Source organism: Phoca vitulina, unplaced genomic scaffold, assembly GCF_004348235.1.
Source record: "Phoca vitulina isolate PV1807 unplaced genomic scaffold, GSC_HSeal_1.0 scaffold23, whole genome shotgun sequence".
Taxonomy (NCBI): domain Eukaryota; kingdom Metazoa; phylum Chordata; class Mammalia; order Carnivora; family Phocidae; genus Phoca; species Phoca vitulina.
Window position 1 is genome coordinate 19834378 of NW_022589726.1, and position 142060 is coordinate 19976437.

General features: G+C 42.0%; 6 protein-coding genes across 9 annotated transcripts in view; 2 read left to right on the forward strand and 4 right to left on the reverse strand.

The window, feature by feature from the left end:
- The first annotated feature begins 431 nt into the window (after window positions 1-431).
- CSRNP2 (cysteine and serine rich nuclear protein 2) lies at window positions 432-13191 on the forward strand. 2 transcript variants are annotated; one of them, XM_032420553.1, is made up of 5 exons: window positions 432-673; window positions 5450-5686; window positions 6757-7016; window positions 10054-10350; window positions 12161-13191. In XM_032420553.1, exons 2-5 carry the CDS (start codon window positions 5536-5538, stop codon window positions 13082-13084), a joined length of 1632 nt encoding a protein of 543 aa, XP_032276444.1. In that variant the 5' UTR covers window positions 432-673; window positions 5450-5535; the 3' UTR covers window positions 13085-13191. The 2 variants fall into 2 exon arrangements, with proteins under 2 accessions (XP_032276444.1, XP_032276443.1); XM_032420552.1 differs by lacking the exon at window positions 432-673 and adding an exon at window positions 680-782.
- Window positions 13192-17003: 3812 nt separating this feature from the next.
- LETMD1 (LETM1 domain containing 1) lies at window positions 17004-24998 on the reverse strand. Of its 3 annotated transcripts, none has more exons than XM_032420555.1 (9): window positions 24864-24998; window positions 24159-24310; window positions 22243-22358; window positions 21538-21620; window positions 19072-19258; window positions 18861-18962; window positions 18605-18757; window positions 18073-18169; window positions 17004-17157 (listed from the first exon to the last, which is right to left on the reverse strand). In XM_032420555.1, the coding sequence occupies exons 1-9, from the start codon at window positions 24983-24985 to the stop codon at window positions 17087-17089; spliced, it is 1083 nt and encodes a 360-aa protein (XP_032276446.1). In that variant the 5' UTR covers window positions 24986-24998; the 3' UTR covers window positions 17004-17086. The 3 variants fall into 3 exon arrangements, with proteins under 3 accessions (XP_032276446.1, XP_032276448.1, XP_032276447.1); XM_032420556.1 differs by lacking the exon at window positions 17004-17157 and adding an exon at window positions 17165-17922; XM_032420557.1 differs by lacking the exons at window positions 19072-19258; window positions 22243-22358 and having other exon boundaries at window positions 24864-24993.
- A 19579-nt stretch (window positions 24999-44577) lies between these two features.
- Window positions 44578-81754, forward strand: SLC11A2 (solute carrier family 11 member 2). The gene is made up of 17 exons (XM_032420367.1): window positions 44578-44677; window positions 58851-58922; window positions 60400-60548; window positions 61522-61647; window positions 62083-62202; window positions 63612-63718; window positions 64251-64321; window positions 64429-64496; window positions 66177-66332; window positions 66994-67152; window positions 67949-68035; window positions 68787-68906; window positions 69976-70125; window positions 71528-71601; window positions 72192-72345; window positions 74539-74592; window positions 80481-81754. Exons 2-17 carry the CDS (start codon window positions 58889-58891, stop codon window positions 80556-80558), a joined length of 1707 nt encoding a protein of 568 aa, XP_032276258.1. The 5' UTR covers window positions 44578-44677; window positions 58851-58888; the 3' UTR covers window positions 80559-81754.
- Window positions 81755-82877: 1123 nt separating this feature from the next.
- Window positions 82878-97824, reverse strand: HIGD1C (HIG1 hypoxia inducible domain family member 1C). Its single transcript, XM_032420370.1, has 3 exons — window positions 97605-97824; window positions 93416-93550; window positions 82878-84319 (listed from the first exon to the last, which is right to left on the reverse strand). Exons 1-3 carry the CDS (start codon window positions 97762-97764, stop codon window positions 84255-84257), a joined length of 360 nt encoding a protein of 119 aa, XP_032276261.1. The 5' UTR covers window positions 97765-97824; the 3' UTR covers window positions 82878-84254.
- A 16983-nt stretch (window positions 97825-114807) lies between these two features.
- METTL7A (methyltransferase like 7A) lies at window positions 114808-122270 on the reverse strand. The gene is made up of 2 exons (XM_032420368.1): window positions 121303-122270; window positions 114808-115337 (listed from the first exon to the last, which is right to left on the reverse strand). Exons 1-2 carry the CDS (start codon window positions 121801-121803, stop codon window positions 115101-115103), a joined length of 738 nt encoding a protein of 245 aa, XP_032276259.1. The 5' UTR covers window positions 121804-122270; the 3' UTR covers window positions 114808-115100.
- Window positions 122271-138608: 16338 nt separating this feature from the next.
- The window catches only part of TMPRSS12 (transmembrane serine protease 12), a 31279-nt gene continuing 27827 nt past the window's right edge, over window positions 138609-142060 (reverse strand). Inside the window, exons 5-6 of the mRNA XM_032421094.1 lie at window positions 141363-141505; window positions 138609-139151 (exon numbers count right to left, since the gene is read on the reverse strand). Coding sequence (XP_032276985.1) covers window positions 138900-139151; window positions 141363-141505 — 395 coding nt within the window. The 3' untranslated portion in view covers window positions 138609-138899. The remainder of the gene's footprint in view (window positions 139152-141362; window positions 141506-142060) is intronic.

Consider the following 142060-nt stretch of genomic DNA (forward strand, 5'->3'; position numbering starts at 1 on the left):
CCTTGGGCAGGCTGCAGCATGTTATGCTGCTTAAGACGAAGCTCCCATGGGCGAACATAAGGGGGATTATGTTCTTTAGGCATGGGAGTGTGGTCCTGGCGAAAGGAAAAGGGGAGTTTTAGAGGCAGATTCCTTTAGTCATTGAAGATCTGTGGCTGAGGCTGTCCCCCTTCCTGTTCAAAGGGCTGCAGTGGCGCCAAACTCGCTTTCCCAGGTTCCACTGCAGCAGAGACCCCGCCTCCAGAGCCCGTCTGCAGACGACTTTCGGCTCTGCGCCGGTCGCCGCCTCCAATTCCCGGCATGCCGCGCGCGTGGGGCTGGCACGTAGACTCCATTTCCCAGCCTGCCCCGCGCCTCGGTCAGGACGTGCCGGCGCCTATAAGAGCCAGAGCGCTGCGGCCGGAGCCTATTGTTAGCCGGAGCCGGGGCGGTTCTGGGCGTCTGCTACCGGGGACGCCCGAGTTGCTGGAGCCGCCCGCCCTCCGCCGCCTGCCGGCCGACCTGCCCACCCGCCCTCCCTCCCAGCCCTGCCGCCCTGGGAACTCCCCGACCGTCGCCGCGGGCCCGGGACTCGCTATCTCCTCTCTCCTTCCCACCCGGGCTAGGGCGGCGGCGGCGGCGGCAGCGGGGGCGGCAGAGATCATCACGGGAGGAGGCAGCTGCGGCGGGGCCGGTAATGGGCCTGGGGGTGCGGGGCGGAGGGTGCCGCCTCGTCCTTTCTCGGGATCGGCCCTCGGGCGGCTGTGGAGGAGTGGTCAACCCAGAGCAGCGCGGATGGAGGGGTCAGAAATGAGGGAGGCTCGGACGGGAGCGGTCGGGGGGCGGGGAGCCAGGGCGCCGCCGGGAAGGGAAAGAGTCGGGAGAGGCGTGGGAGCTAGGGGCACGGAGGACGCGGGCCCGGACTGCGGGGGCAGCTCGGGGGAGACCGATGGGCGGCTTGGAAGCTGGCAGGATTGCGGATGAGGGTTGAGTTCGGAATGGAGTGGAGATGATGTAGGATGGAGGGAAGTGAAGGAAGGGGAGGGCGGATAGAGGAAAATGTGGGAGGAGTGGTTGGGAATTTGTGAGTAGCAGGCAGGAAAGGATGAGGAAGCCTGGGCAGGGGCTGCAGACGATTGGAATGAGCGGGAAGGTTAGCAGGAATCAGAGACATGGGCCGGGAGCTGAAGGGTTCAGCAGGGGTGTCCATTAAAGGGAACTGATGCCTTCATGTCCTTTCAGCTCAGGTTCCTGATGTCTCCCATTTTTCTGGCGTTGTGGGAGAAAACGAAAGCATCACTTGCCCTGGTTGCTAGCTTGATCATTTTTCACAGGCCCAAACATGCAGCTGACTGCCATCCATCCCTCTTAGTGCCATGGTCTTGATTTAGCCTTTTAAAGGGGTTAGAGTGGCAGTGTGACACACAAATCGTTCTTCAATATGAAATGTTAGAAGTTCTCCCCAAGAGACACAGTGTCCTCTTGTCCTGCAGTTTTCAGTTTAAGGTAAAGCCATAGTTGATTCAGATTTTCATTTTCTTTTCTGACTTTACATCTTGCTAATCTCCAAAGCCAGGAGGATGTTGGTGTGTGCCAGAGTTATAAATGACTGGATATCCTTGAGAGTTAATGGTTCCTGCAGCATCACGTTCCCGGTCTCCCACAAAGATCTTGTGTCCTCCCTACCACGGTAGTTCAGACATGGAAAGCCAAATTCTAACCGTGTGTTAGTGAATGGGTAAAAAAACAAAAAACGGAGTGAGGGTTAGAGGGCTTCCTTAAAATACCTAGTTTAAACAGTATGTTTGCACTCAAGCACTTTCTAAGTTCATGATCCTGGTAATCACAAGGACACATGGATCCATGAAATTCATAGTATTTGAGAATCAACCGCAATATCTTGTAAAAGGGGAAACAGGTCAGGTCATCTTACTCAGGTTTATCCAAACACTTAGCAGCAAGGCTGCCTTCTTCCTCTAGCCCAGCTACAGAAGATAACCCCGACAATCTTACCAGAGATTTTGGTCCCTTGACCTTTAGCAGAAGGCTGGGTTCCAGTGGAGTGAAGAGGCTTTCTCCTGTGAGCTATACCTTGTCTTATTATTTTATACTCAAGAGAGAGGCTTTCATTACCCAAACTTTGCAAATACATTTTGAATCCACAGGACTTTTTTCTGGGCAGCCCCTCTTTTGCTAGTCTCACATAAGCTGTATTTTTTATTTTGTTTCGTTTTTTGGGAGGTTGTAATAGGAATCCTACAGGTCTGAAAAGGCTTAGCTCTAGTACTAAAATGCACATACGCTATAGATCTTTATTTGGTGCTAGGCTCGTATGTTCTGTATACTGTGGATATGCTGTATTTCATACACCTTTGGGAAACATTCAGCTAGAAACACTTGAGAAAAGACCATAAGGCATGTAGCCAGAAAGTGTCCGCTGACCTTTCATTTCACTGGCATTAAAAAGCTTTTATAGGGGTTTGCATTATTTTCTCCAAAAGCGTTTGTTGTTTGAGTTGGTCATTTTGACAGTTAACTGTCAGTTACGGCCTGCATTTCCCGTCTCACCCTCAGTATTTCTGTATGGCTTCAAGTGGTTGGAGTATAACTCACAAGCGTTTCCCTGGAACACAGGCATTGACCCTCTGCCAGCGAATGGCTGAGAGAGGTGGGAATGACTGATTTCAAAATGTGGTTTGAAGAGTGGTTGATGTGATGAACTGGAAAGTGTGGGACCTATTCTGGTTGTTTCTGTTGCAAAGAAAGTTCTCTTCAGGCCACTGTGGAAGTGGATGGGAGGTTTGTTGTTGGTGCCCAATGAGTATCTTTTTCTGACAAGTCAAGTTCACACCAGAGTTGGACAAGGAAGGCTGGGTTGAAATTTAAATTTATACTGGTTGTCAGGACAGAATCGATGGGTTAGATATATATATAGTGGAATGAATGTCAGAGAAAGTGATGCAGACAGATCCTGGGTAGGGTGAGGAGAGCTCAGTCAGTATGCACATTACTTACCTATAGCCAATGGGTTCAGATGATTCTCTGGCATTTTAAGGAAAATACCTTTCTCCTAGGTTTCACATCTTTTTTCTTTTCTTTTCTTTCTTTCTTTCTTTTTTTTTTTTCCTCTTTCTTACCTCCCTCTTATCATTGCCCAGAAGCCACTATTCCAGGAGTGGAAGTGGGGAAGACATAGAGAAAAGGGTGAAGGAGAATGGAGCAGCCAGCAATCCTTGCTGCACCAGAAGAAGTGATACCCCTGAGGGCAGCTGGGTTAAGACAGAATTTTAATAATAAAGATGATTTTGGACCAAACCCAACCTCATGCAGGGCTTAAAGAGAAATATTCAAAGGGAAGCCACACTACTGGAAGCAAAGGGACACTGGAAGAAAGAACAGGACTGCACATTTGCCTCCAGTCGTGAAGCCCTGTATGCTTCCAGACTGAGGAAAAAGCCACTTTCCCAGTAGCAACACTGGACATCTCAGTTAAAACTGAATTGGACTTAGGCCCTTTCTGAGAAAGCAGATTTTCAGCTCAGTCTGAGTTTTCATGTGGTTTATAAGGTTTTTTTTAAGTGGGGAGGAAAAATTCAATTCGGTGGTCAACATTATTCTCTTTTTTATCCCACCCACATAAGTTCTCAGTTGTAAAGATTACCGACCCCCATCATCGAATGGAATGAGAAATTTGTTAGTTAAGAGGTATCTTTAAACCCAGCTGAAATCTTACCCCATTAAAAGGTCCTTGGCTCTCTCCATTCTTAATATGTCCTAGGAATGTGACCTCTAATGGTAAGATCAGTAACCTGAAGAACGGAATTGACACTTTGGGTTCCTTTTTAAATTTAATTACAATTCTTATCAAGTACTTGATTTTTTTTCTTTTTTTCCTCCCTGGCCAAATTTATTTCAGGAATATGCTTGTCTGAGACCTACGATGGTTGAGGTTTCTTAGGTACATCTTGTGACTCGAATGTAGAATCCTGATGAGATCTGGGTAGACAGATCAGGAAATATCTTCCCTCGAGTACTTACTAGGTCTGGTTGACTCTGTAGAGCTGACCCAAGAGCAGGCAAATTGCTTCCGAGAGACACAGTCCAGCAGACCAGCTCTGTAGCAGGCAGCTCTTGACACCACAGTATATTCTGGGCAGCTGCTGTGCAGTAATGCAGCCCTGTCTTTCTGGGCAGTGTTGTTATTCCTGCTGCATAATTAGCAACTAGTGAGATCATAGTCTGCGGAGATTCTGGCATTAGTGAGGCAAAGCAGGGAGGCTTCATGTCATCCCATGTGGCTCCGCCTCTGACAGCATTTCTGTCAAGCAGATTCATCTTCTTGGGAACTTAAGTCCAAAGGTGGAGAAGGAGAAAGATTTGTCCCTGCGAAGTGGCCTCTCCCGGACTCGTGTGTGTGCATGACGTGTTGAAAGCTCTGCCTGCCATATTGACGACACCAGAGTCAACTGTCACTTCTTTTGCTATTTCTTTTCCCCTTGCCGGCTTCTTTACGGAGGGCTAAGATGGTGACTCTAGGTTTTCCTCGCACACGGGTCGATGATAGGCCAGCTGAGCCCTATTTTACGGAGCTCTATGAAATTGGAAAAGAGTCTGGGTTTTGAAGGCAGCGCAGATTCTAATCTTCAGTCCATTCTTTAGAACCGAATTTGACCCTTCTAGGAGCCTGGCGAGAAAGGTCACCCTTGTGAAGATCTGGATAAATTGTTTCCCTGGCTTCTGATATACTCTGAACCTTAGATCCTAGAGCAGTATTTCCCAAAGTGCGTTCCAAGAATCACTTGCCCCCCTGAGACACTCTGGAAACAAAGCGCTCCATAATCGGGTGTGGGGACCCCTGCGCTATGTTTGCTCTCACCCTTTGCCATGCTCATTAGCAGCTAGTTTAAAGCCTCCAAGCTGTCCTCTCATAAGCACTTTTCTAAGCTATTTGGACACAGAGGTCCTATTTCCATGTAAAGCTATTAATATCCATGGAACTAGTTGATTTAATATATACACTTTGGGAAAAGCCAGGCTAAATTTTCACTAGGAAAAATAATTGGATCTAGTCTAGGTTTAGGCACAGCCTAATTCTGCCTGTGGTCCCCAGCCCCTCCTGCTGGCCCCTTGGAGAGCGCTCCTGTGTGAGCACAGGAGAGCTACCATTATCCCCGGGCTAATGAAACCCAGAGCCCAGCTGGCTTGGAGCCAGAGGCCTTCACTCTGCTCGGAAAGGTGCCACTGTTACTCATCTCATTATTCTGTGAGTGACTGAGACTGGAGGGGCTGAAGGGAAGTAAAAGTAGGAGAACGTTGGCCAGAGTAAGTAGAGAAATGACCTAGTCTCGCGAGACCGGACATCAGTGCTAGCTCAGGGGCTGACTTTCTTCATTTGGAGAGCTGTGCGTATAGACTCGGGAGGGGTCTGGCTCAGGACAGGAATGCTGATTCCTCCTTTTCCCCTGGGCAGAATCCTAATGTACCTGGCTAACTGGTGGTGAGCAGGGGCTTTGGGGCCAACGTGGTGGGCTCCCCAAGGAAACCCCTTTGAAACCAATGGATGCATTCACGGGCTCGAGTCTCAAGAGGAAGTTTGATGATGTGGATGTGGGCTCATCAGTTTCCAACTCAGATGATGAGATCTCCAGCAGTGACAGTGCTGACAGCTGTGACAGCCTCAATCCTCCTACAGCTGCCAGCTTCACGCGTGAGTGAGCCCCTCCACCCCGCCTCCGCCCACGTCCTCTGAGTGGCAGAGCCCACTGCAGTCCTTGAGACAGCTTCTCTCTGCCTGGGGGCTTTTCCACTCTTGGCCCAACCTCACTCTTTGGAGGACTTTATCGCTCTAATATCATAGACCTAGGTCCGACTTATTCTAGCTGATTTTTCCTATGCTGTGGTTTATAGGTCCCCAGAATGGGCTGAATTAAACTGAAGAAGGAGAAGTCCAGGATTCTCCCTTTACCCACCAGAGTCCCACACAATTGTAGCTCTGGAAGGACATAAATGCGGCCTGGACAACCAGGGCAGCTCCGGATTTCTTAATTCTAATGGTTCCGTTAATTTCTTGGAAAGAACTTCTGATTCTGTAGATCAGAAGTTGCCTATGGACCAGATCTGGCCCACTGCCCATTTTTGTAAATAAAGTTTTATTGGCACACCGCCACACACACTGTAATTGCTTTCATGCTACGGTGGCAGAGTTGAGTAGTTGCAGCAGAGACCTCATGGCCAGCAGAGCCTGAAGTATTTGCTGTCTGGCCCTTTAAAGAAGAAGTACACCACCCCCCAGCTATAGATAACACTGTCCGGTAGAATTTTCTGTTATGATAGAAATGTTCTATATCTGCACCGCCCAGTATGGTAGCCAGTAGCCATGTGTAGCTATGAGCATTTGAAATGCGATCGGTGTAACTGAGGAGCTGAATTTTACATTTTATTTTGAATTATTATTTTAAATTGCCACGTGTGGCTAGGGGTTGTCGTATTGGACAGTGAAGCCATATAGATTGTTACATCCTGAAAAGATCACCTAGAGATCCTCTTCCCAGCTGATGTCTAAAATTAGCCCTTGTGGTCATCCGTCTGGGTGGAGTCAGTCTGGAGGCGGTGGTACGGACCAGCTGAGGTTCGGGGTCCCTCCCGGCTGTGCACGGATGGTGGGAAGACAGCAGGGTCTTGAGGTACAGAGAGTGCGTTGGACAAGAGTTGAGAAAGAACAAGGACCCGAGGCTGGCCGTTTCGGGGTTGGTAAAACCGCTCTGTGCTTCTTCTCAGCCACATCCATCCTCAAGCGGCAGAAGCAGCTGCGGAGGAAGAATGTACGCTTTGACCAGGTGACCGTGTACTACTTCGCCCGGCGCCAGGGTTTCACCAGTGTGCCCAGCCAGGGTGGCAGCTCGCTGGGCATGGCCCAGCGCCATAACTCCGTACGCAGCTACACGCTCTGTGAGTTTGCTCAGGAGCAGGAGGTGAACCATCGGGAGATTCTTCGTGAGCACCTGAAGGAGGAGAAACTCCATGCCAAGAAGATGAAGGTGCCTAAGGGGTCTGGGGTCTGGGTGCTTAACTGTGTGCCAAGATAAAGTGGGAAACCGTTCTGGGCTCCTGATGATTTATTTATTCTTTTTAATTTGACTGTTACCCTTGGCATGTAGAGATTCCAGCAAGAAGTGCGAAGCCTCAGGTTTGGAATCACATCTCAGTCTGAGACGCCATTCTTTTTGCCTCTGGTGGGGAGTCTACACAAGAGAGCAAAATGGCTTCCCTAGAATTCCCTACCCTCGCCGCCTCAGCAAATTTTTTAAAAGTTTAAGGTGCGAATACCTGAAGACATTCAAGTCCGCCACCCTTGGAACTCAAGGAGGCACACTGTTTCAGTTTCTTGTCACATGACTGTCTGTTGTCCCCGTGCACAGAACAGGTTTTCTCCGACAGACCCTGCTGTTTCTGTAACCCCCGTCACCTCTAGGTGGTGGTCTTTTGGGTGTAAACAACAGCATTACCAAATAGCTCTTTCGGTTTCGGTGGTACTGGGCCTGCCATCTGATGCCACACCAGCTCTTCCAAGTTTAGGAGGAGAGTGGGGCCGCGAGACGACCCATCTCTACCAGGATGGCTCTTTACGGCTACCCATTTGCTCTCGGCACTGCTTGGCATGCCGCAGCCATACTTCCTACCAGGCCGCAGAAATCCCCCCCCCACGCCCCCCCGAGTTCCTAGTTCCAGATTTGGAGAACACTGCTTTCAGCCCGGCCAAGTTTCTTGTGGGCCCAAAGCTGCATTATTTCCAGGGTTGTGGGTGAAATCCTAACGGGCCACACCAGAATGAGCTGTGGTTGGAGAACTGAGGGCAGAGGATGTGGACTAACGGCACCTCACTCCTTTCTCCGTCTGACAGCTATGTCTCCTTCCCGCAGCCTGGCCCCAGAGCCTCCCAGCTGTTTTTCTAACTGGAATGACATTGAGGCGTCCCTTTCTTGTGTCTGAGGAATTCCGTCACTGACCCTATCACCTTCCTGCTGCCATAGCAACAGCGGGGGAAATAAACACTGTTCTCATCATTTACAGTGAAGGCTTCTCCTTTGCCTAGAAGAATCTCCTTCCTAGATCCGGTAGAGGGATGACCTGTGAAAGCGCAATTCCATCCTGTTCTGTGGCCTCCCTTGTCAGAGGTCTAGGGACAAGCTAGGCAGGCTCAAGGCTGACACAGGACGCCCACTCCGTAGCCGATTTAGTGAGCAGCGGCAGTAGTGACAACTAATACATCTTTCTGTGTCAAGAGAAAACCCTTACTTTACCCTCCCCGGGTCGTTTTCTCTTTTCTTAGAAATCTTTCCTATCTTTAGTACTCTCCAGGGGAGGCTGTTGATCTAAGAAATACATCTTTCGCATCTCCCATGTGCCATCTAATATTTTCCTTTTTAGGCTGTCCCCCCCGCCCCCCCCCCGCCAGCCCTCCCCAGAAAAGCTCCTGGTGCTCTGTAGCTTTAATGACCTATACTTTTTCTAATACTTTCATTATTTTTTTTTAAATTTTGGCCTTTTATTCACACGGAATTCATTATTAAGGGTAGTATGACTTGGGAATCCAACTTTACTGATTTATTTTTCAGAAGAATATCCAGTTACCCCAATATCATTTAATGACCAGAGGACTCTCTTTCTCACTTGATTTGAAATGCCGCCTCTATCGTGTTATACGAATACGTGGGTTTCTTCCTATTGCATCTCTGATCTCTTTCCCTTGAGAGGACAGCAGGAGGGAGGGTGCTTAGGAGGGGGCCATCCCCGGCAAAACAGGCGGGAGCAGTCCCAAGGTCAGCAGAAGGGCCCCTCATCGTGAGTCCGCCTGGTACATAAATAACAGACCAGGAAACGCCCAGAAGCACCACCGTATTTGTCCCCTCTCTCTCCCACCTCCCCACAAACAAACAAAAACAGGTGTGGGGCTGATTAGCTGAGTCTGTTGCATCATCTCTCTCCCAGGAGTTGTTCCTTTACTAGCACTAATCTGTGGCTGGGTCTGATGAAATAAACCAGCCCCTCCAGGAGCTTGGCTCTCATCCTCCTAGTAGCTTCCAGAGCTCTGGGAATCACGAAGTCTCGTTTTCTTTCCTTGAATTCTCCAGTGAGTTTTCAAAACTCATTCAGCCAGATTGTCTTCAACCTGTCCTGCCACGAAGACTCCTTTTCCTGGTTCTCTGTCCTTCTTAGCCCAGAGAATCCAGATTTCTGCCCATAGATAGTACCTCAGTATTATATATGCCACCCTACTTCACAGACAGCTTTTCTCTGAAATCAAAGAAAAAGAATTAGAAAGGAGAACGAATATATTCTAGGCTATGGGTTGGAAGTGAGGGCTCTCTTTGATAGCCGTTAAATAATTTGGTCATTTTTTTTCTCCTCCCAGTGAAATGAAGCTCTTCTTGTGTATGCAGATAATTCTTCACACTGTGGGGATTCAGGTTCATTGACAAAGACCTGGTAGCCTTGTACTGCACTTTAGTGTACTCTTCTTCCCAGAATGTGGTTTTGGGTCCTTTGGGGTGCAGAGGGAAGGGTGTTTTGCAAGGTTATCTGTACATCCAAGGAACGTGCAGCCATTGATAGACCTCCTCCTCCCTGTGTTAGAAGGCAAGTTAGCTGAAGTTACAGGACACAGGTCTGGGGATGGAGGGTATGTTTGTCTTCTAGGAGGGAAGATGAGACACGGGCTTTGAGAAACTTTGATCTGGAAAGGTGATAGTCCCTGTGTTGACAGGGAGGTGTTAGAGCCACATAAGCCTTCCTGCCTTCCTGCTCTACATTTATTCTCTTCCAACTATCCAGTGTGGGAGCGACTAGCCACATGTGGCTACTTATACTTAATTAAAACAAAATAAAATTAAAAAGGTCCCCTTCTGCTCTGCATTAGCCGCATGTACAGTGCTCATCAGCCACGTGTGCTACGAGCAGCCCGGATCTTGCCCTCCTCGCAGGAAGGTCAGCTGGGCTCTGCTGCTCGAGGTGCCCAGAGTAGGAGGAGCCTGCTGAGAACACTCGAGGCTAACCTCTCCTTCCTGTCTCTGGCAGCTGACCAAGAATGGGACAGTGGAGTCAGTGGAGGCCGATGGCCTGACCCTGGATGATGTTTCAGATGAAGATATTGATGTGGAAAACGTGGAGGTGGATGATTACTTCTTCCTGCAGCCCCTGCCCACCAAACGGCGACGAGCCTTGCTGAGGGCTTCAGGGGTCCACCGCATTGATGCTGAAGAGAAGCAAGAACTTCGAGCCATCCGCCTGTCACGGGAAGAGTGTGGTTGTGACTGTCGCCTGTATTGTGACCCAGAAGCATGTGCCTGTAGTCAGGCTGGGATTAAATGCCAGGTCAGTCCAAGTTGGCCTGAGATGGTAGATCTACTGTAGAGGCTGGGGGATGTGATGTGGGTACCAAGGAACACGGGAGGCTGCCCATCATCCGTGGGTGGATTCCCCATTACTGGGAACACTCCCTGGTTCCACTGCCCTCCTCCACCAAGGAAAAACACGAAGCATGGCAGGATTCCTAGGCTGGGGAGGTAGCAATTAGCTTTCCTGTGTTTCTCACCTCAGAAGTGATAAGAAGCAGCTATCAGCAAATGGGAGAACATGGGTTAGTATGTTTAACATTAGTAACTGTTCCTTGAATATTGACTAATTTCATGAGCTGAAAGGAAGCAGAGAGATGAGGTGAGGCCTTTAGATTTTATCTTGCAAACACTCACAGGACCTCTACTCCAGTTCTGTAAAACTCAAAATAATTCTTGGCTTCTTATAATTCAGGATCGGACTTGGCCTGGCAGAGCTTTAAGTCCAGTGTCTTGAAAGATGGAAGACATCATCCCTTAGCCTGACAAGGGACAGTTTAGCAGGCGTATCTCCATTGAAAACAGCAGTACCATCCCAAAGGACGAAATTTATTTGGAACTTGTATACTGAGGATGTGGGTGCTGAGTCCTTGTGGTTGAATGTATCCTAATGAACCTTTTCTTTCTTATTTTTAGGTAGGTAATAGCTGTAGCAGATCTGGCCAAATACTGCTTTTCAGACTGAAGTCCCATAATGAATCAGTCTGTTATACAGTCCTGAGAATAGTCCTCAGAATTGGACTGCTCCTAAGAACTGGAATGGAGAGTTCTAGAAGTTGTTACCATAGGAAGATATTGTGTATTTGTATATACATATTTGCTTATATTTTTTATTTTATTTTTGGTATATGTGGGCTTCTTTCCTTTTTGGGGTCCAAAAGGGAGATACGGAGGCAGAGAGGATTTCCTTCCCAGATGTTCTGGTCTGTAAGTTAGTTATCTTAGTAACTGCTCCAGACCTAAACTGGTCAACCGTCAGGGGAAAATGAAGCAGGTGGTGAAAAGCTGGCCATGATTACGTTTGAACCGTCATTATAGCACCCTAGCAAAACTAAGGCACTTTCGCTTAGTTTCCCTAGGATATATTGCTTTGGACCAGCTAGATCTTCTACTTCCTTTCCCTCTCATTGCAGAAGGCAGTAGGCTTGGGCCCCAGCCTTTGTTTTCTCAATAAACTAGGTAAGTTCTCGAAAAGTCTCTGAGGCACAGAAATTTCTTCTACTCTGAGAACTGTCAGCATTCAGAGAGGTATCTCTGGACTTTTTAACTGGAAAGACCCTTTAACAGGATTTTTGGCTACATTTTATTTGGAAGAGGAAACAAAACCCTGGAGAGATAAAGGACCTTCTTTTTTTTTTTTTTTTAAGATTTTGAGAGAGAGACAACACAAGCAGGGGGAGGGGCAGCAGGGGAGGGAGAGGGACAAGAAGACTCTGTGCTGAGTGCGGAGCCTGCTGCAGGGCTCGATCCCATGACCCTGAGATCATGGCCTGAGCCTAAACCAAGAGTCGGATGCCTAAGTGACTGCACCGCCCAGGGGCCCCCGAGATAGAGGCCCTTCCTGAGGGCACACTGCTACTCGGCGGCTGTGCCGGCACTGAAATGCAGGCGGTCTGGTAACTATCCCCTGGTGCCGTTAGGTCGCGCTGCGCGTTCCGTTTGTTCCCGGTTGTTCCTCTTTGAAGAAGACCTCAAATCCCAGCCGCCCGTGTTTGCCAGCTCCTGTCTCCTAGCCCCGTCCTGAAATCCGGTGGTCTCATCTTCCCTCAACCTTCTTGTCCTCTCCTCAGGTGGATCGCATGTCCTTCCCATGCGGCTGTTCGCGGGATGGCTGTGGGAACATGGCTGGGCGCATTGAGTTTAATCCGATCCGGGTGCGGACTCATTACCTCCACACCATCATGAAGCTGGAGCTGGAGAGCAAGCGGCAGGTGAGCCGCGCACCGGCCCCAGATGAGGAGCCGTCCCCCACGGCCAGCTGCAGCCTGACGGGAGCACAGGGCTCGGAGACACAGGACTTCCAGGAGTTCCTCGCTGAGAACGAGACGGCAGTGATGCACCTGCAGAGCGCGGAGGAACTGGAGCGGCTCAAGGCAGAGGAAGATTCCAGTGGCTCTAGCGCCAGCCTGGACTCCAGCATAGAGAGCCTGGGCGTGTGCATCCTGGAGGAGCCCCTGGCTGTTCCCGAAGAGCTGTGCCCCGGCCTGACCGCCCCCATTCTCATCCAGGCCCAGCTGCCCCCCGGCTCCTCGGTCCTGTGTTTTGCCGAGAACTCAGACCACCCCACCGCCTCAGCAGTGAACAGCCCGTCCTACTTGAACAGCGGGCCCCTGGTCTATTATCAGGTGGAGCAGAGGCCCGTGCTGGGGGTGAAAGGAGAGCCCAGTACCGAAGAAGTCCCAGCCTCTTTCCCCAAGGAGAAGGATCTGAATGTCTTCTCTCTCCCTGTTACCTCACTGGTGGCTTGTAGCCCCACAGACCCAGCTGCCCTGTGTAAATCGGAAGTGGGGAAAACGTCCACTCTAGAAGCGCTAGTGCCCGAAGCTTGTAGCCCTGAGGAGCCTGAGGATGAAGACTTCCGCCCCTCGTGGTCCCCCTCGAGCCTCCCCTTCCGCACGGACAACGAAGAGGGCTGTGTGGTGGAGAAAGGCTCACAGCAGAGTGAGGACAGGCCCCCTGAAGATTCTTCCCTAGAACTCCCTCTGGCAGTGTGACGCGGGGACGGAGATTCTGCCTCTTACCCATTCTCTATTTATTCCCTTATTTTATCTAACACCATTTCAAAACAAAACTGTAGAAGCAGCTGCTACTCCCATGTTATTTTATTGGGGTCTCGGGGGGGGGAATGGGTGGGAAAGAATTGTTTGTAAAAGTATTTTTTAAAGGGTAAACAGAACCAAGGAGACCAGTCCCAGCTTGATCTGGGGAGAGTCTTGGGGCAGAGGAGGCTGCACAGTGCTGAATACTGAGCTTTCTGGGCCACTGGAACAAAGAATGAGGATCTCACAGGAGAAGCTGAGTAATTCAAGCAGCTATTCTTTATGTAGGGACCAGAATACAGTAATTTGAACAGCATGGCAAAGCCCCTTCTCCTTTCCTGAGCTCCAGGTGGGGTACAAGCTCATTTTCTCATCAGTCACCCTGATACCCCACTTTGGTGTATCATCATCAGCTGGAATATTATCTGGTCAAATCTAGAGGGGAGTGGATAGAAGGGTCTCTGCTTCTGTAGAAAACCAGGATTTATAAAAATTTAACCTGCCTTCCCTGGCCCGCCTACTTGGTAAATAAGTTAATATTTGACATGTTTGGTGTTCTCTGACCTGTTCCCCACACTGGGGATTCCTGGTCTGTAACTTGAATTATTTCTTTCACATGTTCTTAGGTACTAGAGTTAAACTTGTCTATTTATCTTCTTTCCCCCCTCCTTCCTTTTCCCTTGAAGAAAAAGCTAGATTGGCTGGGGATGTGGCCTAAAGAGCCGGAGTTTTCTGTCTGTGTCTAACGCCGGCTCTGTCAGGCGGCTTTAGGCTGGGACTCCCACGTCCTATGGGAGGCGTACATGGAGCACTAACTATGTCCAAAAGAGGCAGCAGGGACAGGCTGCTGTCTGGAAAGACTTTATTTGTGCCACGCTTGCTTTTTCACCCAGGTTTTTCTCCCACTCTGGGAGGTTTGAGCTTTAAAGGAACATAGGATGTGGTAATCTAAAGTCACCGACTAATTTTTGTTTTTTCTGTATCTACCCTCGTGGTCCTTGGATGTACAGGGTTGGAGAGTTTTTATACTGTTCCTGTCCACACAGGTTCCCCCCCCCCAGCCCCAAGAACTGCAAATGTTTATTGGATCCCTCCATCTTGATATGTAAAAACTGGAAGGCAAACTAATTCTTAAACGCAGCTCCCAGGTTCCAAAGAATTCAAGTTCCGACTCTAACCTTTGAGATCTATAAAGTGGGACTCAAATTCAGTTCTTACCTCTATGGGGGGACACGGCTCCTGTTCCTCTTATGTCCAGCTTACGTTCCAGGATGTGCTCCACTGAACACCATGGAATTCTTTTTATGAACAGTTCTCTCTGCCTCCCTTTGGAGGCAGGAGGGAGCAAATCACTCTTCTCTAGTACCCTTTACATCATGCTTCACTTCTGGTATGGTTTATTAACCAGCAAAGCAAGTGAAAACCTTTTTGGTTTTGGTGGGGGAGAGAACTCTTCCCACTTACCTTGCTCACCAAGCCTTTTCTCGGGGGCCGTTAAAGCACCCTTTATGTAGGTCCCGGCAGCAGTTCACCTATCAGATCTCTCACCTGAGCCTGCGAGGCCTTGTACTTCAACAGATACATCTTTTAACCTAGTCTGCCTCTCCTGTTCATTCCCGGTTTTGCTTGGTTTTACATTTGGAGGGGAGTTCTTAAGTACAGGACCTTGTCTCCCCCCCCATCCTCTAGCCTCACAAAACAGTCTTAAGTACCTGAGATCTAGACACTCTCCCAAGCTGAGCACCACTCTCCCACGTTCGGCTGGCCCCTTGAATACGCGACTGAAGCTTCACTGCAAATTCGACTCTGGAGAAGAATCTTCCTGAAAGTTTGTGTTGGAAGGGGAGGGTGGGCTTTATACATTCCCTCCTTAGGAAGGCTCCAGCCTCACCTAGGAGGTGGATTCCAGCTGCTCAATAAGAAGACACTTTAGCCTTTGGGATCAAACAAAGAATCTGAATCTAATTGTCAAACTGACTGCCAACCCCCAAGATAATTTGGTTTTTCTGAAAAACTAGTTTCTTCACTTGATCTTAGCCAAAAGGCCAAGAAGCGGTATCTGAAAAACCAGTTTCTTAATCCAAGTCCATCCCTCCATTAACTCAACAATTCTGACTCCTGCTGATCCCAAGTTTTTTAATGCTGAATATTAACACTGAGCATTAATCGTCTTGTCAAGCAAAGGGCCTTTTCTACAACCTAGTCCATATCGTTTCTGGTGCTACCTGAGCTGGACAGAATTCTGGCTCACGGTTGCTAGAAAAGCTAAGCCTGGGCCTCCTGTGATCAGGAGCAGATGGCTTCGGTCCCGCTCAGTCTAGGCCTAGATAAAAGAAATCTCGTATTATTCCAACTCATTATTTTCCAGTTTCCTTTCTCACATACTGTATACAGGTAGTATTTTCAATGTGAATCCAAAGCTTGTCTGGTTCTCTGAAAAGAATTTTTTTTTTTTTTGCCTTTTAGGTCCTTTACATTGTGATAATGCTGTATTTAAAGAGACTATTTAAATGTAATATTAAAGAAATACTCAAAAGAATGGCGTGTTATTCTTTATCTTGGCAGGCTTGTTAACTTGTTAGAGAAAGGGTGTTTCTCTAGCATCATATATAGAACTAATTAGGTCAGTTAGAGATTAATGTTAACAACATTATGGTGGAAAAACAGAACATTCTCTTTGGAGCACCAAGAGCTTGACTTGCATCATATGCCCTTATGTACCTCTTCAGCTGAAGCAGGCCTTGATCCTGCCCTTTTGAAGCTTTTCCCTTTCTGTAGTCCCTACTCTGGGGGCTCATTTGTTAATTCCAAATTCTCTATTCCTTTTTACCATCTTAAAGTCCAGCAAAGAGGATCAACGTCAAATCAGATCCCTCAGAACTTCCATCCCATCAGAAGCTTCTATTCCAACCACCTACCTCCCCCATTAGTTAGATTTGTCAGTCTTGTCAAAGGAGCTTTAGCAAAATAATTAGAGTATGCATAAGTCATTTCCAGCAACTGGTTTCAGGCAGTCTTTACTTGGATTTAAAACAGTGCTTCATGCATTTACAATAAGTTACTACAGGTCAATGATGTACACAGACAAAAGCTAACCCCAACTTACTCACACTGCAGGCCTCTCCGGTCTCCCAGGCGGGGCAGTGATTAGTACCTCAGAGGCTTAATCCGTGGCCCAGAGAAGGTGGCCACCGTCCCGTTAGAGCTGGCCTGCCGCAGCGCAGTACGGGTAGCAGAGCTGAAGCTCCTTAGGGGCTGCACCACAGTGCAGGAATTAAGATGGAGGGGGGTGAAGGCTATAAACATGGGAAGGGGCAAGGAGCACTTGTGTTTCCTTTTATCTTTTCCATTAGAAAATTCCCATATATGAATAACTATTTGCTTAAAAAAAAAAAAAAAAAAAGATGGTCAAAGATTTGGAAAGGAAAGGGAGTGGTTAACCCAGTGAGGGGACCAAAAACAAAACCCAAAAAAACAAAAACCTATTTTTGGTCATCACAAAAAGGATTGAGGGCAGCATCGAAGTACACGCATAGACGTAAATGCTCCAATTTCAACAGTGCCGTTGCCCTCACCAGCCAGAAACTGTAACGAAAACGCAGCTCCAAGACTACGGCAGTGGCTGAGCCCTGGGCCAGATGAGGCTTCCCACCTGGGGCACAAGCTCACTTCCTAGGCTCTGAACTGAAACCATCACCACGGAGGCCCAGTAGAGGCCGCCGGCCGCCCCGGCTGACTCGGAGGAAGTCGGGCCGCCAGCTCACGCGGGCCACCTCTGCCAAGAGGGCTCGTTTCAGTCCCGGCTCCAGCGCGGCGGCCGCGCTGGGAGCCTGTAGCACGTGTCCCCCGCCTCGGGCGCACCTACCAGCGCATGCAGAGCCCCGGCTGACCGGTGCGGGTAGGTGCCACACTGCTGCACTCTGTGGCCGCAGGACATGCCATCCGCCCCGCGTTCGCTCAGCGCCTTGTCCCGGTGTAGTTGACGGAAAGCAGGACCACGTTGTGTAGCAAGAGGGACAGCTCAGCTTCTGCAAACACCATCAGTGTTAATGGCCTGGCCAGGGAACAGTTAGCCTGCTAACTGCCTTGGTCGACGGGGCTTGATACTAGAGGCGGGAAGCCAAGTGCAGAGGCGTGACGTCAAGAGGTTACGGTTCTCAAAGTTCCCCTGCTTCGTTCCAGTCCCTGCATGTATGCTTTCCTTTCCTTCCACCAGATACTCCTTTCCACTCATCCTCATTTCTTGACTCTTAAGGGGTGGCGGCAGAAACTTCAGAGATGGTAATGATACTAATCACCCTTGGGATTCTTCTGGTAGAAGCTGCTGCTCTGGAAACATTTCTTGGCTCCAAGGAGATTAGTAGGCCTACCCTGATATTCACAGGCTTAGAAAACATCAAGGCCTAGCCAAACGTTCCAACAAGAGCCCCACAGGCCTAATACCCACCCCCGGGTCTTTTTATTTAGCCAACTGAGTGTTTTTGTTCTGAATTTGAATGCCTTTAGACTAGTGCTTCTCAACTGGGATAATTCTGTTCTCCTCTGCCCCACTGGACATCCGGCAATGTTTGGAGACATTTTTGGTTGTCAGAACTGGCGTGGAGGATGCTGCTGGCATCTAGTGGGCAGAGACCAGGGATCCTGCTAGAGATCCTCTAGTGCTCAGGACATTAGCATCAATAGTGCTGGGGCTGAGAGACTGCTTCAGACCGGCATGCGTGCTGTTTTGGGCTCCCACAATCCTCACCACTCCCTCCTGTCTTGCAGAGTCCACTTCATTACCTGCTTAGCCCCTGTAGGCAAATGAGTTTATGCCCTTTCAATTAGACATATATATTAAATAAGGGTCTCATGGTACTCAATAATCAACTCCAAAATAATCTTAGAATCAAACAGAAAAATATTTTGGATTTTAGTGGCATAACCACAGGGATGTGTCTTACCTTTCAGGCTGCAGGAAATCTGTAGCCACTCTCCCAGCCAAGTTCGACACCTCTCTTCAGCAATATGGGTAGAATTCAGGCCACGAAGATAACAAGCCTGTATCACTCAGAAGAGGAACAGTCCTCAATAATCACATAGCAAATATCCCCATGAACTGTAAGCCCACAAATAATTCAAAATCTCCTTTAAATAAGCTATAACTCCATGCCCACAAGAAACCTTTCTCTATAGCAATCTGAACTACGACAGACAAGCAAAGAGGCCTATATAATCAAAAACAGTAGGTCTAAAGAATAGTGTCCTCGGTTTTTGAACAGCCAAAAGAAAAGAAACATAAACCAAAATTACTATGGGCAATTCCTTTTCCATGAGTTAAGTTCACTGAGAAAAAAGACACAGAAATGAGGTAAAAGAATAAAGAGTTTGGGCTTTGTTCTAACAAGCAAAACAGGGAGCTCTCTGTAAGCTCCCAGCCCCGTGCGCTCAAAAGCCCACCAAGGACTGAGGGTTGATATCGCGGTAAGTTCTTACCGATTTCACCTCCTGAGGAGACAGCTGGCCAATCCCCAGCTTTGCCAAAGCTTTGTCCAGTTGGTGAATTACAGTGGTATGCGTCCTTAAACGGTGTCTCAACAAGAAAGAAGGCAGATAAGGCGTGAGAAGCATGGCTCGGCTCAAGGCTTTCTGTAACACATCAACACGGGAGGAGAAAGTCAACATAGTTATTACCACATGCAAGACCTGAGGCAAGGTGAGGCTGCGGGACACAGAAAGCCAAAGTGCTCACCATTTGCAAAGCATGGAGTTGCTTCATGCCCAGGGGATGGTTAGAGAAACACTCTCTCAGAGCCAGGATATCATGTATTGCTGGGTGGGTACCATGCTGTATCTTGGGAGAGGTGAGAGATTGGTAGAGGTTAGGAAGGTCCTGCCTGGCCCTTTTCCCTAGTTTCTCACAAGAGTCGGAGTTTGCAGGAAGGGTTAAGCTGGAGGAATACCTTGGTGCACAGCTCCGTCATATGCCACCGGAGTCCTGCATCAGAAACGAGAGGGATAACCTTTTCTAAATAACAAAGGATTTCTGGGTGGGACTGCTTCCGGAGAGCATGATAGATATCTAAGAAATCAATTTGTTGCTTTGGGGTCCAGAAATGTTGGATCAGTAGCTGCCTAGGAAACAGGTACCTGAAAGGAAAAGGAATCACAATGTCACTTGCTGAAACCGGCATCTTTCAAAGTGATCCAAGAAAGCGTTTGGCGGACATGAACACTAGGAAGAAGAGATGGAGACATGACTTCCCTACCTCACTGTTCTTTTCTGTAAATGAGTCTCAGACCGAGGTTTAAAGATACACTGAAGCGGGCGCCTGGGTGGCTCAGTTGGTTAAGCGACTGCCTTCGGCTCAGGTCATGATCCTGGAGTCCCGGGATCGAGTCCCGCATCGGGCTCCCTGCTGTCAGCAGGGGGTCTGCTTCTCCCTCTGACCCTCCCCCCTCATGCTCTCTCTCTCTATCTCATTCTCTCTCTCAAATAAATAAATAAAATCTTTAAAAAAAAAAAAAAAAAGATACACTGAAGCACAATTTAAGGCAACATTATTGAGGTTCTGTGAAAGGAAGCAGCAGTGGGACAGCCTCACGTGTAGTAATTAGATAAAATGACTTCATTTGAATTAAAGCATTTGAAGAACATATTTTTGGACAGAGTTGGAGAGAGTGGCAGACAGAGCCACTCATTGTATGTGATGCTGACAACCTCAAACTGTGGCACAGTCCGTATGTATATATAAAATGTTCAGGGCAAATGTGTTTTTTAATTCATTTTTCTACATGTGTGGTGGTTTAAAAGCATGGCCGCAAACTCTCTTGACATTCCTCTTATTGAGAAGTAAGGTCTATGTCCCCTTACTTTTTACACTTGATCTTAGCCAAAAGGCCGAGAAGCGATTTGTCCCCTTACTTTTTAAATCTGGGTGACTGATTCAACCAATAAAAGAGAGCGCAGTGAGTCTTTGTGACCTCTGAGGCTAGGTTATAAAAGGCCAAGCAGATTCTTATTTGCTGAAACACTCACCCCTGGAGCCCTGAGCTGCCATGTGAGAAGTCCCATTACTCTGAGGCCACCATATTAAAGAGGTCACCTGTAGGTACTCTAACTCAGAGCTCCAGCCTTCCAGCCATCCCCACTAAGGCACCAGACATAAGAGTGACCTTAGACCATCCAGATTAGTCCCTTCATCAGCTAAATAAGCCTGAGGGACTTCTGTCAACACCACATGGAAGAGAAAAATCAGTCACCCACCTGAACCCTGCCCGATTTCCTGACCCACAAAACCATGAAAAGCTACTAAGCTTCAAGACTGTTTGTTATACAGCAACAGATAACTAAAATAACAAGCAAGATCACAGTTTAAAAGTGTCATCTTTGGGGGCACCTGGGTGGCTCAGTCGGTTAAGGGTCCGACTCTTGATTTCAGCTCAGGTCATGATCTTAAGAGTAATGGGATCGATTCCCCTGCTGGGCTCCATGCTCAGCGGGGAGTCTGCTTGAGATTCTCTCCCTCTACCCCTCCCCGCCATGCTCACCCGTTCTTGCAGTCTCTCTCTCAAAATAAATAAATTACTTAAAAAAAAAAAAAAAATTGGGGCGCCTGGGTGGCTCAGTTGGTTAAGCGTCTGCCTTTGGTTCATTCAGGTCATGATCTCAGGGTCCTGGGATGGAGCCCCACGTCAGGCTGCTGCTCAGCGGGGAGTCTGCCTCTCCCTCTCCATCTGCCTCTCCCCCAGCTCATGCTCTCTTGCTCTCTCTCTCTCAAGTAAATAAAATCTTTAAAATACATACATAAAATAAAATAAAATAAAATAAAATAAAATAAAATAAAATGTCATCTTTGGATACAAAATAAAATAATAAAAATTTATGTTATCAGAATATGAAATGCATTTCTCTCCTGAAACAAAAGATTCTCCCAAATTGCTATGCTTCTCAGGGAGTGGGCTGCTGCCTCTAGGGATGATGGAAAAGGTCATAATATTATTTCACATCACACAGGGGCAGCTAAGAGACATGAAAAGTCTAAGCTACCTGCACCTACAGCTGACCCAGGAATAATTACTGAGTGGCTAATTAGAAGATTGGAGCAGGAAGTGTGATAATCTCTGCCTACTTCTGAAATGGAAAGTTCTTTAAATAATTTTTAATTTAAAAAACATCTATGTTTCGGGGCTCCTGGGTGGCTCAGTCATTAGGCGTCTGCCTTTGGCTCAGGTCATGATCCTGGGGTCCTGGGATCGAGCCCCACATTGGGCTCCCTGCTCAGCGGGGAGCCTGCTTCTCCCTCTCCCAATCCTTCTGCTTGTGTTCCCTCTCTTGCTGTCTCTCTGTCAAATAAATAAATAAATAATCTTAAAAAAAAAAATCTATGTTTCTTCAATATGCTGGGAAAATAGAAATCTGTACTCACATTAGCAGGAAGACCAGGTAGTTGGCAAAGGGTGGAATGGAAATAATACCTAGGAAAAGACACTTGGTGACGTCTCGACGGAACTAAGCAAAAATAAAGACAGACGCAGTTTTAACCCAAGTTCTTAATACAATGAACAATCCCTCCCCCACACTGTGCAGTAAACTTCTACTGCAGCCCAGAGAAGGGTCAAGGTTATTTCTATCTACTTCTAGTTGGTAAGTTCCTTGAGGACAGAAGCCCTGATTTGTTCATTTTTGTATCCCAAATAATGTCTAGTACGGGACCTGACACTATACCAAATCCCTCAACAAATTCTCCTTGATATGCTGAATGGGTCCTAGGTTCTCACTGTCAGCTTCAAAACTATCCATCAAGTCACCACCAAATGCTACTTTCCTGCTGCCTTTTGGATCCTTGCAGATTTTTATATATTCAGAAATGAACTGGGTTTTAGTATACACAACTTTTATTCAAAAAGTATGCCAGAATCTCTATGGAGCTCTGTTACAGAGGGCTACAACTCTGAATAAACCCAATTCTGACAAATAACCTGATGCTCTCATTTAGTTCAATACTTTGATCTCACATTGGAGGGGAAAAGGTTGATCAGGGGTGAACAAGATAGGAAAGAAAAAAGCTTGAGATCTTGGTTAACTTGAGTTACCTCACCATGGACTTCTGATCTCTGCCCCTGGCCCATACCTGTCTCAAATGCTCCATCTCCCGGTATGGAAGTTGATGAAACTTTATATTGTGCTTCCACATATTTGTCTTTATTCTTCTAGCCTTTTTGGCATCAGCCCATATCATCTGCAATCCTGCCTCATTAAAGTAGAGGACAGAGTGTGACGTTATCCCAGTTTGAATCTTACCACAGCTTCCAACTCCATGTTTACCCACAACACACATATTTGTCCCTCCCCGACACTACTCTAAATCAGAGCTCTAAATTAGGACATTTGAAACTCTTGTGAGGCCAACCTATATCTCTCTTCTCATTCTTTATCCCCCCAGCACATCACCTCTCTGCCAGCCAAGTTGGCCTTCTGTGATCTACTATGGGATGCTCTCCTTCTTCTGGTTCACTACTCACTCCCTCTTTAAAATAAAAATTCAAAAACTCACTAACCTCAGGAAATCTTGCTCAATTAACCTTATGCAGTCCCCAACCAGATATTAACTTATCTCCTTTCTAGAACACTTTCAGAAATACTGTAATTCAACATATTTCTATTATTGCATTTTCTTTGTTCATCTGATGATAATTCTTACATTTTACCTAAGGCTTTACTTTTTAAAAATGCTTTCATATTTATGAATGAAATTATATAATATCTAGGTTGGCTTCAAAATAATACAGGAGAAGGCAAGTGTATAAATGAAAGGAGACTGGTGGCCACGAGTTGATAACTGCTAAAGTGAGGTTGAGTACACGAAAATTCATCATATTATTCTATTTTTGTGTATATTTAAAATTTTCTATAATTAAAAGTTTAAAAACAGGGGCACCGGGGTGGGTGGCTCAGTCGGTTAAGCGTTCTGCCTTTGGCTCAGATCATGATCCCAGGGTGCTGGGATCCAGCCCTGTGTCGAGCTCCCTGCTCAATGGGGAGCCTGCTTCTCCCTCTGCCTGCCCCACCCCCTGCTTGTGCTCTCTCTCTCAAAACTAAATAAAAATCTTAAAAAAAAAAAAAAAAAAAAGCTTAAAAACAAACCAACCAAAATACTTTTCCAGACCCTTTTCTCATTTAATCCCAGTTATAAACGTGGTAGCAGACAAAGCAGCCGTTCTATTTCTACTTTAGATTTTGCAAGTCCACGAAGCTAGTAATAATCATAATATTCACAGCTAACAACATGGTAGTTTATTGTAATTGCTGTTATAACAAAAGTATAGAGTACAATAATAGTTATAGATAAGTTTATTGAGCACATACTATGATCAGGCCATAAGTACTTTACATGTATTGATGTATTTAATTTTCACAACTATGTGATCAATCGGTAGGTCCTATTATTTTCCATATTTTACAGATGAGAAAACCAAGGGACAGAGAGGTTAAATAACTAGTCCAGTCACACAGCCAGTGACAAGCTGGGATGTGAACCCAGGCAGTCTGGCACCAGAGTGGACACCTGTCATTATACCATCTTCTAGTAACTAGCACAGCTCTGATCTGAATGAAAACATTCAGAAAATAAGTATATGTAGTGCTGTTTCCACGATATGCTATCTAGGACAGATATGTGACAAGCATTAGACCACATTTTCTTATGGGCCAAGTCAACTGATAAATCACAGGGCAGGTCTGTGAAGCCATATAGATGCCTGGCCTTGTGCATGTCAAAGAATTTCTACAATAGTCAGCTATGTGTCGTTAAGAAAAATGCAAAAATACCTATATTCCCCCATGGATGTTGTCAGAAATTGTCATGATACTTTTCTAGACACATTCTCCAGAAGTGCTAACTTAGAACTAATTTAATCCTCAAGCATTTATGAAACAGAAAACACACCAGCTCACACCACACAGCAGAACATGCAAGTAATCTTACTTATTCTAAACTCTTTGACATTGCCCACGAAAGGATTTAAGGGATTTCTGTTTTGGTTTTACCTTTCATGAAGACTGTGTACAGGACATAGAAGCGGGGGAAATGACGACCCAAGAAACGATGGTATTTCCCATTAATCACTTTTGTCTTGGCCACCACATAAGAGATCAAGCTCTTCACATCTGCCTTTGGTGAAAGGTGAAGCTTTGAAGACCTACAAGGAAGATCAAAGAGACCGTGTGGGAATCAGTCCTGGAGCCCCTTTTACACTAATGTAAAACACCAGTCTCAGAGAATGTATGCTAAGACCTGAATCTTCTGAAATCCAAGGAAGATCTTGGGCTCAAGGACAGATAAGCAATCAGACCGAGAAAAACATCGGGCAGATGAGAGATCAGGCAGGAAGGAATGTCGGGTGTGGTGTGAGTCTGCAGGGAGAGCAAAGCCTGAGGGACCATTTGAACAGCTTGCTAAGGCCAAAGAGATGGGATCCAGATAAATAGCGGTAAAACCTAAGCCGAAAAAGGGAGGCTGAAAGATGAGTTCAGGACACGTGGGGAATACGGAAAATATGGGGCACTGAGAGTTGTGAGGGTCAGGAAGCCATATCACTAGTGGCGATCGGGGTGCGAGTTCTGAGTAGAAGAATAAAAACCCCGGGGCCAGGGCGTGGAACGCTGAGAATTAAGAGACAGCATGCAAACAAGGTTGAGCCACTGGAAAGGCCTGTACGTCAGAAACGCTTTCCTTTCTCCCAGGTCCCTCACCGAGGGGCCCCCCAGGCCAGGCCACAGCGAACAAGTTGCAGCTTCCGGGTGACATGAGGTCCGGGGGTGACCGCCGAACCCCACAGAGCAGCCCGAGCCCAGCACACCCTGGAGAGCGCCATCTTCACAGCGAGGGAGGGGGAGAAGAGAGGAGGTCGCCTTTAGGTCAAAGTTCACTGTACGTCACGTTCTTTCCAGAGCGCATGCGCCTTTCCTGAGTGCTGATTGGTATCCGTAGACGGCCGGCCTGGCGCTCCCCTGGCGAAGAACCGACGCTAAGACTAAGTGGCGAAAGAAGGACCAGGATTGGACGCAGCCAGTATTTCCTGATTTAAAGGCGCCGGAAACTGGCTGTCCCCGAGCCAGTGAGGACGTATGGCAGTGGTTGGATTTGTGATCTTGGGGACGTCCTCTCTCTGAGGGCCTGCTGATCCCTCGCGATTCCCTAGGGCTTCCTAGCGCCGCCCTTGCCCTCCATCCGTACCCCGGGCTTCGGGGCCTTGACGCGGTGGTTGCCAGGTGTCAGTGTGGCAGTGCCTGGGGCCGCGGCCACTCCTGGGCGCTGGGGAGATCCGCGGCGCCCTCTAGTGGTGGCGGCCGGAGTAGGCCGGGAACTGTCCAGGGCCAGTGAGGTGGCCAGGGTTGGAGGCCTGGGAGCGGCCCCTGTGCACACTAAGTACCTTTTGGCTTTAGACGTCGGCTTCCAAACTAGGTTTGTGGGGAAATGCCTTTCGTTAAGCGCCTCCTGAAGACCAAGGTCGGTTTCAAATGTCACTTTTCTGAGAGGCTTTCTCTGACCACCCTATTCAAAGTAATGCCCATTTTAAGGATACACATTTGCCCCCAGCACCTCTATATTTTCTTTATAGTACTTAGCATTTAACACTGTTTATATATTTGTTTCCTTGTTTGGCCCCCTCCCTGAACTAGACAGGGCAAGCACCTTCTTGCCTTGTTCACTGCTGTACCTTACCCCTAATACTAGGTGCCATTCCTAGAATGTAGTAGGTGCTTAATAAATATTCTTTTTTTTTTTTTTTTAAAGTAGGCTCCACCCCAGCGTGGAGCCCAACGCAGGGCTTGAACTTAACTACCCTGAGCTCAAGACCTGAGCTGAGATCAAGAGTGGGAGTCTTAACCAACTGAGCCATCCAGGCACCCGTAGGTGCTCAATAAGTATTCTTGAATAAATTAATTAATTACTGAAACTGGGAAGGATTCTTAGAAGTGGCACTTAGCTGCCTCTGAGAGTTTAATGTCTCAAGTGCATGTGAATATTTACCCTCCATGGAGAGTTGTAAAAAGCATCCCATTTGGAAACAGGATCTAGGTTCAAATCTTAGCACTGCCATTTCCTTTAGTGTGTGTGACCTTGGACATGTCACTTTAGCTCTGAGTTTATTTTCTCTGTAATAGCACTTATTTTATAAGGATTCTGTGAAGATCCGAGAAGAAAATGGTTGTGAAACCTCCGTATAATGCTTAATGGGTCAAGGAGCTTTATATTAGCATAGGCTGTTTATGACTATACCACTCATGAAGTCAGAGAAAGTGTTCTGTAATGAGAATCTCTACAAGTGTTGGGGAGATGAGGTGGGCAGGATAGAAAGTTGACTAAAGGGGCGCCTGGGTGGCTCAGTTGTTAAGAGTCTGCTTTCGGCTCAGGTCATGATCCCAGGGTCTTGGGATCAAGCCCCACATTAGGCTCCCTGCTCGGCGGGAAGCCTGCTTCTCCCTCTCCCACTCCTCCTGCTTGTGTTCCCTCTCCCACTGTGTCTCTCTCAGTCAAATAAATAAATAAAATCTTAAAAGAAAAAAAAAAAGAAAGTTGACTAAAAGATGCTCTCTGTCTTCAGGCAGTGTCTAAGTTCTCTCAATCATTATATATCTCAAGAATGTTCAGCTCTAAAATTCTAGAACACTCCTGGGAAGAAGGGGACAAGATCAATCAGAGACAGTTTTGTGGAGGAAATGGGAAGGTGTTATGCCTGGAAAGATGGAGTAGAGGGAAGGCATTTCATGCAGTAAAACAATATGGCAGGAACACAGGAATTCCTTCCTTCCCTCCTTCCTTCCTCAAATACATGTTTATTGTTTAGTGCCTCTCCCTCCATGCCCCCTCACTGCAACATACACCCAGTAAGTCTTGCTGGTTCTGCCTTCTATTTCTGTAGTCATTCAGTTTCCTTCTCTCTTCTGTGCCACCACCCACCTCTGATCTAGAAGACTGAATCAACTTCTTTACTGGTTTCCCCATCATCTATAAAATAGAGGCCAAAGGCCTCTTTCCAACCAGTTTTCCATTCCATAGCCAGAGAAAGCTTTGAAAATTGCAAATCTAAGCTTGTCACTCCCCTTTATAAAACCCTTCAGGTTTCCTCACTCTTAGGATAAAGTTCAGATTCCTTAACCCGACCTACAAGGCTTTGCATTATTGACCTCAGCCTATCTTCTCAGCTTCATCTCATATCTCATGGTATCCTTTCCCCCTTAGCTTTCTATGCTTAGAAACACTGGCCTTTCAGTTCTACTGTAGGCCAAGCAACTTTATGCTCTGGGCTTTTGCACATGTAGCTCTTTGCTTAGAGTTCTTTCTTTCTTTCTTTGAAGATTTTATTTATTTACTTGAGAGAGAGAGAGCATGTGAGCTTGAGTGGGGGTAGGGGCAGAGGGAGAGAATCTCAAGCAGACTCCATGCTGAGCAGGGAGTTTCATGTGGGGCTCGATCCTATGACCTAAGCCGAAGTCAGACGCTTAACTGACTGACCCACCTGAGCACCCCTGCTTGGATTTTCTTCCCTTCCTCCCAGCTTGTCTTTCAGGTTCCTGCTGAAATGACAATAACAGCTGCATTTATTAAGCAAGTACCATGTGGCGACATTGTTCTTAATGCTTTATGTGTATTAAGTCATTTAATCTTCATGGGGTAGGTACTATTGTTAGCTCCACTTCATAAATGAGGAAAGTGAGGTTAAGTAACCTTAAGATTTGAGTCAGTATTTGAACCCAGATAGACTGGGTACATGAATTACTGCTGCACTGTATATAAATAGCACTGCTGGAGAAACTATTTTTTAGTCCCACAGACTTAGGTTCCTCTATTACTCCTCTGTCTTGTAGCTAGGTATACTTATCCTTAATAGTACTTAAAATGATCATAATTAATTAGCTGTGGCATTATACATTTAATGACTGTCTTCCCCACGGGATCCTAAGGTCACTGTATCTCTAGTCCCTAGCACAGTGCCTGGCACACAAGAAGTGCTCGTTAAGTATTTGTGAAATGAACAAATGTCTTATATACCCGAATATAAGGTTTATTTTTCCTCTCCAAATAATTTTTCAGAAAAGAAGTTGCCTTGTAATTTGTGTTCTTACAAAGTCTCTTATTATAGTCCATGATATCTGTTTTATATATTTTGTTTTTAGTCAAAGGGTTTGGGGAAGATGCATCCTGAAATAACCTAAGCTGATACTAGTTCTTTTTTTTCTTTTAAGATTTTATTTATTTATTTATTTGAGAGAGAGAGAGAGAGAGTGATTGAGAGAATGAGGGGGGCGGGCAGAGGGAGAAGCAGGCTCCCTGCTGAGCAGGGACTCAACTTGGAACTCGATCCCAGGACTCTGGGATCACGACCTGAGCCGAAGGCAAATGCCCAACCGACAGAGCCACCCAGGCACCCCAGTTCATGCTAGTTCCACAAGCTTATAGAGATCACTGGATGGAATCACTTAAAAACAAAAAGGAGGCAAAAAAAAAATTTAACATAGATTTAAGGAATTATTCTTGGATTAGGACTTTACAGTTTCAAGTGTTAGATCTTGTTGTGAGTAAGCCTTTCAGAAAGCCACAGGAAGAGGTTATACTGTGGATATCAGGAATATATATGCATAGTATGAATTAAAAAAAACTCAAACAATTTGGATATATGCGCAGATGGTGTGATCTGTAAATTGAGCTAGTTGATGATAAAAGTGGCTTGAAAGATGACGAAGGCACTGATAATTTGAATTGTTAGAAAGTTTGAGTAAAAAAGCATTCTCTCTAAATAAATATTTCACATGTGATTTTGAATATGTGTTGCTGAATAATATTAGGCTTATATTTTCACTAAATTGGTAACTACTTAAAGTAGACATTTGACTATTCATATATATGAAGTCAACCGAAAACCATTTTTTTTAGTTCTCTTTGGGAAAACAAGGCACTGCTTTTTTTTTTTAAGATTTTATTTTTATTTATTCATGAGAGACCAGAGAGAGAGAGAGAGAGGCAGAGGCAGAGGGAGAAGCAGGCTCCCCGCTGAGCAGGGAGCCCAATGCGGGACTCAATCCCAGGACCCCCAGATCATGACCTGAGCCGAAGGCAGACACTTAACCGACTGAGCCACCAGGCGCCCAACAAGGCACTGCCTTGTATTTGGGCACATATATTAAAATTTGCAATACATTCTATTAAGTGTTGTTTATTAGGTATTAGCAGACAAGATGGGCTGATAGGAGCTTGGTGTATATAGAGAACAAGAAGAAAACTAGCTGAAACAAATGATTATATACTAGGAATAGTTTATCTATTCATTAACCTCACAATTATTGAGCATCTCCCCCAGACCAGCCATTGTTCTTATTTCTCAGAGTAAGTCAGAGGTCAGACAGGTAAAGATTCCAGCCCCAGTATAGTTTACGTTATAAAATGATCAAGAGATATGTTTGGAATACTAAAGTGAGGCTGCGTTCTGGGGGCCTCCTGTGTGAAGACTAGAGATTTAGATTTGACTGGAAAGGATTAGAGAGTCCTACCATATTTTGCCCAAAGGAATGACAAGATGAAGATGATGTTTTATAAAAATTATTCTGGAGTGGTGTCCAGGATGGATCAGAATAGGAAGAGGCTGGAAGTTAAGGATACCAAAAAGGTTATCATAAGAATCTGGACAAGAGGGGCGCCTGGGTGGCTCAGTTGTTGAGCGTCTGCCTTCGGCTCAGGTCATGATTCCAGGGTCCTGGGATCGAGCCCCACATCAGGCTCCCTGCTCTGTGGCAGGCCTGCTTCTCCCTCTCCCACTCCCCCTGCTTGTGTTCCCTCTCTCGCTGTCTCTCTCTCTGTCAAATAAATAAATAAAATCTTTAAAAAAAAAAAAAAAAGAATCTGGACAAGAGCTATGAGGAACCACTAGAATGTCCCAAAATGGTGACCACCTTTACATACTCCTTTTGAAAATGTGAAAGTGTGAAAATGGGAATCAGATTTGAGCTCCCAAAACCCATGTCATTTAGTTAGTCATCAGAATTTGGTGTTGGGACGCCTGGGTGGCTCAGTTGGTTAAGCGACTGCCTTCGGCTCAGGTCATGATCCTGGAGTCCCGGGATTGAGTCCCGCATCAGGCTCCCTGCTCGGCAGGGAGTCTGCTTCTCCCTCTGACCCTCCTCCCTCTCATGCTCTCTGTCTCTCATTCTCTCTCTCAAATAAATAAATAAAATCTTTAAAAAAAAAAAAAAAGAATTTGGTGTTCATTTTACAAACATTTGGGGGTCCACTCTACAGCCATTCTACTAGATTCTAGGAAAATAAAGGCAAATAAGGGGCAGGTCTTTCCCTCAAAAAGTTCAGAGGTTTAATAGAGAAGATTCCATTCAAAAATTAGTGTGCTATAACATGATAGGTGCTGTAACAGAGAAAATGTCCAAGGCACAGTGAGAGTTAAAAGGAGTAGTAATTGATAAATTCTGGTGGTGGGGGGTGGGGCATCCAGATGAAGAGAAATCAGGTTTGAACTAGATCATGGAATATAAATTGGAGATTGCCTGGCAGTCAAGAACTGGAAGTAAGGGCTTTGTAAGAAGGAGCAGCATGTCCAAAGATAGGAAAGACTGAAACTTCAGGAAAACAAATCTCTTTTTTTTTTTTTTTTTAAGATTTTATTTATTTATTTGACAGAGAGAGAAACACAGCGAGAGAGGGAACACAAGCAGGGGGAGCGAGCGGGAGAGGGAAAAGCAGGCTGCCCACGGGGCTGAGCAGGGAGCCCGTTGCGGGGCTCGATTCTGGGACCCTGAGATCAGGACCTGAGCCGAAGGCAGACACTTAACGACTGAGCCACCCAGGGGGCCCAAGAAATCTTTTTTGCTAGGAGAAATACTAACCGCAGTGATCTGCCAACTTTAGATACTAATTCATTGAGTTTGACAGGCTGCCTTTGGCAGGTTATTCTCCCAAGGCACTAAAATAAAAAAAATCCCAGGATGAAAGAGTTTTAATAACCAGTACTTAATACAATTTTATGATACCCTCTCAGAATTCTGAGTGAGATGAAAACTTAATTGCATTTTTTTCTTATGTATTAAAAATGTTGTTTTGGGGGGTGGGTGGTGGGCCTGGGTGGCTCAGTCGGATCCCAGGGTCCTGGGATCCAGCCCGTGTTGGGCTTCCTGCTCAGCAGGGAGCCTGCTTCTCCCTCTCCCTCTGCTGCTCCCCTTGCTTGTGCTTTCTCACTCTCTCTCTGTCAAATAAATAAATAACAAATCTTAAAAAAAATGTTGTTGGGGGCCATGTGGCTGGCTCAGTTGGTAGAGCGTGTGACCCTTGATCTCAGGGTCGTGAGTTCCAGCCCCACACTGGGTGTAGAGATTACTTTAAAAAATAAAATCTTAAAATATATACATATATATATATTTTTAAATAGGCTCCACACCCAACACGGGGCTTGAACTCATGACCCTGAGATCAAGAATTGTGCACTCCACTGACTGAACCAGGCAGGCATCCCCCCAAAATAAAAGTAAATAAAATAAAAATGTTGTTGGGGCGCCTAGCTGGCTCAAAGAGCATGAACCTCTTGATTTTGGGGTCATGAGTTCAAGCCCCACATTGGGTGGAAATTACGAAAACAAAATTTTTTTAAATCTTTTAAAAGGAAGAGAACACAGAATACTATAACATTCATTTACGTATCTACCACCTAAAGTTCCATTTCATTCCCTTCCTGAGCATCCTCTTTATATCAGTCCACTTTTAATACTTTGAATATATATATTATAATATATAATTGCATATTGAATATAACATATGTATGAACATAGTAATATAATATATAATTATATATTGAATATAGTAATGTGTATATATATCTTTGAACATACATATATATCTGCACAAATAGTATATGGACTTTAAAAAAAATTTTTTTAAGATTTTATTTGAGAGAGAGAGAGAGAGAGAGAGAGAACGAGCGGGGGGAGGGGCAGAGGGGGAGAGAGAGAGAAAGAAGCAGACCCCCAGGACCCAGAGATCATGACCCAAGCCGAAGGCAGACGCTCAACCAACTGAGCCACCCAGGCACCCCTAATGTTTTAAAAATTCATGCACAGTTGACCTTGAACAACATGGGTGTGAACTGCACAGGTCCGCTTTATTCAATAAATGCAGTACAGTACTGTAAATGTATTTTCTCTTCTTTATGATTTTCTTTTTTTTTTTTTTTTTAAAGGTTTTATTTATTTGACAGAGAGAAAGACAGCCAGAGAGGGAACACAAGCAGGGGGAGTGGGAGAGGGAGAAGCAGGCTTCCCGCAGAGCAGGGAGCCTGATGTGGGGCTCGATCCCAGGACTCTGGGATCATGACCTGAGCCGAAGGCAGACGCTTAATGACTGAGCCACCCAGGCGCCCCTTCTTTATGATTTTCTAAATAACATTTTCTTTTCTCCAGCTTACTTTATTGTAAGAATACAGGCTATAACACAAAGAACATACAAAATATGTATTCATTGATTATGTTTTTGGTAAGGCTTCTGATCACTAGTAGGCTATTAGTTAAGTCTGGGGGGAGTCAAAAATTATACATGGATTTTTGGGGTTCCTGGGTGGCTCAGTGGGTTAAACATCAGATTCTTGATTTCGGGGTTATGAGTTCAAGTTCCATGTTGGGTATGGAGCCTACTTAAAAAATATAGATATATTTTTTTCTATTTTTTTTAAAGATAAAAAATCAAAAGTGGGGAGTCCGCTTGAGATTTCTCTCCCTGTCCCTCTGCTCCTCCCCTCCTCAAGCACGTGCACACGCTCTCTCTCTAAAGATAGATAAATCTTTTAAAAAAAGTTATACATGGTTTTTTGTCTGTGTAGGTCTAACCCCTGTGTTATTCAGAGGTCAACTATAATTGGTTTCATGTGGCATTTTTTTTTCATTTTATTTATTTATTTATTTGAGAGAGAGAAACAGAGATAGCAACAGAGACAGCGAGAGAGAGCATGAGAGGGTAGGAGAGGGAGAAGTAGGCTCCCTACTGAGCAGGGAGCCCGACATGGGGCTTGATCCCAGGACCCTGAGGTCATGACCTGAGCCAAAGGCAGACGCTTAACTGACTGAGCCACCCAAGCGCCCCTTCCTGTGGCATTTATTTTTATTTCCCTCAAATTTGTTTTCAAAATTCATCCATGTAGACCAAATTCATTAATTTTAGCTGCTGTGTGTGGTATTCCATCACATGAATACACTCCAATTTGTTATTCTATTTGTTACTAAAAACATTTATGTTGTTTTCAATGTTTCATTATTACAAACACTGTCTTGTAGGGAACATCATTGAACAAATTTCCTTGTTCTTATGTATGAAAGTTTCTCTTAAGCAGTGTTTTCAGAGTGTTTTTTTTTAAACCATAACTCATAGTACAAAATACATTTTCTTTCAAGGCTCATTTCATATATGAAATAAAAGTTTAGTGAAGTAATATCTACTTAGGTTATATGAACTCTATTTCCTTTCTATTCCATTTTTGTAAACTGCTGGACATGACTCACTAAATTGATTTCCTGACCCACTCTTGGATTGAAAACACAGCTCTAAGGCAATAGACTTTCTGCATCAAAGGACATATACATTTTAGACTTGAGTAAATATTGCCAAGTTGCTCTCCAAAGTGGTTGTGTCAATTTTATAGAATATGCAAGTCCTAGTTTCTCACCAACACTTAAATGGTCAGACTTTTAAATTATTGCTAATCCAATAGATGTGAAATGATTCTCATTGTCAGTTTACTTTGCATTTTCCTGGGTACTGGAGAGGTGGAATAGATTTTTACGTGGTTATTGGTTATTTGAATGTCTTCTGATAATTATCTATTTATACCTTTTGTCCATTTTTCCACTGGGTTGTTTATCTTTCTTTTGTTATTATTAGTTTATAGGAATCCTTTCCAGATGCTAGATAACCAATCCTTTTCTGATATGCATGTGTGTTGCAGATACTTTTCCCTGTCTCCTCATCTGTCATTTGTATTTTAACCTTATGTAAGATACCTTTTGAGGGGCCCCTGGTTGGCTCAGTTGGTGGAGCACGTGACTCTTCATCTCAGGGTGGTGAGTTCAAGCTTCACATTGGGTGTGAAGCCTACTTTAAAAAAAAAAAGATGTCTTTTGCGTACGAGTTTTTAATATTTGTTATAGACAGTTTCATCAAAATTGGCTATCATAACTTCTGCTTTTTCATAATTTGATCTTTTATTTTTAATTTTTAATTTTTTTATTTTTGAAAGATTTCTATTTATTTATTTGTCAGAGAGAACAAGCACAAGCAGCGGGAGCGGCAGGCAGAGCAGGCAGAGGGAGAAGCAGGCTCCCCACTGAGCAAGGAGCCCGATGCGGGACTTGATCCCAGGACCCTGGGATCATGACCTGAGCTGAAGGCAGACGCTCAACTGACTGAGACACCCAGGCGTCCCCATAATTTGATCTTTTAAATTCTATCTTAAGATCATAAAAATATTCTATATTTTTTCAGATAATTTTGAAGGTTTTGTTTTACAATTTTAGGTCTTTTATTCACCTGGAGTTCATTTTTGCCTGTTCCTTTTCTGTCTTTGAAACATGTGGGGCTCATCATTTGACTCTATCACATGTCTCATTTCAGTAATTGTCTCTGGCACCCTAGGCATCTTGAACTCCTCCTCCCTCTAAGTCTTTCTCTTAGAAATAACAAAATGGGAACATAAATTATCTCCAGGCTAAGAAAAGTAGCTGTTTGAAGGCCTATAAAGAAGAAGCAAGTGGCAAAAATGAGGTAAAGGGAGTCATTGAGAGGAATCTCTGCAAAAGATGATACACAAGGATGGTTCATCCTTCACAGCAGGAACCTGAGGATCCTGGAAGAAGAACTGGGTTTGCAGGGAGAAAGAAGTGTGTCTCAGAGAGCTGGCTCTGAAGGAGAGAGACTTCTGACAGGATCCTTGTGTCCTACTTTTGAAGCCCTTCCACATCTACCCCATCTACTTTCTTTTTTATTTTATTTGTTTGAGAGAGAGCACAGAGCAGGGGGAGAGGGATAAGCAGACTCCCAACTGAGCAGGGAGCCCGATGCGGGACTCCATCCCAGGACGCTGGGATCATGACCTGAGCCGAAGGCAGATGCTTAACCGACTGAGCCACCCAGGTGTCCCCCCGCTATTTTATTTCTCATCCCTACCTGCAAGTCCTGTGAGCTTCTTCTGTCTTGCACTAGAAGACTGTGAAATTAAGGCATGTTAAGAGTCACATGGAAGTTGGTGAATCTGAGATTAGAACCTAAGTCTCCTGGCCATCAAACTGAAAGGTTTCAGCTGAGTCCAGTGGAAACTAGTTTGCAAGAAAAGACTTACAAGAGAGGAGGTTAGCATTTCCAGACGAGCAGCAGTTCAAAATTACAACAGGTAGCCTTTGATTTCTAGTGTAATTTACAGTCATAATCATCATCAAAAAGCCTTTATCAGTGCCTGCTTGTAATGGGCAATTAAGGTAGACACTGAACTAAATTTAGAATATATTTTTCATGAACATGGTCTAAGAATTCATATTCTATAAAAATTAATATAAACAGATAAGCAAAGGACATATCCATCTGACAAAAAAAAAAAAAAAGGTAGACCAGTCTAGCTACTGGGGACAGTAAAGAATTAACATCAAACATGCCAGAACTCAGGTCAATTCAAGGATAAGGACATCGCTGGATGAAGTGCAGTGCCAAGTAGGGATTGGTTATAGGGGTTCCAAGTTCAGGGAAACTGTCACCAATCAATTAGGGAGGGCGGGTCTTTTGCTTTCTGACTTCTCCCACTCCCTTCCACCCTCCACACACACACCCCACCCCAAGCTTTTCTTCTTCCAGGGGACATAACCATAACCCTTGCTAAAGACTGAGATCAGAGGAATTTTTCCTTTGTGTTAGTCCTTGACTTTGGATAAGGGACCTTTACCCAGCATCAGCAGGAACCACCCTCAGGAGCCACTTTGTGCTGCCTGGCACGTCCACAGCAATTAGAGCAAAAGGACAGAGGTAAGAAAACTAGAGGGAAGTTCTCCCCACCCAGCGTTGGTAGGGTCACCCAGGACCTCTACCACCAGTCTTGGTATTCACTGTGGTACATGGGTCATTATCCCCACTAGCACCATTTACTGACCTTCCCCCGGGTCCAATTTCTGTTGTATTGTGAAGTTAAACAAAAGAAACCATGAAGTCTTTCGAAACTAATTCTATTCAGCTTTAGAAACTTGGTCATTCTGAATCTGTCATTCTGAATCTCTGACCCCACCCCTACAGAAGACTCCCCATTAATCTCTTTTTCAGTCCGGGTGACTCAGGTAGGGCTGACCACACCCCCTAGCTCTAAGGGTCAGCTTGTGTCCCAGGCACCCCCGGGCACTGTTTTCAGCTCATGATACCTACCCATGCTAGGTATCAGACAGAGCCCTCCCTGACACTTCTGCTGGAATAGTAGGAAAAGAGATACTCTAACCTGCAAGCTGTGAGGATGACATCAGTCCAGAGCAGATGGTGGCTATTGTTCCACCGTACAAGGAAAACCTGCTTGAGAATGAAATCGTGCTAGGACTGGTTCGGAGCCCAGAATGGGAGAGATTTAGAAAGAGACAGGTGGACAGTCGCTTGGCAATATTTGAGTCCTCAGATCCAGCCCTGCTCAAAGCTAGATGTGCCTTTGGATTTCCCACTTATGTGAGTGATTCAGTTCCCTTTGAGCACAACCAGTCTGAATGGGTTTCTGGCTGTCACTCACAATCAAAAAACAAGACAAAAATCATGCCTAGTGCACATTTATTTTTTTTTTCCTAGTGCACATTTAACTGTATAATTTGTACCACATCAATTTTCACTTGTTTACTGAATAACGCATGCAGCAGGTTTTTACCTAAAGTTTTTGAACATTTTTATACCTCACAAAATAATCTCGTGTGTGTATATAAAACTTAAGTTTTAAAAAAGATTTTATTTGGGGCGCCTGGATGGCTCAGTTGGTTAAGCGTCTGCCTTCGGCTCAGGTCATGATCTCAGGGTCCTGGGATCGAGCCCCTCATCGGGCTCCCTGCTTGGCGGGGTGTCTACTTCTCCCTCTCCCGCTGCCTGCTCCCCCTGCTTGTGCTCTCTGTCGGGTAAATAAATAAAATCTTTAAAAAAAAATAAAAATAAAAAAGATTTTATTTATTTATTTGAGAGAGAGAGAGAGCGCGCGTGCCACATGCACGATGTGGGGGAGGAGCAGGGGCAGAGGGAGAAGCAGGCTCCCCGCTGAGCAGGGAGCCTAACATAGAGCTTGATCCCGTGACCTGGAGATCATGACCAGAGCCAAAGGCAGACACTTAACCGACTGACCACTCAGGCGCCCCTAGAACCTCATTTTAACACAATTATGTGAGGTGGGATATATGTTATTCTTTTAGTTGGTCAAACTGAAGCTCGGAGAAATCAAGCAGTTCATTCAGCATCACACAGCTAATAAACAGCAGAGCAAGAACTCTAATGTAGGTCTTCTGGCTCTAAATCCCAGGCCTATTCTATAGCTCTTCATCTGCTTAAGTATTTGTAGGGTTCTTCATGAATTTATTTTTTTGTCTCTCTTAATACAAGAGAAGCTCACTTAAAGACAGGACCTTGCTGTTTGCCTTGAGTCCCTGTTTTACTTCCTAGGGCAGCTTCCTGGTATGAATGGGACTCAGAGTAGGGGGTTGGCTCTCACTGATTGTAAGATTAGGGTTTGCCAGATCTGCTTCCTCTCATCAAGGAGCTTGTAATCAGCTGACTGAAATAATGCATATGTATTACAGTGGTGTTTTTCCACCTTTTTTGACTGCTATGGTAAGAAACTACACACACATTATTGAAGTTTAACGAAGCAATACCTATCTTAGTACTTGTGACAGTCTTTGATGTTTCCTATTTCATTTTTTAAAAATTCTGATTGTGACCCACTAAATTGATTTCATCATTCAATAAGATGGATTGAAACCCAGTTTGAAAAGCACTGTTACAGGTTATATATACGTAAAGTCAAATCCAAGCTGAAGTTCAATATAAGAAATGTTTATTGAGTGCTAAGGATGTGCTAAGTATATTGCTAGGTGCAGTGAATGATATAAAATAAAGTATGTATAGCTATATGACACTCATAATCTAGTGACAGAAATTAGAGAATAAACTCAAATAATTAATAAAAGGAAAAATATGAGCCCAAAAAAACCCCATAAAGACTCAGGAGCAGTAGAAGTCACATCCTGTGAGAACCAGGAAAGGCTTTAAGGAGCAGGTAGCATTTGAGTTAGGTCTTGAAAAGTGGATACTAGAACTGCGAGTGGAGGTAACAGAAGGAGCCAGAGCTAGGGTCAGGCAAAATGTTTGGGAAAGAAAGAATATGAAATTCAATTGGAATGAAGGGTTTGCATGGTGAAGAAATAGAAGATGAGGTGGAAAGAAGGCTGAAACCATGGTGTGAGGAACTTTGATTGTCAGATGAAGTCTATTCTGTATTTAAATGTGGTATGTGTGTAAAACATCCTCCACATGGCATGAAGTAGCACTCAGTTAATATGACCTCCCCTTTCCTTCTTTACTCTGCAGGCAATAGGAAGTTTCTAAGTGGGGAAGAGAAATGGTCAGGTTGATTGGGGAAATTGAGGCTGTTGAGGTCAGCGCTGTGGAGGCCCAAGCAAAAAGGTAGCAGTTGAAATAGAAGACAATTGACCTTGTGCAGGGAGGCAACAGTAACTGGCATTATTATATGTGAGGGAGGATGAGGAATCCATGATGACTTTCAATTTTTAAGTCCCAAATACTGGGAATGTAGGGAAATTGTAAGAAAACCTGGTTTGAATAGAAAGGAGGATAGTTAGGAATGTTGACTTTCTAGCTGGACAACCAGGGAGAAAGTCCAAGAGGCAGTTGTAGCTTGGGAAAAGAGGGTGCAGGGAATAACGGCCTTTGGGAATCACTGTCAAGAAGGTGAAATGGTGCCATGGCTATGAAGCGATGTGACCATAGCCTTGGAGTCCTCCCTGAGGATACACCAGTGAACATGACAAAGTCCTGGCTCTCAAGGAGAAATATAAACCATGAAAACAATTCAGTGGGGTAGTGCTATGGAAAAGGGAAGAATACAGCATAGTGCATCATAGGACTACATAGAAGACAGGCCTCACTCAGACACTGGGCTCATGGAAGGATTTTGGAGGAAGAAGCATTTAAAGTAAGACCTCAGTGGTGAGTAGGAGTTAGCCAGGTGAAGGATGCATAAACCAAGAATGTTCCAACAGAAGCACAGCATGTGAAAAGATGGGGAGGCAAGAAAGAACATTGGTACATTTGGGGAGCAAAAACATAGAGGGAGCATCCTTATGAGGTTGGTATCATACCCAGTTCAGATAAAGAAATGAAACACAAAGATTTAATAACATACCCATGGTTTCCCAGCTGGTTAGACCTGGAACCCAGGTCTACTTTACTCTTAAGAGGTTGTTCTTTCCATTATTCTAACCTGTCCCACAAATGTCTCTAATGCTGGGTGGGTCCTGCTACTATTACATTGAAGTTGCTGAGATTAGGTACAGTTAGAGGACTAAGGATTGAACCTAAGGAATGCCTACATTTAAGGAATAGGAGGAAGGAGAAGAAAAACAGCAATTGAAGAAAGTCGAGGAAGAGCAATCCAAATAGGAGAACTAGGGACGCCTGGCTGGCGCAGTCAATTAAGCGTTTGACTCTTGGTTTTGGCTCAGGTTGTGATCTCAGGGTTGTGAGATCCAGCCCTGTGTCAGGCTCTGTGCAGAGTCTGCTTGAGGTTCTCTCTCCCTCTCCCTCTGCCTCTCCTGCTCATGCTCTTTTCTTCTCTCTCTCTCTAAAATAAATCTTTAAACAAAACAAAACAGAACTACCCAGCGAACAGAGCATGATGGATTCCAAAGACAGAAAGAGCTGGAAGAGGAGTGGTACAACATTTCGAATGTGGCAAGAGCTGAAGAGTTTGTGGGTTCTGACCATAGATGGTCAATGATGATATCACTTAGCTAACAAGAAAGTAATTTCCAGGGTGGATCAGAAAGGGTGGAAAAATAAATGAGTGTTCAGGAAGTAGAGTGAGTGCAGATCACTTTTTCAGAAACACTGATTTTGGGTTACAGGAAGAATTAAGAAGAGAAGCCAACTCAGATGGAGGTAGCGGGTTTATTAGGAAGTGATCTTGAGATCACCAGTAAGGGAAGGGAAGGAAGCAAATCTGCACAGAAGGAGAAGCTGGGCTGTGACATAGGACAAAGGCTCAGCCAACCTTCAGAGCTGTCCCTGGTTGGGATGAAAAGGCTGAATCTTTATACTCCCATGTAAATCAGTCATTCATCATGGGCTGCCTGAGAAAGGCGCATGACAGGACAGCTGAGGGCCATCTGCCAGCAGCATTCCCACTTCAAACAGCTGGAGTCCTAAGTCCTTCATTCTCAAAGGGGGTCCTGCCTGTGCATTCCAGCGTTTATCACAGGAATAGCCTTACAAGGCTAACAGAAGTCAAGGGAGGAATATTTTTAGGATTGGTAAGACTCAACTTTGGAAATAGATACATAAATAGAAACAGATATATCTTAATTATTATTTTGTAATGCCCTGTCAGGCAACATGTCAGCCATAACATATTAAAAAGTGCGCTAATACATTTATGAAACACCTCCCATATATCTGGCCTTTGTTAGCAGCAGATGTACAAAGATAAGATAATCACCCCTATTGAGAAGTTTACAGTTTATTATTGTTATTTTTAAAGATTTTATTTATTTGACAGAGAGAGAGACAGCGAGAGAGGGAACACAAGTAGGGGGAGAGGGAGAGGGAAAAGCAGGCTTCCCGCACAGCAGGGAGCCCGATGCAGGGCTCGATCCCAGGATCCTGGGATCATGACCTGAGCCGAAGGCAGACGCTTAACGACTGAGCCACCCAGGCACCCCGAAGCTTACAATTTAGTGGGAGAAGAAGAATGTACAAAAACAATAACCTGGTAAGGGGCTATGCTTATCTTATTTGTGCTTGTATCTGTACCACCCCATGTATGCCTAGCACATAGTAGGCTCTCAAATATACAGAGAATGAGCCAGTGGTAGAGTAAAATAAGAGGTCCTTGGGTAGAAGACAAAATGTAGGGCTAATACTGCCTGGAGGAGTCAGGGGGGTATATTTTAAGGGAAGCTTAAATAATAATAATAATGATGGTGATGTTTTCCAGGTAAGGAAGGCGAGGGGTGGGAGGAGTTAAATTCCAGGCAGCTGTTTCAGGGAAAACAAAAGCACCAAAAAGAATACTTGGAGAGTGAGTAGAAGGTAAGTATGGAAAGAAAAGTCTTCTATTTCAATAAAGGGCACACATGATGCAAATACATATTAACATCTACACAGAAATGAGTTGGCTAGGGTGGTAATGTGAAATGTTCAGGGAAGAACTTACAATAGGATGTTACGAAAGATCATTTTTGAGCTAGATTTAAATGAAAGGGAATTGTTTTAGATGTACACAATAGAGGCAGTACGGTGTGGTAGTTGAGTGCTGGTTCTTGAAGAACAGATTTGTGTTCAAAGACTGGCTCTACCACTAACTAGATGTATGTACTTAGGCAAGAAACCTTCCTAAGACTTAGGTTCCTAAATTGCAAAATATAGTTCCTGCCTTACAAATCTCTTGTGAGGATAATTCATGTTTGTGACGTTAAATATGGTGTTTGATATAGATACATAAGAATTTAATTAATGTTGTCAGTAGGAATTGCAGACCTGGAATATATATGAGTGGAGTGTGTATGTTGGGAGAAACTGCTGAGAAAGGAAACAGGAGATGTGGTAGAGTCTCATTGTAAAATCCATTCCTATTTTTGGAATTCCTCAAACAGGGCTTTTTCCTTCAACATTTTAGTTCGTGGATGATTTCATATGAACTTCTATTTTCCTGTGAAGCGACAAATTGGTGGCCAACCCCATCTAAGGCAGCTCTATATTAGAGACATTGTCTGAGGTAGAACAAGGACAGGGAGCAGGTCAAGTTGTAATGATATGACTTTTAGTGCAGAGATCTTCATCTGGGTCCAGGGCAAGAGATCATAGATCCTTCTACTGACCCTATGACTGTTCTGAGTAGGAAGCAGAGCCACTTGCTAGAAGCCTACTTTGACTAATATAAATCTATTAGTCTTTTCTTTCTTTTCCATTCGAAGATTATTTCTTTCTATCATACATATTTGCATATGTTTCTTATGGTATTAAGCAGATTTTCTTTAAAACTATCAGGAAACTTTCTGAAGGCAGCCACTTCTTGCTCCCAGTATCCCACCTCATTCTCCTCACCTCCCCCTTCTGTCTCCTTTCCACCTGTGCCTCCAGCTGGCCTACTAAACTATTTGCCAGAGGCATCATTTCCTCATTCTTTCAGTTCCCCTCCTCCCAGATTGAGAAATTCTGGACTTGCTCTGGATTTGTTTTTCTACAGTCTCAGGGTTTTGTTTTTTATCTTTTTCTTTTCTATCAGGCACCCCAGTCCTGGGTTTGTATGACTTTGTGGTCGGCCTATGGATCACTGATTAACCAGGCTGATGCCAGCAGGTCCCTCAGATCCCAAGGAATAGACTAGGCGGTATTTTTACCTGCACGCTGAGACTCCTCATAATTGCATCAGTCTGCACGCACCTATGGAAAATACTAGTAGGCTGTTGGGCTTGGGGTTAATTGGTTTCAGCTCATACCTTAGGGGAGCAGAGTCCTAGCACACATGCTGGCCTGGTACAAGTGCCCAGACTGGCTTCACACTAAGGGGAGTGGCATCCTGAAGGAACGCAATTTCTTTTACTCCACCCCTTTCGTCCACTGGCACTCACAGGCCGGCCTCCAGCTCCTGCCAAACGGATCAAAGATGTAATCTTAGAATAAAAGTTTTCTTTCTTTAATATCCAGGAGTGGCCGATATATGATGCTTCCCTTTTCATGGCAGGTCAAAGATGAAATTTGATCAGGCTTTGAAGGGTGTGGCTTGCCTCTTGAAACTCGCCGCAGTGTCTTTACCAATGTGGTGTTGCTCGGGGCAGCCCAAAGTGCCCTTATTTAACCAAGGGAGGCGCACTTGTCTGCATATATAGAGGCAGGAGCCGACACTGGGAAAAGTCAAATCCAGTCGGCCCAATGAAGAAGCAACCTAAGACGGAGGAAGCTCCACACTGTGAGCTCAGTAAGTAGCCAGCAACTATGCAAAAGCCCAAGGAGATTGCTCAGCTGAGCAGACCTGGCAGGGTGACAAGAATGGCTCCAGCCATTTTACTTTCTAGTTGCAGCAGAGGTTCCCAAAGGAAAGGTTCTGGTCTGGAGGGACTTCATCAAGTCTTGCTGAAACTACCCAGGTGTTTTGTTGAGAGAATGTCAGAACTAATTATTGTGTGTGTTTTTTTTCTCTCCAGGAGAAATTCTGTATGGAAACCAGCCTGTATCAGATAACTGACGATGCTCGGCCCACTTTTTTTGTCCCTGAGTTTTTTACTTTGTACTTGATTTGGATTTTTCTTTTTGCAGTTCACTCTCCTATCATCCTCTCTTGGACTCTTTTTACTATCTATAAAATTTTCTCCCACCAGTTTTTACATGAAGAAAGAAGTTGGAGGGGTTGATGCTTTTCCTTTCTAGGTCTACAGTTTGGTCAAATAAGCTCGGTTATCTTTAATGTAAGCTGTAGGGGGGTGTCTAAGAATGTTTCTGGATGCTCTAAAGGACATTGTAGAAAGTGAGGGTGGCTTGTCAGACCATTTTTCTTCCTCTAAAGCGCTACTAGTCTGGCCATTATCTTCAGGGAAAGACTGGCGCGTGAGGTTGAGGCTGGGGCTGGAGTGGGTTTGCTTTTAGGTAGATAGAGATAAAGCCTGGGGGAAGAAGCGAGACAGACAGGTAGGATGGGATGGGAGTAGGGCACCTGATGCGGTGGAACTGGCCGCACTAGCTGATGTTCCGCGGTTCCTCCCAGGTGTGGATTGCTTTTGGTGAGGCTGCAGATACTATGATGTGACTCCAGGGACGAGAGGAGACGGTCCTGCCAGGTTGGCTAAACTTTATATAGTGGAGCCGTACCTCGTAGAGCAATGTCTACAGAAAAAAAGGGGCTCGACTGCCAGTATCTAATGTGAGGCAGCGGCTAACTACGGTAGGAAATTTAAGTGTCCCGGGAGCGCCCGCACCGTGGGAACTTCCGAATCCGCACTCCGCGAGTAGGACCCACGCAAGCCAAAGGCTCCACTGGAGGCACCTCCCGCCGAGGCCGCTGTGGCCCCGCCTCCAGCCTGACCCGGGGGCGGGCGGAGCCTCGGGACGCTGTCAGCTGGCCACGCGCGCCCGCAGCTACGGGGAATACGAGGAGTCCAGCCAATAGGAATGTGCAACTGCCGTCCTGTTGGCCAATCGCGGGGCGTGTGGGGGTTGGCCCGCTTGGCGCTAGCTCCGGGGATATGGAGCTGCCAGCGCGAGGGCATCTTGTCAGGTGGTTGCGGAGCGGGTAAGGCGACGGGCAGGCGAGGTCGGGGGTCACGCGACCGCGCCGCTTTCCCTAGGCGGGCCGGGAGGGCGCAGGGCGGCTAGAGGGTGGGCGAGGGAGCAGGCGCCGGGGCCAGTATGGGGTGCGCGGGGCGTCGTGCGGCACAGCGAGGGGCGGTGCGGGCCGGGAGGGCCTAAGGCGCGGGGGGCCAGACGGAGCCGCATTCTTCGAAGGAAGACGGAAAGCGGGGGTGGTGGGGGGGGGGCGGGAAGCAGACGCCTGAGGTTGTGGGGGCCTCGTCCCTTCCCCGCCGAGGCCTAGGAGAAATGGCCGAACGCCCGGCTGGACCTGCCGCCGCGCCAGAACCCGTGACCGAGGGTGCGCGAACCCGCTTCACGCCGCGGAGGAGGCGACGGGCACAGGGCAAGGTCCCGGCAGCCTCCTCCTTATCTGCAGAGCTCTGGGCCCGCGCCCGCTCCCTGGGCCTCCCGCCGCACCTCTCCAACAATAAAGTTCACTTTAGTGCAGCCGACATCCGTGGAGCGCTTTCCAGTGCAGGGCCTGGGGAGGCCGCTGAGTACTCGTGTGTTGATTGGTTTTAGGGCTGTTTGTGCGCCTGCCAGGTTCCAGGTACTATTATAGGGAGCACTGTAGCACAGGGTGTGTAAGTGGGGTGGATGCTCTCCGGCTGTTGGGTTTCCTGTATCCCTACTTTTAAAGCTGTCGCTTGTATTTTGATATTCGGTCTTCGGATTCCTTTCCACTTTTGATTCCCCCCGAGACCCCACTTCATGTATCCGAGGATTTCAAAGAGCTTCCTTAAGGGAGAAGTTGAGAAACCTGGGCTCAAGTTTTCCTGTGCATAAAATGAACATATTTTCATATTGTCTATTGCCTTCAGAGGAGTGCTATGAAGTTAAAGGAACGTGGCATATCTTTAAAGTGGAAAACAAAAGGAAAATTCTGTGGAAGGAGAGGCAAGGGCAGATAGGCTTCCAGAAACTTTTGCTGGCCATTAATTTTAGTGAATATTGGTGAAACCGGGGGCACTGTTTACCTTGACTCCTGTGAAATTGAAGGCCTACCAGTTCGCACCACTTCTTGGCTGTGTAACCCTTTGAGCAAGTTGCTTAGCCTCTTGGTTCTTTTGTTTCCAGGTACTTAAAATGGGGATTGATAATATCAGACTTACAGGGTTGTTGGTGAGTATAAAGTAACAATACACATAAGGTGCTTAGAACAGTTATTGGCATGTAGGAGTTTGTATTACTTATCTGTGCCTTCCTTCCCCTAAAGATTCCAAACTGAAGAATTCTGACATTACTACTTACTTAATCTTTGCTCAGAATCCGGAGCCTATTGTGAAAGAACCCTTAGGGTCTTGTTTTCCATCTATGGCAGTAATGTTGACCTGAAGGTATAGTATAATTCCATATGATTAGAGGCTTTCTACTGGGTGTTTATTTTTACCATTAAATAAGGTTGGAAACTATCTCTATACTAGGTATGCCTGTGATAGCTGTGTTGGGTAAATGAAACCTCAGAACTTCTTTGTTTAGTTTTTCATCAGAAAATACTTATTTACAGTCTTAGGCTAGGCACAGTTTGTTTTGGATCCAATACCAAAAAGGCCACGATTGCAGCATACTTGGTTTCTCATGTTTCCGGGATGGCTGTGGGGAATTTCTGGGCAGCCTGGCAGCACTTCTTGTTAGTGAATGGGGAAGCTTGGTATGAATCTAATCTTTACTGTTAGGATCTCAGCAGTGGTTCCTTGGATTACTCTCTAGAGCAACTACTAAGCAGCTTTATTTCAGTTTTGACTCAGGGAAGTGAGGGTTAGAGGTCAGAGAATGGTATCCATAAAGTAGCATCTTTTGAGTGGGTGCTGTGGAGTCAGAGACCTCTTTATTCCTTGCCTTCTCTCCATGTACACAAATACAAATGTCTGCTGACAGATATATACCCTTTCTATGAGCTTAAAAGTCTCAAGTTTTCTTGTTATCTGGAAGGCACTACTGGAAGACTTCTGTCTTCTGATTCTTCCCTTCCATGAAAGCTGCTGTTTATACACATAGCATAATCACAAAATGAGAAACTCTGAATTTATGAAAAAGAGCATCGCTTACTGCAGCAGTATGCTGGCCCGATTTGGGTGAAGTATGGATGCTTTAAGTTCACTTATTTAGCTTTGGAATGAGATAGTTTAGTAGTTCTATAGGGTTGAAAGTTGGATGTTGGTTTGTTGAGAGTACAGTGTCTTCTTGGAATCTCTTGTGCCTGAATAAAGAGGAAGGGGAGTGACATCTTCAAAGAGTTGAGTGTTTGAGGCAAAAGGGAAGCATTTTGCCCTAGTATTGTCGTCTTTGTCATCTGAGTCTCTGGTTTGAATAAAATATTTTGGAAAAGAAGGCAGGGAGCATTTGGATGTGCAGAATATAAGAATTTGGAAAACACAGACCCTTGTTGTCTCACTCATCAGATGACATTTATTTTTTTGATAATTTAACAAACATATATGGAACAATTAACATTTATTGGCCCATGGAGACACAAAGAACAGCCCTTCAGGTATCATCAGGAATATCATGGATAAAATGCAACATTGTTTGTATTATAAACTATAATAACATCAGAATGGAATATTAAAACATTTGGCTGGGAATGATAAAAATACATTTATTGTCTAATTCCTCTTCCACTTTTAAGTCTAGAATAACTTACATTTTTTTTAATGTAAGGATCAAAATTTCCAGTAAAAACTTAAATTTGGGAAGTTAGGGTCTTTTCTTTGTGCTTATTGCTAGTAGGTCGTCTTGGAGGGGTTATTTTTGTTTGTTTTGGTCCCATTTATCACTAATGATCAAGTGTCTGTTAAAACTCCTAGGTAATGAAAGGAGAAGACTACAAGTTAATTATTAAGATTTTAACAGGCTCCAAAGAGCAAAAGGAGGTATATATGCAGTCAGAGAATCTTGTAGTAAGTTTTGTCTGTCTGTACATATAATTTTTCTTTGCTTTAAGAAAAGACATGTCGAGGAAAATTTGTACTCAAATTGTTAAGGCCAGGCTACATCCGAGAGACCAATATGTGTCATTGGAATAAATGAGTTGAATGTAGTCTAATAATAATCATTCTTCACATTTAATTACTCAAGCAAGTATGAGGGCAAACCATTTTTTCTGAGGCATGAGTGGGTATAAGTTGGTTTAATAGACTGTCTTATTTCAATATAAAGGGTCTCTGAAATTGTTCACAGAGCTTGGAGTTGTGTTCTGGGATTGATGTGTCAGGTCGGGAGGCCAGGTTGGTTCTCCCAAAGGGAAACACGCTGCTATATACCTCTGATCAGGAGGAAATCAGAGGAAGTTCTCTGTATGAGAACTGAGAGGAGCAAAGACCAAGCTATATAGAAGTAAGACTTAGTGCCCCTGACATGTCAGCAGCCAAAGAGGTGTGCTGGTTAAGCCTCAGCAATGGGCAGAGAAAGTGTTCTGTTTAGTAGGTATCAGGCCCTTCTAATTCTGAAGTCTGGTTGATGAGTGATATTTTTGTCTAAGAGATCAGTACTTCTTGACAGCCTGGCCACATTTCTCCCGGCTGTTATCATCTTTGACACCCAGGCATCCAGTTTCATTATCAACTGTCCTCTTTCTCCCCATATCTGACTCCCTCCCTCCTTGCTGCTTAACATTTTCTTTTTCTTCTTTTTTATCATTAGATGTTCTCAATGTCAGGTTTTTCTTTCAACTCTAAAACATAGATTCTCAGAAGTCCAGCTCAGGTGAGAAACCACAGACTTGATGTTGAGTTGAAATTGTGGTCTCTGGTAGATTAAGCAAGATTCTCCCAATTTTGAGATTATTCTATGGTATATAAAGTCAGTAAAATGAAGAACAGCCTAAGCTGGTATCTTAATGGCCATTGTGCTAGAGTGAGAAAGAGACACACACATACAGAAGCCCTGTTGTGTATTAAGTGCATGATACAATAGGAGTACTGTTTGTACTTTATGAACTGGGCGTGTTTGTGTGGCTTTTGGCTGAAGACGTTCTCTACTTAGGTAGTGAAGATTAGAATTTCGAGACTGTTTTCTTTTTCTTTTCTTTTTTTTTTTTTGAGACTTTTTTCTTAAACTGACTCCACAGGGACTTTTCACTTTGCTTCTTCACAGAAGTAGGTGTAATCAATCCTCAAACCTATCTTTTCTTCATTTTATGTCAAATTCATTTTCATAAGAGAAAAATAGGATACACTTATACCTAAATTTTAAAAATTCTAAACTTCACATCCTCAAGAGTAATTTAGAAATTCACATGGCTTTTTAAAAAACTAATTATTATAGTTGACATACAATGTTACCTTAGTGTCAGGTGTACAACAGTGATTTGACAATTCTATACATTATGGGATGCTGACCACTGGTGAGTGGAGTTCCCATTTGTCACCATATAATGTTATTACAGTATTATTGACTATATTCCCTATGGTGTACTTTTCATCTCCATGATCTATTTATTTGATAACTGGAAGTTTGCACCTCTTAATCCCTTTTCGCCTATTTTGCCTATCTTCCCTCCCACCTCCACTCTGATAACCATCAGTTTGTTGTCTATATTTAAGAGTCTGTTCATTTGTTTGTTTTGCTTTTTAGATTCCACATATAAGTGAAATCATATGGTATTTGTCTTTCTCTGACTTATTTCTCTTGGCATAATATCCTCTGGGTTCATCTGGGTTGTCACAAATGGCAAGATGTCATTCTTTTTTACGACTAAGTAATAGTCTAGTGTGTGTGTGTGTGTGTGTATTTATCACTTTTTCATTATCCGTTTATCTATCTATACACACTTGGGTTGCTTCCATATCTTGTCTATTATAAATAATTCTGCAGTAAACCTAGGGGTGCATATATCTTTTTGAATTAGTGTTTTCATTTTCTTTGGGTAAATGCCCAGTAGTGGAAATACCAGATCATATGATATTTCTATTTTTAGTTTTTTGAGGAATCTCCATACTGTTTTCTACAGTGGTTGCACCAGTTCACATTCCCACAAACAGAGCACAAGGGTTCTCTTTTCTCCACATCGTCATAAACACTTGTTTCTTGTCTTTGATACTTGCCATTCTCACTGATACAAGGTGATAGCTCATTGTGATTTTGATTTGCATTTCACTGATGATTAGTCATGTTGAGCATCTTTTCATGTGTCTGTTGGTCATCTGTACGTATTTGGAAAAATGTCTATTCGCGTTCTCTGTCATTTTTAATCAGAATTTTTTTATTTGTTTTCAGTTTTAGAAGTCCTTTATATATTTTGGATATTAACCCCTTATCACATATATCATTTGTAAATATCTTATCCCTTTCTGTAGGTTGCCTTTTTGTTTTGTTGATGTTTTCCTTTGCTGTGCAAAAGCTTTTTATTTTGTGTGGGGGCACCTGGGTGGCTCAGTTGGTTAGGCATCTGCCTTCGACTCAGGTCATAGTCCCAGGGTCCTGGGATCAAGCCCCACACCTGCTTCTCCTTCTGCCTCTCTCTCTCTCATGAATAAATAAATAAAATCTTAAAAAAAAAAAGAAAAATTTTTTATTTTGGTATAGTCCCGGTAGTTTATTTTGCTTTTGCTTCCCTTGCCTGAGTTATATCCATAACTATGTTGCTAAGGCCAGATGTCCAAGAGATTACTTCCTATATTTTCTTTTAGGAGTTTTATGGTTTCAGATCTCACATTTAGGTCTTTAAATCATTTTGAGTTTATTTTTGTGTATGGTGTAAGAAAGTGGCCCAGTTTCATTCTTTTGCATGTTGGCTATCCAGTTTTCCCAACACCATTTGTTGAAGAGACTGTCTTTTTTCCATTGGATATTCTTTCCTGCTTTGTTGAAGATAAATTGACCATATAGTTGTGGGTTCATTTCTGGGTTTTCTGTTCTGTTCCATTGAACTATGTGTCCCTGTTTGTGCCAATACCATCATCAGGGAAATACAAATCAAAACTACAAGGAGATATCACCTCACACCAGTCAGAATGGCTAAAATTAACAACACAGGAAATAAGAGGTGTTGGCGAGGATGTGGAGAAAGGGGAACCCTCTTGCACTGTTGGTGGGAATGCAAACTGGTGTAGCCACTCTGGAAAACAGTATGGGGGCTCCTCAAAAAGTTAAAAATAGAACTCCCTTAAGACCCAGCAGTTGCACTACTGGTTACTTACCCAAAGGATACAAAAATACAGATTCAAAGGGTTAGGTTAGGGATTTCATTGAATCTCTAGACTGCTTTGGATAGTACGGACATTTTAACAATATTAATTCTTCCAACCCATGAGCGTTGGTGAATCTTTCCATTTATTTGTGTCATCTTCAGTTTGTTTTATCAATGTCTTGTAGTTTTCAGAGTACAGGTCTTTCACCTCATTGCTTAAATTTATTCCTAGATATTTTATTCTTTTTGGTGGAATTTTAAGTGGGATTGTTTTCTTAATTTCCCTTTCTGTTACTTTATTTTAGTGTATAGAAACACAACATATTTCTGTGTATTAATTTTGTATCCTGCGACTTTACTGAATTCATTTCTTAGTTGTAATAGTTTTTTGCTGGGGTCTTTAGGATATTCTGTATATAATATCCTGTCATCTGCTAATAGTGCCAGTTTTACTTCTTTACCAATTTGAATGCCTTTATTTCTCATCTGATTGTTGCAGCTAGGACTTCCAGTACTATGTTGAATAAAAGTGGTGAGAGTGGATGTCCTTGTCTTGTTCTTGATCTTAGAGGAAAGGCTTTCAGCTTTTTACTATTGAGTATGATGTTAGCTGTGGATTTGTCATATATGGCCTTTATTATGTTGAATTATGTTCATTCTATATCCACTTTGTTGAGTTTTTATGATGAACAGATGTCCTATTTTGTCAAATGCTTTTTCTGCATCTATTGAGATGATTGTATGGTTTTATCCTTCCTCTTGTTAATATGGTACAGCACATTGATTCGTAGATATTGAACCACCTTTGCATCCCTGAAATAAATCCCACTTGATCATGATGAATGATCCTATTAATGTATTGTTGAATTTGGTTTGCTGATATTTTGTTGAGGGTTTTTGCATCTATATTCATCAGGCATGTTGGCCTGTAGTTTTTCTTTCTTTCTTTCTTTCTTTAAGATTTATTTGAGAAAGAGAGAGTGGGTCAGGGTAGGGGCAGAGGGAGAGGGAGACATTGAGAATCTCATGCAGACTCCCTGCTGAGCACAGAGCCCAACATGGGGCTTGATCTCATGACCCTGAGATCTTGACCTGAGCTGAAATCAAGAGCTGGATGCTTAGCTGACTGAGCCCAGGTGCCCCTGAAGTGTTTTGTTTTGTAGTATCTTTGGTTTTGGTATTGTAGGGTTATGCTGACCTTGTAGAATGAAATTAGAAGTTTTCCTTTCTCTTCTGTATTTTGGAATAGTTTGAGAAAACTAGGTATTAACTGTTCTTTAAATGTTTGGTAGAATTCACTTGTGAAGCCATCTGGTCCTGGACTTTTGTTTGTTGGGAGTTTTGATTACCATTTCAATTCCATTACTAGTAATTGGTTCACATGGCTTTTCTAAGCTGTTTCTTTCCCCCTCATTCCCAGTGGGGGCAAATTGAGTTTTGGAACTAATGAGATTGACATCCTCAATGGAATGACTCAGAAAATGGTACTTTTTTGTTGACCTGGAATGGAAAACAAAGAAAGCAATAATCTCTCTTTTTTTTTTTTTTTTTAAAGATTTTATTTATTTATTTGACAGAGACAGTGAGAGCAGGAACACAAGCAGGGGGAGTGGGAGAGGGAGAAGCAGGCTTCCCGCTGAGCAGGGAGCCCGATGTGGGACTCGATCCCAGAACTCTGGGATCATGACCTGAGCCGAAGGCAGCCGCTTAACGACTGAGCCACCCAGGCGCCCAATAATCTCTTATTTAAAAAAAAAAAAAAAAAAGTGGCTAGTAATTTTCCTTATTAAAATACATAGGGTTCAGAAAACAATTAGCCCTGTTCAAACCACTTGAATAATTCAGAGTTTTGTTGACTCCCGGTCATCCAGGATAGGAGCTTACTTTCATGAAGAACATCTTATACGACATAGGTGTTAGATTAATAATAATGGTTTAATAGAAATATCAAGTACTTTAGCCATAAAGGAGACTTTTAGGGAAAAGGATTTTAGAAGGATCCAGAAATTTTTACATTTTCTTCAGGACAAATGGAATTTTTCTTTTTATCACAGCTCCTTGTTATTCTCAAATAAACAACTCGGATATCACTTTCTAAAGCCTACATCTCTGCATTTGGCAGTTTTGACTGTGTCACAAGCATGTTGCTGGCACTGATAAATTGGCTGAGGGAAGCACCAAGAGGGAGAAGAGGTGCCTTTGCCAGTCAACTTTATTTTATTTAATTTATTATAATCTCTATTTTATTTTTTTCCCAGAGAACAGTTTTTGGTCAGTGTTTAAGGACTGAGCTTCTTACATGGGCTTTGGTGGAGGTTTTGGGGCAGCCGGGTCTAAATCGGGGTGGAGGTGTTTGGTTCTTCCCTGTTTCGCAAGAGCGACCCCTGACTGCCTTGCTGTGAATTTTGCCAGTCAACTTAAACATTCCTGTTCACATTTATTTAACCAGTTGCTACCATGCAAACACTTCTGGTTCCCTCTATGAGAGTTCTTTTCCTACTTTAATGCTTCCTTTGATTTTATTTATATAGGGAAGCGGAGGTAAAAAGAGGGGATGAATTAGAGGACTGTTCAAAAACATTCCTCTTTAAACCTTATAATTAATTTTAGGGAGACCTTTGCAATGTTGAACACAGCTCTGAAATCAGTGAAATAATTTTGAGGACCTTTGTTCTCTATAGGGGAATTTTATAAGAAGTATTTCAAATTCAAACTTTTTTTTTAACCGTAGGGGGAAAACAGTTAAGTTATATGTTGTTTAGTATTCGGTATTTCAGACTTTCTTAGGGGCAAATTTTAAAACAGATTTGGGGGACGCCTGGGTGGCTCAGTCGGTTAAGCATCTGCCTTCAGCTCAGGTCATGATCCCAGGGTTCTGGGATTGAGTCCCTCATCGGGCTCCTTGCTCTGCGGGGGGCTTGCTTCTCCTCTGCCTCTGCCTCTCTCTCTTTCTGTCTCTCATGAATAAATAAAAAAATCTTAAAAAAAAAAAATAAGACCAATTTGGGCTATCTAAGTTCTTTCTTTTTTTTTTTTTTTTTTTTTTTTGAGAGAGAGAGAACAAGAGTGAAAGAGTACAAGCAGGGGGAGTGGCAGAGGGAGAGGGAGAAACAGGCTCCCCGCTGAGCAGGGAGCCTGACATGGGGCTCCATCCCAGGCCTCTGGAATCATGACCTGAGCCTAAGACAGATGCCCAACCGACCGAGTCACCAAGGTGCCCCTATCTAAATTGTTCTTAAAAAAATTGTTCTTCTCGAGTTCTTGTGAATGTTAACAGAACACATGAATTCATGTTAATTAGATGTTCAGAATCGATTAAAGCTAGTATGTGTTTGGGGGGATACCCAAATTAAGGAGTCAGGAAACTCTTTCCTGACGACGTAGCCTCTAATTTTTTGCATTCAAGTGAAACTCCTAGTTCATAATTTCAGAGCATGGCTGTTTGGGCACTAAGACAAAGTAGTAGTAAGTTAAGCTTATGACAGTGTGTGCCTGCCAGCTGGATAGGTATAGATCTCTGATTATCCACAACAGAAGTTTTGTCAGACAGAGTTGAACTACACATCCTGAAAGTGTTTGTTCAGAAGCTGAGTGAATCCATATGACCTTTATATTTTTAAAAAATAAATAATACAAGTACATGACAAAAAAATTTTTTAAGTGCAAAATGGTATACAATCTATATTCAGTGAGAGGTCTTCCCTTCATCTGACCTCGTTTGTGCTCCCCCACTCCTTCATCTTGGGGACAGCATTAGCAGTTTTTGGCATGTCCCCGGGGGGTAGTCCATACGTGTACAAGTGTGTATTATCTCTCTTTTTTTCTTGACATAAATGATTGCACACCATTCTATATAGTGGGTTTTTTACTTGAAAACATATCTTGTTGTTTCCTATCAGTACATTTAGATTTGCTTTATTAAAATAGCTGCATGGCATTCCATCCTGTAAATGTACATAGTTTATTTAACCAGTCCTCGACTAATATATAGGTTGTTTTTAGTCTTTTGATACCACAAACAATGTTACGGGAAACTTCCTTGCACATACTTCCTTGTGTGAGTATTTCTTTAAGATCCATTCTTAGAATTGCTGGGTCAAAGGGTATGTGCACTTCTGGCATTTTAGACAAAAAGTGTAATTTTATTAGTCTTTTTATCTTGTAAAACTTTTTTTTTTTTTTTAAGTAATCTCTACGCCCAGTGTGGGGCTTGGACTCCTGACCCTGAAATCAAGAGTCACGGGCTCAACTGACTGAGCCAGCCAGGCACCCCACTTGTAAAACATTCTTACAACCTTTTTTTGGGGGGGGAAGGAAGAGCAGAGGGAGAGAGAGAATCTTAAGGAGGCTCCGCACTGGGTGACGTGGGGCTTAATCTTACGACCCTGAGTCGGACACTTAACCGGCTGAGCCACCCAGGCACCCCCATTCTTAACAACTTTTGATAAGGAATGGGATAAAATAGTTATATTACATTTAACCAAGAGTGCCATTTTTTCTGTTGTTGACTGCTCTTTGACAGGAGGAAACTTACTGGATTTGGAAGAAGGTGACACTTTATGGTTGAGGGTGAACTAGAATATAAAACCTATATTATAATTATCAAAGTATTGCTGGATTGATTCTGGTTGCTTGTATTTCAACTTGATCTTTTCATTAATGTAGTTAAATGACTGAAACAACCTGGTGGTATGGTCCTAGAGAGCAAAACTGTTTTAATATTAACTGCTTCTGTATGGGTCTTAAGTTTTCAAGGAGATTAAATACTGTGCAGCTCACCAGGTATAACTGAACCACTCTGTTTCCTGCCCTAATTATGTTCTGTAGGCACTGGAAGCAATAGAGCTTATAGTTTGCTGACTAAAAGTTTTGATGAGAAAGTTGGAATCTAGAATCGTTTTTTCTTTCTTGGAATAATACATTCCTGAGATTTCAGAGAAGACCAGACTTCTTGTATTTATTAGCTCTGTATGTAACTAATATAGAAATAATCCCTTAGGATACTAAAAATAATTGTTTAAAATTTTATCATGAAATATTTCTGCCTAAAATTATTTAACTATAACCTTTTTTTATTTTTTATTTTTTATTTTATTTTTTTTAAAGATTTTATTGATTTATTTGACAGAGAGAGACACAGCGAGAGAGGGAACACAAGCAGGGGGAGTGGGAGAGGGAGAAGGAGAAGCAGGCCTCCCGCCGAACAGGGAGCCTGACGCGGGACTCGATCCCAGGACTCCGGGATCACGACCCGAGCCGAAGGCAGACGCCCAACCGACTGAGCCACCCAGGCGCCTTATAACCTTTTTTTTAAAAAAAGATTTTATTTATTTGAGAGAGAGCGAGAGCATGAACACAAGTGGGGGGAGGCAGAGGGAGAAGCAGACTCCCCACTGAGCAGGGAGCGTGATGCGATGTGGGACTCCATCCCAGGACCTGGAGATCATGACCTGAGCCGAAGGCCGAGCTTAACCGACTGAGCCACCCAGGCGCCCCTAACTATCACCTTTATGGACTACAGGCTCAGGGGAAAACACACTACTATCTCAATTGTTAAAAGCTTATTTTGGGGGGCGCCTGGGTGGCTCAGATGGTTAAGCGTCTGCCTTCGGCTCAGGTCATGATCTCAGGGTCCTGGGATCGAGTCCCGCATCGGGCTCCCTGCTCCTTGGGAGCCTGCTTCTCCCTCTGCCTCTCTCTCTCTCTCTCTGTCTCTCATGAATAAATAAATAAAATCTTTAAAAAAAAAAAAAAAAGCTTATTTTGGGTAGGAAATTGCCTCAGATGCATTAAACACTTCTGTGACTTACACAGGATATCAATCATCACTGCAAAAGTAATCTAATTTAGTCAGTTCTTGGTGAGTAGGGCCACATTAGAAGAAAACTGAGTTATTCTTTTTTTTTTTTTTTTTAATATTTTATTTATTTATTTGACAGAGAGAGACACAGCAAGAGAGGGAACACAAGCAGGGGGAGTGGGAGAGGGAGAAGCAGGCTTCCCGCCGACCAGGGAGCCTGATGTGGGGCTCAATCCCAGGACCCTAGGATCATGACCTGAGCCAAAGGCAGACGCTTAACGACTGAGCCACCCAGGCGCCCCAACTTGAGTTATTCTTAATAATAATATAATTAATAATAATAAAATATTAATAACATTATTTTTAACAACAACGATAATAATGTTCTCAGAGTTGATCAAAGTATAAAGAAGGGCTCTTTGCCTCATATTAAGTGGTCCAAGACCTTTTCCTGTAAGAGTTAAAGTCCCAGAGCTGATTTGTGGTGTCTAATTTATTATGGGTTAGGATAACCTTATAACCTGGCTTCTTAGAATTATATGTAAAATAAAAGGATAAAAGCTCTGGGTGGGGCCAAGGGGCTGAGCTGTGATTGGAATCCAAGTGTCTAGGGCTAGTCTCAGTGGTCAGATATGTAAATCCCATTCAGATAAGGTGCTAAAGAGGGTTTGAATGTAGTCATTATTACTGGCATCTACTGGCTGGTGTTAGCCATCTAGTGGCTTAAAACCTGATAGGAGGGACATGGCTAGTTGTCCACTGTAACAAAATACTTGATATTGGTGATTATAGAGGTAAAAGATTATGTTTTCCAAATTAGCAAGTGGTGGTATGTTTTACATCTGGGAAGATGGATGAAACCTAGAACCCTTCAGCTCTGAATTCCGAATTCTTTAAAACAGGTACAGAATATATTGGTAGATTATCTAAGAAAAGAAAGTAGAAGAATGTTCAGATAGGAACATGGGAGAAGAGAGAAAGACTTTTCAGTAAAAGATAACTAAGGAGAGGCTTTATAACCTTTTCAGTAGGATCGTTCTTAGTGGGATTTAAGTAGGGGTTGGGGCTAACAAATATTACCTCGTCTTTCTCCTTCTAAATTTGAAATCAACTGAGAAATAGATTTCTTAATTAGTAGATTGAAATGTAAAAAAAGTCAGCCTTATTGGTGGGGTTGACTGGAGAATATTCCATAGATCTGTGGCCAAATGGGCTTACGATCATCCCCCTCCTCCTCCCCAGTTAAACTTAACCTATCAGGGCGCTAGACCTCTGGGACAACCCCTCATCGTTAACTCCCTTGCGTGATGGAGAGAAGTGCTGGCATCCTGCAGACTATGCCTAGTCCTCCTGGTGCCTCATCTCTCCCTGAGTGCCCAGGAAGGGAGAGCCATGGTGATGAGTTTCTTTTGGTTGTTGAAGGGTTGGGGAATGAGAAACGTTATAGGGGAAGTCTCTCTATCCTCAGGGAAATAGGAGGCTGGGAAATAATGGCCCTCCATGACTAGTATGGTGATGAGGTGCTATTCTCCCCCCCTTTCCAGAAAATTGAATCGTGAGTTTAAATTGTTTTTTAGATCAAAAAGAGTCATAGATCTTTGTCCTTAAAAACTTGTGAAAGTTGGGGGAAATCCATCTGGTTTTGGGGCACCTGGGTGGCTCAGTCGTTAAGCATCTGCCTTCGGCTCGGGTCGTGGTCCCAGGGTCCTGGGATAAAGCCCCGCATCGGGCTCCCTGCTCAGCGGGAAGCCTGCTTCTCCCTCTCCCACTCGCCCTGCTTGTGTTCCCTCTCTCGCTGTGTCTCTCTCTGTCAAATAAATAAATAAAATCTTAAAAAAAAAAATATTTGAGTTAATCTGGAAGCAAAGGCAGAGACTGGGGGATTGCTTAGCAGCCTCTTTGTGGATGCTTATTAAAAAGTATTTGCCTACTTCCCTGAAATATCTTTTGCTTCAGTTTGGTTTTAAAGTCTTGCTAGCAAAAAGTGATTAAGACTTTTTAATTTTTATTAAATATCTCTTAATCATACTCTGAAAACTGTAATTATTTTCAAGGTTCTTTAATTTAGTAGAAGAATTATTCTTTTCATCTAGTATGGGGTCAGTTGTATAGAGTAACAAAATGCTGGTTCTGAACTTGTTAGTTTATTCTTGCTGATTCCTGTCTCCCTTTTCTCCTTTCCAGAATCCTATTCTAAGGATTTGGACACTCAGGCATCCACCATGGTGTTGGGTCCTGAACAGAAGATGCCAGATGGTAATTTACAGCTGTGTTATTGTCTGATTTTTACTAGGAATTAGGTTTAAATCAGTAATAGAAATTGACCGTATTTTCCTTCTTGTCATCTATTACAACCAAAATTGTCCTTAAATCCTCTTCCCTAGCTAACAGTATCATCATAGAGACCTGCTCCAATCAGATCCAATCCAGTCACCACCTAGTAATTTAGGCTGTAAATGATAATCATAAATATCTGTCTCATATCTTATTTCCGATTCTGAGATGAGCCAAGATTAGCTGCAAGTTTGGTTTCTGTAGCAGTAATGCTTGCAAGGGCAAGTATTCATCACAGGCCTGGCATAAAAACCTTTAGAATGCTTTGGCTTTTCACAGCACTGCAGATACTTATATTAAGGAGCAGTAAAATACCGAGCAAGCGCATTAAACTTTGTATTCCATTAGAGCTTCTGGAGTGTTCTGACTAATTGTTTCTAATTCTAAATTTCCCCTTTAGAATTTTCATTCCTTTTCTTTAAATTTCCTCATCAATTCAGGGCCATTTCACAGTTCCTATAGAAAGAAAGCTTTTGTTTTTCTAGTTGGGTGTTGCAAGGATTTCTTGGAAACCCTGACATTAGAGCTCTGTGTTTTGAAATTGCCGTTTGATGGCTACCAAACTGGGCTTTGTATCCTTCTGGCAGATTAGCCCTTTTCTCTCAGACCCTCCCCTTCCCAGCATTTAAGATTACCTGCAAAATGCAGGACTCGGAAACACTGATAAGCAGTCTAAGATGAGCCCTCCTGTCACAAGGGTGCCCACACCCCGTGACCCGAAGCTCTTCATTGCAGGCCTTAGTCAGGAGGCAAAGGGTTCCTGTTTGGTGGTTTCCCTGCAGCTTCAGATTTTAGCCTAACCATGGCAGGATTGTCAACTTCCACATTTTTTGAGAAGCCTGACAGAGATATAATGTCCAAGGACGATTCTTTGGCTAAGTCCTACCAAATAATGGATGGGGGTGGGGGCGGAGGAAGGTAGTAACCCACTAGACGGACTTAGTTCTGTTCTTCGAAAAGTTAGGATTTTAGGTTACCACTGTGGCTAGTCGGGGAATGTTATATTTTGAGCCCTAGGCATCAGTGTTTTTAGAAGAAAATGAAATGGTTCTAAAAATTGCCAACTGGGTATATAGAAGTGTGAAAGTAGGAAAACCATTGTGAGATGAACGTTAAAACTGATCTAGAGCAAAGTGGCTGGGGAGGAGGGGTGAGAGGGAGCTTTTTTACCATACGCTTTTTTTATTTCCTGAATTTCCATCCATGTGAATATACTGCCTAGTTAAGAATTAATTTATTAAAAATATAGATGAAAATAAAATATTAGAAATAAATCGAGTAGAGCCAGGTTGGTCTTGTGCATTTAGGTATTAAAAAGATTTAATTTAAACGTTACTAAGGACAAGTTGTTGGTATATTTTGTTTTTTTTTTAATTTCTTCACAAACCTGTTAATTTAGATGATGTTTCTGGAGACCATGGGGACTCTCCCAGTCTTGGTACCCTCAACCCTGCCTATAGTACCTCATCTCTCCCCCAGTCCACTGAGCACTCACAGGAGCCCTTTACCACCTACTTTGATGAGAAGATCACCATTCCTGAGGAGGAGGTTAGTGACAAATCCTTGGAGGAAAACATTATTTAGGGAAGACTTAGGAGTGAAAAGTCTGCTGGACAACTCAAGATCAACAGCCTCAGATCTAATTTTGGCAAGCAGTCTCTGAAGACTTTTGTAATCAGAGTAACTGTTTACAGTAACTGTTCAGGAAAATGAGGGCCTTGAAAACAGTTGCCACATTGTACTAGTGATTATTTTTTGATCTAGTAAGTATGAATTTCATGTTCTTTTTTTACCATGGCTTTTGACCCTTTTGGGTAGTGATTGGGCACAAGGGTACTGATACTGTTACTTAGGTTTTAGAATGAGAGGCTGATTGATGGAAAGAGCAGGTAAGGGAATGGTTCCTATTTGGACAGAGAAGTGGCCAGTTTATTGATAAGAAGTGGGTAAGATGGGAGTGCCTGGGTGGCTCATTCAGTTAAGCGTCTGCCTTTGGCTCAGGTCATGATCCCAGGGTCCTGGGATCGAGCCCCACATCGGGCTTCCTGCTCAGCGAGCCTGCTTCTCCCTCTCACTCTGCCTGCTGCTCCCCCTGCTGTGCTTTCTCTCTGACAAATAAATAAATAAAATCTTAAAAAAAAAAAAGTGGGTAAGATGGACATTGAACTTGGACACACCCAATATTCAACATCCTAAATCCTTTGTTCTTGTGAAGCTGATATTGTTGCTTTATATGTGATAAAATAACAGATAGGAGGCCCCTGGGTGGCTCAGTCAGTTAAGCAGCTGCCATCAGCTCAGGTCATGATCCCAGAGTCCTGGGATCGAGCCCCGCATCGGGCTCCTTGCTCGGCGGGAGCCTGCTTCTCCCTCTGCCTGCCACTCCCCCTGCTTGTGCTTGCTCTCTCCCCTTCCTCTCTCTGTGTCAAATAAATAAATAAAATCTTAAAAAAAAAATAACATAAATTAGATCAGTAGTTTGGAGGTGATAATTAGTTTAATCTCTTCCTCTCTTGTATAGTATTCTTGTTTTAGCTTTCGTAAACTCTGGGCTTTCACGGGACCCGGTTTTCTTATGAGCATTGCCTACTTGGATCCAGGAAACATCGAATCTGATTTGCAGTCTGGAGCAGTGGCTGGATTTAAGGTGAACATCTAGTCCTACCCCTGTCCCTTTTAAAAACACACAGTACACCCTCACATCCTTCCCCCTGCTCTGCCTGTTGGATATCATCAGCCTTGGCGGTTATGTGCAGACACTTCATTGGTAGTGACACTTAGGTGAAAAGTACTTTGCCATCTGGTTTTTAAAATTTATTTTATACACGTAGTTAGCTTTAACATTTATTTTATTTTATCCACTCCACATAGTTTTCCTTGAACAAGGGAGAAACTAAGGCTCAGAAAGGTCTGAGGTGACCTAACAGGTTATGTGTAGAACCTGAAACAGAACTCAGGTTATTGGATTCCTGACCTGGGCTTGTTCCTGAATGTAGTATTTCTCATTCACATTACCAAACAACCAAACGAAAACACTCCAGTTGTGTAGTAAATGTTATGATGGGATTTTGTTCTTCTCTAGTTGCTCTGGATTCTTCTGTTGGCCACCATCGTGGGGCTTCTGCTCCAGCGCCTTGCAGCCAGACTGGGAGTGGTCACGGGGTTGCATCTTGCTGAAGTGTGTCACCGTCAATATCCCAAGGTGAGCCTGTTTGTCACTCATCTCAGAGGAACCTGTGTGTTTGGTGGAAGGTGCTGGCCTCGTGGTATACTGAAATAGTGGAGGACTTGGTGGTCAGGGCCCTGCGGATGAGTTCCAGGGGAAACTCCATAGCCCTTCTTGCTGCCAACCCATATTTCTGTACTACTTCAGAATTTAACTTGAGATTCACTTTTTGCCAGAAAGCTTCCTTAGAAAAATTCAGTTTGAGTAAATATTTACCATTCATTCTGCCTTCTGACATCTAGCAGTGCCCAGCCCATGGAGGGGTGGGAGTGCTCTTTCATTCATACATCCATATTCCTATTATACATACTTTTTTTGTTTGACTTTGTCATCAATTTGAAAAATAAGGTTTTCTCTTTTACTGCAAACTCTCTGTGGCAGGATCTTTGGATTTGTTAATAATTATTTTTCAATTTGCCCTGACCCTGGAGGTTACATTGTCTTCCACAGCTTTTTTCTGGACATTTTGGGCCTTTCCTGGTATCTAAGGCAGGAATGGACTGGAAGATAGTTTTAACCTAGCTTCACCTTTAGATAAGATAATGATTTGCCTCTGGTTTGACCTAAATGTTTAATCTCCTTTCCTGGCTGTGAAAAACTGTGCTTATCTGCTTTTTTCCCCCTTATATGCTTCTTTAAAAAACCTTAGTAATTTATAATTTCTTGTAGTTTCTCTTCATGTATCTTAACAGTTGTTTTTTTGTAACAATTTTTTTGTGTAGTAGATACCTGGAAGGTGTTTTTTTTTTTTTTCTTGGCCTCTGTGAGCCAGTATTAACTAAACTTGTCTTTCAGCTGGATTCTTTGACCAGATTAGGTTTCTATTTTGTTATATGCAACTCAATTTCAACCAGTTTGCCCTGAGTCCCTTTACATATTTGTCCTTTTTCACTTGCTTATATATTGTCATTACATTAAAGTTGACTCCAGCCTCTTCATTTTTGTTTTGTCTCTTCGGCCACGGTCAGGATGTTTTCTTCTATGGTCATTTTCTGTTCTCTCCTGAACAATACTTTGACCATGTTAGCATCCTCATTTTCCCCTAAAACTTTTGGATTGTTTTTAGGCAGGAAATTAAGTGGAAATTAATGATTGGAAATTCCCGTTCCTCTATTGAGTGGAAGGTAAGAGAAAAAAATTAGGATTAGCTGTTGTCCTGACCTTGGCTCATAGGCACCACCACACAGAAGCACCCTTGCTTTCTCCAGGTGGGGGCCACAGTGCAATGATGGGCTAGGTGGAGCTCAGTTCTGGTTCTTCATCTCTAGACCGAAGCCTTATGGAGGACTGTTGATGGGTCAGTGCCAAATGTGAATTCCAAACTATAGGGAAAGTTCTTAGAAATGATTAATTAGAACCATGTCTTTCTGCTGTTTGGTATTTAGGTCCCACGAATTATCCTATGGCTGATGGTGGAGTTGGCTATCATTGGCTCAGATATGCAAGAAGTTATTGGCTCAGCCATTGCCATCAATCTCCTGTCTGTAGGAAGGTGAGGGGGTTTTCCTCCAGAAAGTAATATTTTGCTAGATTTCAAAGCAAATGTAAAAACAAAAACCAAACTAATTTTCAGTTTTCAAGATTCAATTTAAGTATTATTTTTTCTGTGGAACCTTTCTGGAGCCACCTTCTCTCCTAGCAGCTGTAGGCTCTATATGTTCTATGTTCTCATGTCGGGTTATGCATCCCTCTATTATACAGTGTGTGACCTTGTGTGTTACAATTATTTATTTGTATATCAGTTTATCCCACTAGACAGTGAGCTCCTTGAGGGGTAAGACCCATACTTTTCAGCTTTGTATCCTAAATGTCTGACTTAGTAGACAGTCAGTGTTTGAATGAATGTAGTTCATTCAGTTGGTGCTGTGATCCTAAACTACCCAAGGCCTGACTTCCTGCCACTGTCCCCTCTCCCGCGAGTCCTTGCTTTTCCAAGTGTTGTGTATCCGGAAAGCTGTTGGAAAGAAAGTGTTTTGAACGTTTCTTTTCTTCCTGTTAATCTCCATTTCTTCTCTCTGACCTAGGGTTCCTCTATGGGGTGGAGTTCTCATCACCATTGCAGATACCTTCGTATTTCTCTTTTTGGACAAATATGGTAAGGAGAGTGGGAATGGAAGGGTCAGTCAAACGAGCTACTTTCCATCATGAGGCTGATGGAAAAGTCTGCCTTCTGTGAGCTCACTGTTGCATTTTCCCCTGTAGGCTTACGGAAGCTAGAAGCATTTTTTGGCTTTCTCATCACCATTATGGCCCTCACATTTGGATATGAGGCAAGTGTTGCAGGCTATTTACATTACTTTTTATAACCAAAAAAGATTTTTTTTGCCTTTTCTTTTAAGACTGTATAATGCTAAGATGGTTTAATTGTATCACATGCGTTAACAAAAAGCCAAGTCAGCCTAGGCCAGTTTTGAAGAAATATGATCTATAGAGACTAGTCTCTAGGAAAGCCTGCTGGGTCTCCTAGGTCAAAAATAACAGATTTTTTAGGACTTTGTAGACTAGCCTCCTTGGTTCCAAGTTGGTTAGCCCCACAACGAGCAGCCTCGGAGAGGGTTCGGGAGGGAGCTGCAGGGTTATTCCTGGCTGTTAACTTGGAGGAGTTCTGGTTTTGCTTATCCTGGCTTATACCAACTGCAGCTTGAATTTTCTCTGTATTGTGACAGTTAATGAACTATAAAGGATATAGTGGATGTTTCGTGGTTTGTGCCCCAACCCAGATACTCCTAGGAATCAGTACCATTATATGCAGTAATAGTAGCTTTCTATGTCCAGTTGTTATAAACTCATTTTTGCTCATTGGCCTGGCTAAACTTATTTTTTTTTTTTAAGATTTTATTTATTTATTTGACAAAGAGATAGCTAGAGCAGGAACACAAGCAGGGGGAGTGGGAGAGGGAGAAGCAGGCTTCCCGCTGAGCAGGGAGCCTGATGTGGGGCTCGATCCCAGGACCCTGGGATCATGACCTGAGCTGAAGGCAGACGCTTAACAACTGAGCCACCCAGGCGCCCTGGCCTGCTAAACTTTTAAAAGTACATGTAATCTGGGGCGCCTGGGTGGCTCAGTTGGTTAAGCGTCTGACTCTTGATTTTGGCTCAGGTCATGATCTCAGGGATCTGATTCTCTCTCTTCCTGTGCCCCTCCCCCTGCTCACGCTCTCTGTCTCTCCATTTCTAAAAGAAATAAAATCTTAAAAAAAAAAAAAAAAGCACATCTAATCTGTCAGTAGATTATGCAATAGATTAGTCTAAGGCTTCCAAGAGAAATGCTGAACCAGGAAAAAGTATGCATGAGAAGTATTTATGAATGAGTCTCAGCATACATTAGTGGCAAACATAAGTGATTTTTAGATAAACATAGGTGAATAGAGGCGTAAGTATGGATAATCAAGAATTGACTATATTCTTTTTTTTTTTTTTTTTAAGATTTTATTTATTTATTTGACAGAGACAGCGAGAGAGGGAACACAAGCAGGGGAGTGGGAGAGGGAGAAGCAGGCTTCCCGCGGAGCAGGGAGCCTGTTGTGGGGCTCGATCCCAGGACCCTGGGATCATGACCTGAGCCGAAGGCAGACTCTTAACGACTGAGCCACCCAGGCGCCCCAAGAATTGACTATATTCTTGGGTCTGTCTCATAGGAGTTGTTGTGAAGCTAATATCAATGAGGCCCTTAGCAGCCATCTAATTCTTTAGAATATAAATGACATTCTCCACACATCTACTTTGTATATCTAAAATATGATGTAAAATATTTGGATATCCCAGTCCTGAATTCTCAGACCTGGAAGCAAGTCCCTCATACTGCTTGGTTTTCTGATGGTTCTACGTTCCTCATTATTCTAGGTGGTTGTTGAAGAGAGTGTTGTAAGGAGCAATGGATGCTGAGTGTTTCCTAGTACTATGTTACACCCCTGGTCTCACATTCTAATAGCTGTTATGTTGGTGTGTAGTATGTTACAGTGAAACCCAACCAGAGCCAGGTACTCAAGGGCATGTTCCTGCCATCCTGTTCAGGCTGTCACACCCCACAGGTCGAGCAGGCTGTGGGCATCGTGGGAGCAGTCATCATGCCACACAATATGTACTTGCATTCTGCCTTAGTCAAGGTGAGCATGGCCCTTATATCCGTGTCATCCAGATAGTTCATGTTTCCTTTAGTTGCAGGGGACACTAGTTTAAAAGCGTTAGAGCCCTAAAGGAGTGAAAGGTTTTTCCACGGTTGGATGTTTATAAATTTTACACACTCAGACTCTGTTTTTGTCACAAAGGTGGCCAGAAATAAGTGACCCCACGGAGAAACTGGGACTAAAATTCTTCATAATAGGTCCAAAAGTACACCAGATCTCTTGTGTTTAAATCCCAAAAGACTGAGTGACCTTGAGGAGATGAGGAGTAAAGAGCCCAACCAAGGTTTAATCAGTCAGTCTTATACAGTAGTTTCCTGGAAGATTTCAGAGACCTTTATAATTAAGGTTGTTAGGACTGAAAATCAGGTTGTTTTTGTATGTCAGTGGTTCTTCTAGCCACAATAACTGAGAGCTCAGTAGTACATAGTCATCATTTCCTGTTTGGGGAACGTGCAGTGTTGTCAGAGGGTCATGAAGTCCTTACTCACTTAATGAACTGGGATGTAAGTAAGTTTTCTCACATTTCTTATGGTCCGTTGTTTGCCCTCTAAATCTTTCAGCTAACTCCAAACTCATGAAATGTTACTAGGAATCTTGTTCTAACTAATCAAAAAATGACTACTGGTGTTTATCTCTCTAGTCCAGACAGGTAAACCGAGCCAATAAGCAGGAAGTTCGAGAAGCTAATAAGTACTTTTTCATTGAATCCTGCATTGCACTCTTTGTTTCCTTCATCATCAACGTCTTTGTTGTCTCAGTCTTTGCCGAAGCATTTTTTGAAAAAACCAACGACCAGGTGGTGAGTAAGCCAGGGTCATGAGTGGTAGTGAATGTGAGGGTAGTGAAGGCCGGAATGGGGTAGGCAAAATAACAGTGACTTGGAGCTCAGGGAAAACAGATCTCCAGCCTCAGGGCTGCCCCCTCATCACTGCACTAGTTGGAGTCTAGGGTCTGGGGGCAGACCAAGCCTAGACCCATGTTTCCCAGCTATTGGCTCAGAAGGGAGTTTGCCTCAGAATAAAGGTTGCCTTACGCTGTTGTGTTTGTGGCTTCATGTCTCTTTGGCTCTTTGTCATCCCTCTGTTTCCTGTTTATCAACCGCCAGCCTGCTTGCCAGTCCTGCCATTTGGAGGTGAGGACAGGTAGGGAGGAGTCAACAAACAGAAAGCAGAAACTGGCTAAGATATACTCTTTTGCATTTTGAATTCTCTATCATCTTGATTCCTGATTGCCTATCTATAGGACCTCTGACTCCTCGTTCTGCTTTGACTAAGGAGTCCTCTCATATTTCTTAAGGGCCCTTTCTTCCTGCCATCACTTAAAGCCAGCCAGCAATCACATATTACCATGTACACTCTTAACTCAGTAAATGTTTTTGATGGCATGAGGGTATAGAAGGATTATGGAAGAAGACCACAAGTGCTTTTGCTGCCAGTCCCTGCTCCCGTTACAACCTGTATCCAGTGTCTTACCTTCAGCCTGTGTCTCCTAGATAACTTGAATGTAACCTGTAGTTTGTGATCTGCAGGAGAACTCTTCTGGTCTGGTCCTTGCCTCAAAAATAAAAGTTGCCCCTAAACTGCTTTGCGTTCCAGGTTGCAGTCTGTAGAAATAACAGTAGTCCCCACACTCACCTTTTTCCTGACGATAACTCGACACTGACTGTGGACATCTACAAAGGGGTAAGCCTTTTCAGATTTGTGATCACTACTCCTGAATCAGTATTCTTGGCATAGTGTCTGATCTTTCCTGTGGGTTCACTTCAGAGCTGAACCTATCTTCTCTGGAGTGTCATTTATTTCAGAGGTCTAGATGCCAGACAAGCATTTCTGGATTACATGGGAGGGAATAGAGGATCAGCTGAAAGAAGAACTGTATTCCCAGAGTTATGTTGATATTATATTGTTTTATAGGATGTTAATTGGGGGAGACTAAAGAAAGTACTCCTAGTAAAGTACTCTTCATTGGGATCTCTCAGTCCTTTTTATGCTGGTTATGTTATGAACCTCCCAAGAGTAGAATACATAATTTATGTAGTATTTCCCGAATGTATTTGACCTTTCTCTTCACTCCTGTTACTACCTTCCAGAATAGTGTGTTAAGTAATATAATTTGGGAAATGTTGTGTAGACTTACTTACTTTTTTTTTTTTTTTTAACATATTTAAGATATAAGTTGAGGATGAAGGCTTTAGGAACTTGGAGAAAAGACTAAGCAGAGGAATGAAGGAATATCCAGCAAAATTTAGGTTGAAGGCCTCTAAAATGAGGTCAGGTCCTGAGTCTAGCTTCTGGGGAGTAGCGCCCAGCACAGTACTTGGTGTAGGTTGGTACATAGTAAAAGAAGAGGGAGAAATGTTGCAGAGAAATTCTGTTTTGATCATTGTCTAAGCAGATCATTGACACAAACATCTTTCTCTCTTGCTTCTCCCAGGGTGTTGTACTGGGATGTTACTTTGGGCCGGCTGCACTCTACATCTGGGCAGTGGGGATCCTGGCTGCAGGACAGAGCTCCACCATGACAGGAACTTATTCTGGCCAGTTTGTCATGGAGGTGTGTGCTGTTTTGACTGGTATAGATTAGAGGAAGAAAACGTTGATTGCCCTTTTGTTACTTCTTCTTCTTCTTTTTTTTTTATTTTTTTATTGTTATGTTAATCCCCATACATTACATCATTAGTTTTAGATATAGTGTTCCATGATTCATTGTTTGTGCATATCACCCAGTGCTCCATGCAGAACGTGCCCTCCCCAATACCCATCACCAGGCTAACCCATCCTCCCACCCCCCTCCCCTCTAGAACCCTCAGTTTGTTTTTCAGAGTCCATCGTCTCTCATGGTTCTTCTCCACCTCCGATTTCCCCCCCTTCATTCTTCCCCTCCTGCTACATTCTTCTTCTTCTTTTTTTCTTTCTTAACATATATTGCATTATTTGTTTAAGAGGTACAGATCTGAGATTCAACAGTCTTGCACAATTCACAGCGCTTACCAGAGCACATACCCTCTCCAGTGTCCATCACCCAGTCACCCCATCCCTCCCACCCCACCCCCCACTCCAGCAACCCTCAGTTTGTTTCCTGAGATTAAGAATTCCTCATATCAGTGAGGTCATATGATACATGTCTTTCTCTGTTTGACTTATTTCACTCAGCATAATACCCTCCAGTTCCATCCACGTCGTTGCAAATGGCAAGATCTCATTCCTTTTGATGGCTGCATAATATTCCATTGTATATATATATCACATCTTCTTTATCCATTCATCTGTCGATGGACATCTTGGCTCTTTCCACAGTTTGGCTATTGTGGACATTGCTGCTGTAAACATCGGGGTACACGTACCCTTTCGGATCCCTACTTTTGTATCTTTGGGGTAAATACCCAGTAGTGCAATTGCTGGATCATATGGTAGCTCTATTTTCAACTTTTTGAGGAATCTCCATACTGTTTTCCAGAGTGGCTGTACCAGCTTGCATTCCCACCAACAGTGTAGGAGGGTTCCCCTTTCTCTGCCCTTTTGTTACTTCTTAATCCCATGTTTCTAGGGTCTTCCTGAACCTCCCCAAACCTTTCTTTGTTTCCTGTTCTAGGCATTCATCCTGCTTCTGTGTTTTCTTCCAGGGATTCCTGAACCTAAAATGGTCACGCTTTGCCCGAGTGATTTTCACCCGCTCTATTGCCATCATCCCTACTCTGCTTGTTGCTATCTTCCAGGATGTAGAGCATCTAACAGGGATGAATGACTTCCTGAATGTTCTGCAGAGCTTACAGGTGAGGAGGGAGCTGGGGAAACTCCCATCCCATTTATTTTTTATTTTATTTTATTTTATTTTTAAAGATTTTATTTATTTTTCAACAGAGAGAGAGACAGCGAGAGAGGGAACACAAGCAGGGGGAGTAGGAGAGGGAGAAGCAGGCTTCCTGCCGAGCAGGGAATCCGATGCGGGACTCGATCCCAGGACCCTGGGATCATGACCTGAGCCGAAGGCAGACGCTTAACGACTGAGCCAACCAGGCACCCACTCCCATCCCTTTTAATCAGGCAGCATTATGTATTGCCTGTAGGTACCAAGCCTGTAGTGCTGGGTGCTGGGGAAAATTCAGAGGAAAAAAGAGGCACAGTCTCAGTCTGCAGTAAATGTATGGAATCCCTGGTATCGAAAAAGCTTTTAGAAATGGTTTGGTTTATAAAAGCGTGTTGAGGGGCGCCTGGGTGGCTCAGTCGGTTAAGCATCTGCCTTCAGCTCAGGTCATGATCCCAGGGTCCTGGGATGGAGCCCTGTGTTGAGCCCCGCATCGGGCTTCCTGCTTAGTGGGGAGCCTGCTTCTCCCTTTGCCTCTGCCTGCAGCTCCCCTGCTTGTGCTCTCTCTCTATCTCTCTGTCCAATAAATAAATGACATCTTTTAAAAAAGGGGCGCTTGGGTGGCTCAGTTGGTTAAGCATCTGGCTCGGCTCGGTTTGTGATCCCAGGGTCCTGGTATCGAGCCCTGCGTCAGGCTCCTTGCTCAGTGGGGAGCCTCCTCCCTCTGCCTGCTGCTACCCCTGCTTGTGTTCTTTCTCTCTCTCTCTAGTGGTCTCTCAAATAAATAATATCTTAAAAGAAAAAAAAATCTTAAAAAAAAAAAAAAGCCTGGGGCACCTGGGTGGCTCAGTCATTAAGCGTCTGCCTTCGGCTCAGGTCATGATCCCCCGGGTCCTGGGATCGAGCCCCACATCAGGCTCCCTGCTTGGCGGGAAGCCTGCTTCTCCCTCTCCCATTCCCCCTGCTTGTGTCCCTCTCTCGCTGTCTATCAAATAAATAAATAAAATCTTTAAATAAAATAAAAGCCCGTTGAATGGGAATTATCTGCTATAATTACATATAGAGTATAAAATTACTGTTTTTAATCCAAGCAAACATTAAATAACATAGGACACTGCTAGGTCCTATTGAGGTTAAAAAGGCAAGGCAGATATGAATGTTTATAAAGACACAGGATCAGAATCAATGCTAAGTTAATGATGGCTCTACAGGTTTCAGCATAAGGCGTGAGCATCTTGGGATGATAGGAATAATTTCTCATGGGGTGGATGAGGCAGGATGTGTGTTTCCCTTGTGCTAACAGTGCTGCTCTTGGGGATAATACAAGGATTTCCAGTAGCCCCAGCTGATCCTCATTCTTTCTTTTCCAGCTTCCCTTTGCTCTGATACCCATCCTCACGTTTACGAGCTTGCGGCCAGTTATGAATGACTTTGCCAATGGAATGTGAGTGTACTTCTCTCAGTTCCCCAAAAATATGTGGGGGAAGCATGTCTTCATTGAATAGGCCAGTCAGAAAATGAGTCATGTAGGGGAACCACATGTTTTGAGAGGTGAATGCTGGAGCTGCCCCTCAGTCTTTGGCTCAGAGAACAAAGACTGTGAATGTGGTAAAGAAGGCACACACGTTTTTCATTTCTAGCAGGAGAAAGTTCCGCTCTTAGGGCTTTAATTCTTCAGCTTCAGTCACTGAAGTGTAAAGCACCTTAATTCCATGTTAAATGATCTTAATGAGAAAACCATAAACAAATACCTTTTATATACATCTTGAAAGGGTATGGGGTTTTTGAAATTGTTTGTTGCATCTCTAGGTACTCAGGACTTGTTGCATTTCTAGGGAGTTAAATATTAAGGATTATCTGAGAGTATTTTCCCCCCTCTTTCTCCCTATTGGTGTCTTACTTGGGACATAGAACAATTTTCAGTTCATTTTGAGATGCCTCTTACTCCTGTCCTGTCTACCCCACCGGACAGTGTCCTTTTCTGCTTGTGAATGGGTTGGATTGTTCCACCAGTGACTGATGATTCTTTTACAGAGGCTGGAGGATTGCAGGCGGGATATTGGTCCTTATCGTCTGTTCCATCAACATGTACTTTGTCCTGGTTTATGTCCAGGAACTCGGGCATGTGGCACTGTATGTAGTAGCTGCTGTGGTCAGTGTGGCTTATCTGAGCTTTGTGTTTTACCTGGTAAGTCAATTCAGGAGGGGCAGAGGTGTAGGTATCAGAGATGGTAGTGATGGGGCTTATTAACACCAAAATGAAAGGACCCAAAAGAGCACATAGCAATCTTTTTTTTTTAAAGCACATAGCAATCCTATCTCCAGGTTAATGAGACAGTTTACATGAAATTAAATCACCTGTGGTTAAACGGTATTTTTAACCCATAAGATTTATTTTGATACTTAAGAGCTGTCATGTCACTTCTGTCTGGTTTCCATTCTTTTTTTTTTTTTTAAAGATTTTATTTATTTATTTGAGACAGAGAGAATGAGAGAGAGAGAGAGAGCACATGAGGGGGTGAGGGTCATAGGGAGAAGCAGGCTCCCTGCCAAGCAGGGAGCCCGATGCGGGACTTGATCCAGGGACTCCAGGATCATGACCTGAGCCGAAGGCAGTCGCTTAACCAACTGAGCCACCCAGGCGCCCTGGTTTCCATTCTTAATAATTCCTGATAAGAGGGGCACCTGGGTGGCTCAGTCAGTTAGGCATCTGCCTTTGGCTCAGGTCATGATCTCAGGGTTCTGGGATTAAGCCTCATTTCAGGCTCCCTGCTCAGTGGGGAGTCTGCTTCTCCCTCTCCCTCTGCCCGCTCATGCTTGTGCTCGCTCCCTCTCAAATAAATAAATAAATAACTTAAAAAAAATTCCTGATAAGAGAGTCTAGTGTGTTTGAGGAATTAAAAGAACAGTATAGAAAAGTAGGGAGTGGCACAAGATTTTAATAGCTGTCTACTGAAGAAAGAATAGTGATATTCTCTCATTGAATTACTCTAGAGTTATTTAAAAATGATGGTTATAAAATCATAGCTACACAGAAAATGAATGCAGAATAATGTATTCCAAGATAATAATTTTTTTTTTTTTAAATCGGGTAAATTATGTAAAAAATGGTGATAGTAGTTGTGTTAGGATGTTTCCTTGATGGATATATTCTTTTGTTTATTTTCCAAATCTTCTGTAACATTACTTATAGTAATGGAAAATAGTTCTAGCAACAAAAACAACAAATGCTCCTCCCTGTTCTGTACAGATTTCTCTGAAAAAATGCATGTGTGCAGGGTTAGGGACAGCAGAATTTATACCATACATGCTGCAGAGAATGGTTAAGGATGGAGGCTGGAGACCTGCTGATCTTTTTAGCTCTTACCTAGTCCCCATGCCAGTAGATTGAGAAAATCACTTTAGTGACTATTGAAAAATTATGTCCTGGATTTATTTATTTTTTCTTCTTTCTTCCCCAGTAAACCTTGAGCACTCTAGGGTTATGCTGAACCTATATTCTAGGGATTTACTCCAAGGAAACCCAAGTAACTGAACATGTCCTTGACAGGAATTATTTTAAAAATTCACTATAGAAGTTAAGGGAATCCTTCCTTCCTACAAATTAGCTATGAAGAGACTGAGTTGTCCTCAGTCACCCTGAGACTGTCAAGGTTGTTGAAGGCCCATTTTTAGGCTGAGGACTGATCCAGGGTCGGTTACTGCTGTTAAGCCCCAAAACACGTATTTCATAGAGCAGTTTGGGATACTATCCCAGTTGTATTGGTCTGTCGGTCATTACCTCCACCTCTGCCTACATCATGAGAGGAATGGGGTAGGACTGAAGAAAAATGGTCTTCAGGGAACTCCCAGTTGGCAAAAGAAACGAACGACAAACACAAAGCAGCAGGAACTGGCAACTCGATACTGAAAATAGTATGAAGAAACTTTGTTGAGGAAGGCAGATTCCAGGATGTCTTGAAGGGGGTATGGGGTTGGGAGAATGACTTGTGCAACCTGGGTGGTAGGAGATGAGCAGAGCTAGATAGATGTTCAAGGAAGAGAGCAGGGGGGCACCTGGGTGGCTCAGTCAGTTGAGTGTCTGCCTTTGGCTCAGGTCATGATCCCAGGGTCCTGGGATTGAGTCCTGCATCAGGCTCCTTGCTCAGTAGGGAGCCTACTTCTCCCTCTCCCTGCCTGTCGCCCTGTTCGTGCTCTCTCGCTCTCTCTCTCCCCCCCTTCCTCTCTCTCTCTCTCTCTTTGACAAAGAAAGAAAGAAATCTTAAAAAAAAAAAAAAGGGAAGAGAGCAGTTTGCATCTGAGCAGTGCAGTGTGAGCCGTCATGATGGGAAGAGGGATCTGCAGAGAGGTTGGTGAATGATGACCATACTTTATCTTTCAGGGTTGGCAATGTTTGATTGCATTGGGCATGTCCTTCCTGGACTGTGGGCACACGGTAAGCATCTCTAAAGTCCTGCTGACCGGAGAAGCCACTGGTGGCTATACTAAGTAAATACTGGATCGGTCTGGCTGTCTTCCACAAGTATAGCCATCAGAGCCAGTGTGTTTCTGTGGTTTACTGTGTGAACATAGCCGAAAGTATGTGCTGTTGCACAGGCTGCATTTAAGACTCAACTCTTTGTTGGGGAAGACTTTGTTTCAATATATGTTTGAAAGATGGAATTTTTTTTTTCTCCCTGACCTTCTAACCTGGGAACTAGATTAGATAGGATCTTTGAAAAGCTGACATCTGCTGCTATCATTCCAACACAAACTCGTAAGTAGCTGCCCAAGGGCCAGCTTGTTTTATCCTTTTGAGAGATAATCCTATATGCATGCTTCTTAACCAGGCTATGTGTTAAAAAAAAAAAAAAAACATATTTGAGAAATATAATAAAGTTCTCATAAGATAAATTACAGGATGGGTATGCAGGTTTTGTTTATAAAAAGATAAAAGGCTGAGAAAAACTTTTCTTCCTACGCATACCCTGTTAGTTATTTTGATTATAAAAAAATAAAATCTCAACGAAACTGGTTTCATCCATATTAAATATAAAATTATGAAACATCTCCCTCTTTCAGGTTCAGGATTCTTTTAACTTATTTCCACTTTAAATTTTTTGGTGGAAGTTAAGAGGGATGAGAAAGGATAAAGCCGGTGCTAAACAAATAGCAAAGCTGACATGTAGGTGGTGGTTATTAATCACCTTGGAAAATCACTGAGCAGATTTTCCTCAGAGATCGAAAGCTTATCAGGATTTTCTTTTGAGTCCTGATTTTCTTAACTTTCATGTTAGTACAGAGCTTTCCTGATGATATTTACTCTTGAGCACATAGAGTTGTAAAACCTTCACCTTCCTCATTCAGGAGGTTGGTTATAGAAAAAGATGGTAGCATTTATGAACTGACATGAGATTTTGGAATGAGAAGAGACTTTAAAGGAAAGAAGAGCCATCTGTTTTATTCCTAAAAGACACCTCCTACCAGAATTGTCATGGTTTTCCGAAGCATGCCCAAGACAACTTGCAAGGCAATCTCAGGAGCTGTGGACCTAACCGTTGCAAAGCTCTTTCTCTCTCTCAGCAAGTCAGTAGGAACCACTGTGATTGAAAAGTTCTCTCAGCAAGGTTGCATTGGGCTACCTCTCTTCAGCCATTCCCTCAGAGGGAAAAACTTTGAGACCAGATGGTGGAGCTCTGGAGTCAGAGGACATGGGTCCCTTCAGCATGAAGCTGCTGCTCTTCAGCCACTGCTGACATTTTTACATGTGGAGCCTGAGATTATGTGATTATATCCAGTCAAATCACATTTGTCTGGTGGAGATAAATAATCAAGTCTGTTATAGCCATTGACTTGATGAGAACAGTAATGGCAATGGCATTGAAGGACTTCTCATTTTGGGGGCTTTCCTTCTAGAGTCCCAGTTGATTGACATTCTCTATTCATCTGAGCCCCTAAATGCATTATTGCTGATATTTTGCACACAGTCAAGAGTACAGATTGGATGGATTGTCTTTCAAAAGGCATTAAGGATAAACTGGGGTGTATCACTGACCATACCTTATCTTAGCCCCTCAAGTAATATAGCACAGGATCATGAAAGATAAATTTCCCTCACTGTTTGTCCTCACATCTGCCCCTCTCCATGTCATAATTCCCCAAACTGGTCATAAGGGCACTCTGAAGATACTAGGGACTGACATCTTCATCTCTCATCTGGCTGGACTAGGTGAAGGCAAAATTGACAAGAAAAATTTTTTGTAAAGACAGTACAATAACACTTAACAACCTTTGCCCTGAGTCTGGGTAGGTCCAGTCAGTCTCAGATTCACAATATTTAGAAGTTCAGGTAAAGCTGCTTATTTTCTTTTAAAAGTTTTGCTTATGACTTAAGATGATGGAAAATTTCTTCCCAGTTAAATGGTATTTTATATGTGTGGTGTTTGACAGTGTTAAAAATACTCCTATACTGTATTCCATTTGATCCTGTCAGAACGAAAGTACACTTCAACCAGTACTCTGGGTGCAATAAACAATGCTGTGAAGTCTCCCAGTGCCAGCATGTGGTGTTTGTGCCGAATGTTAAGGGTATACAGTTGTACTTTATGTAAAGTGGTCCTTGTTCTCCATAAATGTGACATGAAGTAATTGTGCTGTTACAGCACACTGGGAGTTAATGGATGGGGAAGAGCTGTAGTTTGGCTCCTGTGAGGTCCTACTAGTGGTATTACAAGTGGTTACAACTGAGCTGTTTGTGCCCATTTAACAGTATGTAAACTTGGTTTGTAATTAAAAATTTTTCCTTTTCCTGTTTGGTTTCCTGGGTATTTTTTTAACCTTGAAAATACTTCCGGGGATGCCTGGGTGGCTCAGTCGGTTAAGTGTCTGCCTTCGGCTCAGGTCATGATCCAAAGGTCCTGAGACCAAGCCCAGCATCGGGCTCCTTGCTCAGCAGGGAGCCTGCCGCTCCTCATACTTGCACTTGCGCGCTCTCTCTGACAAATAAATAATAAAAATAAAATCTTAAAAAGAAAAGAAAATATTTCCAAAATACTGCAGCATCAGCCACCACCTAGATGACATTTTAAGCCCACATTGTTAGTGATTCTTTTAAAAGGATGGAGGTGTAAATAGGTTTAGTCCCGAGAAGACTTGATGAACTGCAGACCCCAAACACTAATACCAGTTTACCCACTTAGTCAAATAGTTTTGCTGTTGCTAAAGGTCACATCATTGCCATATTTAAACTCGGAAAAAATTGTTATTCTGCCTTTCTTTGCTCTAAGCTGAACATTTTTCTATCTGTAGTCTTGTTTCACCACTGAAGTATGCTTTTATATTCCGTATGTGCTGCCAATAAAAAGTATGAGTATTTGAAAAGAAAAACCAAAATTGCTTAGCTTAAAAATTGAAAGCATTTTGGCAGAACTGATATAAATGGAAATATTGTCACCATGTAATAAAACAAAGCTCAGGCATAGTAAACTACAGGCCCTGTCACCATACAAATGACAGGAAAGTCAGCACTTCATTTATCCCAAGGTTGTCACTAGAACTTCATTTTCCCTTTCTCTGTTGTGTCTTACAGGAGCCAAATACTGTAACAGGACAGAAGTAATATGGGAATTCCCTTCTCGGTGTTGTCCTCCCTCATTTAGCTCTCCCTTCTTAATCTGGGTTTAATTTCAGAACTAAAATAAGATGTAACAATTTGAAGATCCTGATTTGAGACATTTCTTTTAGCTCCGCCCTCTGGAATGCTTCTTTATTGGATAGGACCAATGAATCTAAATGTATCAGCTTCTCTTGGCACCTTAGTTTATGAGTGTTAAAAACGGCTAACACTGACTACTATGTGCTAGTCCTGGTCTGAGCACTCCTATGACCTCATTTACTTGTTATAACAAGGGGATCAGCCTCTCTATAGATGAGGCGATTGAAAGGCCAAAAAGTAACTTCCCCACATCACATCGCTGGTAAATAGGCAATTGGCGTTTCAACTTGAATAGCTTAACTCCAGGGCCCACATTGTCATTACCAAACCATCCTATATAATACATAGTACACGTTTCATGCAAGGTTAAGACACCAAGCTGGGTGTTTGGCAGAACCAGGAACACATCAAAGCATTTGCGTGATGCTCTGATTATAGAGTATGTTTTAGCTCACAAGTTGCCAACTGGTAAACTAATTTTGTTTGGCCTGTGCTAAATTTGAAACAACTTTGAATGCTTTTGGGTAAGCATTTGTCTGCCAGATGAACAGGGCAGGTCCCTCTGTGATCCTACCCCAGTGGTAGCTAAGAAATATTAAGCTTACTCATTTGCACTACCTCTCTGCCCCTGACAGTATTTAGCCTATTCCTGTGTCATTTCTCAGTGTCTCAGACAAACTTCAACAAGGAGGTTCTGTCTAGTAAGTCATCTATGAGTGACTGGGGATCACAGGACTAATAATGCAACCCTTGCCTACTACATAATGAGGAAGCCCACCACCTCAGCTCTTGTGAAAAGGCTGCAGTGAATTTATAGTGTATCTGACAATCGCTCTTGGTTATGAGACGTAAGACCTGAAGTGAATAAGGAGGCTTGTCTGAAGAGTTGTCTCTGCCCCAAAGCTAGTGTTAGTCACTGTTCTTAGAATAGTTTTATCTTGGGCTTCATCTGGGGTCATCTTCACATAGCCATCACAAGCCTGTGAGGTATACGGGGCAATTTGTAATATGTTAAAAAGTTACATTTGTTGAAGACTAACAGCACATTAATGTACTCAGCATTTTCAAATGTAGCATTTATTCCCATTTTACAAATAAGTAGGATAAGGCTCCAAAAGGGTACATGAACTTGCTCAAGGTCACAGGAAGTGGCAGAGTTCGAGCTTGAAACCAATTCTGGTGCCTTTTCTACTATACTATAATAGGGATATTCTCCTTCTATGGATTTATAGTCTACATTCTACATTAACTCATAGGCTATTGATGTCAAGGGGTGATGACATTCCTAAAGCCCTAAGTAATAACAGTAGGGCTAAAATGAGATTCAGTGATTGTCTCACGGTGTATGCAGAGGAGAGAAAAGGAGTAAAGTACAGCTTCACAGATCCCAACACAAACCATAGGGATTCAGGAAAAAAAAAGGTGGGGCACCTGGCTGACTCAGTCAGTTAAGCAATCAACTCTTGATCTCATCTCAGGTCTCGATCTCGGTCATGAGTGCAAGCCTGGTGCTGGGCTCTGTTCTGGGTTGTGGAGCCTACTTCAAAACAGAATAAACCATAGGGATTCAGGTTCCCAGGAAGGCGGTCTGGCACTGTTTTAAAAGCAGTCCAAGCGATTCCAATTCAGCCTGACAAACATTTGAGACCCATAGGTCATTTCCCTCCCTCAGCGCTTTTTTTTTTTTTTTTTTAATGAAAGGCTTTTCTCTGCTCAGGTGCCAAAAGATCATGAGACCTAGATAATACAGCTCAGGATTTAGACTGAGCTCAGGATTTAGAATTACTATTTAATTCTAATAATTTAGAATTAGTATTCTAATATTTATTTTAATTATTTAGAATTTATTTGATTTCTAAAACAGTACTAGAATACAAAAGCACTCAGTGTGTTGGCTCTCAATGTCCTTATCAGAAGTAGCCATCCTGGGGTGTCCAGTTGCCTCAGTCAGTTAAGCGGCTCAGGTCATGATCCTGGGGTCCTGGGATCCAGCCCCAGAGTCCGACTTGGAGTCCTGGCTTCCTGCTCAGTGGGGAGCCTGCTTCTCCCTCTTCCTCTGCCCCTCCCCCTGCTTGTGCTCTCTCTTTCTGTCAAATAAATAAAATCTTAAAAAAAAAAAATGCAGCCAAGTGTATCACAAGAATAGTCAAAGTGCAAGTTTTGCTGAGGGCATTTGGCACTATCACAGCTCCCAGTTATTAACTCATAGGCTATTTCAGCTCCGTTATTATTTTATGTGCCATAAACGATTCATGTATCTGTAAGCTATTTCTTTTCTGAAAGAAAAATCAATATAGCTGTACTGAATAAAGGCCTCTATTGATGTGCTGATTATAGGTCCTACATGCCAGTTACAATATTTAAATACTTGCAAATCAGGGGGTGCCTGGGTGGCTCAGTCGGTTGAGTGTCTGCCTTCTGCTAGGTTTGTGGTCCCAGGGTCCTGGGATCGAGTCCCACGTCGGGCTCCCTGCTCAGCGGGAAGCCTCCTTCTCCCTCTGCCTGCCACTTCCCCTGCTTGTGCTCTTTCTCTCTGTCAAATAAATAAAATCTTTTGACAATAAATACATAAATAAATAAACAAATACTTGCAAATCAGTCTAACCCTTTTCCATTTTTTTTGTCCTTAGTACCGTCTGGGATTGACAGCTCAGCCTGAACTCTACCTTCTGAACACCGTGGATGCTGACTCACTTGTGTCTAGCTGACTGACAGCCTGAGACACTGTATAAGAACCACTTTGTCTTAATCCTTTTGTGCCAGGTGTCCTGTTAACATATCTCTGTTAGTTCAGAGGTGAGTTTTGTTCAGATTTTGAACAAAAGGCAAAGATTTCCTCGTGGGAAGGGTGTTAAAAGCTGACAGCTGTAATTGTAGGACAGAGACCCACCCACCTCAACAGTCCTACAATAGCCAGAGTTAAATGATTGGCCTATCATGGCTACACACCCCTATGGGCTTGTGTCTTGACTTCTGGCATTTATAAAATATATATGTGTATATATTTATGTAAACCTGAACATATCCATTTGGGTAGAGTTTTAAGGTTATATAAAATTGATAGGTCTTATTTTTTTTAAAGATAGTATTCAGATAAATCAGATATTTGTTTTATCTGGGTCACAAGTGAGAAAGGAGAGGGAGTAATGCTCTTTTTCAGAATGATCTGGTCAAATTAACTTACCTTTTTTAAAGTGAAACTTGACTATGGCCAGTTAAATTCCATCGGTCGGTTTTAATTGACCAGACCTTTATCAACTACTTCATATCAGCACATCATTTCTAAGGAAGACATTTCTTCTTTTCAAGCAGTCATATTTGGTCCTGGTCATTGGTGTGCTTTGTAATTAGAATTCTCTCTATTGCTTTTCTTGAAGTCTTGTCAGAGGTATGATGGTATTTTCCAAAGAGCCTAATATCTTGTAATAAGTTCAGAAACAATGCTCTAACCAATGATCAGTCTTCCATGTGACATTGTAACTCAGCCCATTCTAGCATTCAGGTTTTAGGTATAAAAAGAAGAAACTTCTAACATTTAATTTTGTAAAGACCTAATAGAAGATGATGGAGGTATTTGTTTTCTTTCTAATGTTTGTAGAGTTCTACCAAGTCTTTTCTTCCCATTTTCCCCATTAAAACTCCAAACACTATTTCTAGGTCCAAAATCTATTTCCAGGAATGGCTAATATTTCTAATGTTGAATTTCCCTGAATGCTGAGCATTTTACTTTAAGATATTTATACCAAGTAATATGAGATTAGAACCAGACTAGGACTTAGACGACTAGTTCTCATGTCATAAACTGCCTGCCTGCATGTGGGTTATAGACGCTTTTTGACCCCTTTTCTTAACTGGGACTTTTTTCCGTAAGATTTTTATAATAAAAATGTTAATACTTAAAAATGGAAAGATTTTGCATAATTATTTGATGGAAAAGGAGATTTTCAACACGGGGCTCACATTCCTGCATGGAGTTACAGCTGGCTGGAGTGAGTGGTAGCTGTCCATCTCCATGGACTATGCTGCAGGGCGGCACACGCTCCCATTTCCTTCTAGCCGCAGAGGCATGCGTTTGCAAACACTGAAGCTTTCGTATGACTTTGAGCATCATTTTTCTCTTTCAGCTTAAAAGGTAAATATCTGTCTTATTTTAAAATTTAGTGCTTTTCAGTAAGACGTTTGTTGTTGTTAAATCCAGACATTTTCATTTATAAAGACTTGGCCCTCTAAGTGGCAAGTTTTCTAAGATGATACTTTAAAATTTTCTCATTTCTACGTCGGGGGCCCTTGAAACTTCTGGTAAGAGTAGCATCCTTACAATGTAGTTTAGCATCCTTCTGATCTTAAAATTAAACTGAATTAGCATCAATTAACAGCTTTCACTTGAAAAAGAGATTTTTAAAATGAGTTTCAGTATTGTAGATTCTTTATACACAGATAGCAACTCTAGATGGACCAATTTGGATTTTCCTCCCTTCTTGGGCAATTAAGTTTCTCAGTTTCATTACTAGAGAGTGTTAGGAGAAAGAAAAAAAAAAAAAAGGTTAAAAAATTCTGTTTTGCCACTCCTAAAAAGTTGAGGTGCTTGGTTAAACAGAGACTAAATACTTGGGGGATTCTTTAACTCATCTCCCTCCTTTAGCTATATGTTACTAGGAAGAGACTGGAGTTTACAAAAGTTTATAAGTATATCCGTCAGGTCATATAATTCCTGTAATCAAAAAATTTGATCACCTGAGTCATGCTAAAACCAGGAGAAGAGAGTGATTTCTAAAGAGTGAGTCTTGGGTACACTTCTTTTCTAAGTTAAGAACATTTAATCATTCTCTAATTTATGTACAAATCTAGATTTCTTTTCTTTTCCTTTTTTTTTTTTTTTTTTTAGTTTCATTTATTTATTTGACAGAGAGAGAGCACAAGCAGGGGGAGTGGGAGAGGGAGAAGCAGACCCCCCGCTGAGCAGGGAGCCTGATGCGGGACTTGATCCCAGGACCCTGGGATCATGAGCTGAAGCCAGACACTTAACCGACTGAGCCACCCAGGCGCCCCCTTAAGTCTGTTTTTAGTGCACAGTATATATTGAGAGAGTAGAATCTTCCCAGTAGCCTGATGAGAAATACCTTTTCATTGTGTAATCAACTTGAAGGGTGACATTTCTATGCCAGCTGTTCTCAGTTTTGCTGACCTCCATGGAGCATATTTGATCCAGCTGCTGGACTATGTAGTGGAATAAAGCAGTTGGATTCTTTCCTTGCCTATTTTCCAAAGAGGACAGTGTTGACCAAAATAGGTATACTTGTTGGTGGCACTAGAAGAGCCTTCTGATAGGTAAATGACAATTTCAAAAATTATTACCGGTGCCAATGGAGAGAAGTGTATATAATACACAGAATAGTGGGCTAATATCTGGAATGCAGACATATTTTCAGATATTCTTACATCTTTTTCTTTCCCAAATACTAGACTTTACCTTCCTGTCAGATTAACCCACCACTAAAGAAGACCTCAAGGAAAAGGAAATAACTACCACAGATCATTTTATAGTACATTCTTGATTTTATTTCAGTGAATATTTTTTCATTTGTTTTTTTCCCAGGCTTGGAGTCTTAGGGGAGTAAATTGGAGTCACAGCAGTTAGGACTTCAACAAAGTCTAGTTAATTTTTTAGAACCTTAGGGCAGTTATAGAGGAGTTTGAGGTCACAGGTATAGTTAACATTTAATGTCTACTTTGGTTTCTAGTGTCATACCAGACTAACTCCTTTCACCCCCACAATTGCCATCTGGGGGAAAGGGATTTTTTTTTAGCAATTTACCTTTGTGATCCTAGAAATACTGTCAAGAAGTATAAAAATGAATACACAGATATATTAAAATGTTAAACATTGATGTTTGTGGCAAAATAGTCAAGTTTTTAGATTAGAGTGAGGTGCACAGTGGTAAACCAAATTTTAATAACAGCATGACCATTCTCCTCTGATACAATTGTTTCCCATTCTCAAAAGGAATTTATGAAAGCTCTAATTACCTTGCCCTATATGGAGAGAATTAAGTGATGAATAGAGTATCACATTTAATATGGATATAGATAATTTTTCTGTAGCCACTATTATAACTCCTAATTTTCAGATTGGTTTGGCATAATATAGATTATTTTCTGCCACTAACTAGAAAGTAAAAATTCTAAAAGTCAGAAAATCATATCCTAGGTTCTGAAAGACAATAAGGATATTTTTGAGTTGACTGTGATTGCTGATTTGGAAATCAACTTTGTAAACAATTGAGACTTATTATACAAGGCTATGAGAATCCTGTCTCATTCTTCTGCAGTATAATTTGCTACATATTGAGAATTTATTCTTCATAATAAATAGTTTTCAGAAGCCTCTTGTCTTAGATGTAGCTTCATTTTTTGGACACATTGAAGAATCGAGGTCTGATGTAATCCTTATACATAGAATAGAGAACACCTAGAAACAAAAAGATGTATATAAATACGGTATCTGTGGAAAACAAACCCTGAATTTCTTCCACTTGTATTTTCCCAAAACTGTCCCTCAACTTAAAAAACAAACAGATGCCTTCCATCTTATTAACTTTTGGCTTGGATCATATAAGCGGCTCCAGACAAACAAACAAACCCAAAAAAGTTAGAGCCCTTTAAGATCAATATAAATCAAAATCCAAATTTATAATGTTACTATGCCACCCTAGAATTTGAATTTTAAAATATGGGTGAAAAAGTTAGGAGAGTGGGGAGATTTGGCTAGATACTAAGAAACAATAGACATCTCAACCTAGCACACCTCTCTTCAGTGCCTACTTGTGTTCAGTGTCTCAAGGGAAACGAAGGTGAAAGGGATAGAATCCTTGCTCCTAGAGGTTTACAGTCTAGTGGGTGAATTAGCTAATAGTCAAGGGGAATAGCCTGAGGGATAGAGTTGTTTGACTGCCGTGCAGGAATGTCACCAAATGTGTCACCAAATGTTCGTACCCAAAGGAAGTTAAGGAGTCCGCTCACCTCCCACCCCCAACCGTATCAGTTATCAAGACGCCAGCTGTCTAGTAGATTGTCTAAACTAAATCCTTTACTTCCTTTCCTTCTGCTTTTTTCTCTGACGCTGCTTGTTGGTATCTTCAAAGAGTGCACAGAGAATAAAGGGTGGGTAAAGTTGTTCTCATCTACACACTGTAGCCAAGCGAGGCAGCTGTTGGCACAATTTTCTAACACAATAGTAGTATAACTGTCACAGATGTATAAAATCCAAGGCAAAAACATGTTTACTTGATGCATTGTGGTACCAATGGAAACATTCTCAGATGCAGAGACAATTGTAGAACTCATTTCCCTGTGCTTATTAGACACAGGTAATTCTTACCTCTTGCCTATCTATTAAATGTTGGTGTTCCCTGGAGCTCTGATCTCAGCTCTTTTCTCACCTCATTCATACCTGTTGCTTCACTGGTAAGCAAGTTAGACCTCTCTTCTGAATGTGAGACCCATATACTCATTATACCATATGTGAAATTTCCACATACATAGGGGGCTGCCAAACTTTTAAATTGTGCATAAATAAATGAGAATGCCCCTCGAAGTGTTCGTTTATTTATAAACAATATAAATGTACTCTGGCCAATCTATATATGAGTAAAGCTTTTTTGTTTTCAAGATAAAAATATTTTCGGGCAGGCCTCTCGGGTCTGCCCCCTCTTCAGAAGCTTTTGTACTCCCACTCAATAAACTTTACTATCGCTCAATAAACTTTGCATTGCTGCCCACAAAAAAAAAAAAAAAAAAAAGATAAAAATATTTTCTTCCCGCATACCCATGGATCTCCTTATACATCTTCTAGGCTATGAGTACTCTAATTTGGAGACATCTGCCATAGGCATCTCAGTCAGTATAATATAAAATTAAGAGTTCAGGCTCTGGAGTAGATAGCCCATGCAATTGTGAGCAAGAAGTTTTTTTCCTCTCTAAGCCTTGGTTTCCTTATCTGGAAATGGGATTATAACAGCACCTACCTCTTAGGGTATTGTTAATAAAGACTTTGGACTTTGTCCAGAGTTCTTGGGATAGAGCTTTAAAATGCTTGGAATTTCCCAGATAGAGAGGGGCACCTGGGTGGCTCAGTTGTTGAACATCTGCCTTCGGCTCAGGTCATGATCCCAGGGTCCTGGGATCGAGCCCTGCATCGGGCTCTCTGCTCAATGGGGAGCCTACTTCTCCCTCTGCCTGCCACTCCCCCTGCTTATGCGTGCGCTCTTTCTCTCAGTCGAATAAATAAATAAAATATTAAAAAAAACTTCCCAGTTAGAGGAGTATCTTTGTTACTCATGAGCCCCTTGGATTATACCTGAATTTATGTTAATGGGGTGACCCATGGTGGGCTCCTAGATAACTTCAGGATGTGGCTAGTCATGCCAGAAAGACCAACCATATGATTAGAGGGTTCTTAGACCTCCAGGGAGGGGAGTAGGACTGGAGATTAAGTTCTGTCATGAGGCCAGTGATTCAGTCAATCATGCCTACATAATGAAGCCACAATAAAAACTCTGGTTGCTGAAGCTCAGTAGAGTTTCTTGGTTGGAAGGGTGGCATGCCCTGATTCCATAGGGAAAGGGTATAAAGCTTTGAGTTTGGGATCCTCCCATACCTTACCCTACATGTCTCAATTTGCCTGGTCTTGATTTATATACTTCTTAATAAAACTGTAGTAAGTATAGAGCTTTCCTGAGTTCGTAAGTTGTTCTAGTGAAATATCAAACCTGAGGGAGTCTTGGGAACCTCTGAATTTGCAGCCAGTTGGTCAGAAGTGCAGGTGGCCTGGGCACCTCCCTGGTGGCTGGTGTCTGCAGTAACAGCAGTCTCTGGGAACCATGTCCGTAAACCTGTGGCATCTAAGGTGAGCTGCAGGTGGTTGGCATCGGTACTGAAGTGTATTGCAGTACACCAGGTGGTGTGAAGGAGGTTATTAAGATTAAATCACTGTAGTGTACACCTAACATAACACTATATGTTAACTCTACTGGAATGAAAATAAAAACTTAATAATAAAGTTTACCTACAAAAAAAGATTAAATGAGATAGTAATATATAAGTTGCACATCATAAACACTCATTACTATTAGCTATTACTGTTTTGTCCAATATACACTTATCCTCCCACCAAACCTGTTCTTCGTTCTTTATAGTAGTGAAAGCACACCTTTTATCTGGTTGCCCAAACCAGAAACCTAGGAATCATCCTTGACTCCTTCCTTCCTTCCTTCTTTTTCCCAATCACTTAGTTGGTGAGTCCTGAATGTTTCTAGAATCCATCTCCTCCCCATTTTCACTATTCGTGCTTTAATTCAGACCTAGTTCATCGTCTAATTGACTTCTCTGCCTTTGTTCTCACCCCTACTTTACAAATCCTCTCTAATCATTTTCCTTTTCCTCATAGTGAAATATAATATGCATGGAAAATGGTAGACACAATCTAAACAACCAGATTAACAGATAGTTGTAGAGTGAATTATCTGGAATTGCGGGTCAAGAAATAGAATATAGGAAGCATCCTGGAAGCCCCCCAGCTTTCCCTCTCTGACCATATCTCCCCTCCTTTCCACAGATAACCACTGTTCTGTCTTTTGTTAGTGTGACCCTCTGTTTAAACAGTTTCATATTGCCTGTGTTTGAGCAGGCATCTTTCTCAGCTGCCATCATGACTACCTTACTCCCCTGTTTAAATCTTCCACTGACTCATGTCATCTTGTTAATGCCTCAGCTTGCAACCATATACATCTATCGGGGATTTGTTTTCTATCAGTTTAGCTATGCTGTAACTGTTTTTTGCAGAATTCCCGTCCCTGCATATTTCTGGGTTAGCTTGGCTCATAAGAGACATTTTGCTTGAGATTTGAAGGTGAAAGTTGAAGCAGCAGCTGCTATATGCTTTTACACTTGGAGGGCTTGGTGCAGGGTGCCAGGCGCTGTTACAGCTTGTGCATGTTGTTGTTTACCTGCTGGCTCACCTTGCCATTGTTGGGCAGCAGTCAGACCCACAGATCTTTCAGCTCCTTCTGGATCTCCTCCTTTAGCTTCTTCAGCTCCTAGGCCAGGGGATGAGCGCCATGATAGGGGGTCCAGCTTCTCCTACAGGTCACACCGTGATCAAAGTTGGAGTCAGTAAAAGACTGACCCAGGTTTTTCTTTGTGAGTTCCAGCTCTTCCTTGAAGATCCCAGTTTATTTTTCCTTCCAGCTGCTGCCTTGCTAACTTCAGGCCCCAGCCTTAGAAACATAAGCAACAGTCTAACATGGACTGTTTAACCAGCTCTCAAAATTGGTTAGGGTCATATTTCTATAATAAATCCCTTTTTGTATATCACTACTGGTAGTTTTGCTTCTCTGACTGAACTCTGACTGATACAGATTTTGGTATCAGAAGCTTCCAGAGGAACATAACCATGAGGGTAGGTTCTGGGTCATCTGGAATTGGTTCTCTGATCTGATTAGATTTAAAGATATTAATGGCCATTTTTTTTTCAGTAGTAAAGAGGATGCCAGTAGTCCATGGCATGCAGTATTAAAATATTTTTTTAGATTGTCACCTATAAATAACCTTAATCAGATGCCTATAGAAACCAGGCTTTGGGTGATCAGATATTTACTGTCATAGGACATTTACTGGAGATAAGGGGTATAATTAGGCTGGTTTCTTCTAAGTGTGCTGGAGAACTTGGGAACACAGAATGATAGACTCAGGGCTTTTAATTCCTTAATCCAGGTTCTGTGAGGGACCTGAAAGCTGTATGACTTTCCAGAAAAAAACTCAGCTCCCATAGTTATGAGGCTGATATTTTTTTTTTTTTTAAGATTTTTATTTATTTATCTGAGAGAGAGAATGAGAGAGAGCATGAGAGGGAGGAGGGTCAGAGGGAGAAGCAGACTCCCCGCTGAGCAGGGAGCCCGACATGAGACTCGATCCCGGGACTCCAGGATCATGACCTGAGCTGAAGGCAGTTGCTTAACCAACTGAGCCACCCAGGCGCCCAAGGCTGCTATTTTTGAAAAACATACACAGGAACTAATCCTGTTGGTGACTAATTACAGCAGTAATAAAACTCCCAACCTCACAGAGTCTCTTATGTCCAAATTAGGGCATTTCTTTGGAAAGAGTGGGATCCTGAAAATCAGGAAGGGGACCTATGAGCAGGTTTCCGTGAAACGGGGTCCTTGGACCCCTGTATCTGAGACTCCTTTGCACTCCTTCCTGCGAATGACTAAAACTTGGCCTGAAAGGTAATCTCCACTAAATGAAGTTGAAATGCCAGAGCTTTCTTGGTTTACGTCCAGGGTACAGCAGTATGGCAGTCATTCTTCTTTACGGGGGCAATTTCATTCCCCAGGGAAATCTGGCAATGTCTGGAGCATTTTTGGTTGTCACACTGGAGGTGGATGGGGGCTATTTGCATGGTAGATGCTGGGGATGCTGCTGAACATCCTGTAAAGCACATGACAGCCCTCCACAACAAAGAATATTCAGTCCAAAACGTCAATAGTGCTGAGATTGAGAAACCCTGCTGTTAAGGAGGGTACCCAAGGGCTTAGGGAGATTGGAATGTTCCAGTGGATTTATCCTGCTCCCTCACCCCCTAAATAGATCTATTTCCTTCACCAAGGCTGTGCGAATTATCCTTATATTTGTGACGGGAGTCCCTAGCATCCTTGGAGAGTTCTGTGGCGCCTGTCTTCTGTAAGCCAGAAATGACAGTGGGAATTGCTAGGCTTTCTGAAGTCAGTGGAGATGATGGGATCCTGAGTGGCAGGGGTCAAGTGGCATCATTTAATTGACAAAGACAGGGAAAGCATGATTACTCTAATGCGCAGCAAGACTAAACAGTAATCTGCATAGTCTAAGCCACAAAGATCTTTGGCATTGGCTGATTGATTATGGTGTCCCTAGAGTTGAAAGTGGTTGGCAGCATATAAGCAGAAAAGCTCTAGGTTTGGTGAGTAGAAGTTTCACTTGAATCATCACAGTAGACAGCCATGGCCCCCTGACCAAGTCCCAGATTTGAGTCACTTTACAGACCCAGAGTCCCTTGAATAAAGGAGAGGGCAGACCTCCTTAAGAAAAGACCCTGTTACACAGCCAAAAATATAAATACTGTAAATGCTCCGTCTGGCCTTTCCTAAAGGGATCTGTGACCGTTCAGCAAGGTGCCTGTGCACGAGGAAGGGCAAATAATCACATTTGTGAGAGATTATTAAATATTGATTCTGAATTGATACTGATGCCTTGAGAATTAGGGTGGTCTACCAGTCAAGCTAGGAGTTTATGGAGGTCAGGTTGGGCTGGTGGGTCCCTGAATTATTTCGCCAGTTCTGGAATGTGTAATTGGAATGGACAAACCCAGCAACTGTCAGAATCCTCACGTTGGTTCCCTGTGGTATAAGGGCTATTATGGTTGGGAAAGCCCACTGTAAGCCATTCTACTTGCCATAATCTAGACTGCAAGGACCTTGATCAACTCTCCATTCCACAGGACATTGCGTTAGTCCATTGAATCGATCTGATCTATCAAGGGGAAATTAGGTTACTACTATACTGTACAAAGGTAGGGTAAGGAGGTGTGTGTCTGGAATGCATATCTTCTGGGGCATTTTTTAGTACTCCCATATCCTGTGATTAAAGACAATGGAAAACTATACCCAATACAAGCAGGATGGCTAATGACCCAGACCATTTAGGAATAAGGTATGGGTCACCATACCAGTCAAATAACCTTGAATAGCCAAGGTGCTTACTGAAGGCAAAGGGAGTATGAAATGGCTAGAACATGGTTAGAACACCAGCCATGGTGTTCTACTACTAGTTGTAGATACAAGGTCTGATAGCTATGAATATTTCTTCCTTATTTTGATTTGAATACATTTGTGTATACATTAACCATTTTTTTTCCTATTTGCTACTTCCCTTTATCTGCCATCGAATGTAAGAAGTGTTAATAATAATTATCCTTATATTTCAGAATTTAGCTTACAGGATATCAAAGGGGAATGTGACTCTGCTCAAAGACAAATCAACACCACTCAAAGATGGATAAAGGGATTTTGTATCACCTTTTGGGAGAGAATTAGCATGTTTTTGGTTATACATTGGATGATTGATTTTGCCATTGTTTTAATTTCAAAGTTAAGTGTAATAAAAGAGGTGTTATAAGGATGCCAGGTTGACAAGGGATAGACAATGGTGAATTTGTATTGTGTCAACTTAGCCAAACTGTAACTACATTTTCCGGAATTCCTTTCCTTTTATTCCCTGAGTTCTTGCAGAAGGGAAATTTGCGTAAGATTTAGAAGGCAGAAGTGAAGCAGCAGCCAAATTCATTTTATGCTCGGAAGGCCCTGTTGCAGCATATTTTTGCTTATCTGCTGGTCCCCTTTGTTGGTATGGGGCAGCAGCTAGGATTACAGCTACTGTGGCTTCTGCTGAATTTCCTCCTTCACCTTTTCTGACTCCTTGGCCAGGTCCATGTTTGGCTCCAAGATGAAGGGCATCGTTTTTTCCCCTGTCACTCCCATCATCGAATTTAGAGGCTTAGAGATGGTGAGAAATCCACAAGGGTTCCAAACAGTTCATCCTGTGTGTTCCCAGCTCATCCTTGCAGGTTCCAGATTTTTCTTGCTTCTCTCACTTTATATCTCCTTTTCCATTCTAAGTGCTTGCCCTGCCCACTTCAGGCCCCAGCTGCTGATACATACGCAAGAGCCTCACAACTATGTAATTCCAAATGCCTATAATAAATCTCTTATTATATATTACTCCTAGTAGCTTTGCTTCTCTCATCAAACACCGATTGAGTCACTTACCACACCAAGCTACGTTGAGTTCCACTAATGTGCCATGCTTCTGTGCCTTTGTTTTTTCCTCTGTCTAGAATCCTGATCTCCTTCTCTGACTAGCTAATTCTTCCACATGCTTTGCTCGTATAATTTACATCCTGAGGAAAGCCTCCCCTGGACTCTCAGCACTAGTTAAAGGCCCCTCCTTTGTGTTTGTGCTTCCAGAGCAACCTGTGCTATCTCATAGTATCTGTGATTTATACTGGCTTCTTCTGTTCTTGGTCGTTCTCCCTGAGGAGACCAGCCTCTTTGAGGGAAGGGACTGAGTCTTATCTCTGTATCTCTAGACTGGCACAGGGCCTTGCACATAGCAAATGCACAGCAGATGTTTGCTAAATGATGAAAATGGCACTCTAATTCTGTGGTGAAGTTTCTCATATTTTGTTCAACACCTGCATATCACAAGTCATGGTAATAAGATAATTACCATATAACTCCCTATACGCAAGCCCCACACCCATCATTCCATAATCCTAGACCTCCTCTTAGGCTGACTCTACCCTGCACAGCATGAAGGAGAACTAAGAACATTGTAACTTGTTCTCATTAATGTAGACAAAAAGAAAGTTAGATAATTAAGGTCCTAAAGTGGACTTCTTGTTAGAACTATCTGGTTTAGCTGTTGATATAACTGGAATTAACCAGATAATTTTACAGCTGTTCTTTGGATTTGACTGTATTAAGTATTACTTAATTTATAGACTAATTAGAAAAGGTTTGCCTATTGCTCAGACTGGGAATAAAAGGAGAACAGATATTGAGACTTGTGGGCTCTAAAAATGTATTCTTCCCAGTTAAACTACATTAATAATTATATCTGCTATTCACGTAGGCTGGGAACTTGACTTAGCGTTAAAGGCTGGAATCTAGAACCACTGCTTTAGTTGGGTTACAGAGGGTACAAACTATTCACTGCTCCTTTCACTATACAAGATAACAGAACCCATAACCTAGTTCTCTACCTTTTAAAAATTTTTTTAGGTATAATTGACCTACAACATTATATTAGTTTCAGGTATACAACAAGGATTCATTACTTGCATGTACTGTAGTGATCACCACAGTAAGTCCATTAACATTTGTAACCTGCATAGTTAAAGGATTTTTTTTCTTGTGATGAGAACTTTTAAGATCTACTCTCTTAGCAACTTTCAGATATACCAAACAGTATTATTAACTATAGTCAGAATGCTGTACATTACATCCCCAGGACTTACTTATTTTATTTTATTATTTTTATTATTTAAGATTTTATTTATTTGAGAGACAGAGCGTGTGTGAGAGCGGGGGGGAGGGGGAAGGGTGAGGGACAAGCAGACTCCCCACTGAGTGCAGAGCCCAATGTGGGGCTTGATCCCATGACCCTGAGATCATGACCTGAGCCGAAATCAAGAGTCGGACGCTCAACGGATTAAACCCCCAGATTCCCCAGGACTTACTTATTTTATAACTGGAAGTTTGTACCTTTTGTCTACTGTTTTTTTTTCTTTCAGTGCTTAAAATACCAAGAAATTAAAGCCTCTTACGGGGAAGCAACTTCAGCCAAGTGAAGTTCGCTGTCTTTCTTACCATTCCGCCTCTGTTTTATCACCTTGACCCAATATTCATTTTCTAAAATAAGTTAAAATATACTCAAAGATAGCTGAACACAAGACAGAAATTAAGCAGGTTACCTAGAGTCACAGCTCCTACAACAAATCCTTGGGCAGCAACTCTCATGTGAATAAGATGAATGGACATTTTCTGATCTTTTCTGTACTTTAACTTGTAAAGACCATAGGACACCACAGTCATAAAACCTGCTATTCCTGTGAATTAAAAAAGTAGAGGTTATGTAAATAGTAGGCTAGGATCCCCAAGATTTAGAGGGCTGAATAGAAGACTGTCCAAAGGATCAGTACTTGGAAGATAAGCAGGCCAGATACCAAAGAATACTTTAAGAAGAACTATGCTGGATTTGATCCACCAGATTTTAAAATAGACTCATGGATTCAATATTTGCAGTTTTGACTCTTCCCAAAAAAACCTGAATCATGTAGTGTAGTAATTTCTAATATTCCTGAGGCATGATTTCATATTGTGCATGGTGAAAGGCTTTTATTTAGGGGCAAGTCACTAAGCCGGCGAGCAAACCAACCAAACATTCCAGCATCCATAGCTTTTAAATGTTTGGCTTTACTCCTCTCTACTTGCTATCAAATAAGGAGTAAATATTTTGATCTTCTATAAAAATGAGATATTTAAATTTTAATGAGATGAAAAGGTATGAATATTTGCCTAAGAAGTATGTGACTCCAGAAAGATCTGTGACTCTTCTAAACTCCAGAGGTACACACAAATATTTCTGTATTCCCTACAAATTTCAAGGGGTGAATATACTGCTGTGACAACCAAGATCCTATGTAATTGGCTCTAAGACAGAAAACTGATCAACTGAATAGGAAAGATTCTAGAAAGAGATTTAAAACACTGTGAGAACTTAATTCATGACAAATCAAAATAACCAAATAACAGATCAAGGAATAGTTACTTAATAAATACCATCAGTACAATCTTTTGGTAGGGTGAACTAATTTGGATTTGTATCTCACAGCAGACCTACAAAAAAAATTCTGCATGGGTTAGAATTAAATGTAAAAACAAAAAAAAATCAATAAAAACTAGAAGAAAACAGAATAGCATATTTATAACATCTAAAAGAAGGTAAAGTAGACTTTAGAGAAAATGAGGACAAAATGCCATATTTTGACATAAGAATAGAGAAAACTTTGCATAATAAAAGCATGGGTCTATATTTTGGCTTCTCTCATATCTTTTTTTTTTTTTTAAGATTTTATTTATTTATTTGATAGAGAGAGACACAGCAAGAGAGGGAACACAAGCAGGGGGAGTGGGAGAGGGAGAAGCAGGCTTCCCACTGAGCAGGGAGCCCGATGGCGGGGCTTGATCCCAGGACCCTGGGATCATGACCCGAGCCAAAGGCAGACGCTTAACGACTGAGACACCCAGGCGCCCCTTCTCTCTTATATCTTGTTGATGTATGTATTTATCCCTCTAGCAACACCACACTGTCTTGATTACTGTAGCCATATAGTACGCCTCTATCAGGTACAGTGATTTCTCCCACTTTATCCTTTTTTTTTTTCAAAGATCATTTTAGCCATTCTAGGACTTCTGCCTTCACATGTAAATTTTAGAATAAGCATGTCTTATCTACAAAAAACCTTGCTGGGATTTTGATAGGAATTAATGAAACCTATAGATCAATTTGGAGAGAACTGACATACATTCTTTATATTTATATTCTTCTTTACTATATATATTTAGTCTTGCAATCCATAGACACAGTACTACATGTAATCTTTACATTATTTAGGTCCTTTCTGATTTCTTTCATTAACATTTTGTAATTTTCAGCATACAGATTGTATACATGTTTTGTTAAGCATATATCTATGCATTTCATTTTCTTTGGAGTGATTGTGAATGGTGTTATGTTTTTAATTTCAGTTTCCGTATGTTGTTAGTATATAGACATGCAATTGATATTTATGTAGGATAGCAAGTTTTGATTAGTTGGCACATGTGTGTCTCTATGGGTGGGTGAGGATATATTCTTTCAGAATCCATTTAATAGATGGAAGTAAGAGAGTAATTGCATTTACATGTATATTTTATAGGCCAACTAGCAAATGAAATAAAAATTAAAATGACAAACAAAAACAGCAAAAAACAAATACTAAAAAAACAGTGGTAGGCACGTTGACAAACAGGTACAATGCTGAAAGCTCTGTAAGTTTAGCCAAATCTTAAGAACTCTGGAAATATATAAGTGGTATTAAACTGAACATGCTTCCTGCCCTGGAAATTCATATTCCAAGGAAATAAGCAAAAGAAACATCAGGAAGTTGACACAAAGATGTTTATGGCTATACTACATATGAGGAAAAACTAAACAACAACAAAAACTGAACAACAACAAACTGAAATGGCCCAAACAGAGGAAAGACTACCATAGCTATGAAAAAAATTGCAAGTATAGGAAATACTAATACACAGAAATGTACATATGAAAATGTTAAGTGAAAGGAGCAAAAACAAATTATCAACAGAGTTTCTATATATAATGTATGCACAGGCCTTGACAGTGATCATAAGACAAATTTAAACAATATAAATAGATTATAATGATGGAAGTTGTTTAATAAATAAAAATGTTTTGTAAATTTTCTGCACAGGACACTCTATCCTGCAGTAGGAAATACATAGTAGATATTATTAAAATAACAATAGCTAAACTATTCAACAGTATATATTCAAATTTTATCATTTATTTTTCTAGCAAAATCTTGACTCTCTTCCCTTATCAAATCAAGGCTCTGTTCCTAGTCAAATTGGTTTTGTTTCCTTTGGAGATTAAAGTCAGAACCTTTACTGTTTTCCATATAGTGTCTCTGCAGTTTGTATATAATTGAATTTAGCTGGAAACACTTTTATCTTTCTACTTTAATCACCCTAAATGTCTCTGGAAAAATAATTAAATTTATGATAGGTACAGTGATTAATCTCTGTTCACGATAGTGATCTGTTCAAGTGGCATCAAGTTCTTGAATTGTTTTTCTAGTTAAAAATGCTAAGGAGGATGAATTAATCACTATAACATTATTTGCTTCCATTTTTTATGGGTGCTATTATCAAATTTTAATCAAATTAAATTAAACTTCTAAACAGCATATTACTATAAAGTAAAATTTTTATTCTTTCTGATATGGGAATCATGACACAAAGTTGCTAGATTTGCAGTGACAATGAAAACCTAACGACATACCTATTCGGAAGGTTTTAAGAAATTAATCACTTATGTAAGTGTAACTTACATAATGTCTCATTTAAATAAGTTATTTTAATAGTTTCCAGGCCAAACGAATACCAGGGAAGACTCAATCAAGGCTGCAGTATATAATAATGCTTAGATTAGCTTAAGCATCCAAAAGAAGAAAGAGAAAGCTTAGGTTTTTAAAACATAATATTGGTGCTTAGATTTTGTGGGGTTTTTTTAAAGTCCAGATACATATAGTATTTATCTAAATGTAAACATATTAAATCTGTGTTGGGAAAGGAAAAAGAGGCTAAGACTCCAGGTCTAATTATAATAACACTTCTTTAATCTAGAGTTTACTTAACCATCAACCTCAACATCTGGAACACATCAGGAAACCAGCAAAAAGGGCCACTGAACATGCACATCACAAAGTTCATGCCCTCAAGTGTCCAGACAGGTAGGTAGCCTAGGTTTTCACTCAGAGCTTCTTGACTCTGAATTGACTCACAATTCCTTTAAATTTATGTATCTAGCTTCTGGTGCCACAGAATACTAGAGGCAGAAGTTTTTGATTGTACTCAACATTAATTGGAAGAGACAGAAAAATCTGTAAACATCAGACACAAGACCTTAAAGGTTGGAGTTAGGGAACAAAGAGACACCGACATCTCAGTCACTAACAGACTTTCAATATAATAAGCTGATGCTGCTGATGATCTTGCATCATCACAGAAATGTTAAAGTGCATTCAATCTAGTCCAGTTAGAGTGGGTAGGAATTAGTAATTTGAGACAGACCTCTAATGAAGGGCAGTTAAATAAATAAGATTTGAAGCTTCCTAATAAGAATAATAGCTAACATTTATTGGGGATTTGCCATATACTGGAAACTGTTCTGAAAGTTTAACTCACCTTAGAGGGGGTTAGCTTCAATTACCTGAAAAAATTCAATGATATAAAACATTTCATTCCTCAAAGATACTGGATAAAGCATTGTGATTGCAGACAGTTCTCCAGTGTCCAGTCAAGGCTCATACTTACCTACGGGGACAAATGGGGAGTCCCTAGATTTCCTGATCAGCCGGGAGAGTTGGCCTTCTTCCTCATCTGCTGACCACTGGTTATCTGAAGACATTTTTCTCTGTGGTTGCTGTAAATCATTAAAAATCCATTTATCCTCTCCCAATATATTGTTGATCATGTGTTCATCTGTCTTCAATTTGCTTGATCTGCCTGTCTGCCCAATTGAAATAAAGTCATGTTTCCTTCACCCTTTTCATTATGGAATCCTTTCGTTTTGTTTGGGGTAAAGGGTAAAAGTAAAGAGAGGTGATGATAATCAGATTCCATGAATACAGAGTAAAAGACATCATAATTGGGTTTTTCAGTCTCCTTTCACTGCTAAGCATTTGAGGTCATTGGGAACCTCAGAACTTCTTCCACAAACAGTAAGAGAATACTTTTACAAAATATCATTTTAAAGAATGATGGCAGTGCCAACATAGGCAAAATTACCTCCAAATTTACAGGGATGGGAGAATGATCACTGCAATTCTTCAGAATGTGCAGGGCGTTATAAAGTCATTGAGATATTTATCGAGCACCCACCACGTGACAGGTGCTATGCTAGACAATGGAAATAATCTTCCTTGTCTACACAGGAATGAGGAAACTCGCAAGAGCAACTATAATCACAGTCACCACAGTTTAGCAAGCACCTCAGTCCGTTATCCATGCAACCCACCATTTTCACCTAATACGGTGACTTCATCCTATGAATCAGCTTTCATCAGAAAATGTAACCTGGTAAGTGGCAGAAGCACCATACCTGTGGCGTACCCCACCACCTGCTGTCTGTCTCCTGGTGTTCCTTCAGCAGGAAGCTGTAGATCAGAAGAGGGTTTGTAAGGCCGGGACACATTTATGTGCAATTTCCTACTAATTGACAATGGGAAAGCCCAGAAACAACCCTCCCCAAACGCCCGGGGGGGGGGCGTGGCCATCTGGTATTGGCCAAGGTTTCCACATCCCCTGCTTGGAAAGTCACAAGTAACAGCACCTGGACCACAAACACTAGGTTTCCAAAGACATTAAGGAAACATTAAGGCTTTGAAGAAGATGCTTTTACTTTTACTCTGCCTTCACAGGGAGCTCCCAACTCCCCTCTATGGCTGTGAGTCCCACTACCTGATTCCAGGACCCCAAATCCAGAGGAAAGTGGGCCCACTGTACAACACTGGGCTTGGGTGGCAGCAGGCATTTTTAGCTGTCTGAGGCCAAGATTCTTGTCTTTAAAGAATATGCACTTGCTAGAGGGGCACCCACTGTGGCCCAGATCCTGGGTCCAGGTGCCACGGGCCTGTCCGGGGTCACCTGGAGGCGAGGCCCTCACACCTGCAACCATTGCAGAGCCTCGAGCTGCACGAGCGCCCAGCTGCGAAGGACGTGATGTCACTAGGCCCGCGGCCAATCGGAGGGCCGGGCAGGTGGGCGGGCGCGGGAAGGTGCTGAGTGAGCCGCTGCTCTGCGCCTGTGCGGGGAGCGTGTGGGGAGTCATGTGGCTCTCGGGGCGGCTTGGTGGTGGACGCTGCTTTCGCTTCTGTTGCACCCCGCAGCCTTCCGGCGCGTGAGGCCTCGGAGACGTCCTGGCTCACCGCCTCTTTCTGACCGCAGCCACAAAGATGAGCGCAGAAGACCAGGTAGCGTTCACGGTTTTTTCCTTATAACGCTAATATTTTAAATAATTTCAAATTTGCGGAGAATTTCCCAGAATACTGCACAGAATTGCATGTCCGACACCCAGATTCCCTTTTGCTAACATTTAGCCACATTTGCTTTATCATTTTTTCTCAAGAAAAATTTCTCTTTCTTCCCGAGAACCATCTGAGAGCAAGTTGCGTACTGAGGCGTCCTAACCCCTAAAAACTTCTGTAGGCATAGTACCATGGTCAGAATCGGAATATTAGTATGCTGTAATACTATAATCGAAAGGTTTTATTCGTATTTCACCAGATTAGTTCCCAATGATGACCTTAATGACAATTTTTTTCCTAGTTTAAGATTCAATCAGGAATGCATACTGCGTTTGGTTGTCAAGTCTCTATTCTCCTCTAACTTGGAACATTTCCTTAGTCGTCATATTAGTCAAGATTCTCTAGACAAACAGAACCAATAGGAGATATATATGCATACATATAAACACACATACATATATACACACGTATATATGTATGAGCTTGCATATCTCCATATGCCTATATTCATGTATATATACATATAGATGAGGAGATTTATTGTAGGAATTGGCTCGTGATTGCGGGGGCTGAGAAGTCTCATGATCTGCCATCTGCAAGCTGGCAATGGTGTAAGTCCCTGTCCAAGTCTGAAGGCCTGAGAACCAGGAGCATTGATGTCTGAGGTCAGAAGATGGATGTCCCAGCTTAGGCAGGGAGCAAATTCACCCTTCCTCTGCCTTTTTGTTCTGTTCAGGCCCTCAGTTGATTTGATGATGCTCAGCTGCATTGGTGAGGGTGATCTTTATTCAGTCTACCAATTCAAGTGCTAATCTCTGCTGGAAACACCCCACAGACACACCCAGAAATAATGTTTTACCAGGCATCCCTTAGCCCAGTCAAGTTGACATATAAAGCTCATCCTCACAATCTTCTTTTGTCTCATGACCCTGATATTTTGGTAATGCAGTCCAGTTATTTTGTAGGATGTTTCTCAATTTAGTTTTTTCTGATACTTTCTCATCGTTAGGTTGAAGTTACAGATTTTTGGCAGAATACCACAAAAGTGATCCCGTGTCCTTGGTGTGCAGTATCAGAGGCACATAAGTTAGTTTGTCTGGTGGTAGTAATTTTGATCCACTATTATTCCGCTAAGTGTCTAACAACTGGTTACCCAGAGGGAAAAAAAGCCCTGATTTGTAATATTTGCCAATTTACATGGTGTAAATACTCCCACAGTGGCCAATTTCAGGCTACTGTTATGTCATCACTAAACAAAATTGGGAAGAGATGTGCCACTCCTGAGTTGGTGTGAGTTGACTCTGGCACACCACAATTTTTTCACTTGGATTAAGGTGGTGTCTGCCAATTTCTCTGCTGTAAAGTTACCATTTTTTCCCTTTGTACTAAATAAGTATTTTGTGAGGAGATACTTTAGTATTATATAAATATACTGTTATTTATCAGACTTTTACCCATTAATTTCAGCATCCATTGATGATCCTTGCCTGAATCAATTAATATTATGTTTGCCAGATGGTCATTTTCTAAATCTATCATTCTTTTTATAGTTTATAGTTTTCAGTTGGCATTCTAATATAAAGAATTGCTTCCCCTTCTTTCCTATTTTATTTTTTTAAATTTTTAAAAAAGATTTATTTATTAGAGAGAGCACATGCATATGTGCACATGCTGAGGGGGTGGGGAGCAGAGGGAGAGAGAGAATCCCAAGCAGACTCCCCACTGAGCTCAATTCCACAACCCTGAAACCATGATCTGAGCTGAAATCAAGAGTCAGATGCTGGGGCGCCTGGGTGACTCAGTCGTTAAGCATCTGCCTTTGGCTTAGGTCATGATCCCAGGGTTCTGGGATCGAGCCCCGCATCGGGCTCCCTGCTCAGTGGGAAGCCTGCTTCTCCCTCTCCTGCTCCCCCTGCTTGTGTTCCCTCTCTCGCTGTGTCTCTCTCTGTCAAATAAATAAATAAAATCTTAAAAAAAAAAAGATGCTTAACTGATCGAGCACCCAGGGGCTCCTCCCTCCCCCACATTTATTTTTTTTTCTTCTTTCCTATATAATTATTCATTTATATCATTTTGGACTCATGAATTTCTGTTTCAGTGGCTTATAATCCATTGCTATCATTATTTATTTTGATAGTCAGATTGTCCCAGATTTGGCTAGTGGTAGCCCCTTTAAGCTGGCTTCTATGTCCTATTGACATGACCCCATCTTTCTTCAAACATTCTTCTTTATATTCTGGCATAACAAGATGTTTCAGGCTAAACTTGTACTTTTTCTGCCCCAGCCCTGAAATCAGCCATTTTTTTATGGAGCCCTGATTCATTTTAGTGGAGAATGGTATTTAGAAACCAAGTTCTGGGCATTAGAGGTGTTCATTGTTACTGGAGTGTCATTATTTCTAGGCCCTCTCAGCAGACAGAATTAGGATTTATATCTATGTCTATTTCTATTCCTATGTATCTATCTATATTAAAATCATGAGTGGGTAGTAACATCTCCAAGTTCAACCCAATTCCACAAGGTTCATTCTAGTCTTCCCCTTTTCATATTTGTGATTCCTTTCTCTCTGAGAGACCTGGCACCCACTATCTTCAGGATATTTACTTATTTGCTTAATTCTAGAGTACACAAAAGTTCATTTCAGAATTTCTGACCCATACTTCTGTGAAAAACAAGCCCATTAAATATTTTTTATAGTTCTTTTTTGTCAGAGGGAAAATAGTCAAAATACTATCTTCAAAAATCACTTGGAATGAAAACATATTTCTATACAAAAACTGTGTGTAGATATCCATAGCATCATTATTCTCAATAGCCAATAAATGGAAACAACCTAAATATCCATCATTTGATGGAGAAGTAAAATGTGATATAGCCATACAATGGAATATTATTTGGGCATAAAAAGAAATGAAGTACTGGTATGTGCTAAATGATAGATGAATCTTGAAAACATGCTAAGTGAAAGAAGCCTGTCACAGAAGACCATATAATGTGTGAATCCATTTATATGAAATGTCCAGAATAGGCAAATCTATAGAGAAAGAAAATAGATTAGTGGTTGCCTACAGCTCTGAGACAGTGGGGGGGAAATAGGGAGTGACTGCTCATGGTCACAGAGTCTTTGCAGGGGTTAATGAAAATAATTTTAAATAGATTGTGATGGGGGCACCTGGGTGGCTCAGTCAGCTAAGTGTCTGCCTCTGGCTCAGGTCATGATCCTGGGGTCCTGGGATCGAGTCCTACGTTGGACTCCCTGCTCGGCAGGGAGCCTGCTTCTCCCTCTCCCTCTGCCTGCCGCTCCCCCTGCTTGTGCTCTCTCTCTCTCTGTCAAATAAATAAAAGCTTTAAAAATAAATAAATAAATAGATTGTGATGATGGTTGCACAACTCTGAATATAATAAAAACCACTAGGGGTGCCTGGGTGGCTCAGTTGGTTAAGTGTCTGCCTTCAGCTCAGGTCATGATCTCAGAGTCCTGGGATCGAGCCCTGCGTTGGGCTCTGCACTCAGCGGGGGGTCTGCTTGAGGATTCTCTCCCTCTGCCCTCCCACTGCTCATGCTCTCTCTCTCTCTCAAATAAATTTAAAAATCTTTTAAAACCCCACTTAATTGTATACTTTAAATTTTATGATATGTGAATTATATGTTAATAAAGTTGTTATTTTTTTTAAAAGTTACTTGGAAAAAAGTCTATTTGGGTTGATTTTTTTTTTTTCTCTCCTGCATCAATGTGGTTAGTCTTCATTTGGAATACAATTAGATGTTTTTTATTTTTCCATCTTAGGGTCCCCCTCATTTTTCATTTTATTTTACATAAGACATTCTTTTGTGTATTTTATGTAAGACATTAACATGGTTCCAAAAATCAAAACTAAAAGTATACATTAAAAAATATCACTTCTCTCTCCCCTTTATTTCTACTCTCTTCCCACCCACCCACTATATAGATAACCAATCTCCCTAGTGTCTGGTTTATTCTTCTGAAGTTTCTTTTTGCAAAAATAAATATGTACATATGTATTTTCTTATTTATCTTTCTTTTTTAATGGAGAAGGTACCACACTATAGATAGTTTTACCTAACATAGCTCTTGTTTACTTGACAATATCTCCTTGAAATCACACCTTATCACTTCATAGAGCTCTGTGTCATCCTGCTTTGCAGGTATGTAGTACTCCTCTGTGCAGAAGCCATAGTTTATTCAAGCACTCATATGTACAGGCAATGCTATAATGAATTATCTTGTGCATCTATATTTTCGTGTTGTTGGAAATGTATCTTCAGGATGAATTTCTAGAGTTAGGATTGCTGAGCCAAAAGGTAAATGCAGGTATACTTTTGTTAGATATTGCCAAATTCCACAAGAGTTGTACAAGTTTGCCTTCCCATCAGCAATATATGGAAATGTCTGTCTCTCCATGGCCTGCTCACCTGAATGTGTTGTCAGACTTTTTGAAGTCTTTGCAGATCCGATTATGTGAGAAATGGTATCTAACAGTAGTTTTAATTAGCATTTCATGTATTGTGAGTGAGCTCAAACATATTTTCAAATGTTTAAGGCCATTTTTGCATATTAAAAATTATTTGTTAGGTTTCATAATTTTAAGGTTCCTGAAGAATTTTGGGGAAGGTTGGAAGATATCCTCAGACTCATCAAAGGATTCCAAGTTAAGGGATTAATATGGGAAGGCTCCAGAAATAGAAATGATCATTTTAGCATGGGGAGATTTGTCAGGGACAAACATGAATTGTCCTATAAAATGCAGCCTAATTTTCTTCTTGAAACCTAGAGTGTACAGCAGTTTGTCCCTTTGTATCCCTCATTCAATTCTTCCCACAACTATTTTGCCATTCCATACTGTTCTCACCTTGGCTCTATGTTAGTCCAATCTGGCACCTCATTCAAGTTCCTGCTATCATTTACATACTTTTCTTTCTTGTCCAGTCTAGCTGAGATGGTAGACAGAATAATGCTTCCTCTTCCCCACTCCCAGATATGTCCACATCCTAATCCCCACAACCTGTTGGATGTGTTATGTTACATGGCAAAGGGAAATTAAGGTTGCAGATGGAATGAAGGTTGCTATCCAGCTGACCTGGGGATGGGAGGTTATTCTGGATTATCTGGGTGGAGCCAATGTAATCACAAGGGCCCTTATAAGTGAAACTGGGAAGTCAGTTTCAGAGAGAGATTTGAAGATGGAGGAAGGGACCATGTGCCAAGGAACCAGTGTGGCCTCTAGAAGCTAGAGAAGGCAAGAGAACAAATTCTCCCTAGGGTCTCCAGAAAAAGCAACCCGGCCAACACCTTGATTTTAGCCCAGTGAGACCCATTTTGGACTTTTGTCCTCCAGAACTGTAAGATAATAATACATTTGTATTGTTTTAAACCACTAAGTTTGTGGTAATTCGTTATGGCAGCAATAGAGAACTATTATGGCTGACATGTACCTGGCATTCTATTCAGCCAGTCTGCCCCAAAGGCCAGGAGAGGGTGGTGATGGGGAATTTGACATGACAGCTCTGTTGAACTCCACAAAGGGAAATCTGTAGGAATGGAGAGGACTAAAGATGGAATCCTGGGGAAGTAGAGGGTAGCAAAGGAGCTTGAGATGGAGCAGCCAGAGAGTCAAGAAGACTCACAAGAGAAAGGAGGAAGATCTCAAGAAGGGAAGCCAGAATCGGATATTACAGAGCTCATCCAGAGGACGAAGCCTTTATATTTGGAAAGCAGTAATGACTTTGTGGAGAACAGTTTCAGATAGGGCTGGAAACCCAATGATAATGGATTGAGGAGTAAGTGGAAAGTAGGGGAAAAAAAAACAACTGGATTTGATATTTTTAAGATTTGACAGTGAAGGGAGGAAAAGAGCATAGTAATTTTAGGGGAAAGCAAAGCTAAGTTTTTTGTTTTGGGTTTTGTTTTGTTGTTTTTGTTTTTGCTTTTTGGTGTTTTGTTTTTACTGGAGGAAGGTGTGTGGATTTTAGGATATTTGAACACAAGGGAAGAGTGAAGATGCAAAAGGAGTATGACTTGTTAGAAAAAAGACCTGAAAGAGATGAATCAAAAGGCTAGGGCTGGCCTTGCAGCTCTGGTCAGGAGAGGGCATCTGCGAGGTTCTTAAATTTCCAGACCCATTCAATGGCTCTCTTTTTGTTTTTCCTTCTGTGAAGTGAGTAGTGAAGTCATCTGCTGAGAGAAGTGTGGAAGTGAGGGTAGCTGCGGGTAAATGACGAGATTTCTGAGCAGCCCTAAAAAGTCTAACTCAGGCTTCGTACTGTCTCCTGCCAACAGCCACAGAGGCGGCAAATGGCTGGGATCGTTTGTGCGTTTCCCAGAGATTGAGTGCTGCGGATACAAAGCTGAGTTAAGACCAGTGCCCTGTCCCCAAGAAGCTTCGAGTCAGGCTGGGGAGACAGATGAGTAGCACCACATGGCAGCACATTGTGGAGGTTTGAGGAGGAGGCCTGGGCTTGGCTGAAGGGCCTGAAAATCAAACTGGAGAAAAAAGGAAATTCTTTTTGGAGAAAGTGACCTACGGGATGTTATAGAGAACTAGTACATTTGAGATGAAGAGAGGAGACGGTAGGGGTATTCAAGGCACCGGGCAGACAGCCCAGACAGCGCAGTGTGTAGAGCCGGGGATGGGAGTGCCTTGAGGAGGACGGAGCTACACGGCCAGTGCGGCCAGATCACAAGAGCCTTGCATTTTAGGCTAAGGATTTTGAGGTTTCATCTGAAAACTGGAGAAGCCACCAAAGGATTTGAGGCAGGAAGTGATTTTTAAATTTCGGTTCCAGGGCGCAGCCCAGAGGACAGATCGGAGGGGTCAGGCTGAGGTCAGTTAATCCAAGTAAGGAGGCCTTGCAGCTCTGGTCAGGAGCAGCCGTGTTGGAAGAAAGGAAGGGACAGTGTCTGACTGGCTGTGGGAGGCGAGGAAGAGAGAAAGCCAGGATGATGTCCTGGTTTCCAGCTTGAGTGAGAGGACAAAAATAGTTTTGCCATTTACTAAGATAAAAAAAAAAAAAAGAAGCAGCAGCAGCAGATTAGGGGTAAAGGAGACCCCGCAGTCAGAAATTGGCAGGTTTGTATGGCAATAGGAAAAGGAGGCGTGAGTAGGAACGTGAGGATGGACTGATTTTTGCCTGCTGGCTTTTGTCCAGTCTGGTTAGAAAAGGGATGCCATGCTGGCTGGCAGCCAGAGACAGCCCAAGGCAGGGTGGCAGCATTAGAGGTCTCTAAGCTGAAGAATAGATTTACTGGGGGAGGTAAAAGGCTAAAAGCTATTTCAAGAATAGGATTTCAGAGTTTTAATTTTCATATGTGGCAATTTGGAAATGATGACCGTATACTCAGGCACTTGGCATGTCTGTTTTCCTCTAGAAATGGTAGGTTTATTTGTAGGAGCATTTTTCCAGGGAGAGGATGTAGACCTTTCATCAGATTCTCAAGAAGTTTCCTAGGACCCTATAAAAATTAAGAATTGACACCAGGTGGCACCATTTTCCCCTAATCCTCACACTTTCAGACATATCTGTCATCCAGGTATGGATGTGCCCTGGCTGTGTGAGCAAAAGGCAAATGTTTCTTCATAAAATTTTACTCGGGGTCCCAGAAGGCCTCCTTCCCAGAATATGAAGGGAAGAAAATAAAAGCACAAGAGCAAAAATGCGGGCTGACAGGTTAATGATTTATTAGTTGTGTCCACTTTCTCCAATGTTTTCTCCCATTTTCAACATTTGGGCAGATGAGGTTGCACGGATTGGTAAGCAATTTGATATATGGCAACATTTATATTTATAAATAAATATTACATATTTTAATATTGCAGCTTTTGCTTTAAAAAAAAAAAGGTTTTTAGATTTCTTTGTTCCTAAACTTTGATGGACAATAAAATTAAAAAGAAACTCTTCCTCTGGGATCAGAGTAAATGATCTGTTCCCATAACCCGAGAGGTGAGATAGAACTTGAACTGAGCGCTGCCGCTTTCATGGTCCTAATACTTCCTGCTTAGCCTGACGGATAAAGTGTGAGCCAAGATTAAAGGGATTTGGGGAATGATGTCTGTATCTTTAGCACTCTGTATAGAAGTTCTTTGCAGCATCTCATGTAGGTGCCAAACTTTTTATTGTCAGATGCAGAAATTAGAGCTTTGCCAAGTTATTTTTTGAAAAAATTTTTAAAGATTTTATTTATTTGACAGACGCACGTGCGCAAGCAGGCAGAGGGAGAGGGAGAAGCAGGTTGCAGAGAGCCCGATGCGGGGCTCAATCCCAGGACCCTGAGATCACGACCTGAGCCGAAGGCAGACGCCCAACCAACTGAGCCACCCAGGAGCCCCCAATGCCAAGTTTTTTTTAATGGGAGATTTCTTTAAAAGTGTACCAAGTCTCCAGAGGGGCTTCTGGGTGGCACAGTTGGTTAGGTGTCCAACTCTTGGTTTTGGCTCAGGGCATGACCTCAGGGTCATGGGTTCAAGCCCTGAGTGAGCCCTGAGTCAGGCCCTGCACTCAGCAGGAAGTTTGCTTAAGATTTTCTCTCTCCCTCTGCCCCCCCCCCCCCCCCCCGCCTCCCGCTTGTACTCGCAAATGTGCTCGAGTTCGCTCGCTCTCTCTCTCAAATAAATAAATAAATAAATAAATAAATAAATAAAATCGTAAAAAGTGTACTGAGTCTCCAGAAAACATTATGGTATCTAATAATCCAGTTGGTTGGAGTTCCAGGACCACATTTATGGAAGTAAAATATCTTTTCCTATATAGAAAGATAAACTCCATTCTGTTCTTGTCAGAAATGTTTATGGAGGCCGGGCCCTGACCCAAGTAAGGGACCATGTGAAGAAACCCCAGCACACGTGACCAGCAATTTGATAGTTTACAAAGCACCTTTTGCATTTATGTCCTTCATCTTCACAAGAATCCTAGGAGATGTAGGTGGTGGTATCTTCTTATACTAAGTGGACAAAATATTAGTAAGATGCAGTGATGAGATTTGGATTCAAATGTTCTGACCCCAAACCCCATGCTTTTCCCATCAGCCTACAAAGCTAGGAGAAGTGGTGAGATATGTCTATGGACAGATACTCCTAAATGCAAAGCTGAGAAACCTCAAGTCAGCTTCTTGCTGAGGAGCTTCCTTTATAATTTTGAGTTGCAGGAATGCAAAAGTGTTCTGGAAATTATGGGCATGAAGATGGGTGGTAAAGGTCTGGAGACCCATTTGAAGCATTTTCTAGCATGAGAGATTGTGACTTGGATCAGACATTTGTGCCTTCCAAGGAAACCGCTTCTTTGTGCCCCAGGAAAGTTATTTGCTGAGCTTCTGTTTTTCCATCATAGGTTAGTGGGGCGAATTGGGTGAAGGAAGGCAAAGAAGGTTGAGTCCATTGCAAAAGGCATGTTTTTTGACTACCGTATCCAGATGTAGTATCTTCCTCTCACCTTAGAGCTACTTTTCTGCCATATCCCTGAATCATGCAATTCCTAGCAAGTTCAGAGGTAAACGGTTTGTCATTCCAGCTGTCCACACTCAGTCTATGTGTGTGGTCATCCAGGGCTTAGTTCTCAGACTAAGATGGCAGCTGTGGAAATGCAGTAGAAGGGACCATCTGAGAGGTGTGTAGAAGAGGCAGGACTTGATGAGGAATTAATCGGTAAATACTTTTGGAGCACCTGCTATCTAGTAAGCACTGTGTCTGGCATGTAGAAGAAAGGAAGAAGAGATTGGTGGTGTGAAATCACACCTGTGGGTATTAGTGAATGTGAAGAGATTGCTCTAGGAGGAAGCTTCTTGAAACAGCCAGCAAATGCTTTCTAGAAGGGCATCTCTTTATCTGGTCCTTGGGAAATAATTATAGGTGTTGAAGAAATTGGAAAGTGTTGCTTATTTAGGGAAGGACCCAGTGAATTTTGTTTTTGACATGTTCAATTCTCAATATCAGAGGAATGGCAAAAGTGTGAGGTTTAAGAATCTTTTTCAAATAGGTGATGGCTCACAACCTAGGAGTATAAGCAAGGCTCAAGGGATTGAACACAGACTGAATGAGTCTTGGGGGACCATTCACCACAGGCTCTTGGGTTCGAGAAGACCTCAAGAAGCACTGTAACATTGTGGGGAGGCCTGGGCTTTGGAATCAGGTAAGCTATGTAGGCATACTGGTGTGACCACTCACCATGTGGCTTTGAGCAAGTGATAGAACATCACTGGTCTGCTTTCTCCTTTGTCAGTTGTAGGTAATTTACCTGCCTTGTAGAGTTATGAGTACTATATGAAATAATTGTTTAGGGGCGCTGGGTGGCTCAGTAGGTTAAGCATCTGCCTTCCGCTCGGGTCATGATCTCAGGGTCCTGGAATCGAGCCCCACATCAGGTTCCCTGCTCAGCAGGAAGTCTGCTTCTCCCTCTCCCTCTGCCTCCTCCCCCCTGCTCGTGCTCTCTCTTTCACTTACTCATGCTCTCTCTCGCTCTGCTCTCCCTCAAAAAAATAAAATCTTTAAAAAATAGTAATTGTGTAAAAAGTTGGTGCCTGGCATAAAGAAGGCACGTAATAAATAGACATTTCTATTGTTAGCTATTAGAGTCATGGAATAGAAGGGTCATTCCAAGGAAGAGGTTGACATCAGTGTCAGACACATTTTAAAGATTGAGAAGGAGGAGCGCTTGGGTGGCTCAGTTGTTAAGTGTCTGCCTTCGGCTCAGGTCATGGTCCCAGGGTCCTGGGATCGAGCCCCACATTGGGCTCCCTGCTCAGCGAGCCGCCTTCTCCCTCTCACTCTGCCTGCTGCTCCCCCTGCTGTGCTTTCTCTCTGACAAATAAATAAAATCTTAAAAAAAAAAAAGTGGGTAATATGGACATTGAACTTGGACACACCCAATATTCAACATCCTAAATCCTTTGTTCTTGTGAAGCTGATATTGTTGCTTTATATGTGATAAAATAACAGATAGGAGGCACCTGGGTGGCTCAGTCAGTTAAGCGGTTGCCTTCAGCTCAGGTCATGATCCTAGGGTCCTGGGATCGAGCCCCGCATCGGGCTCCCTGCTCCACGGGAAGCCTGCTTCTCCCTCTCCCACTCCCCCTGCTTGTGTTCCCTCTCTCGCTGTCTCTCTCTCTGTCAAATAAATAAAATCTTAAAAAAAAAAAAAAAAGATTGAGAAGGACACAGCCTGAATTAAAGCTGTTGGACATGAGAGATTTTTACTTTTAGAATGGTAAATTCTGAATGACAGTTTTCCTTGTTTCTATGTAATTCTTTACAGGTTCCCAAATACTTTCCTTTAGGAATAAAATAATACCTTTCTTGGTCGGCAAATTACTATGTTTTTTTTTGTTTTATGTTTGTTAACTGGAAATTGGGAACATTGGCCACTCTATGTTCATTTCCTGTGCCCTCAATTAACATGACCTCTGTTCTTGAATCTGGTGGTTCCATGGGTCAGGGAATTCTGATTATTCTTTAATGTAGCCCGAATGCTTTTGGTTTTAGGTATTGAAATCATTAAAGTGATGCTTACTGGACAGGTTTCTTTTTTGCTTTTGTTGACATTAGGCGGCTGCGATTCATTCCACTCTCAATTGCCTTGGTAGATTAACAAGAATTGAATTTCAGTTGTGTTAAGTTCTGGGTTTTCTAAAGCAATACCAAAGGGAAAGTCTTCTGTTAAGGGTCAAGAGTAAAAAAGAACTATTACACAATGTTTGCTTCACTTGCTATTCAAGTCTGAAGTATGTAGGAATTCAGAAGAAACAATTACAGTATTAGAAAACTTAGGAACAGAATGTTTTATAATAGAAACATAAGCAATTTCAATGGTGTTTTGTTTTGTAGCCATTAAAATTAAGTACCTCGCTCATGGATCCAGGGGCTTAACAAGATAAGGAAGAAGCTGATGTAAATAGTAGTCATCCCCAATCCTCCCCTCGGGCTCTGGGGCCTGGCCCTACCTGCCTTCAGTTCCTGGAACAGATTGTGTTTCCTCCTTTTATTTGTCTATGGTACAAGCTGTTCTCCTATGCCCAAATACTAATATCCTCTGGAATTCAGGTTGGATGTCACTTCCTCAAGGAAGCCTGTGATCCTCCTCCCCGACTGGGTCAGATCCCAGCTGTGGGCTCTATGATAGCAAGGAACAAGTCTAGCTGATTCAGGGCTCTAAGCTGAGCACCGCACAGAGTACTCAGTAACTATTTCTTGAATGAAGTTCAACTTTTATTAAGTACCAAGCACTTCACTTCATTAATTCCTCACAATAACCCTTTAGGTGGATATTATCCTCATTGACAGATGAGGAAGGTGACACTAGAGAAATAACTTGCCCAAGGTCACATAGTACACAAATGACACAGCCAGGACTTGACTTAGGTCACTTTGATGCCAAAGCCAGTGTCATTTTTTCTTTTATTATACAATTATCCTACTGAGAAGCCTGCGTGGTACTATGTGATCTACCACAGGAAAGCAAGCAGAGGGTGTGTCTGATCAAAATGCAGCGATGTGCTTCTAAGGAGCATTTGTGGTGTGCCTTCTCAGCATCCATTCCTGCTTTCCCCAGTCACAGGCCCCGTTTTCTTTTCTTTAAAGATTTTATTTATTTGAGAGAGAGAATGAGAGAGAGAGATAGCACAAGAGGGGGGAGCGGGAGAGGGAGAAGCAGACTGGAGGGGGACTCGATCCCGGGAAGCCAGGATCATGACCAGAGCCGAAGGCAGTCACTTAACCAACTGAGCCACCCAGGCGTCCACAGGCCCCATTTTCATTTGGAGGATATACAACCCTCCTTGGCTCAGTGCATGTGGTCTGGGTGTGCTCAGCCCCAGGAATAAGGCACTGTGACCTGTACTTGAGCCAGACAGCATAATTCATCTGATCTAAACATGGTAATTAGTTCAGGCATGGGCTTGTGACTTAGTACTGCCAGTATGAGCCAACTGAGACTCAATCCAGAACTTTGGTTGGAGTTTTTGCAAAAATAGACTTGATCTCTTCAACTGGTCTTGACCTCTGAAAGCATGAAGATTGGCACTACTTCCACAGACTTCTTACCTGCTAGGGCGGACAGAAGGGCAGATGTGACATCTGAGAATATCAGCTGAGCCCTGCTCACGCTGTGCCTGAGGCCTTCTCTCCCTGTCTTTTCACTAACTTGAGTCATTAAAGTCCTTTTTCTACTGAAGCCTTTTTTTTTGGTTGAGAGTTGTGCCACTTGGAATCAAAGAAATCCTAACCAGCACGCTGGACATGTTTTGCCTGTTTGTTTCCGTTTTGCGTGGGCTTAGGTCACTTCCACGGGCTGTTGGAATGACCGTAACTGTGTGTCTTCTGGCCTGTGGAGGAAAGCAGTGAGGAGGTAACACGGCAGCGATGCTGTCGAAACCGGGTTTGTAGTTTTGGGAATCGGGGCTTCTAAGACCTGCTCAGTAACTTGTGGAGTGTAAGAAACTCCATTTATTTATTTCTCCGTGTCTTAGTTTTGTGCAGAATGTGAGGATAATATTTGCCACGCCACTTAGACAAGAAGGAATTGATAAGAATGTGTCTAGTACTTTGTACTTTGGCATTATTTATCTTCCAGCGTGCTGGTAACATTTCAGCGTGTCAGCCCGTGTTTTTTCGTATTTCTCAGTCACTAGACTAACCTAACCAATAGTGAGGTGGGTGGTGAAGGAGGGTCCTACTTTGGGGAGACTGTAGAGGGAGGAGATTCCTGTTGTAGAGCTCAGGAGGCCTTAGCTGAGCATTCCAAGCTCACCATAACAATAACTATCTTCATGTTCAAGAGAGTTAGAATAGTAAGCGTCCTTTCTTTCTACTCTGTGGATTTTACAAAGTGGGGGTCTTTGGACTTGAACTTTTCTTTTTTTTTTTATTTGTCATAGAGAGAGAGAGAGAGAGAGTGCACGAGAGAGAGCAAGCACAAGCAGAGGGTGTGGCAGGCAGGGGGAGAAGCAGGCTCCCGCTGAGCACGGAGCCCGATGCGGGACTCGATCCCAGGACCCTGGGATCAGGACCTGAGCCGAAGGCAGACGCTCAACTGACTGAGCCACCCAGGCGCCCCTGGACTTGAACTTTTCAAGGCTCACTCTGATCCTTCCAAAATCGCTTTCTCTAAAATCCATTAGCTGTGTTTATAGTTACCTGGAAGTAGAAGGAAAAATCTGTATATGCAAATAGCTTAATTTTCCCTTCCCAGAGACATTAAAAAAATGAAGCCAAGCCAGCAAAGATATAAACCCTTTATTTCCATTCCTAAAATCTATGTGAATTTGATTGATTTCATATTTAAAATAGTCCCTTTGTAAAGTCATTATACTTTACAGAGAATATACTAAATTTATTAACATACACACAAACTATTGCCAAAAATGCTATTCTTTTTTTTTTTTAAGATTTTATTTATTTATTAGAGAGAGAGAGAGAGAGAGAATGAGCGGGGTGGAAGGGCAGAGGGAGAGGGAGAAGCAGATTCCCCACTGAGCAGGGAACCCCACGTGGGGCTCGATCCCAGGACCCTGGGATCACCACCTGAGCTGAAGGCAGACGCTTAACCAACTGAGCCATCCAGGCGCCCCTGAAAATGCTATTCTTAATCCCTCTGACTGACCAACCTAACACTTGTTTTCAAAGCACTTATGATTTTCAGAGGTTTCCGTGGTGACAAGGAACAAAGAAATCATCTTGGGACAGGAGTGGAAATTTGGTCAGAATAATCACCCAAATACGTGTCTACTTCTTTACAGACTCCCAGACTGCCTAGGTTTTAGGGGCTCTTAGAAAGCGTACCTAATTTTATCCAAGGTTTTCCTAATTACAGTGGGCCTTTTCCTTACCTACAGTTTAAGACATGCAGCAAAGTATCTGCTACGTAATAAGGAAAATGTATTCAAGAAACTTAGGTGCCTCAGCTGTTTTTCTGGCTATACGTCAAGTACACTCTTCATCTTAAGAGTTGAAGACTGGAATGCAGGAACGCAGACGTCGGTGGAACATGGGAGTAAAAACAACAATGCTGGGCAGAGCTAGCTGTGGCTTCCTAGTCCATTAATTTTGAAAACCAGCCCCGTTACTAGGAACAACAGATAGATTCAGATTTCTCTTTCAAAAAGACCTGGGCTATTTAGATTTGGATTTTCAACTAGTTGGTATTTCTTGGCTCAGTTTGTGAAGTATTAAGATCTTGTCACGTTCCCTTTTCAAGTCCTCTTTTGAGTGATTTCACTGCCTCTTACCACCAAGCTCTCAAAGGGGGTGAAAGGAAAATCTGCCAGGTAACAATATAAATTGGAAGGATTTTGAAGTTATCGCATAAACTGAAGTTTGGGGATAACGGTAAACTTCAATTATGAAAGCCCAGCATTTCCTTTTTTTTTTTTTTTAAAGAATTTTTATTTATTTATTTGACAGAGAGAGTGTAAGCAGGTGGAGTAGCAGATAGAGGGAGAGGGAGAAGCAGGCTCCCCGCTGAGCAAGGAGCCTGATGTGGGGCTTGATCCCAGGACCCTGGGATCATGATCTGAGCTGAAGGCAGTCACTTAACCAATTGAGCCCCCCAGGTGCCCCCCAGCATTTCCTTTTAAGGGAGAACCCTGTTTCGCTTTGGTTTGGTTTTGATCCTCTGGGAGACAACAGAAAATGGCTAAAGAAGTTGTAACATAAATTCTTAGGGATGAAATGCAACTTTACTTTAAAAAAAAAAAATGTTTCCTTTCTTCTAATTAGTATTTTAAGCGTAAAAGTGTAGCCTGAAGCCATGAGCCGTTCAGCTCTCTACTCCCCACTGGGGCTACTTCACAGCGTAGCCACAGATGTGGGGGCATATCAGCTTCCAGGACAGCGGCGCCTGGAAGTGCTGCAGCTTGAGCTCGGAGAAGGCTGCCTGCTCCAGCGCCTTCCAGCTCTCTCTGGTCAGGTGGCACCTGTCAAACAGCAGGTACCAGGAAGGATGCAGGATTTGTTGCCAGAAGTAATTCCAAGTTGAGCTCTCCGCTGCTACATGCTCCAGGAAGTAGAAAGCCCCTCCCTGAGAAAGAAAAAAAAAGAAAAAAAAATACCAGGATTTTAGTTTTGGAAGAACAGGTGTAGAAGATGATTGAAGCTTCGATTTCAGTGGCCCTAAAGGCTAACTTCATGAGAAGGCATGGATAAATCAGCACTTACTAATACGTCGTTTTGGCCAATAGTCTCACCTTCTATCAAATTTTATCCACAGCTGCCAATCTAATGCACTTAGCACGTATTTTCTGATCATAAAAGTAGTATGTCATGATAGTTAAAACTTGCAGCAGTTCCTGAATGCAAGGTACTATCCTTAATGCCTATCATCTATCAACTTGCTTAATCCTTATGATAAACTTATTTGGTAAGTATTATTCCTATTTTTACAGATGAGGAGAATGAGTCACACAGAAAATGAGCAACTTGCCCAAGGTCACACAGCCTATTAAATGTCAGATTAGGTTTGGTTTGACCCTGGACGGTCTAGCTCCAGAGGCTGGTAATACTGCCTCGCCCATATGTTGACCTTAGGAAATGTAGAAAAGTTTAAACAGAAAAACAAGCACTATTCTATCATCTCAAGATAACTACTGTTAAGATTTTGTGTGTACATCATATGAATATGTATCTTTTCCCTAAAACTAGGACTAGAATGTACCTTCTGTTTTATAATCTGCTTTATTTTATGTATTCGAATATTCTAAAACGTTTAAAAGCTCTTTACATAATATTTCACACCACTGAAGGTGTCATCTCTTAATCATTCTCATTGAAGTTATTTCCAATTTTTCATTATTATAAATACTATTACAGTGAATATCCTTATCCATACATCTTTGTGCCCATCTCTAATTATTTCCAAATAAATAACTTGCTAAAAAGTGGAACTGCTGAGGGGCGCCTGGGTGGCTCAGTTGTTAAGCGTCTGCCTTCGGCTCAGGTCATGATCCCAGGGTCCTGGGATCGAGCCCCGCGTCGGGCTCCCTGCTTGGCGGGAAGCCTGCTTCTCCCTCTCCCACTCCCCTGCTTGTGTTCCCTCTCTCGCTGTGTCTCCTCTGTCAAATAAATAAATAAAATCTAAAAAAAAAAAAAAAAAAAAGAACTACTGAGTCAAAAGCCTGTGCCGCCTTAAAGATTTTATTTATTTCTTATTTTTTAAAGATTTTTATTTGAGAGAGAGCACGAGAGGGGGGAGGGTCAGAGGGAGAAGCAGACTCCCCACTGAGCAGGGAGCCCAACAAGACGGGCAGGCCTGGATCCCAGGACCCTGGGATCATGACCTGAGCCAAAGGCAGATGCTTAACCGACTGAGCACCCAGGCGCCCAAGTCTGTGCCTTCTTAAAGCTGTTGGTACAGGTTGTCCAATTGCCCCTTGGAAGAGTCACTGCAAGTTTACATTCATACCAGCAATGGTGTGAGTGCCCATTTCCAAAAGACTCTCATCAATCCTTTTTCCTCTGTATCCTGCCAATTTGATGGGTGAAATGGTATTTCATTTTCAATAATATGCATATCTTTAATTTCTTAATATATATAACATTTTTTGCTAAGCCTTATTAGTGATTTGGACTTCTCTTCTGCTTTGTCTGTTGATGTCCTTTATCAGTTTTCTAATCGGGTGTTGGGTTTTTCTTACTGCTTAGTGAGAGCATTTAGTATACTACAAATGTTTCCCCCCAGTTTGTTGTTTACTTTTTTTTTTTTTTTAAGATTTTATTTTTAAGGAATCTCTATATCCAACATGGGGCTTGAACTCACAACCTTGAGATCAAAGGTCACATGCTCAGGATGCCTGGGTGGCTCAGTCTGTTAAGTGTCTGCCTTCGGCTCAGGTCATGATCCCGGGGTTCTGGGATCGAGCCCCATGTTGGGCTCCCTGCTCAGCTGGGAGTCTGCTTCTCCCTTGCCCCTCCTCTGCTAGTGCTTGCTCTCTCTCTCTCTCAAATAAGTAGATAAAATCTTAAAAAAAAAAAAGAAAAAAAGTCACATGCTCTACTGACTGAGCCAGGCAGGCACCCAAGTTGTTTGCCTTTTTTTTTTTTTTTAAAAGATTTTATTTATTTATTTGACAGACACAGCGAGAGAGGGAACACAAGCAGGGGGAGTGGGAGAGGGAGAAGCAGACTCCCACCTGAGCAGGGAGCCCGATGTGGGGCTCAATCCTAGGACTCTGGGATCATGATCTGAACTGAAGGCAGATGCTTAACGACTGAGCCACCCAGGTGCCCCGTTGTTTGCCTTTTAATTACAATTTTTTTTAACTTCTTCTTTTTAAAAACTTTTTTTTTTTTTTTAACCTCATCTGAACATTGTTCTTGGGCTCTGCTTTGCAAACCTGTGGGAGAGTCTGAATCCACACCCAGCACTGCCTGAGACTAAACAATCATGTCTTACACTTTTGTACCATTGTCACAAGGATGTAAATGCTATGATGAATTAAAATACTGAAGCATCTAAAAGCATTACTGAAGTCATGGTACCACTGTGTCGTTAGGGATTTTATTCAGTGGATGTGATGTGTTAATCACTGTCCTGTAGGAATTAGCAACTGCTGCTTTCATCTAGGGCAGTCCTATAAATGTGGGTGAAGTGTAGACACAGTAGAGGTTATACATTATCAGAAGGACTTTGGAAGTCTTCTCCCCTTCTACCTCTGTGGGGAGTAGAGGAAAGGGACCTCCAAATCCCCTCCAAAGCCCATGGTGATGGTCACACTCTTCTTAGCCTCCTCTGGCTACTCTAGTCTTGCCTGTCCCAGCCAGAGAGCTGAGAGGTGGTAGCTTCCCCAGTTCTATGGCTAGGTATAAGGCCTGTGTTTGGGAATGGAAAACCTGGAATTTCCTGAGTGGGTTAAAAAAAAAATTTCCATAGATGAGAACAGGAGGAGGCCCAGGCCTGGGGAGGCCGATGTTGCCCTTGGGGTAACACAGGTTAAGCTAGAGAAGCCTGTCACCCGTTTAGGTGACTGTTGAATACAGAGATGGAGATGTAGGTTTAGGGTTAGAGAAAGATCTGGGCTAGATATTTACATTTGGAAAATATCCGTGTATGCATGGTAGTTGAAAACTTTGGTGGGGGCGGGGGGGCTGTCCATGAGATTGTCTTGGGGCTGTATTTAAGTGAAATGAGAGCCAAAAAAGAAACTCCAGTGTTTAGAGATGGGCAGAGGAAGAACAGCCAGCAAAAGTGGTAGAAATGTTGTAGTCAGAGAGATAAAAAGGCCCTAATGACAAGCTCTGTGATGCAGCAGTAAGAATATTTGCATTAGGGATGCCTGGGTGGCTCAGAAGGTTAAGCGTCTGCCTTCAGCTCAGGTCATGATCCCCAGGTTCTGGGATCGAGTCCCCGCTGAGCAGGGAGCCTGCTTTTCCTTCTGCCTCTGCCTCTCTCTCTCTCTGTCTCTAATGAATAAATAAATAAAATCTTTTTTTTAATAAAGATTTTATTTATTTATTTATTTGACACAGAGAGAGACACGGCGAGAGAGGGAACACAAGCAGGGGGAGTGGGAGAGGGAGAAGCAGGCTTCCCGCGGAGCAGGGCGCCTGATGTGGGGCTCGATCCCAGGACCCTGGGACCATGACCTGAGCCGAAGGCAGATGCTTAACGACTGAGCCACCCAGGCACCCCTAAATAAATAAAATCTTAAAAAAAAAAATATTTGCATTAAAGAAAGTCAGACCTACTATCTATGTAACTTTGGGTAAGTTTCTTAACCTCTGTTTCCTTAACACACCATGAAGACAGTATCTGCTATAAAGGACTATTGTGAGGGTTAAATGACACTGTAATAAAGCTCCTGGTTATATTTAGCAGAGAGTGGGTGCTTCACAGGAGCTAAGGAAGACTACCAAGAATGCGATCTCATTAAGAGTGCTAGAAAATGCAGGTAATCATTAACTTGCTTTGTAGGGGTAACACTGTAAGCAAAACACTTACTAGCCTTGCCCATTTACTGCCCAGTCTTAGGACACAAGAACCCAGCATTTGGAAATAAGAATCAGAACATTTCAGGACACCTGGGTGGCTCAGTTGGTTAAGCATCTGACTCTTGATTTCAGCTCAGGTCATGATCTCAAGTTCGTGGGATCCAGCCGCATGTCCATCTCCATGCTCAGCATGGAGTCCGCTTGAGATTCTCTCTCTCCCTCTGCCCCTCCCCCGTGTGCTTGCTCCCAAAAATAGGTGGATAAATCTTAAAAAAAAAAGTTTCTTTGGATGCCTGGGTGGCTCAGTCATTGAGCGTCTGCCTTCAGCTCAGGTCATGATCCCAGGGTCCTAGGATTGAGCCCCAAATCAGGCTCCTTGCTGAGTGAGGAGCCTGCTTCTCCCTCTCCCTCTGCTGTTCCCTCTGCTTGTGCTGTCTCTCTGACAAATAAATAAAAATGTTTTAAAAAGTTTCTTGTCTATCATTCCCATTAACATATACACATATGTATATGTATGTGTGTGTGTGTATGTATGTAAGCCTTTGCACAGTGGGCTTATACTCTACATAATAGTCTATGCTTTGATTGCTTTTTTTCATTTAACATTATCTCTTGGGGATTTTTTCATATTAACATAACTCTTCCTTGTTCTTTTTAACAGATGCACAGAATTCTTTTATACTATGTGACAGACAATTTACTTGAACAGCCTATTTTTTTTTTTTTTAAGATTTTATTTATTTGTCAGAGAGAGAGAGCGTGCAAGCACAAGCAGGGGGAGCTGCAGGCAGAGGGAGAAGCAGGCTCCTTGCTGAGCAGGGAGCCTGATGTAGGACTCGATCCCAGGACCCTGGGATCATGACCTGAGCCGAAGGCAGAGGCTTAACGGACTGAGCCACCCAGGCATCCTGAACAGCCTCCTATTGATGAACATTTAGGATAATTCCAATTTATGCTATTACAAATACTCCAATGAAAGTCTTTGCATATAGACAAGTTTTTGCATATTTGTGCAGTATAGCTATAGGATAAATTACTACTGGATAAAAGACTATGTGCACTTTAAGTTTTGAATATTATCAAATTACCCTCCAAAGAGGGCACTTCCTCCAATGTTATGGGGGTTTCCTGCCTCCCAAACAAATCCCAATACCATACTGACCTTAAAAGCCTCTGACAGTATAATAGGTAAAAATGGTATCTTGCTTTAGTTTCTTTGTGTGTAAGGTTGAGCATTTTCATCATATAATTGCCTTTTTTTTTAAGAGGGGGGAGGGAGGAAGTGGGGGAGGGGCAGAGAGAGAGGGAGGGAGAGAATCCCAAGCAGGCTCCATACGCAGCTCCAGCCCGAGGCAGGGCTTGATCCCACTACCCTGAGATTAGGACCCCAACAGAAATCAAGAGTCCCACCCTTAACCCACTGAGCCACCCAGGTGCCCCTGTAATTGGTTATCTTTATTTATATTTTACTGTTCTTGCTCTTTGCCTATTTTTCTCTTGTGTTTTTCTTATTTTTAAAAAATCCTATTGATCTCTTTTGATTTGTAATGTCTCTTAAAATGAAAGAAATTAATCTTTTTGTCTATCATCCCTGGCAAATACTACTATGTTTTGGTACTTTGTTTATAGTACTTTTTTTATTCTCTGTGGAAGTTTTTAAATTTTATGTATTCAGAATCAGTCTTTCCCTTTATAGCTTTTTTTTTTTTTTTTTTTAAAGTTTTTTTTTTTTTGACAGAGACCCAGCGAGAGAGGGAACACAAGCAGGGGGAGTGGGAGAGGGAGAAGCAAGCTTCCCACTGAACAGGGAGCCTGATGTGGGGCTCGATCCCAGGACCCTGGGATCATGACCTGAGCCGAAGGCAGACACTTAACGACTGAGCCACCCAGGCGCCCAATTATAGCTTCTTTCTGACTCTAAGATTTTTAAAAATTCAACAGTGCCTTCTCTAGTAGTTTTACTTTTTATGTTTGAATGTTTGAGACACCTGAAATTGACAGAACTGCCCTTGGTGACAGTGGTTACCACTAACTCGCCCTCCTCACAACCCCTCACTCACCGGCCTCAGCACTCTGCGCACCTCCTGGAGGATGCGCTCCTGGCTCTCCACGGAGCACAGCACCAGGGTGCAGACCACCACGTCCATGGAGCCATCGGCCACCTGAGGCATGTTCTCCCCCGCAGCCACCACGAAGCGCTCGAACTGCAGGTGTCGGTTTTCCGCCATGCTCTTGATCAAGAACTTGTCAAAGTTGGGGTTGGGGTCACTGCAAGTCACGCTGCATCCGGGTGGGTAGAACTTGAAGTTGGCCCCGGTGCCGCAGCCTATCTCCAGCAGGGAGAGTTTCCCGGAGGGGCCCACGAAGTCCTGCAGGTTGCTGAAGAGCTCCCGCTTCTTGCTTGCCATCTGCTGGTTGTACATCACGGAGCACCTCAGCATGAAGTAGGGGAACCATTTTTTGCATATCTGGTTCCACAAGCCCAGAAAGTTCAGCAGGAACATGGGAAATGCCAGGATGCAGACGAACAGCCTGAGGATAGAGACGGTAAGCGCCATCATTCAGAAGAGAAAGATAGACCAGTTAGCCCTGGACTCCTTTATTCCAGGAGGTGGAGTTCTGGCCACACTCCAGAGCCAATCAGCTGCAGAGGAGAGAACTGGCTGGGAGAGAAATGCAGCTGAAGTCAAATCATGGGCCATTTTGCCTCATTTATAGGCGTTTGGCAAAAGATTCGGCTTAGTTTTCACGAAGCAATGGGAGAAGGTTCCCGGCTTCCCTTAGAAGGAAAGTTGATTACAGTCCCTTATTCCACAGCAGTTCCAGCTTCTCCTTCTCTGGGTTTGTTTGGGAACTACTGTGAGTTTCCAGCTGGAGTTTTATATGCACGGCGCACTTCCACCCTCTCCAGATCCTCCATAGATTTCTGCAAAGAAAACAGTCTGTGGTCGGAGCCTGCTAAAACCGTACCACAAGCCTGCTGCCAAGTGTCCCCTTCCTGCTTACCCTTTGGTCCCTCTCCTTCCCCGACGCCGTTTTTTAAAAGAGGAAGTGAATAGACACGCTTGCCTGGCCACAGTCAGTAAGAATTTAACCCTTTCACATTCTGGGCTGAGGCTCTCGGACTTCCCTAACTCAACCGGGTTATTTTTGAGTCACCGTTTTGGCCAGCCTGTTTTTTAAAGGGCAAGTTTCAACTTCAAATTGTGCGGGACTGCTACATTACTCAGCTAATTCAGATAAAAATCGTCCCCAGAATATTCATCTTTGGGAACATAAAAACCTAAAGTACACAAAAAATAGTTTCAAGCATTCATCTGTTTTTAACAAAAAAGCCTTGGCTTTAGGGTGGGTCAGGGAACACAGAAATTTAAAAAAATAATAGTAACATTCGCTTTTTTCTTTTTCTTTTTAAGGGATTTTATTTATTTATTTAGAGAGCACGAGCAGGGGGAGGGGCAGAGGGAGAGAAAATCTCAAGCAGACTCCCTGGAGTGGGGAGCCCTGGGCTGGGCTGGATCCCACAACCCTGAGGTCATGACCTGAGCTGAAATCAAGTCAGACCCTCAGCCACTAAGCCCCCCAGGTGGCCCTGGTAACATTTTCTTTTTTAAACTGGGTCATGGATACGGGAGTGTTCTGTTGTTTCATTATTGTTATATCCTATACATATGTTATAAATATTATATCTCTTCCATTTTTAACAGCTTTTTTGAGGGGGAATTGACCTACAATAAACTGCATATTTAAAGTGTACAGTCTGGGGGTGCCTGGGTGGCTCAGATGGTTGGGCGTCTGTCTTCGGCTGGGGTCACGATCCCAGGGTCTTGGGATCGAGCCCTACTTCAGGGTCCCTGCTTCGCGAGGAGCCTGCTTCTCTCTCTCCCTCTATTGTTTCCCCTGCTTGTGCTCTCTCACTCTGTCAAATAAATAAATAAAATCTTAAAAAAAAATAAAGTGTACAGTCTGATAAATTTTGACATATGTACGTACCTGTGATGCCATCATTTCAGTCAAGGTAATGAACATATCCATCACTCCCAAAAGTTTCCCCTTGCCACTTTTTAATCCTTTCCTCCTGCCCTCCCCAACCCAAGGCAAGTACTGATCTGTTTTCTGTCACTAGAGATTGATACGCATTTCCTAGAATTTTAAGTAAATGGAATCAGGCATTATGTGCTATTTTTGTCTGACTTCTTTCACTCAGCATAATTATTTTGAAGGTCAGCAACATTGTTGCATGAATCCATTGATTTTATTATTAAGTAGCATTCCATTGTATGGATGGATAACAGTTTATCCATTCACCTGTTGTTGGACATTTGGGTGGTTTCTTTGTTTTTTGGCTGTTACAGATTGAGCTAATGTGAACATCAGTGTACAGGTCTTTGTGTGGACATGGGCTTTCATTTCTCTTGGATAAATTCTTATGAATAGAATGTATGGGTTACATGGTAGGCAAATATTTAACTTTTTAAGAAACTGCCAAACTGTTTTCTAAAGCAGGTATACCATTTTATATTCCCACTGTAAGTGTAGGAGAGATTTAGCTGCTTCACATCCTCACCAATACTTGGTATGGTTGTCTTTGTAAATTTTAGCCATTTTAAAAGGTATGTAGTGGTCTCTCATTGTACTTTTAATTTGCATTTCCCTGATGATTAATGATGTTGAGCATCTTTTAATGGGCTTATTTGCCATTTGTGTGTATTATTTGGTAAGGTGTCTGTTCAAATATTTTGACCATTTTTAAATTGGGTTGTTTTCTTATTGAAGATTCTTTGTATATTCTCAGTATAAGTCATTTATCAAATGTTTGGTTTTTTTCCTAGTCTGTGGCTTGTCTTTTTATTCTCTTAGCAGTGTCCCCATCTTGTCCCCTCTCCTCTGCTCTCCTTGCCTCTGGCAACCACCAATCCGTTCATCTATGAATTTGTTGTTTTTTTCTTTTTTGTGGGTTGTTTTTTTTTTCTTTCTTTCTCTCTCTTTTTTTTTTTTTTTTTTTGGTTACACATGTAAGTGAAAACGTACGGTATTTGTCTTTCTCTGACTTATTTCACCTAGAATAATGCCACTAAGAGGTGCCTGGGTGGCTCGGTTAGTTGAGCATCCGTCTGACTCTTGGTTTCAGCTCAGGTCATGATGTTGGGGTCATGGGATCAAACCACCCGAGTCGGGCTCTGCTCTCAGCGGGGCATCTGCTGGGATTCTCTCTCTCATCTCCATCTGCCCCTCTCCCACTCTCTCTCTCTTTCTCTGTAAAATAAATAAATAAGTCTTTAAAAATCAACCAATCGATCTAAAAAAAAAAAAATGCCATCAAGGTCCATCCATGTTGTCATTTTCTTAGCTGTGCCTTTTATTTTGATAAAGTCCAATTTGTACATTTTCTTCTTATGGCCCATGATTTTTTTCCCCTAAAAACCATTGCCTCTTCTATGGTTGTAAAGAGTTTCTCTTATATTTTCTCTCTACATGTTTTATAGTTTTAGATTTTATATTTAGGTTAGGTCTATGATTCAATTAAAGATTTTTTTTTCTTTTTTAAATATGGTATATGAGGTAAAGGACAAAGTTAATTCTTTTCTAGTTTTATTGAGATATAATTGACAGAAAGCACTTTATAAGCGTAGGGTATATAGCATAAATGTTAATATTTTTTCCGTATGAATATGTAGTTACTACAGCGTAATTTGTCAAAAGGACTATTCTTTCCTCAATTAAATTATCTTGGCAACTTTGTTGAAAATCAATTGCTCATATACGTGTGGGTCTATTTCTGGGAATTCTATTCTGCTTTATTTTCTGTATATCCATCCATATGCCAGGACCATACTGTTTTGATTACTGTGGCTTTATAGAAAATCTTGAAATCAGGTAGTTTAAGTTCTCTTATTTTGTTCTTTCTCAAAATTGTTTTGACTATTCTAGGTAGTTTGCATTTTAAAATAAAATTTAGAAATTTTAAAATTATATGAATATATATATTGTATATTTTTAATTGCAAATTTAATTTCTTTAGTAAATATAGGAATATTAAGATTTTCTAGGTCTTCTTGTGTCTGTTTTGGTAATCTGTCTTTCAGAAGTTTGCCACCTAACAAGTCTAAGTTGTTGAATATATTGGTATAGAGTTGTTCACAATATTCTCTTCTAATCCTTTTAATATCTGTAGGATCTATAGAAATGCTTTCTTTTCCATACTGATACTGATATTTTGTGTCTTTTTTTGTCAATTTAGCTAGAGGTTTTTGTTTTTTCAAATTTTTACTTAAATTCTAGTTAGTTAACATACAGTGTAATATTGGTTTCAGGAGTAGAATTTAGTGATTCATCACTTACATATGACACCTGGTGCTCATCATAACAAGTGCCCTCCTTAATCCCCATCACCCATTTAGCACATCCCCTGCACACCTCCCTTCCAGCAACCCTTGGTTTGTTCCCTATAGTTAAGAGTCTTTTATGGTTTGCCTCTGTCTTTTTTTTCCTTCCCCTATATTCATCTGTTTTGTTTCCTAAATTCCACATATGAGTGAAATCATATGGTATTTGTCTTTCTCTGACTGACTTATTTTGTTTAGTATAATACACTCTAGCTCCATCCACGTTGTAGCAAATGGAAAGATTTCATTCTTTTTGACTGCTGAATATTCCATTGTATATATAGACCCATCTTCTTTATCCATTCATCAGTCGGTGGACATTTGGGCTCTTTCTATAATTTGGCTATTATTGATGGGGCTTCTATAAACATAATGGTTCATGTGCCCCTTCGAATCACTATGTTTGTATCCTTTGGGTAAATACCTAGTAGTGTAATTGTTGGGTTGTAGGGTAGTTCTATTTTTAACTTTTTGAGGAACCTCCATATGATTTTCCAGAGTGGCTGCACCAGTTTGCATTCCCACCAACATTGGAGAGGGTTCCCCTTTCTCTACATCCTCACCAACATCTGTTGTTTCCTGTGTTGTTAATTTGAGTCATTCTGGCAGGTGTGAGGTGGTATCTCATTGTGGTTTTGATTTGTATTTCCCTGATGATGAGTGATGTTGAGATCTTTTCATGTGTCTGTTGGCCATCTGGATGTCTTCTTTGGAAAAATGTCTATTCATATCTTCTGTCTGTTTCTCAACTGGATTAATTGTGTTTTTTGGGGTGTTGAGTATGATAAGTTCTTTATAGATTTTGAATACTAGCCCTTTATCAGATATGTCATTTGCAAATATCTTCTCCCATTCCATAGGATGCCTTTTAGTTTTGTTGATTGTTTTCTTTGCTGTGCAGAAGCTTTTTATCTTGATGAAGTCCCAGTAGTTCATTTTTGCTTTAGTTTCCCTTGCCTCTGGAGACTTAGCTAGTAAGAAGTTGTTATAGCCGAGGTCAAAGAGGTTGCTGCCTGCATTCTCCTCTAGGATTTTGATGGTTTCCAGTCTCACATTGAGGTCTTTCATCCATTTTGAATTTATTTTTGTGTATGGTGTAAGAAAGTGGTCCAGTTTCATTCTTCCCCATATTGCTGTCCAATTTTCCCAACACTATTTGTTGAAGAGACTGTCTTATTTACATTGGATATTCTTTCCTGCTTTGTAGAAGAGCTTTTTGCTTTATTTTGTTTTGTTTTTTGAATGGGAAGGAGAGAGTGGGGGAGGGGGTGGTGGAGAGAGGCAGAGGGAGAGGGAGAGCGAGTCTTAAGCAGGTTCCAAGCCTGGTGTGGGGCTCAGTCTCATGACCCTGAGATCATTACCTGAACCGAAATCCAGAGTCAGACACTTAACCCAGTGAGCCACCCAGGTGCCCTGGTTTGTTTGTTCGTTTGTTTGTTTTTAATTGAAGGACAGTTGACAAACATAATACAATATTATATTACTTTCAGGTGTACAGTGTAGTCATTCAATATTTATATGCATTACAAAATGCTCACCACCGTAAAAGTTGTTACCTTCTGTCACCATTCAAAGTTATTACAATAATGGAGATGCCTGGCTGGCTCAGTTGGTAGAACATGTGACTCTTGATCTCAGAGTCGTGAGTTCAAGCCCCACGTTGAGTGTAGAGATTACTTTAAAGAAAAAGTAATGTAAAACTTGGACTAACTTGAGGGTCGGGGAAAGATGGCGGAGGAGTAGGGGACCCTATTTCAACTGGTCCCCGGAATTGAGCTGGATATCTACCAGACCACTCTGAGCACCCACGAAACCAGCCTGAGATGTAAGAAGATCTGGATCTCTACAAACAGAATATCGCAGGCGGTTGGTTTTGAGGTACGAAGCGGAGAGCTGTGATTCTGCGGGCAGATATCGGAGGATAAACAGCAGCGGGAGGGTGCCTGGATGTGGGGATCCTACACCGCCGGTGAGTGACAGCCTCGCGCGCTGTGGACGGGGCGCAGACTCACAGACCGGTAGCGGCAGGGAAAGGACTTTAGGGCAGCCCCCGGGGTGGAAACCCGGAGCGTGGGGTCGCCCCTGCGAACTGCAGCCCCGGGACGGAAACCTTGAGCGATGGTCGCGCGCCCGCGAACTGGGAGCGGCTGGCGGTTTTAGAAGCACAAAGGGCAGAGAGGTGCCCCGACCTGGAGGCAGGACTGGGAGCGCTGCGGAGGGGCGCATAACCCAGGACGCTGCAGTTTATAGCAGCACAGACAGAAGCGGAGACAGTGTGGCCTAGAGAGTTCACTGAACAACAGACTGCGATCTCTCTGCTCTGAGGCAGAGGGTTGGAAACGGTCTCTTCTGCTCTGACTCACGGAAGAAACGCGGAAAGCCGCCAGGGAAAGCCGCCAGAGAACAAAAGCCCCAAAGACGGATTCCCACTGAGCCCATCCCCCGCCACAGGGGGGCAGGGCAGAAGACAGGCTGGGAAAACAAGAGGCCAGCAACCCTAAGGTCCCAAGAAAACAGGTGCATCTTGCTTGGGTTCTGGTCAATAATTTGGACTCTATACATTCCCTCAAACACCCATCAATAGAATGACTAGGAGGAGGAGCCCCCAAAATAGAAAAGACTCAGAGATTATGGCTTATGCTGCAGATTTACAAATGGATGCAGATATAACCAAGATGTCGGAGATGGAATTCAGGCTAGCAATTGTGAAGACAATGGCTAGAATGGAGAAATCAATTAATGGCAACATAGAGTCTCTAAGGGCAGAAATAAAAGGTGAATTGGCAGAACTTAAAAATGCTATCAATGAGATCCAATCCAATCTAGATAATCTAACAGCTAGGGTAACTGAGGCAGAAGAGAGAATAAGCGACCTGGAAGACAATATAATAGATAAAAAGGGAAAAGAGGAGGCCAGGGAAAAACAACTCAGAATCCATGAAAATAGAATCTGAGAAATAAGTGACATCATGAAGCGTTCCAATGTCAGAATAATTGGAATCCCGGAGGGAGTTGAGAGAGAGAGAGGACTAGAAGATGTATTTGAGCAAATCATAGCTGAGAACTTCCCTAATCTGGGGAATGAAACAAACATTCGAGTCCTAGAGGCAGAGAGGACCCCTCCTAAGATCAAGGAAAACAGGCCAACACCCCGGCATGTAATCGTAAAACTTGCAAATCTTAGCACCAAGGAAACCATCTTAAGGGCAGTTAGGGGGAAGAGATTCCTTACGTACAGAGGGAGGAACATCAGAATAACGTCAGACCTATCCACAGAGACCTGGCAAGCCAGAAAGGCCTGGCAAGACATATTCAGGGTACTAAATGAGAAGAACATGCAGCCAAGAATACTTTCTCCAGCAAGGCTTTCATTTAGAATGGATGGAGAGATGCAGAGTTTCCACAACCGGCAGAAACTGAAAGAATATGTGACCACTAAGCCGGCCCTGCAAGAAATATTAAGGGGGGTTCTATAAAAGGAGAAAGACCCCAAGAGTGATCTACAACAGAAATTTACAGGGACAATCTATAAAAACAACACCTTCACAGGCAACATGATGACAATTAATTCATATCTTTCAATAATCACTCTCAACGTGAATGGCCTAAACGCTCCCATAAAACGGCACAGGGTTGCAGATTGGATAAAAAGACAGGACCCATCCATATGCTGTCTACAAGAGACTCATTTTGAACCTAAAGATACATCCAGACTGAAAGTGAAGGGATGGAGATCCATCTTCCATGCCAGCGGACCTCAAAAGAAAGCTGGGGTAGCAATTCTTATATCAGACAAATTAGATTTTAAACTAAAGTCTGTAATAAGAGACACAGAAGGACACTATACCATTCTTAAAGGGTCTATCCAACAAGAAGATCTAACAATTGTAAATATCTATGCCCCCAACATGGGAGCAGCCATCTACATAAGCCAACTGTTAACCAAAATAAAGAGTCATATTGATAACAATACGTTAATTGTAGGAGACCTCAATACTCCACTCTCAGCAATGGACAGATTATCTAAGCAGAAAATCAACAAGGAAACAAGAGCTTTGAATGATACATTGGACCAGATGGACCTCATAGATATTTATAGAACATTCCACCCTAAAACAACAGAATACTCAGTCTTCTTGAGTGCACATGGAACTTTCTCCAGAATAGACCATATACTGGGTCACAAATCAGGTCTCAACCGATACCAAAAGATTGAGATTATTCCCTGCATATTCTCAGACCACAATGCTCTAAAACTGGAACTCAATCACAAGAAAAAATTTGGCAGAAATTCAGACACTTGGAAGCTAAAGACCACTCTGCTCAAGAATGTTTGGGTCAACCAAGAAATCAAAGAACTTAAACAATTCATGGAAATCAATGAGAACGAAAACACATCGGTCCAAAACCTATGGGATACTGCAAAGGCGGTCCTAAGGGGGAAATACATAGCCATCCAAGCCTCACTCAAAAAAATAGAAAAATCCTGAATTCACCAACTAACTCTACACCTTAAAGAACTAGAGAAAAAGCAACAAACGACGCCTAAGCCACGCATTAGAAGAGAAATAATTAAAATTAGAGCAGAAATCAGTGAATTAGAAACCAGAAACACAGTAGATCAGATCAACGAAACTAGAAGTTGATTCTTTGAAAGAATTAATAAGATCGATAAACCACTGGCCAGACTTATCCAAAAGAAAAGAGAAAGGACCCAATTTAATAAAATTATGAATGAAAGGGGAGAGATCACGACTAACACCAAGGAAATAGAAACAATTATTAGAAGTTATTATCAACAACTATATGCCAATAAACTGAGCAATCTGGATGAAATGGAGGCCTTCCTGGAAACCTATAAGCTGCCAAGACTGAAACAGGAAGAAATTGACAACCTGAATAGGCCAATAACCAGTAACGAGATTGAAGCAGTGATCAAAAACCTCCCAAAAAACAAGAGTCCAGGGCCTGATGGATTCCCTGGGGAATTCTACCAAACATTCAAAGAAGAAATAACACCTATTCTACTGAAGCTGTTTCAAAAAATAGAAACAGAAGGAAAACTTCCAAACTCATTCTATGAGGCCAGCATTACCTTAATCCCCAAACCAGGCAAAGACCCCATCAAAAAGGAGCATTTCAGACCGATATCCCTGATGAATATGGATTCCAAAATCCTCAACAAAATCCTAGCTAATAGGGTCCAACAATACATTAAAAGGATCATCCACCACGACCAAGTGGGATTTATCCCCGGGATGCAAGGGTGGTTCAACATTCGCAAATCAATCAATGTGATAGAACACATTAATAAGAGGAGGGAGAAAACCATATGGTCCTCTCAATTGATGCAGAAAAAGCATTTGACAAAATACAACATCCTTTCCTGATTAAAACTCTCCAGAGTATAGGGATAGAGGGAACATTCCTCAAGTTCATAAAATCCATCTATGAAAAACCCACAGCGAATATCATCCTCAATGGGGAAAAGCTGAGAGCCTTTCCCTTAAGATCAGGAACACGACAAGGATGCCCACTCTCGCCACTATTGTTCACCATAGTACTAGAAGTCCTAGCAACAGCAATCAGACGACAAAAAGAAATAAAAGGTATTCAAATTGGCAAAGAAGAAGTCAAACTCTCTCTTTTCGCAGATGACATGATACTTTATGTGGAAAACCCTAAAGACTCCACCCCCAAATTACTAGAACTCATACAGCAATTCAGTAATGTGGCAGGATACAAAATCAATGCACAGAAATCAGTTGCTTTCTTATACACTAACAACGCAACTGTAGAAAGAGAAATTAGAGAAACGATTCTATTTACAATAGCACCAAAAACCATAAGATACCTCGGAATAAACCTAACCAAAGAGATAAAGGATCTATACTCTAGGAACTACAAAACACTCATGAAAGAAATTGAAGAAGACACAAAAAGATGGAAAAATATTCCATGCTCATGGATCGGAAGAATAAACATTGTTAAAATGTCTATGCTACCCAGAGCAATCTATACCTTCAATGCCATCCCGATCAAAATTCCAATGATATTTTTCAAAGTGCTGGAACAAACAATCCTAAAATTTGTATGGAATCAGAAAAGACCCTGAATCGCCAAGGAAATGTTGAAAAAGAAAAACAAAGCTGGACCAAAGAATATGTGACAGAGACTCATAAATATTGGTCACGTTGCCCAATTTCAAGCTATATTACAAAGCTGTGATCATCAAGACAGCATGGTACTGGCACAAAAACAGACATATAGACCAATGGAACAGAATAGAGAACCCAGATATGGACTCTCAACTCTATGGTCAAATAATCTTTGACAAAGCAGGAAAAAACATGCAATGGAAAAAAGACAGTCTCTTCAGTAAATGGTGCTGGGAAAATTGGACAGCCACATGCAGAAGAATGAAACTCGACCATTCTCTAACACCATTCACAAAGATAAACTCAAAGTGGATGAAAGACCTCAATGTGAGACAGGAATCCATCAAAATCCTAGAGGAGAACATAGGCAGTAACCTCTTTGACATCGGCCACAGCAACTTCTTTCAAGATACATCTCCAAAAGCTAGTGAAACAAAAGCAAAAATGAACTTTTGGGACTTCATCAAGATAAAAAGCTTCTGCACAGCAAAGGAAACAGTCAACAAAACAAAGAGGCAACCCACAGAATGGGAGAAGATATTTGCAAATGACACTACAGATAAATGGCTGGTATCCAAGATCTATAAAGAACTTCTCAAACTCAACACCCGAAAAACAAAGAATCAAGTCAAAAAGTGGGCAGAAGATATGAAAAGACACTTCTCTGAAGAAGACATACAAATGGCTAACAGACACATGAAAAAATGTTCATCATCATTAGCCATCAGGGAAATCCAAATCAAAACCACACTGAGATACCACCTTACACCAGTTAGAATGGCAAAAATGGACAGGGAAAGAAACAACAAATATTGGAGAGGTTGTGGAGAAAGGGGAACCCTCTTAACACTGTTGGTGGGAATGCAAGTTGGTACAGCCACTTCGGAAAACAGTGTGGAGGTTCCTCAAAAATTTAAAAATAGAGCTACCGTATGACCCAGCAATTGCACTCCTGGGTATTTACCCCAAAGACACAGATGTAGTGAAAAGAAAGGCCATATGCACCCCAATGTTCATAGCAGCAATGTCCGCAATAGCCAAACTGTGGAAAGAGCCGAGATGCCCTTCAACAGATGAATGGATAAAGAAGATGTGGTCCATATATACAATGGAATATTACTCAGCCATCAGAAAGGATGAATACCCAACTTTTACATCAACATGGATGGGACTGGAGGAGATTATGCTAAGTGAAATAAGTCAAGCAGAGAAAGTCAATTATCATATGGTTTCACTTATTTGTGGAACATAAGGAATAACATGGAGGACATTAGGAGAAGGAAGGGAAAAATGGGGGGGGGGGAATTGGAGGGAGAGATGAACCATGAGAGACTATGGACTCTGAGAAACAAACAGGGTTTTAGAGGGGAGGGGGGATTGGTTAGCCTGGTGATGGGTATTAAGGAGGGCACGTACTACATGGAGCACTGGGTGTTATACAAAAACAATGGATCGTGGATCACCACATCAAAAACCAATGATGTATTGTATGGTGACTAACATAACATAATAAAATTAAAAAAAAATTAAAAAAAAAAAACTTGGACTAACAAGAATTTTTCTTTGTACTGCTTAATTCATTTATAAATATTTCACATATGACTAGCTTTCCTTTATGTTTGTAGATGATGGCCTAAATTCTGAATAATAAATAGGGGATACAAATGTTACTAGGAAATAAAAAAGAAAAAATGAAAGAAAACCAAGTCCCCTGCCCTCTCAGAGCCCAGCAGTTCAGACTGGTTCCTCATTAAGTAATGAGCAAAAGAAGTAAGGTACAAGCTTGTGTGAACGGAGAAGTGGAAAGGTCTTTGCTGTTATAAAAGTGCTGATATTTGCTATTTGACTTTCTGTGAAAATGAGAAATGTCACATCAAAGGAACAAAGTTATTACAGTATTATTTACTATATTCCCTGTGCTATACTTTGTATCACTGTATACTTTATATCCTTATTTATTTTGTTGCAGTTAAATTTGTACCTCTTAATCACCTTCACCTATTTTGCCCATTCCCTCACGCCCCTCCCCTCTGGCAACCACCAGTTTGTTCTATGTATTTATGAGTCTCTGTTTTGTTTTGTTTGTTCATTTGTTTTGTTTTTAAGATTCCACATATAAGTGAAATCATACAGTATTTGTCTTTTTCTGTCTGACTTATTTCACTTAGCATAATACCCTCTAGGTCCATCCATGTTGTTGCAAATGGCAAGATTTCACGCTTTTTATGGCTGAGTAATATTCCATACTACAACTTCATTATCCATTCATCTGTCGATGGATACTTAGGTTGATTCCATATCTTGGCTATTGCATATAGTGCTGCAAGGAACGTAGGGGTGTAGGTATCTTTTCAAATTAGTGTTTTCATTTTCTTTGGGTAAATACCCAGTAGTGGAATTGCTGGATTGTATGGTGTTTCTTTTTTTAATTTTTTGAGGTATCTCCAATGTTTTCCATAGTGATTACACCAATTTACATTCCCACCGTTAGTGCATGAGGGTTTGATACTAGCCATTCTGACAGGTGTGAGGTGATATCTCATTGTGGTTTTGATTTGCATTTCCCTGATGATTAGTGATATTGAGCATCTTTCCATGTTGGCCATCTGTATGTCTTCCTTGGGAAAATGTCTATTCAGGTCCTCTGCTCATTTTTTTAAAAAGATTTTATTTGGGACGCCTGGGTGGTTCAATTGGTTAAGCATCTGCCTTCTGCTCAGGTCATGATCTCAGGATCCTGGGATCGAGTCCTGCATCAGGCTCCTTGCTCAGCAGGGAGCCTGCTTCTCTCTCTGCTTGCCACTTCCCCCCCTTGTGTTCTCTCTCTCTCTGACGAATAAATAAAATCTTAAAAAAAAAAAATCTTTTAAAAGATTTTCTTGGGGCGCCTGGGTGGCTCAGTGGTTAAGTGTCTGCCTTCGGCTCAGGTCATGATCCCAGGGTCCTGGGATCGAGCCCCACATCGGGCTCCCTGCTCCGCGGGAAGCCTGCTTCTCCCTTTCCCACTTCCCTCCGCTTGTGTTCCCTCTCTCACTGTGTCTCTTTCTGTCAAATAAATAAATAAAATCTTTAAAAAAAAAAAAAAAAGATTTTCTTTATTTGAGAGAAAGAGTGAGTGGGGGGGAGGGGCAGAGAGAGGGAGAGAATCTGAAGCAGACTCTGCGCTGGGCCTGACGTGGGGCTTGATCCCACAACCGTGAGACCGTGAGATCATGACTTGAGCCAAAACCAAGAGTTGGATGCTTAACCAACTGAGCCACCCAGGCACCCCTGTCTTCTGCCCATTTTCTAATCACATTGTGGTTTTTTGGTGTTGCATTGCATGAGTTCTTTATATATTTTGGATATTTACCCCTATTTAAAATATACTTTACAAATATCTTCTCCCATTCAGTAGGTTGCTTTTTCATTTTGTTGAAGGTTTCCTTTACTTTGCAAAATCTTTTTAATTTGATGTAGTCCCAATTGTTTATTTTTGGTTTTCTTATGCTAGCCTGAGGAGGCAGATCCAAAAAAATATTGCTAAAACCAATGTCCAGGGATGCCTGGGTGGCTCAGTTGGTTAAGCATCTGCCTTTGGCTCAGGTCATGATCCCAGGGTCTTGGGATCGGAGTCCTGCATCGGGCTCCTTGCTTAGCGGGGAGCCTCCTTTTCCCTTTGCCTGCCACTCCCCCTGCTTGTGCTCTCTCTTTCTCTCTGTCTGACAAATAAACAAAATCTTAAAAAAAATAAAACCGATGTCCAGAAAATAACTGCCTATGTTTTCTTTTAGGATTGTTATGGTTTCAGGTCTTGTATTTAGGTCTTTAATTGACTTTTGAGTTTGTTTTTCTATATGGTGTAAGAAAGTGGTCCAGTATCATTCTTTTGCATTTTTTTTGCATATATACTTTCTTTTGCATATGTTTTCCTAACACCATTTACTGAGGAGACTGTCTTTTCTCCCATATTATGTTCTTGCCTCTTTTTAAGTGACCATATAAACATGGGTTTATTTCTGGGCTTTCTATTCTGTTCTATTGATTTATGTGTCTGTTTTTGTTCCATTACCATACTATTTTGACTACTATAGCCTTGTAGTACAGTTTGAAGTCTGGGAGTGTGATACCTTCATCTTTGTTCTTCTTTCTCAAGATTGATTTGGCTATTCAGCGTGTTTTTTGGTTCCATACAAATTTTAGGACTATTTGTTTTAGTTTTGTGAAAAATACTATTGGTATTTTGACAGGGATTACATTGGATCTAATTGCTTTGGGTACTAAGGGCATTTTAACAAAATTAATTAGTGCATGCTAATCCATAGCATGGTATATCTTTCCATTTATTTGTATTGTCTTCAATTTCTTTCATCAGTGTTTTATAATTTTCAGAGCACAGGTCTTTCACCTCCTTGGTGAAATTTATTCCCAGGTATTTTATTGTTTTTGGTACAGTTGTAAGTGTGATGGTTTTCTTACTTTCCCTTTCCACTACTTCATTTTAAGTATATAGCAATGCAACAAATTTCTATATATTAATTTTATATTTTGCAGCTTTATTGAGTTCAGTTATTAGTTCTAGTAGTTTTTTTGGTGGAGACTTTAGGTTTTTCTTTATATGATGTCATCTGCAAATAGTGACAATTCTACTGCCTCCTTACCAATTTGAATGCCTTTTATTTCTTTTTCTTGTCTGAGACAAGCATCCAACTTGTGGCTGGGACTTCCAGTACTATATTGAATAAAAGTGGCAAGAGTAGGCATCTTTGTCTTGTTCCCAATCTAAGAGAAAAAGCTCAGTTTTTCAGTATTGAGTATGATGTTAGTTCTAGGTTTTTCATATATGGCTTTTATTATCTCCACTTTGTTGAGAGTTTTTTAGCATGAATGGATATTGTATTTTGTCAAATACTCTGGCATTTGTTGAGATGATAATATGGTTCTTATCCTTTCTCTTGTTAATGTGATGTATCATGCTGATTGATTTGCAAACATTGAACATCCTTGCATCCCTGGAATAAATCCTACTTGATTGTGGTAAATGATTCTGTTTAATGTATTGTTGAATTCAGTTTGCTGATATTTTGTTGAGGGTTTTTCCATCCACAGTCTTTGTTTTAAAGTCTATTTTGTCTGTTATAAGTATTGCTACCCTGGCCTTTTTTTTTTCTTCCATTTGCATGGTATACGTTTTTCCAGCCTTTCACTTTCAGTCTGTATGTGTCTTTTGTGGGTCTGAAATGAGTCTCTTGTGGGTACTATAGAGGTGGGTCTTTTCTTTTTTTAATCCAGTCACCCTATGTCTTTTTATTGGAGAATTAAGTCCATTTACATTTAAAGTAATTATTGATAGGTATGTATTTATTGGCATTTTGTTACTGTGTGTCAACTATACTCAAATAAAAAAATTAAAAATAAAGTGCAGTCTGTATTCTAATAGTCTGTTTTGGTGGAAGGAAGTGTTACATAACTGAATTCCAGTTTCCTGAAGTAAGTGATCTAAGCTGGGCAAAAGATAAGTTGCTGGTAGTAGCTCCTGCCTGATTACAAATACACGCCTAAAGAGTAATTAAGACTCTTTTAGTCATTTCTTTTGAAGTGAAAAGCAAGAGCTTGCTGTCAATATATTTTAGAAGAGTTCCTTAATATTAACATTCAAGGCTATCAAGTGAATCTGCATGGTACTCAGGTAGTATAAATAGGAAAAGACTAATACATTATGCTGATTGCTTTGCAAGCATTACCAACTAATTCCTTATAAGACCTTGTTAATGGATAACCTAGGGTCTCTTTTAAGAAAGAACAGTCAATATCCCAGCAGTGTTGCTTATAAGACTATAAAAATCACAGTCTTGTACCTCTTGAGCATTAAACCAGTAATGATCCCTAAGAGAATTCTTTTTTTTTTTTGAGAGAGGAAGAGAGAATGCACGAACATATTTTTGTGTGTGTGCAGGCAAGTCCGAGAGCACGAATAGAGAGGGGAGGGGCAGAGGGAGAGAGAGACTCTCAAGCAAGCTCCACATTCAGCAAGGAGCCCAATGTGGGGCTCAGTCTCATCACCCTGAGATTATGACCTGAGCCGAAATCAAGAGTTGGATGCTTAACCGACTGAACCACCCAGGCATCCCCCTCACCAAGAGAATTAATAGATGGAAAACTAATGTTTACTTTCAGTTAAACCCTGAAATTAGGTTAAAGCAAAACAAAATAACAACAAAAACAAAATGCTTGGTTTTAGCTAGTTGAATATAAAAACAAGGATGAGAAAAATATTTCTCCTTTACTACATGGGTTCCCAAAGTTCAAAGGAGATGTGAATTTATTAATAGTAGATACTAATTCAATCAACTTGTTCTTTTGTTTTAATAATTTAATTTATAGATTAGTCATCATAAAGTTTATCCCAGGTTGGATTCCCTCTTTTACCTAGCGAGCATTTTAGCCACCTCTCCTTACAGTTAGTTCAGAAAGCCCAAGGAATACAAAATTCGAGCATGAACTTCAAGAAAATAGGTTTAGAAAGTAGGTAAAAGCTGTAAGAAAGTCACATTATAAATTTTTAAGAAGTAAATTATTTGGTGGTGTCTGAACCATCATTCTTTTTTGGCCTAAGGAAGGAAGTATTAATATTTTAAAAATTATTTCAATTAGAATTTTAAAAATAGGCAAATACTCTTTATCCGAGTATACTTTGGAACCAGAAACAAGATGATAATTAAAAAATATAAATCAAGTAAATGGCTTTAAATAAAATCTAAATTAAAAGGAAATTGTTTTGATTAATTTAACAAAAGAACAGCTTTCATTTTAATTATAAACTCTTTATTATTTGGCATTTATATACATAAGGTATATATTTAATAACTAAAAATTCTACACAAACTCTAGGAAAGTATTCCAAAGGTGAAATTATGATTATAACATAAAAAATAATCAAAATACATTAAAGAAGCATGTGATTCAGTGCCAAATTTATAATTACATATTTAATATGTCACAATCCTTTTGTTCCAAAAAATATTCACATGAGAACTGTAAAGTGGGCAATTATTTACCAAAAGAATAAATGATACTCATTATGTAGAACATGGAGAGGGACACAACGCAAAATAAAGATTCTTCAGAATTTCATTATGGAATTGCTAGTAAGACAACAGAACCTGAGGCTACAAGGACCTGTCCAAGTAGAATATTTATGTTAAATATGCCTTTATTGCTTGCCTGGTAGAGGTGATCTGTCAGCCACTTTTGGTAGAAGGATGGCCCACAATAGACACCAGGAAAATTTTTTCGACCACAGCCATATCCGTAACTGGTAATTCCCATTACAAAAAATCGTTTATGTTCTGGTAAGTAGCACATTAATGGTCCACCACTATCACCCTATTAAAAAAGTCCCAAAATATTGTTAGTTGCTTCTAGTAGTCTTTAAACAACAGTAAAGCTGGAATAAATTAATCACATTAATCATACATTTATATAAATACACATTTTTAATATACCTTCAAGTTCTAAAGATCCATAGATTTTCATTTTTATATTCCAACTCAGACAGAAGGCATTCCATCTGGCCCAATATTTAGAGGAAGCCATAAAGCTGGTGAATAAACTTCCTATCTGCATTGTTTTGAACCAGAATTGTATAAATCACATTGTTTGGATTTTTTAGTACAATTATTCAGGAGACATGTAATTTAGGAAATAGTGTGCAAAATACTGTAAATACCAACAGAATACTTCTATCGCTTAATGCTGTATGTGAAAAGTGTAACTTTAAGATGGATAAAGGATTCTTTAAGGTGTGTGTGCATGGTTTGCTAACTAGAGGAGTAAACTGGCATCTCGAAAGAGGTGGCATCTAAGTGTTAATGTTGGCTGGTGCAGGGTAACAGGAATAAATAGCTAAGGCTCTCAGTTCTATTACAAATCACAGATGTCTGTCCTGGTTTCTGCAAGGCTGTCAATGCACCAAAGCACTATTACTAAAGAAATCACTGAAAACAACAAGGACATTGAGATAATGCTTTCAGAACCTAAAGACTAAGGACTGTATTTCCAAGGTGTTTTCAGTTTCTCTATGTAAGGTTGGCACTGAATAGTTATTTTTTGATAATGAGGATGTTTTGCTTATGAATGCAATTCAATTAGATTAGATTCTCTACTGTTTTACTCAGCAAAATTTTTAAGGAAAAGGACACTGGAAAGATAAACCCTGGATTACAGAAACCAGAATGAGTAGAACAACGTTAGAGTATGGGGTACTGCTCGGGAGTGAAGTGCTGATATATTTAGAAGTAGTGAAGAAAAGAGAAAAAAGATTCAAACAGCACAAGAGACGAAACCAAAAAAAAACCAGATAAATTGACTTCATAAAAATTAAGAAAAAACAAACTTCTATGTTACAAATGGTAACATTAGGGAAATGAAAAGAGAGACCACAGAATGGGAGAGAATAATTTGCTAACCATATATCTGGTAAGGGACTGGTATCTAGAATATATAAAAAAGGCTTATGACTCAATAATAAAAAGATAAATAACTCAATTTAAAAATGGGCAAAGGATCTGAATAGACATTTATCCAAAGAAGATCTACAAATGGCTGGCCAATAATTACATGAAAAAATGCTCCACATCATTAGTCACCAGGGAAACACAAATTAAAACCACAATGAAATACCACTTCATACACACAAGGATGGCTGTGATCAAAAAGACAACAAGTGCAGGCAAGGATGTGGAGAAATTGGAGCCTTCATATTGCTGGTGGGAATGTAAAATAGTGCAGCCACTCTGGAATAGAGTTTGGCAGTTCTTCAAAATGTTAAACATTGACCTAGCAATTCCAGTCCTAGGTGGAATTTCTAAGAGAAAGAAAAACCTACCTACACATAAAAAATGTATACTCAAATGTGTATAGCAACATTATTCATAATAGTCAAAAAGTGGAAATAGCTCAAATATCCATCAACTAATGAATGGATAAAATGAGGCACATCCATACAATGGAATATTATTCTGCGATAAAATGAATAAAGTATTAATACATGCTACAATATAGATGAACCTTGGAAACATTATATTAAGTAAAAGGAGCCAATCACAAAAGATTACATATTGAATGATTCTATTCATATGAAATTTCCAGAATAGTCAAATATATAGGGTTTAGTGTTTGCTTAGGTCTAGGGGCAGGTGGGAGGAGAATGGGGAGTGATTTGTAATGGGTCGAGGCTTCTTTTTGGGTTGACAAAAGTATTCCAAAATTAGATTACGATAATGGTTGCACTGCTCTGTAAATATACTAAAAACCCATTGAGTTGTACACCCTAAATAAGGGTGAATTGCTTATATGTAAATTATACCTCAATAGAGGTAGTAATAAAAAAAAAGAAAAATCCAAGGCAAATTTTGTCTAAATTTGACCAGGAAAGCAAGAGGATTTGGATTGTCGGACTGTAGTTAAAAAGGAGAAAAAAGAGTGCAATATTTATAAACTTAATAATTAAGACTTCACCAGAAAGTGATCAAAGACCTTGTTGAAGTTTCCTTCTAGCTTTAGAAAATATTTCAAAGGAAAATTATTTGGTCTTACCCTGCAAGTATCAAAAATCCCATCTTCATCACCTGCACAAAATGAAGTGTTAGGAATAATTTTCCCATAACTCTGCTCAGAATCGCAAATCTTTCGAGAGATATAATGCACTTCTGCTTCCTGTAACACATCTGTAACATTACCTGTTAACAACAACAACAACAAAAATACCAGTAAATGATTTCGAAGAGCAGGCATTTTGACAGTAATATAAAATGTTCGTGTTGAATAGGTTTTCTTTCCCAAGTGGCTCAACAGTTATGTAAAACTGTATCCATATACACATGTATATGCCTAGGAAGACTGTGGAAGAATGGTCGCCAAATGTTAATGACCACTATATCTCTAGATAGTTGGAATTTCAGGTTATTTTTGTTATCTTTCTTTCCTCTGTTTCTTAAAGTTCTCTCAAAAGGATCTATACTTTTTTTTTTTTTTAAGGTTTATTTATTTACTTGGAGGAGGGAGGGGGGAGAGGGAGAGAGAGTCTCAAGCACACGCTCTGCTGAGTGCAGAGCCCCTGTGGGGCTCATTCTCACAACCCCAGTGGAAACCAAGAGTAGGACGCCCAACCAACTGTACCACCCAGGCGCCCCAAGCATCTACACTTTTTACAAAATAAAGCTATATAAAAATTGTCAAGGGCCAAGGAGGTAAATGCTGAGATCAATCTTAGGTTCTAAGTTGTGAATAATTTT

What these genes read in the sequence shown, in the direction of transcription:
- CSRNP2 (XM_032420553.1), top strand. Translation starts at nt 5,536, where the DNA reads ATGGATGCATTCACGGGCTCGAGTCTCAAGAGGAAGTTTGATGATGTG. An exon ending in TACAGCTGCCAGCTTCACGC is followed by an intron (nt 5,687 to 6,756) that starts GTGAGTGAGCCC and finishes GCTTCTTCTCAG; the next exon opens with CCACATCCATCCTCAAGCGG. An exon ending in AGGCTGGGATTAAATGCCAG is followed by an intron (nt 10,351 to 12,160) that starts GTCAGTCCAAGT and finishes TCCTCTCCTCAG; the next exon opens with GTGGATCGCATGTCCTTCCC.
- METTL7A (XM_032420368.1), bottom strand. Translation starts at nt 121,803, where the DNA reads ATGATGGCGCTTACCGTCTCTATCCTCAGGCTGTTCGTCTGCATCCTG. An exon ending in TGCGCAGAGTGCTGAGGCCG is followed by an intron (nt 115,338 to 121,302) that starts GTGAGTGAGGGG and finishes TTTCTTTCTCAG; the next exon opens with GGAGGGGCTTTCTACTTCCT.
- SLC11A2 (XM_032420367.1), top strand. Translation starts at nt 58,889, where the DNA reads ATGGTGTTGGGTCCTGAACAGAAGATGCCAGATG. An exon ending in TGAACAGAAGATGCCAGATG is followed by an intron (nt 58,923 to 60,399) that starts GTAATTTACAGC and finishes CTGTTAATTTAG; the next exon opens with ATGATGTTTCTGGAGACCAT. An exon ending in AAAAAACCAACGACCAGGTG is followed by an intron (nt 67,153 to 67,948) that starts GTGAGTAAGCCA and finishes TTTGCGTTCCAG; the next exon opens with GTTGCAGTCTGTAGAAATAA.
- HIGD1C (XM_032420370.1), bottom strand. Translation starts at nt 97,764, where the DNA reads ATGATCAACAATATATTGGGAGAGGATAAATGGATTTTTAATGATTTA. An exon ending in CTCCCCATTTGTCCCCGTAG is followed by an intron (nt 93,551 to 97,604) that starts GTAAGTATGAGC and finishes TTTAATTCACAG; the next exon opens with GAATAGCAGGTTTTATGACT. An exon ending in TGTAGGAGCTGTGACTCTAG is followed by an intron (nt 84,320 to 93,415) that starts GTAACCTGCTTA and finishes TTTTGTTTCTAG; the next exon opens with GTGTTCTCTATTCTATGTAT.
- LETMD1 (XM_032420555.1), bottom strand. Translation starts at nt 24,985, where the DNA reads ATGGCGCTCTCCAGGGTGTGCTGGGCTCGGGCTGCTCTGTGGGGTTCG. An exon ending in GTACACAGTCTTCATGAAAG is followed by an intron (nt 22,359 to 24,158) that starts GTAAAACCAAAA and finishes TTAATGAGGCAG; the next exon opens with GATTGCAGATGATATGGGCT. An exon ending in AGATGGAGCATTTGAGACAG is followed by an intron (nt 21,621 to 22,242) that starts GTATGGGCCAGG and finishes ATTTTTGCTTAG; the next exon opens with TTCCGTCGAGACGTCACCAA.